Below are 144,179 nucleotides of genomic sequence, written 5' to 3'. Positions count from 1 at the left end.
ACTGCCCATCTCACCCCTACGGGGGGACTCTGGGCGGCTTACAATAAAACAGGATTAAAATATAAAACTGTTACATTACAAAATACCGTAAAAGTACAAATATAAGAAGTTCATACTTCTTACATGCCATGTTCCCACTGTAATTCTGTCTTTGCAGCTTTGGATTTTCTTTTCCTGCAAGGCAACATCAGCAACTAGATATCCTGAAGTCTTTAATTTACCATGTCATAAATACCATTAGTACTCCAAATTGTTCAGCTGTTTCTTACTAGTATGTTGAGTGCGGTCTGCCCTAAGGGGCCCAACATCCAGCACTAGATAGTTAATCATTTTATATTTTCCAGCCATGTGGTTTTCTTGGTAAAAATACAGGAGTGGCTTATCACTGTTTTCTCCCATGCAGTATGACTTGATGCCTTTGTTGTTGTCACTAAAATGATCATCCATCTGCAGCATCTTCCTACAATTGCTGCTGGATATAGGTGCCTGCTTGCTTTAGTTGGGCACCTAGGATAACCTTCATGCCTTGGGTGACCCTGTTGGGGGTATACACTTGTGGTATACACTCCCAGCACTCTTTGCTCATCCCTCCCAGAAATGAACCACAACCATTACCACTACCACCATGATGAGGCAACAAAGCAGGGCTTGGGGGTTGGGTGGGTTTGATACAGCTTCTTTAAAATCAGTGGATGGCAGTGAGGAATGTTGTGTTTCCAGATGGTGAATCCAGGGAATTAGATCTGAGTTTATAGAGGTGAATGAAACCATTCTAAGGTGTGAAACTGTGGAATGGAGAATCAGCTTCAGCTTTGTTCATTGGCAATATTGAGACCAGTGAGGTTAATCTGAGGTGCTACTATAGCTAATTGAAGGAAGATGGTAAAAAGATATCACTTTTGCCAAGTGTTTAATTGTTAATTACTTTAATAATTAATGCTAATTTTGCTTTTATTGTATTATGTTTGCTTTATGCTTAGTATTTTTTATTGTGGCCTTGACTACTGGAATGAACTGAACAGCAGGCTGTAAATTTAATAATAAATAAAATGAATAGTGAAAAGTTTAGTGAAAAACTTGAACTGCTTTTTTAAAAAAAAAATCTAGTGTCAATGATAACCAAAGTCATTCAAGGCCTTAATGTACAGCAAAGTAAATAAAAGGGGATTTATGAATAAAACTGGAGGATTTTAATACTTCTTTAATTATAACTCATGCAGTTCTGTCCTGAGTTTCAACTTACCACTTGAAATTGCAAGTACAGTTTCATATCCAGAATATTTAGTGTGCAAAGATTTACATTTTAAAGAGGGTAAATTTACACAAGGGGATATCAAGAATGAACTACTGTATGAATAATTTTTTTCAGGTAGCTGTCTCATATATCAGAAGATACCAAATGTTTTCCTATGGAATCTGGCATTCTTCTGGATGGAATTTTTCCTATGGAGTCTTTCCCTAATCTTTCCCTAATCATCTGCATTCATCTTAATCCCCTTTCTGATCCCTAGATAAGGTGAGAGACATATTTTGAAACAGAAAACAATACAGGAAAATACAATGCTGAAAGTTCACCAAAGATTCCTCCTTTCTGTGAAAGGATTCTGTAAACTGTGGCACAGGATGCCTTCTAGCTGTGTGGAGCTTTCTAGCTATTAATCTCAGTTGGGGATTAGTAAATCACAAACCATCATTCTTTGAAGGCCAGAATTTCCCCGGAGCTGAATGATTTTTCATGAAATTACAGATAATGCAGCTCTGAAAATTGAGCTATAGAGCAAGCTGCCTGGGTGGCTTATATCCTAAATACAGAAAGGCAGCATGAGGAAATGAATTATGCAGAACACCTCTGATATTCAGGGAATCCTAATTAACAAGGAATCCCACCTCAGAAGATTGTCTCCTCCTGGCTTTCTAGACTTAGTCTAACAAAATGGTTAAGCTCTTTTTAAAATGTTCTTCCGAATCACACCATGAATACAAAAAGGGAAGCGTCTTTCATTCCCCGATGAGCAAAAATGGATTTAATCAGACTGTGATAGCCTAGCTGCATTTGAAAAGGATTTCCATGTATATATTTCATTAGAAGCATAGGAGAGTTTTGCTGAAAGTTGTGATTGTCTATTGTAATTTGTTTGGGGTGGGTAGACAAGGTTCTAATGTTATTATTAATTTAAGGATGGAATGTGTTCCATTTTTCTTGTAAGTGTACTGTTGTTGAATAGTGCTTTGGTTTCTGTTACATATATTTCACAATTTTGTATGTCAGGAAAGATCACATTTTCTAAAATGAGACCAGACAGGAGTGTCTGCAAGGGGAGGTTAAAAAAATCAAGAAGGCAGCTGCAACTACACAATGGAAGCTCCTTCCCTTTTTAATAATTGTGATCTTGTGACCACAGGATGCTGCAACTGGTCGTAAATACGAGCTGGCTGCCAAGTGCCTGAATTGTGATCACGTGACCGTGGGGGTGGTGTAATGGTTTGCGATGGCCATAAGTGCGAGTACAGGTCATAAAGCACTTTGGAGTCCTTGGTGCTCTCTGAGCCTTGTTGTTCTCTTGCAGACGTTTCATTGCCAGACTAGGCAACATTTGCAGTGTAAAAAAAAAAGCACTTTTCCTGAGGCTTTCATAACTTTGGACCATGGTTGAACGAATGATCGTTAAGCAAGGACTATCTGTATGTCACCTCCTATTTTCTACTTTTGTATTTTACCAGTTAGATGCCTGTGAAAATTCTGAGTTGTTGATCAATCTTTCTAGGAAGACAAACAGGAAAAGAATAAGATGGTTTATATCAAGTCTAGCCATTGGCCTTTAACTGGGCATCCTGTATACCAGGATTGTAGAAAAGCAAAGGTAAAACAGTCATCCATGTATTTGCTGTTCAACATCTGAAATAGTATCTGATATTTATTCTGAAGGAAAACAAATTAATATATAAGCCTGATGAGACTGAAGTGCTTCTGAGGAATCAAAAGATAGTTCAAGGGATTTCTAGTGGCTTTGGGCAACATTTTGGAGGGAAATCTAGGATATACATCTAATAAATAAATAAATGAATAAGTACTGTCTTTGGCATCCTTCAATGATGTATCTTTGTCTAGTTTTCAGCCCAACCCTGGGTTGTGCTCTCTGGGCAACCTATGAGAGATTCTGCCATCTTTACAACAGAGTTCTTCACATATGTGAGAAAATGTTCAATATCAAGATATTCTCTAAGGCAGAGAAAGAGGTTCAACACAGAAAAAGAAAGAAAGGAAAATAAAACCATTTTTAATGCTGTTCATACATATATTATAAACTCCTGGTCCCTAAATAATTTCATAGCTATTACAATTAACTTCAGTCACCTCCCGTCCCAATACATTGCCCTAAAAAAGAAGAATATTGATTGATAAGAAAACTAGATTATAAGTAAGTCACTTTGGTTGGAGAAAGTAGAAGTGGGGATAAGTCCTTTGGATCTGTATCTCATCCAAAGCATTTGCACAACCCTATAAAATAATTTTTTGTGTTACTAATGAGTGGCATAAAAGGAGAATGTATAAGAATATATGGGGATGGGAATACATTTTCCCAAGGAATAATAATGGTTGAATGTTGTTGCTTTATTATTCCTCCTCTTCCTTTTATTGCTTTTTACCTATAATAATTTCCCCAAAGTTATTTTTCTGGCCTGATTTATTTTGGGGTATGGATGAGGTAAAAGTACAGGCAACATGGTTGGGGAAGAAGGGACATAAGAGAAACAATGGTGGGGGAGCAGCTGGATAATTAAACCACTTCTTTTTTTAAAAAAAATGCCCCTGCTCTGACTATTTGCTTCATTAAGCAAATAGGGAGTTGGAGTATATATTTTTGGTAAGTTCTTTATTTGACAGGCAGCAAAGCAGGAGGTTCATCAACCTCCTTTTGAGTTATTGTAAAAATCTTGGTAGCATATAAATTGCACAGGCTTGGAATTCACCTTTCTAGATTTAATCAGGGAAAAATAAATTGTCATTAAGTTGTGGAAATCTGCCTAAGTTGTCTCAAAGGAGAAATGTTTGTGCATATACTATTATTCTCATCTAGCAAATACACTTTATTTGTAAATGTTAGTCATGCTTTTTTAATAAAAAGAGAGTTATGGTGAATAATATAAAATAAAGTCAAAAGCATGTTTTTCAAGATGTGACAGCTTAACATAGAAAATATTTAGAAGATAATATACCAAAAGCCATCCAAATCTATGTTAATAAAGTTAGTTGCAATGAGGTATATTGATGTAGAATTCCAAAGTAATTTCCTCTGAGAAGATACAGCAATAAGTATTGATCAAATACAAGAAAATTAAGGAGACTATGCTGTGGAAAGTTGGTTTGAGATGGCATCTGGATGTGGGAGACCTATACACTCATTGTAGGGAAGGAATGATTGAATACAACTTCAGTAAGTCATGCTTCCAATATGTATCAACAAATATTATCACTCATTTCTGTATGTACAAAGGTATATTTCAAAAAGGAGATTTTAACTGAAAGAGCCCAATATCCCAGAAAAAAAATCTCCCAGATAATTTGATATCTATTACAGCAACTGTTTGCTACAAAAAGTTATTCTGCAGGTATGCAGTAACTTTTTAATATTTAAAATTTTTAACCTTGGTTGGATAATCTTTTCAGGTCAGGGGACACATTAGATGCAATTTGGGTAACTGTATGTGTGTGCGCTTATAAGTGCATGTACCAGGAAAAATAATGGGGGAAATTACCCCAGGTTCCTCCTAGTGGGAGAGGAATCTAGAATTATTCAATATTTGAGATGATCCAATGGATCAGTACTTTTCTTTCAAGGCAGTACAACTAATCTTTTAAAACATAGTCTAGGTCAGAGTTTCTCAAGAGGGTTCCGTGGAACCCTAGGGTTCCACAAGAGGTCACTAGGGGTTCCCTGGGAGATCATGATTTATTTAAAAAATTATTTCAAATTTGGGCAACTTCACATTAAAGAGATACGTTTCATTCTTTATTTTTAGTTTAAGAACACTGTCGATGCATATATACAGGCCTACACATGAAACAAATATAGTAATTTTGTAACTTCTGGCCTCTATTTGAGCCTGAATGTGCAGGGGTTCCCTAAGGCCTGAAAAATATTTCAAGGGTTCTTCTAGGGTCAAAAGGTTGAGAAAGGCTGATCTAGGTAATTCACATTGTGGGGAGAGAAGAAGAGAAAATGTATTTATATGAATGTAGGATGCAATGAGAAGAAAGTTGGAAGGCAGAAGAGGGCTCAAAATAACCATCTACCTTGACAAAGTCCTAAGAGGTCTCTGATGTGCTGCTGTTGCATGGACTCTTTCCAATAGTCCTGAGCATGTTGGTGGAAGAAAAGGGGGTACAGTAGGGCATCTTCTGTCCCAGACTTCCTGAATCTAGTATCCTCCAGAAGGGACGAGGTTCTAGTTCCCATAACTTTGTTCTTCTAGTGACTACTGAATAGTAGCATTCCTAGGTTCAAATCCTCTTGGCATGAGTGTGATGGATGTAGAAAATGGTGAGAGTTGCTATGACACGTGATGCTGCTTGTACCACCCTGACCTCTCCTTTCTCTCCTGCAGATACCACCAACACAGAATATCTCTGATTTCCTGCAGCCATTAGCAAATGTCAGGATAGGAGCAGTCTAAATTCAGCCAGTCAACAAGCTTGTGTTTTTGCCATTAGTTGCAGTAGAAAATTAGGGATCCATTTCCTTCCAACTTGCTGTTAATACTGATTAGACAATCAATAGGAAAATTCCTGCCCAGTGACTCTTCAGACTGTCAATTTGCAGCCAAGGATTGTTATGTGGCCTCCACACTCCACTCCACTCTACTCCACACTCCATCATCTGGAACCTGCTTGTTATAAGGATCTCTTCCTTCCTCCACCCTCCATTCATCATCTGAGACTATGGTTCAGATTCCTTGGCCATCTCAGGATCAGTAGGCAGCAATAATATGTGGGGGCAGAGAAAAGCGCAGTAAATGGAAACAACAAATCACAGATGGCGAAACAATCTGCAATTTGCCTAGTCATCCTCAATACCAGTAATTCAACAGACCCTGATTAACATGGTGTAGTGAAGGGCAGAAAATACCCCCAGAAGGTCAGATATGAAAGTGTTAATCAATAATCCAAATAGTGGGCAGAATCTAACAAAGCCTGGGAAACACAAACTCTAAGTAACCAATCAAGAGCAGGAAGGTTTTCCCAGTCTCAGGTGAGTTTGTGAAAGTTTAAGGGGCAGCTGCATTTTGTCTTGGTTCTGTTGCCTTCCATTAAAGAGAGATGGCATTTCTTCCAAGTCTGGTTTCTACCAGATAAGAAATGTACCCCAAACTGGATAAGATTTGGAGAATCAGAAGCTAAGAGCTAAGGGAAATGTGGAGCTAGATGTGAATTAGGATAATTTTGTTTATTTATAATATGAATTGGCACAAAATAAACTTTGTATCTTTATTTGTGTTTTAACTACAGTATAGGCTAGGTGTGAGTCTGGGTGTTTTCATTCCTGAAAGATTAGCTGTGAGTTAAAAAGCCTGCAGGACTCATGAGGATTTTGTCCTTTTTCCACTCACTTCAACCCCCAATTTGTTTCTTAATCTGCCATATAAATAACTTGTATCCTCTAAAATCAGCAGCCTCATTTTGACAGGGAATGTAGTGTACCATGCTATCCAGCCACTCCGTTAGCTATAGAAAGCTGAGACCAGTTTGTGTATGATAACTGCAGTGAAATTATTATACGCTCAAAAGTGGAACGGTTCGGCACTACCCACAATGGAGCAATGGCTGGTGAAGATGATGGAACTTGCAGAGATTGCTAAACTGACTTCCTTGATTAAAGAAAAGACAACATCTATCTCTCTAACATCCATGCCAGCTGACTGGAAACCCCTTATAGACTTTTTGCATGAAACATAAAAAAATGAACTTTTGATTTGTGATTTTGATGATTAGAAAATATTAGATAATGGAAAAAAGAGAGCTTTTTTTGGTAACCATAGATTAAGATAAAATTATGTAACCATATTTGAATTTGCTGGCAAGGAAATTGGAAGCGTCTTCTTTCTATTTCTTTTTACCTTTTTTTTTGCACCTTTGTCCTTTCTGTCTCTTTTTTCCTTTTTTTTCTTTCTTCACTTTGTATTAGTTTTTGTTAGTTTTTATCTTCTTTTTAAAACTTTTAATAAAATTCATACCAGAAAGAAAGAAAGAAAGAAAGAAAGAAAGAAAGAAAGAAAGAAAAAGAAAACTGAGACCAGAAAAAAGAGTGGGTGGTCACAGTGACTAGAGAGATCCCCTACTACATGATTGTGGGAATAAGCAGCAGTTGGGATTAGGGGAAGGATTTAGGCACCTCACCTGAGGGAGCCAATGGGGCCAATCCACTACATCCCTCCGGGTTCGTGAGCTACATTACATGGGGCTTAGTTTTACATGTGAACATGGTCACTACCATTCTCTGGGAGTTATCTCTTCTAATTTCTATATGTGTATATTTATTTATTCTTTACTTATACTTCAAAGTTATTCACTGCCCATCTCACTCAAGGAGTGACTCTGGGCACTTTACAGTAAAAACAAGACTAAATAATCATTAAAATGCCATAAAACAGTATTCTTATATAAAAGTACAATTCAAGACAGAGGTGTTAAAAAGATCTTAATTTACAGGAGCATCTTCAGGGTGCTAACCACCTGCAGGGTTGGTTACTCCTCCTCACCCCCCATGCTAGCTGGCAGAGCCAGGTCTTCACTCCTTTCTGGAAGGCCAGGAGAGTGGGGGCCTGCCTCACCTCTGGGGGGAGAATGTTCCATAGTGTATGTTCTTCAAATTTATCTACATCAGATTGGAAGCCAAATATTAACTGATAGTCTTATAATGACTATCATACTATTGCACTATATCTCTCTCCTGCAGAAGGATGTAATTTATTTTCAATTTAGCTTAAATATAATTAAGCCACTTCTGATTAGGATTTTTTAAAAATAAATAAATAAATTAGAATGGAGGAAACAGGAACTGACAGCCCATTCATCAGTATGTATAGGCTGAGTATTACCACAGCATATCTATGAACAGGAGAAAGGACCATAATTAACCTAGAAAATAATTACTTTATAAATAACTTCTCACAAAGAACAAATCTATATTCAAAATACAACTTCTAATTTTGGGGACCTTTATAGAGCAAAACAGTTCATGAAGAGACAGCTGCCGCTATCTGAAGTTCTTGATGTATCTCAGTTCTCTCAGTAACAGAATGACACTGGGTGTAGGTACTTCTCTGCAAATATTACTTCATGATTGGTCTTCCAGGGCCAGTAGGAAACCTCACCATGATTTAATGGTATAAGCTTTGACTAAAATGCAGCATGATTTCTCACCTTTCTAAAATTCTAAAGAAGAATCTCAAATGAAAGAAATAATATTTGTACGGAACACCAAATCTGGCTTTCTGATTTCTTAATATTCTATTTAGGATTCATATTTTTCATTTTTATGCCGGCATGTAGAGAAACAGTGGTCAGTATCCAGATGTTGTTTTGCTTAGGTGAAATGGGGGTGGGATGTTGCAGAACTGCAATTTCTAGCACAACAGCATGGGTGATAGAAAAAATGGTTGGTGTTCTGGTTTAGACATGTTTGGAGGCTCATTATTCCCTCTGACAGGCACTCATTGGCTCTACCATTGGTCAGGAATTATACAAGATCTCTGTATATGGTGGTTTGTAAATGGGAACTACAGTAGGTTTTGGATTACCACTCTTGCATGAATTTTTCTTCATCCTTTAATGCTAATTTTTCCTCATATTTTGGTACAATTCCTGGTTCCAGACTCACAGCTCATCTTGAACTGCTACTATGGCTCAGCCTTGATAAGAAAACTCCTGTATACTTTAACCAATTTGTGAACCTCTGTCTGATGTCTCCAGAACTTTTGGGCAACTCTTGTTAGTCTCAGCTAGCATGGCTAATGACAACACACTATAGTGGTTTCAACCAGAAACACGAGAGATTGAGGTTGCTGATTTCTTGCATTAAACCAGTGTTTTTCAAACTTGGCAATTTTAAGAAGTGTAGACTTCAAATCCCAGAATTCCCCAGCCATCCGGTTTATAGAGGTTTATCTGACTGCATTGATGAATGTCGGTTTCTTGCCATTTTGACCCAGGAAGGTGGCAGGACCAAGGTGACAATGATAACTTTGACTGGACTTGGAAGCTAAGCAGGAATACAATTCTTCCAGGGAATATCAGGGCTAGAGGCTAGAGTGGGAAGCTTAAAAAAAGTCCTGAAAGAAGTCTGTGGCAAACCTGATTTGTTCCATATTACTGGGGGAAAAAAACCCTCATGAACATTTACCTAAAGTCAGCAGGAGCTGAATCTGACTTACTTTTAAAACATAAAATAGGATTAACCTCATTAAAAAAAAAAAAAAAGCTCCACTGCTGAGTTAAAGTGTTATCCAACCATGTTTACATTGTTGGAAAAACGTGAAGTCTGCTGTCCTCAATTTGCTGTCCCAGATTGAAGCCACAAAGGTAGATGAGTCATAAGAAGCTTTTTTGCTTTTACTTAGGACTTTTCTCCCCTTCCTTTCCTTTCTCTATGCAGGCAACAAACAATGATCTCCAGATTCCTCCGTGCTCTGCTTAAGAGGAATGGATGTGGGATTTGTCCCATCATGCCACTGTTTCACTGTTTCAACCTTGTGATAAACTAGTAAGGGCAATGAAACTACAGTATTGCCAACTGAGCAGTCTTGCCCTGTTGCAAACCTCTGTTACACCACCAGCACAACATTGCAGGGTCCAGCTTTTTAGGCAGGCAACATCAGAATCTTGGCAGATAGGACTGACTGGTGACCAGAGAGGGCATATCTACATTAGTCTGAAATAGGTTAATAAATGCCTGTTAATCCCACCCATTCTCAGTCACTAATTTTGCCTCTTATGTAATGAAATTGAAAAGTATAACAAATTAATAGAGTTTATCATTCTGCAGATGCCATTCGGTGCTGATAGTGGGAGTGGGGCAGCATCAAAATTGAATAAAGAAATAAAAGACCACTTTGGTGTAGCTGAGGACTACATCACTCATTGGCTGGGGACAAGATGAAGGCAGCAATGTGGGGACGCGGCAGAAAAATGATGTTGCCAAACATGTTTGTATACTGATTAAGTACAAATGGGGAAAGTAAGGGTGGGAAATGTATAGCTCTCCAGATGTTGCTGAAGTATATCTTTAAGTATCCGTAGTGGCCACCCCTGTTCTAAGAAAATATTTGGTTAAATGATTGGAAAATATTTGGAAAAGTGCTAAAATCTTGAAATCAGGCTTCAGTTCTTTAATTATTTATCTGAATTGCACACATTTCTACAGTTTTTTTTGGAGTTTGTACTTTCCCATATAAATTGCAGATGGCAACATATGTCCAAAATAATTCTTTTAGGGTTACTGTATAAATCTTGCATTTTTTCGTATGGTGGTTTTGCATGTTCAGTATCTAAGTTGTTAATTTAAAACTAAGGCTTTGAAAAACTTAAAATGTAATGTATTCGCTGCAGGAAATCTGTAACTCTCCTGATGTATTAAATAGGAAATTAACAATTAGAGACAACTGTCATCCTCATGGTTTTTTTTCTGAAAAACATCCTAACAGGGAGAGTAATATACATGGAATATTCATTTATGACTCTCTTATTCCATTAAGCATAACCATTATTTTGTTAATATATTCTGGATGGAATTAAAATTGGTTTTGATTTTTCAGATCTGTTTCTCTTTTAAAATGAATGTGAAACCAAGCAATCTTTAGCTATTTTCTGGTTCCTTGACTGAACATTATTGCTGCTGGATATTATTCCATATTAATATTTATTCATATTTGGATTGTAAACACACATGGTGCTATGCCATAATATGATTTGATTTGGTCTACTCTGATATGAAAAACCAGTCGTTGTGGTTTGCAAACCTTAGTTTATGTTTTAGTGATATCTAAACTGGACTATTATGGTTTGTTCAACAAACTTTGTCTTAGTGTGATGTATGAATCCAGCTTTACAGTACACAACTGGAAATCAATGACGCTTATAACAATAACGAGTTATAACTAATTTGTTCCACTTCAGTGATCCATTATAAATATGGATACATAAGTTTGAGTAAATCAGGATTTTTAAGTCATTTGTACCAACTTTCACCAGCTTGGGCACTTTTCAGGTGTGCAAACTTCCAAATTCCCAGAAAATGTACATAACTGAGAATTTATGAGCTTATGTTATGTGTTCTCAACAGTAAACAATTAAACCCTCCTCCATAAAACATATTCAATTGTATGTAAAGTTTTTTTCCTGTAAAATAATGAATGAGGTTCAATATCTTAGTGGTATCTTAGACCACTCCTCCCCTGTATGGACTGTATTGGATTTTTCTGCCACTTGGGTTTTTATTCTTATCTTTACTCTTATTTTCATATTTATTTATTAAGAGCAATGATATATTTATATATTGTATTTAGATTGTATGTTTGCTGTTTTAATTGACTATTTTATTGTAAAGTGCCCAGAGTCCCCTGATGGGAAGAGATGGGCAGGGACAAATTTAATAAACAAACAAACAAACATGTAGATCTAACTACTGGCATTTTACTCCCAGTATATCCATCCATCTGTACTTAAAAAACAAAAATAATCTTGAGAGGGAGGGAAACGTTTCCAAGAAATGAATTTATATTTCCTGACATAGAGATAATGAGAATATGGTCCTCTTATGGGCTGAGTGAACTCCATTAATTTAGCTTCATTCATTGGTGAAAGATACTTTTCTCAGTAAATCGGATCTGAGAAAAAAGGAAGTGAACGTCTAAGTGCTCTATTTAGAAAAGTTAATATATAAAAGGTACACCTTTGTTCTATTTTTTCTGCATATGATCAAAACTGAGCATGTGGGGACAGGAAATTTGAAGTCAAAATTTCAAATAGAAAACTTAAGTTGGCAAAGACGGCTTGAAGCAGGATCTGTAAAATACGTTGCTGCATGGGGCGTTCCTGCTCAGCATTCCAGCCAGTTATGCTTTCATCCTACATTCCTTTCACATCTTGTCCTTCTGTTTTTCCATTCTCAGCAGAATTCTGTGGCCAAGAAGCATGCTCAGCCCTCGATAATCTGTTCTGGAAAGTTTCTCCTCCATCCAGTGTTTTCCCGTCTTGCAAGAGGGAAGAGGGAGGGGAGACTTTCCTCTAAGCCCCTAAACCCTAAACACATATTTCATTGTGTTTTTCAATAGGAATGTGCTTCGTTTTAACTGCTGACTCATTAAAGCAGCCACATATTTTTTTCCATCTCACACAGAAGTCTGAAAAAGACACAGCTGCTTTTAAAAAGTGTTGTGCTTATGCTCCTGGCACATTCCAAAGCACTTTTTCTGAATTATCTTCAAAGCATGCATAGCCCTATTTCTTAGTAGTTCCTTTTAGAGGCACTCTGGCCCAGGCCTGCAACTAGGGTCTCTGTCACCTGGGGCAAACATGGATTCCGCACCCATTTTGGTGCCCCCCAGCACTCATTTTGGCACCTCCTCAGCACGGCGCCTGGGCCACATGCCCCACTTGCCCCCCCCCCCCTAGTTGCAGCCCTGCTCTGGCCAGTAATCACCACCAATATTAGAAGAAGGGATAAAAGTTCAGCCTCTTTTATGTTGAGCTCAACTCCGGGTTACCACATGGACACATCCATATAGTTTTCTTGGCAAAAATAGAGGAGTGGTTTTCCATTGCCTTCTTTCAGGTTGTTTTTTTTCAACTTCTCAGTCTAACTTACATCTCTGGACTTTTCTAATGGTGTCCATCCAAATCCCCAAGCAGTTCTAACTCTGCTTTGCATTTTGAGATCAGCCAAGGCTGTCACCTTGCTGGGGGGAAGTGGTGATAGCCTGTACTTTGCATAGATGATGCAAAGATTTCAGCAAAAAGGATCTAAATACCCAAATAGAGGTACTCACATTTGATTGTTAATATTCTTAAAGTTCATGCAATCAGACAACAAATTGATTTTAATTTAAAGTGAAGCCTGTGTAATAAAAATATCTATCCCCAGGGGAGTAGAATAGAATCTGAGCACACAATAGTTACATAATGAATTATAGTCTTATTTTCTCTATTGAACAACCAGTCCATCTTTTCCCATACAAATCTGCAAAGGGAGCAACTGATGTTAGTACTGACTTGTTGTAATAGCTAAATGAATTATGCTAAGGATTGATTTATACATGTAAACTTTTAAATCATTTTCAAAAGAAAAAATATATTTCTCTTTAGAAGGCCTATGAAGAGCAGGGAAATAAGGCTGAATTTCATGCACTGACTTAAGTTATAATATAGTTGGTTTGGATTGGGCTGTGTATGTTGTGCAAACCCAGCCAATGATGTTTCCCCCCCCCCCCCAATCCAGAGTTAAACAAATAATAGTTTAGACCAGTGCATGAACTAGGCCTGACTGCAACATTTTAATGCTTACTAAATTGGTCATTTTACTGAGTTCCTTGCTCTTCGCCACCATTTTAAACCACAGTTTGAAAAACAAATGGCATTTAGTTTTAGGATGGATCTGGATTATCAATAGCGTGTTTTTTTTTGAGGGGGGAGCAGTGTTAAAAAAAAAAGAACCTCCAAAATAGCAATACCTCAACATGATGGGGGGAATATCTTCTTGGTGTTTAGGTAAACTTTATTTCATATTGCCTATTTTCACATATGGGTACAGACCCAGTTAGGGGTTGAATTTACCTCTTCTCTCCATGATCATGTAACTCTGTTGTTGAGGCTTTAGCAACTTCTACTGGCTTTCTACATTTTTGTCAAAAGGTCAGATGCCATTTGCAAGCCGCAGAAGCAGCTGCATCTTTACTGAGTTGTGTTCCATGCCGCCACTCAAGAAGATGCTCAGTTTACCCTGTCTCAACCACACCTGGTCCTCTGGCATGGTGACTGCCTATCCAGACCAAGGAAAGGGCTCAAAGTACAGAGGTATAAGTAGCTTTGCAGGTGGCTAATATAGTGAGCACATAAAACAACTTCAGCAACTTCCTCCTCCACAGGAGGAGGTCAGGCTATTTCTAACACAAAACTGAGGAACTGGACAGGTGTTTCCTTGTTAATTGGAAAATGAACACTGATTGGCTGAGACTATGCTCATTTCTCAGCCAGGAGCATCCCATTCTGTACGGATATTGCCTCCCTTGCAAACAAGTCATCCTTTCTTATTTTATTTTAACTGGGAAATCAGAAGACTTGGGAAATTGGGTGTGTTCTTTGTGTGTTGGGTGTGTTCTTTGTGTGTATTTGTGTTATAAATTCCTCTTTGAAAATATTCCAGGAAAAGTAGGAACAGCATGCCAAATGTAAAAAATGCTAATACTTCCTGTAAGCATACATTCCTTTCTTTTTCACTTCTTCTTTGAAAGTGAGTTATACAATCCTTTTTCGTAAGTTATTTGTGAGCATACCCCAGGTGCAGGGGGGTGGGATGGGGATGACAATGTCATCACGCAAATGCTGTGACTTACAGACCTGCATCAGGTCACAAGTTATAATTCCAGCATGTATGTGATGATGTCAGTGTGGTTTGCTGCTAATTCTTCTGATGCTATTCCATATAAAAAAATGGTTGATTCCCATTCTGGGCCAGTTTCACAAGTATTTGGTCATAAAGTTGTACAATTTTAATCTGTAATTAAAAAATTGCCCCCAAGTGCAGTTAGCTTCTTATGTATTTTGTCCCTCCCCAACTTTCACAGAGATTATATTTCCTTACCTTAACTATGGTTTATCTTGTATCTTAATCTTAAGGGTTACCATGGGAAATGTAACTGGGATAACAAACATGATTGAGGGGGTATTGGATAGTATTAATACTGATTAAGGTCAGCACGGGGAATAACTATTAATCATGATTAAAGCTGAGAACAGGGATAGCATACCCTAATCAAGAAATACTGGTTAAAATTCAGAAATGATTTGTCTGCCCTTGATGATTTTAGTAATTATCCCATTAAGAATAATCCTCAGGATTTTTTATTGGAATATGCAGTTTCCAATGCCTGACTCAAAGAAGATTCTGGAACAATAGGGGTATAATGAAATAAACTTTTCCAAATAATGACATGTTGTACCTTCCCTGTCAATTTTAATTTTGACATCTGCTGGGGTTTATTTATACGACATCATAAATTCTAACTCCAACTGGTTTCATGCTTCCATTTTTATTTTCTCTACTTCAGACATATCCATTTATTTAGTTTTGTCAAGAGATATTTAAGTTGCTGAAGAGCTCTAGAGAGCCATCTTCTTGCTTTTTTGTGAAAGGCCTTTTTAATCCTGTTGCTTTTCATCATTAAAAAGATGAATGTTTACACACATTACAGATTCATTTCAGGACAGGAATTTGATCTTCATCGTCCCTTCTTTTTTTCTAAATTTTGTGAGGAACATGTGCAAAACAAAAAACTACATCAACTCAAGAATGTTATTAAACAATTTAGAATACCACTAGAGAGGTAGTAAAATAGTTTGACTGTTGAGGTTAGCAATTCTGACATAGTATATGGCATGCACAGAGATAATCTCATTAAAGGAAATGTGGGATTGTTGGAAGCTTGCAGCAAATAGGGGATTTTTTATAAGTTACCACAATTGTAAACAGCCATATGTGCACATACAAGCACAGCTGGAAGTGTTTCTGCTAGAAGTCATTTAGAGAAACAAGCAAGTGACTCTTGCCATTTAAAAATGATTGTTGACAAAGGGCCTAAAGTGCCTAAGTGATATGGAAAAAAACAAGATATCTGCTCTTTGTCTTTGATCTAATCCATGAGTTCTCAAACCAAGACTACTGTGAACCCCTAAAATGAATTTGTGTGAAACCCCCCTTCTCATGAAGAAAACTAATAATTTCATTAAGGCTAGTCTTGGCAAGAGAGAAATATTCAGCTTTTAACAAAAAAATCTATGACAGGGTTTCTCAAACTGCCTGCCACCAGCTTGCAAAATCCAAAGTGAGGTTTGACAGTGCTCCAATTTTGTTTGCACAAACCTGATAATTTTTTTTGCTCCACCCCTCTAAGTTGCGCATGACCCACGGTTTGAGAAATGTTGGCCAAACCATGTAAGAGTGATCATGGACCTTAGTTAGGATTTAATGGTCTTTAGGCTGCTCTAGGGGCATGGTGGCTCAGTGGTTAAGACGCCAGGCTTGTCGACTGTAAGGTTGAAAGTTTGGCGGTTCGAGACCCATGTGCCGCATGACAGAGTGAGCTCCCACACTTGCCCCAGCTCTTGCCAACCTAGCAATTTGAAAGCATGCAAATGCGAGTGGATAAATAGGTACTGCTTCGGCAGGAAGATAACAGAGTTCTGTACCTGTCATGCTGGCCACATAACAGCGGAAGCCTCTTCAGACAGCACTGGCTCTTTGGCTAAGAAACGGAGATGAGCACCCCCCGCCCAGTGTCAGACACAACTAAATGGGAACTTTTACCTTTACCTTTAGGCTGCCAAATATATAACTTGAGAAGAAGTATGATTTTGATGTACAATACCAAGTGTTAGAAGTACAAATGATAAAATGATATCTGTACTTGTTATAATATTAAAAAGGGCCAGGATCCTGAGATAAGCAGCCTCTGTCCTACTGGATCTCATCGTGTCTAATTCAAGTCAAGTACTGAGGCTTTCTCAGAGGTCACTTGGGGACCCCAAGGCATACATGGGGATGGGGAGCTAGACGGTGACAGCCTGACCATAGTCCTGTGTTCCAGTTTATGCAGTACCATTGGTTTCATGTGATTCCCAGAGATTAAATTTCTCAGACAGAAAGCCACATAAATTTGAAATTTGCTTGGCTCTAACCCTGATGATTGCTAAATTACCCCCAAGGAAATGTGTCTTTCAACAGAAAATCCACTTCTCACCCTGTAGGCAGCAATGGAAGCTCAGAGGGATGAAAAGGAACAACGATGGCACCTCTTCCCACCTGAGGGGAAAAATAATAATAATAATAATAATAATAATAATAATAATAATAAAACACCTATTCTCAAGGCTTTTCACACTGGCCCAATTTAATGCACCAGATAATAAAATATTCCTTTTGTTCAATTTATTCTGTCTTGTGACATTGGAGAAAATGATGGTAGATCATGTTCTTCTATATTATCCTTTTTACAGGAGTATTTATTTAACTTATTCGTTATTATGCCCATTTTAATGAATATGTAGGGCAGTTGATATTTCGTCTTTTTCGTTTTGTAAGAACACTATCCAGACATTTCTAGCAGGGTGCTAAATTTTGTGCTATTACTTATATTGCACAAAACAGCAATATGAGCAATGTAATTGCAAGACAGCAACTGATTAAAGTTAATTTACTTTGGAAGATGTTGAAATAAGCTAATATTAACATAATCTTAAGGATATAGCTAGCCTGTCAAGATGTCTGTGCAGAAAATTATTACTGCTGGAATATAACTGTTGGATGATCTGCTTTTTCCTCTTGTTTTAGGTTTTATTCTTCAGCTTTTAGTGCTGGTTTAGTAGACCAAAATAAATCAACGAACATGAAAGGATTACTCTAGTCCAGGTTTCGGGGTAGTATCCTCAATTGGTCTCCTTAAATTATTGTTTTTTCATCAAAAATTCTATTGCACCAACTTGTTTTTTCTTGGATCCTCATTGAAAAACAGTGTTGCTTAGTAAGTGCTTTGCTAGTCTTGTGGCCTTAGCAAATGCTTAACCTCTCCAACCTACAACACCCACCTGCCTAACAACCTTCCAATGTGATCCACAACACACAAGCAAATGGTGACCTCTATCCGTCTGTTTCCTCTCTAATGCCATGGGTACTTTTACAACAACCTGGGTTATAATTCTCCTTGGTGGCTACAAAAGAACAAAGTTTTACAGTTCAGAAAGAGCAAATATCTACAAACTATCACATCATTCCATAAAGTGAGCTAGCAAATAGCAGAGTCCACTAGGATTTGTTATAAATTTGATTAATTTGTCTTTCCTTGAGATTATAGTTGTATGTATGTGCACCAGAACTGTGTTAGCTAAAACCTGGTTTTCAATAATGTTAATCAACCATTGTGTTTCGAAGAGAAGATAGGATTAATTATAGTGTAGATATTGCATTATTATAATTCCAGCAAAAGGCTCCATTGGATCTATTTCACATTCATAAGGCCAACAGCTGCAGGGAATACATGCCACTTCCCTCTCAAGAGGGAGTCTATTTCAAAATGCCAACTGTTTTATGGGTGCCTGGCAAACATTTCTAACTTGGACACTTTGGGTGCTATTTATGGAATATTTGAGGGAAAAACCTGATATCCTACCAATAGTTGGTTCTATTCCTTAAAAAGAAAATGCAAGAGCTCATTTTCAAAATAGAAAAAATTCTACCTCATGGGCAAGAAAGCCTATTTCAAGCATAGCAGAAGCTCATCAGTGAAAAACTGGCAGGAATAAAATATATCATCTCTTCCAATAGAAGAGAACATATAACATCTCTTCGTTGAAGGCAATCAGAAATCAATGCAAAATATATAGCAGCACAGCTGTGTAATGTCACATCAAATTACTCGTCCATCTTGCCTAGCATAGGCTCTTCTGTACTGGCAGTGATTATACTTGTACCTTTCTAATTTAAGGGTGGAAATAGGAGAGATCAGGGGCCAGATACATCACCTACCAATATCCCTTTAGCAGCCTTTAGAGTGTAGGCCTGCCTTTTGGGGGGTCTCTGAGGATGAATTTAAGGGAGAGAATGATTCTCTCAAGCCTTGTAAAGGGTTAAGGCACCCATTTCACTACCAGTTAAAACTCCCAACCCTTTCAAAAACTGACTTTAGTTTGGATTTTGGAGTGTGGCCCTCATGCCCACAGCCAGTGTGTATCCCTGCATTTGGTCTGGGACTATCTGCTGAGGAACAGATTTGTTCTATAACTGTGCATTGGGGCTATTCGATGAAATATAACTTTTAAAGCGGGGTATATTTCTAACATGATCTACAAGGCTACAAGTGACTTTTCAGTTGGAAGCTTCTAAGGTCTCCCAAGATGATATTGCCAAAGTTTGGTGACTGTAATGTATGTTGATGGCTGAAAGTGAAGAGGAACTGAGGAGCCTTATGATGAAGGTGAAAGAAGAAAGTGCAAAAGCTGGCTTGCAGCTAAACCTCAAAAAAACCAAGATTATGGCAACCAGCTTGATTGATAACTGGCAAATAGAGGGAGAAAATGTAGAAGCAGTGAAAGACTTTGTATTCCTAGGTGCAAAGATTACTGCAGATGCTGACTGCAGTCAGGAAATCAGAAGACGCTTAATCCTTGGAAGAAGAGCAATGACAAATCTCGATAAAATAGTGAAGAGCAGAGACATCACACTGACAACAAAGGCCCGCATAGTTAAAGCAATGGTGTTCCCTGTAGTAACATATGGCTGCGAGAGCTGGACCATAAGGAAGGCTGAGCGAAGGAAGATCGATGCTTTTGAACTGTGGTGTTGGAGGAAAATTCTGAGAGTGCCTTGGACTGCAAGAAGATCCAACCAGTCCATCCTCCAGGAAATAAAGCCAGACTGCTCACTTGAGGGAATGATATTAAAGGCCAAACTGAAATACTTTGGCCACATAATGAGAAGACAGGACACCCTGGAGAAGATGCTGATGCTAGGGAGAGTGGAGGGCAAAAGGAAGAGGGGCCGACCAAGGGCAAGATGGATGGATGATATTCTAGAGGTGACGGACTCGTCCCTGGGGGAGCTGGGGGTGTTGACGACCGACAGGAAGCTCTGGCGTGGGCTGGTCCATGAAGTCACGAAGAGTCGGAAGCGACTAAACGAATAAACAACAACAACAATGTATGTAGGATTATGAGGGTGTCTGTGTGTGTGTGTATGATATACTGCAGATATATGATGATTGATAATTGATAATAGTAGGATGATGTATGTTTGTGTGGGAGATTATCTATCTATCTATCTATCTATCTATCTATCTATCTATCTATCTATCTATCTATCTATCTATCTATCTATCTCCACTACTGCATTTTGTTATTACAGTTGTTTATACATCACCAATAAACTTTAAAAAATGCCAAAATCTGGTATCAAAATTGTGATTTCTCAAAGCAAATACAATACACTATTTTTTGGTTTTTAAAAACAAAATTATTTCCCAGAACAATTTTGCTAATTGTCTAGTCTAACGTAACAGAAATCCAACTATTTTCTCTAGTGAAGTCTCTGCCATGGACCTTGAGCTGCCCCTGCTGATATAATGTATGTTGCCCATCTTTGTTTTAATGGCCACACTTTCAAGAATTACCTTTCTCTATCTGCTTTGTGTCGCAGTGGTACAGACATTTAATAGATTTTAAATATATTTGCTCTCCTTTCAGCCTGTCCTGTCATTTATAATACAAGCTTTTGTGGATAAGATTATTTTTATCATATTAAACAAGATACTAGGATTCCATTGTCCCTTGCTAGAGATTACAGTAAATGTTAAATAATGATATTGCTCCTTTTGAGCTTAAAATGAACTGCATTTGTTTGGAAGCGAGAGCAACAAAATTATTCATAGGCCAGGTTTTCTGTCTTGCAAAATTAGCCTGGGAAGAAAAGATGGCAGATGCCGGTAGGAGCAGAAATGATAGCCTGGATTTTATAACTTGTTTACTGGGCTGCACTGATTCAGTGCCTGTAGGATGCAACTTATCATTTATTCTTAATAATTAACCATTGTGTTTTCTGGAGAAATAAATGATTCATGTGTGCAACTGCTTTCTCAGGAAAACAATTTCTACTACTTGTCTCCCTGTTCCACTTACTTATCTTCAAACCAATTATTGATTGTTTCTCTCCAGCTTGAAAAATATTTGTTCCTGTGGCTTTGCATTATGTACAGTAGCTACCTACTCTGATCTGCTTTTTATTTACTTATTTGCTTTTTGCTACTTTCTTTTCTTCAACCATTTGTTTCATGGAGCATTGGAAGTTCTTGGGGAGGAGGAAGGAAGACAGTAAACTCAGTGATTGGCCAGTTTGAAACAGAGACAGTGCACATTGATTGGCTGGGGTTCTCAAAGATCAGTTGGCTAGCTTGGGCTGAGCAATAGGTTGAAAGTGCCCTTTACAAGCCCTAAACCTATGCATCACATTTCAGATCTGTGGATGTTGGTGAGGAAGTGGATCCCTTTTAAAGCATGTTGGGGATGAACTGCAGATAAAATGGTTGGTGGTGCAGCCGATCTCATTCTACCCATCTGGAAATTATTACCATAAAAAGCAAAGAGAAAAGAAAAGTCCCTTCAGTTTCATGAAGTTCAATTAATTATATAATATTGGTCTTTCTCTGAACACAGACTGCAAAACATCCTTCCCAAAGCCTTGGTGGAAAAAACACTTCTTAGTGTCAATGTACCCCATAGTGAGCTATTACACACTACTCTACAAAAAATACTGAGAGATCAAAACAGCAGCCTTTATGATAAATAAGGAAAGATCAGGGATGAAATCTCAGCTCTGGAACCCAGCATAAGGGACCAATCTTTCACACTGGTATCTTGCCAGACTGCCTCAGGCAAGTATACTGTTTGCTTCTTTAAAGATAAAAATCTAGGCTATTGCATATGCCCAGGAAACTCATCTTACAATATTTGTGAATATATCAGGCCAAATACTGAGATACATGGAAAAGTCTGTTCTTCAGGATTATTTCACTGGATTCACATATATTGCACCATTGCCATAGTGTAATTTATTTTGTCTTAATGTGTTATGTTAACACAGCCTGTAGTGATCGTAAAGGATAATTTATGATTAGTACGTCAAAATTCAGCCAAATGTGGCTTATTAAATTGTTGAACATATCATGGTTTACAGTGATGTGCAAATCTATTAGCATGTATTTGAACAGAAAAGCAACATCTTTAAGGCTCCATGCTCAACATAAGGAAGAATCCCACCAAAGGTATATGTGTAATGCATCTCTGTGATAATGTATTGATTTTTTCCTACTGTCTTTGACAAGGAAAACTTTCATCATAACACGAAATATTACACCAACCTATAACTAGCATCCTCTCAGCAGAATTTAGACACTTCTGAGTTGAACTATGGCATTTGATCTCAATCAATTTTGTGTATGCATAGTAGGGGAATGCTGGCTGTGAGCTGGAGAAGGAAAAAATGGAAAATGGAATTGGTCTGTGGAAGAAATTGAAATGTTCTGGAAGAGACAATATACAGCAACATTTTGTTGCACATTGCAGTTGTACTCTACTAATGACAAATAATCATCTATGCACTAATAAATTAATAAATCTGTTAGGAAACATGAAAAGTAAACCTGCAAGCTAAGAGTAACAATTTGTTTGTTTATTGAATCAAATTTATACAGTGTCCATCTCACTATATACATTTTCTTTCAAGAACTCCCAATTGTCACATATAAATGGGCAGATATTAAAAATCAATAACTAATTGACATTTCAAAGATTATACCCAGATAGCACATACTGGTCAAATCTAAAATGCCAGCAGCTATCAAAGAAAGAATTGACAAATATAGCCTGTCAATTGCTATAAGTATCAGCAATCAGCGTATAAAATATACTATATTATAGTATAATATTATAGTATTATATTATTATAATATAATATAATATAATATAATATTGTAGTATAATATTATGCTAGCAGTCAGAAGACATGATGAAAACTCCTTAATCTCATTTAAGCATCTTAAACCAAGCCAAATCCAAAAATGCCAGAGAATTCCTGGAAGCCTGGCACTCAGACAAAGCAGCCATCAACAGACACATAGAGGCAAACAACATTTTCATACCATTCAAAAGAGACAATAGAAAAGCCAAAACACCAGTACACTCCCTTGCCAGCAATCAACACCCAGATATGCAAAGATTAACACTAGGATTAATGCCAGATGAACAATCAAACAGTACATTATACCTTAATCAAGGAACTATTAACTCAGTCAATCAACCTAGCAGCAAACAACAGCCCAATCAAGGAACTCCTAAGGAGAGAACAACACCTCCACCAGCAAAGCAGGACAAACTACGGTATATAAACAGAGAGCAAGGCCCACTCCCTTTTTGCATTGAAGATGTTGCCTAGTCTGGCAATGAAACGTCTGCAAGAAAACAACAAGGTTTAGAGAGCGCTAAGGACTCCATATAAAATATTATTGTAAAGAGATACTTGGTGTTATGGGACTGCATCTATTTCTGCATTCTTCAAACTGGTGCCCTTTGGGTTTGGGGGACCTATGACTCCAAGTGTTCTCAGTCATTGTGGTCAAGCCATGCTAAAATTTAACACATCTAAAAGCACCAAGCTAATGAAGGGTATTTTATTAAGTTTTCAGTCTATTCCAAACAGGCTAGCCATGTGAAAAATATGGATATGAAGATGCTCGATGGAAATTCAATCTTGATAACCATAATCAAAATGTATGGAGGCAAACTCAGATATTTCATTAAGGACTAGATGTAACAATCAGCTTAATGGCATGTGGTATAATAACCTAAATTTCCAGATTTTAAATATAGTGGTAGCAGGGTGTTTTTAATAGCACTCCAATTTTTTACATGACCAGAAAGTCAAAATGAATGATGTTTTTAATTTCAATCTTAAGAATATGAAGTTCTTTTTTTTCCCCCTGATGGGGATACCCTTGTTGATGTGTCTGTCTTTGCACTGGTTTTCTATTGGCCAAGTTGAAATTAAATTTGCCATGTGAAACTCTTTGATCCTAAAAATTGAATTTGATTAGATTAAATTTGAGTTGAGTTGCTGCTGGCAGAAGTACACAGAGCAGTTTTGTCAGAACTAATATGTTATGACTAATCTAGTTGTCTTATAATATTAATTAGCAGAACAGTTGAAAACTTAGAGAAATGTCTCCCTCATCAGAGACAGAGAGAGAGAGAACATTCTGTGTATGATTCACACAGCACACCAAGCTGGTGTAGGTATTTCAGATACTGCTGAACCACAACTCCCAGAATTCCTGATGATTCCTTTTGATACTGGAAACATCTACCATGTGGTGTGCTTGAATTTGGATAAGCACATTGTGCAAACTCTATTGTGCTTTGAAAACCATGGTTTATGGCTTTATGTATTGCATGAATCCAGCAAATTATGTTTTAATCAATAAACCAATAGCCTTGAGAATATAAATTTACTGGCACAGTCAACAAGAGTATAAAACTCATGTCCAAAAATAGCCAGCTGATAGGCATGTAGGATGGTCAGAGAGTAAAGCAGGAGATAGCCCTCTCACTGGGCTAAGCAGGAGCATTGGGAGAGCTTCCTCCCACATAATCCCTTGGCAGTCTGCCATGACTGTGACCTGTCAATAGATGACAAGGAGGGGTACAGGAAAAAATGGGAGACAGTAATTAATCCTGAGTAAGCTCTACTTTCTGCAAGGAAATGGCATTGCAGGCAACAACTGGATGTGGCTGGCAGCACCTGAAAGAAGTCCATGAAGTATACAAAGTGGTACAAGAGTAGGCAAAATGATGCCACCCTTAATAAAAACAGTAAAAATGAGCCAGAAGAAAGCCCAGTTGACAGAATTGGACAACCTGAAATACATTCACTGACGACAGAACCAGCAAAACACCGTTGTTAGAACCTGTCTGTCTTCTCCAATGTAAATCAATCTTCTGTGCGGCACAGGACCATCACTTTCAAGAGGAATTCTAGTCTTGCTTTTTTAAACATAGGCCTGCCAGTCCTTCAAAGGATATTAAACCTAAGTTTAAAAAAATGTTCTAATGGTGCTTTAGTGCTTAACTCTACTTATATAAGGAATCAACATTAACAGCTGACAAGTTGTTTGGAAAGCCCTGCTCAGAGATTACTCCAGCAGATGCCTCTGCAGAAACCAAATGTCAGGTCTGCTCTGAAGCCCCAGCCAATATGACCATGGAAGGCAGAGCCCAGCCACTGGACAAGAAGGGGCACGTCCACAGCAGTCTCAAGTGACCAATAAGAGCTAAGCAGATCCCTGTCCCTGACCACATTGTCAGTGGAGAAAAGTAGATTGTGCTCACCACAAAAATTGTGTTGGGAAAAGCACACATCACATAAGAATGGTTACTGGGCATATTTGTACCCTGGTCAAACCCAGAGAATTGGCAGTGGGTTCCTACCTCAAACACCCAATTCTCTGGGTTTGTATCAAGGGAGGTATATCATTCATAGCATCATTCATAAATACTATTATCTGCTAGAGGGGAAACAACTTAAGTCAGAGTTTACATAACCTAAGCACTGCCTATATGTTCAATCTTTTACTGGGATTTGAACTCACTGTGTTTTCTAGAGACCTCCAACCATCATTGTGCCAAAATAACAGTAATGTGGACAGGCTTCAAAAATGGCTAAGTGATGCTATGAAGATGCTATAATCAGTAGTGCCAAACAATGTTAACATAGCAGACTTCATTTTGTGCATGCAGATGGTACACAATCCGTCATCAAGAAAATTTGGCCTACATGAAGGTTCCTGGAACAGAGCCCTTGTGTCACCTGGGGACTGCCTGTATTTGGTCATGTTTATTCAGACAGAGTGCTCTTCATGCCCACACTGGCTGGCACTGATAGGATCACATGATTTGTTTTCCAGGTCTTGTCCATATGGGAGGTCTACATTAGTCTGTTAATTTCATTCCAGAAATCCTTGCCTCAGTTCATTCTCTTCTTTGGCACACACATTAGATGAATGAAGGGAGAGATGAACTCACATAGCAGTTATGACCAGATTCCACACGTAGAATAGAAGAATAAATCTAGTAAGGATCACAAGTGAACACTCTCATTTCTGATTGCTCATTCCTGCATGAAATTTCCACATATGACAACTACTACCTACTTGTGATTTTAATTTTTGCTCATATCTGTATGCAGCATTTATGAAGGACAGCTCCTCTATACAGATTTCGTACATCTACTGTTGTTGTTTATTTGTTTAGTTGCTTCCGACTCTTTGTGACTTCATGGACCAGCCCACGCCAGAGCTTCCTGTCAGTCGTCAACACCCCCAGCTCCCCCAGGGATGAGTCCGTCACCTCTAGAATATCATCCATCCACCTTGCCCTTGGTCGGCCCCTCTTCCTTTTGCCCTCCACTCTCCCTAGCATCAGCATCTTCTCCAGGGTGTCCTGTCTTCTCATTATGTGGCCAAAGTATTTCAGTTTTGCCTTTAATACCATTCCCTCAAGTGAGCAGTCTGGCTTTATTTCCTGGAGGATGGACTGGTTTGATCTTCTTGCAGTCCAAGGCACTCTCAGAATTTTCCTCCAACACCATAGTTCAAAAGCATCTATCTTCCTTCTCTCAGCCTTCCTTATGGTCCAGCTTGTTTACAAATAATTCCTTATCTCTTCTGGCTAACCTCTGGATTATCTCTTCTGGCTAACCTTTTGTATTTAATTGGGCATATCTCCCCCTATCACTGTTGCCTTTTGCTTTCCGTCTTTCTTGGGCTACTTCTAGTGTCTCAGCAGACAGCCATTTTGCCTTCTTGGTTTTCTCTTTCTTTGGGATGTATTTTGTTGCCGCCTCCTGAACAATGTTGTGAACTTCTGTCCATAGTCCTTCTGGGACCCTGTCTACTAAGTCCAGTCCCTTAAATCTATTCTTCATCTCCACTGCATATTCCTTAGGAATATTAGTGAGCTCATATCTAGCTGGTCTGTGGGTCTTCCCTAATCTCTTGAGTCTGATCCTAAATTGTGCAAGAAGAAGTTCGTGATCTGAACTACAGTCAGCTCCAGGTCTTGTTTTTACCGACTGTATCGATGTCCACCACCTTTGGCTGCAAAGGATGTAGTCAATCTGATTTTGGTGTTGTCCATCTGGTGAAGTCCATGTATAAAGCCGTCTCTTAGGTTGTTGGAAGAGAGTGTTTGTTATGCAGAGTGAGTTGTCTTGGGAAAATTCTATCAGCCTATGTCCTGCTTCGTTTTGTTCTCCCAGGCATTGCTTACCTGTAATTCCAGGTGTCATTTGACTGCCCACCTTAGCAGTCCATTCTCCCGTGATGAACATAACATCTCTTTTAGGCGTGTTGTCCAGTAGGTGCTGCAGATCCTCATAGAACTCCTCTACTTCAGCTTCTTCAGCATCTGTGGTTGGGGCGCATATTTGGATCAATGTGATATTAGATGGCTTGCCCTGAATTCGAATTGAGATCATTCTATCATTTTTTGGATTGTATCCAAGCACTGCTTTAGCCACTTTACTATTAATGATGAAGGCTACTCCATTTCTTCTGTGGTCTTCTTGTCCACAGTAGTAGATCTGGTGGTCATTTGATGTGAAGTGGCCCATTCCAGTCCATTTCAGTTCATTGACGCCCAAAATGTCTATCTTTAATCTTGACATCTCACCAATAACCACATCCAGTTTGCCCTGGCTCATAGATCTTACATTCCAGGTTCCAATGGTGTGTTGATCCTTAGAACATCGGATTCACCGTTCACCACCAGCACCGTCGGCCGCTAGCCGTCCTTTCGGCTTTGAGCTAGCTGCGTCATCACGTCTGGGGCTTGTTGAACTCATCCTCTGTTCCTCCCCAGTAGCATTTTGACCATCTTCCGACCGGGGGGTCTCATCTTCCGATGGTATACCGACATATCTCTGGTTGTACTGATCCATTGAGTTTTCACGGCAAGAATACTGGGGTGGGTTGCCATTACCTTCCCCAGGGATCGCATTTAGTCTGACCTCTCTGTCATGACCTTCCCGTCTTGGGTGGCCCTTCACGGTTTAGCTCATGGCATCATTGAGGTGCTCAAGCTCCAGCACCACGACAAGGTAGCGATCCTTTGCTGAAGAACAATGGTTTATTTGGTTTAATTTCTGTGTCTGCTAATTAATGCTTTATTGTCTCTGATATTTGTACGTTCATGCTCAGTAGATCATGTGTTTTTATGCAACTTGGCATGAAGTTGCTTCTGTATTAGAAGTACAGATCAACCCTTGCCATTAGCTGAAGTGTGAATCCATTTGCTCTGCATGATAGAAGTAGGTGGATTCTGATTGGAAAGGACTTCACAATGATTATTATAATAAACCTTTTTCTTCTTGAGTAGCTTCTTTAATGAAGTAAGCTTTCCAACTCCTCATTCTTTTGAGTTGGCACAGGCTTTGAATATGAATTTTAAAGTTTAGCAAGGTGGTTAATATTTGGATGAGTTTCATCAGTGCACACCAGGGAGGTTAAAATGAAATGAAAAAGCATTCTGAAAGAAGTCTGTGGCAAACCTCGTCGCAGCTGTTGCCAAAAAAGTGCATAGTTCTGTCTATCTAGTTACCAGTTTGATTCAGGGGCATATTTATCTGTTGCATCTCAGCAGGAGCAGCTCCTACTCAACCTTGACTGATCTCAGAAATAGGGTTGGCCCTAGTTAGTACATGGATAAGGACCACCTGGGAATTCCATAGCTGTAGACAAGACTGGAAAAATAGGGAAACATTCTAGAAAAAGGTTATGGGGAATCTCTTCCATAATTCTACCAAGAAAACGGTATACCGTAGATGTAGCCACTGGCAATTGAGCGTACTCAAAAAATCTTAACTTTTAGGGAAGCAATTAATTAGGACCTTAGCTATGTTGGGGAAAATAATTTTTTCTTAAGTGAGATTATCCCATGAGCTTTTCCAGCAAGCCACTGTTGGTTTTAGTTCAAGAAATATATTTTAAGAGTCAAAGTTGACTGGAATGTACAAAATTTTTAATTTGTATGTAGGAAATTCAAGTTCTGTCTTTTCTTTCAGCCTGATGTATCCATTGGTTTTAAGGGAAAAGCTGTAGCTCAGTGGCCAAGCTGATGATCTGCACATAGAAAGCCATGTTGAACTGAACAAAATCCATGCTTGAAAGAGGGAGCCCATTGCTGGTAAATGTTGACAACAGTGGATTAGATGGACCAGTGCATGCTATGTTCCTAAATGTATTAAGAGGCTGAAAACACCTGAGTAAAAGGAAGGCAAAGAACAAAGTAAAAAAAAAAGGATAGAATTAGCTCAGATATGCAAATGGTGGATAAGTTATACATTAAATAGGATGTGGACAAGCATACTATATTATTCTGTTCATGAAATATTTAACTGGACTAAGTAACTTTATTCCTATAACATTACTATGTAACGCTTGCTCTGTCTAGATCAAGATGAATACAAGAAGGAAACTGATCTAGAGCAGACTGCAAGAAAAAAAATAACTATTGAGGGTAATACTATTTTGTAAATAATTAGTGAATCTCTCTGGACAGTCTTAATGGTTGAACAGTGGCATATCCATGCATTTGTAACAACTTTACAATGTTCCATGTTCACAGTGATGGCTTAATGACTTCCATATCAGGGATGTGAGAGGGAAAGCCTGCAGAAGCAAACTTCACAGTGAATAATGTCCCTTCTCATTAGGGCAGTGATGAACCATCTGAAGTCCCATGCCTGCACATTATTCAAAAAGGTCATGAGTGGATCGCACAGAAGCTCCCCAATATTCTCATCAAATTGTCATTTTTAACATGGTGTTGTTGTTTATTCGTTTAGTCGCTTCCGACTCTTCGTGACTTCATGGACCAGCCCACGCCAGAGCTTCCTGTCGGTCGTCAACACCCCCAGCTCCCCCAGGGACGAGTCCGTCACCTCTAGAATATCATCCATCCATCTTGCCCTTGGTCGGCCCCTCTTCCTTTTGCCCTCCACTCTCCCTAGCATCAGCATCTTCTCCAGGGTGTCCTGTCTTCTCATGATGTGGCCAAAGTATTTCAGTTTTGCCTTTAATATCATTCCCTCAAGTGAGCAGTCTGGCTTTATTTCCTGGAGGATGGACTGGTTGGATCTTCTTGCAGTCCAAGGCACTCTCAGAATTTTCCTCCAACACCACAGTTCAAAAGCATCGATCTTCCTTCTCTCAGCCTTCCTTATGGTCCAGCTCTCGCAGCCATATGTTACTACAGGGAACACCATTGCTTTAACTATGCGGGCCTTTGTTGTCAGTGTGATGTCTCTGCTCTTAACTATTTTATCGAGATTTGTCATTGCTCTTCTATGATGCCATGAGCTAAACCGTGAAGGGCCACCCAAGACGGGAAGGTCATGACAGAGAGGTCAGACTAAATGCGATCCCTGGGGAAGGTAATGGCAACCCACCTCAGTATTCTTGCCGTGAAAACTAAATGGATCAGTACAACCAGAGATATGTCGGTATACCATCGGAAGATGAGACCCCCAGGTCGGAAGATGGTCAAAATGCTTTAACATGGTAGAATGGGGAAAATAATTAAATACACTGGGAGTAATGATATTGATCGTATTTGATTATTATACTTGAAATTAAATGTAAATTATGTTATATAACATTTATTTTGTTGTCCTAGTCTTACTTTTAAGAATGCAGCCCTTTTCACATCATCCAAAGTCAAATGTGCCACTTAGCCTAAAAAATTGTTTTGCGTCTCTGTTAGATGGTTTACGTATGCATTGGGTATCATTGCCTGTAGCAAGAGTAAAGGGGATATCTATTAATGAACTGATAAGTACAGTTTACCGAAGCAGTTTACAGTTTACACAAGAAGCAATAAATGGCATGAGAAGTCAGCAACTCATAAAGGCAATTTCATGTTATTAATGTAGGTGAATTGAAAATCAAACTGGAATCTAATAGATTGCAATATGTATAAGGCTAATACTGATGAGTTGGAGAACCTGGGGGAAGAAGAAATGAGGAGAGGATGAATATACTAAAAAATAATCATTTCTATTGTATGAAAAATAATGGTAGAAAAACCAAGCACACCTTGTTAAATTGCTCAGTGCAATTAATTATCTCTATGTCATCAATGGAAAAACCATGTTTTAAGTTTTGAGTAGTCATTTCAGAATATGATTTCTTGTGCATTTTTATACTTTTTTTGGATTGAGTCAAATATGATTTTAGAGAGGGGAAAAAAGATTCAGCATAGTTATTTGTAATCCATAGAACAACCTAGATCCATCCTTCCTTCCTTTTTAGTAGGGAATAAACAGTACGTAGAACTATAGTTAGTTCTCAATATGTGGGATTAGTGGGTTGACATGTTGACTGAAAATGTAATCTAATATATGCTTTCATAGGAGTAAACTTAATTATTTTAATGAGCTTACTCTCAGACAAGACTACTTTAATACTCTTGCTTGCCCATTGAAAAAAGAACACTCAGGCATAATTTGTACGCAATCATCATGCCAACTGGGGATGATTGTTTGTTTGTTTATTTATTTATTTGATTTCTATAGCTGCTCATCTCAACAAGTGACTCTGGGTGGCATACAACATTAAAAAAAACCATAAAACAATTAAAACAATACAAAATAAATATACAGTATATATGGTTTCCCAGTAAACAAATGCCATAGATGTTAATGTAGCCAAGAAATAGGGCCCTTAACACACTTGGGACCTCAGGCCTGGGCATATAACTAGGTCTTCTCAGCCTTATGGAAGGCCAATGTGATAATATTGGATAATATCAATAATGATGGGCAAGGGAATCTAATATATATAGAAAACATCAGGTTGAGGAAAGCCAATTCAGGGAGATTTGGATTACTTTCCTGTACTTAATAAAAAGTCTAGGCTTTGCCCTTGCACAGACTTTCACACTGCCTAACTGGCCAAGTGTTGAAGGATATTTTGGGGTCCTTGACTTGGACTGCCTTGACTGATTATCTCCCAACTCTCATTTTATTAGCATTTTGTTAGCATGAAAACTGTGAATAAAATATCATTTTACAAAATATTCAGTGTATAGAAGTTGATGTTAAAAGTTCTGTTGATGTAGGTAGAACAGCTCTAATGGTCAGAGGATCAAACCAGCAATGATAAGCTTTACTCACATTTGTCCATCTGCTTGAATAGGTGATGAGATATCCTCTCAAGTTCTCCTTTCAGTGGAATCAGCCCTGGTCCAAAGCATTCCACATAAAGACCTTATCAACTCTGCAATTCATCAAGCAGGAGCTGACAATTAAGATAATGAAATCAAAGGAAGGCAAACAAAATTACCTCAAAATTGAGTGCATTAATTTTGCAGAGATAGAGAGAGAAGAATGATTTGCATTTAATAAAAGATAAGGAACATTCCACCTCAGGTCTTGGGGTGAAATAACAGTACATTAGCTATTCACCAGAAAGAATGCAAATGTTGTTAAAACAATCTAATGGATGGAGCTGTGACCAGGGCAAGCTAAACATTCAGTTTTAATTCAAGGCCTGCAATAAAACTGACTTGGTTTTAATAAGATCATCTGACCAGCATATAAATATTGTTAAGGAAAGCTGCAATGACTTAATTTTTTAGTATCATGAAAACTGTTAAAGACAAGGATCAAGTCCCAACTAAAGTTGCAATCCTATACATTTATAAGAGAAAAAATTCCACTGACATCCATACAAATGACTTGTGAACTACTTCCAGTTAATGGGACCACCTCAGGATCTCATATCTCATATGACAAACTCCTGAAACTGATTGGAGAGATGGAGTGGAAAGGAAGAATTCATTTCGCTATTGGTTGTCATCTTGCCATTTGATAGAAGCCATTAAATGAAGTCCTCTATTATGGAGATCGCAGGTGAGGAAGGAGGGGGCACCTTCAGGGGGAAAAAACACATTCACAGTATGGAAGACCTTGGGCCCCTGGCCAAGAAGGTCAGGCAGGACCTGTCTTAGTGTTTCTGGAGTTTTTCCCTTAGAGCCTGCTAGTTTTGCTTAGTTTGGCAAGATTCTGTTTGTATGGTAGAAACAACAAAGACTAGAGCTTCATTCCTGGCTCAGCATAGTTTCTTCGCCTTAACCCTGACACCCTCTGACTATGTATGTATAGGATTGTACCAAAGGTTGGCTGTACTTATGCCCCATTGATTGTAATGTGAACTATTATTTGGGACTAATTTTTCACTTTACATTGAAAGTCTGTACATACCTGCTCAATAAATTTTATTGCTCACCCAAGCAAAATTCAGACCATATTAAACTGGATGGAAAAGTTTCACCCGTGGTTTTGTTCACTATAAGTAAAACAATATCATTTTGAGTCAATGTTGGTGCTGACTTAAAGGATATCCCTTTCAGTTTTCTTGACAACAGTATAGAAGTAGCTCTGCATTCTTTCATGATTTTTTTTTTACTTCTCCATCTAGCCTATAGCACTGGGATCTTCTGATGATCTCCCATCGAACTACTAACCAGGTCTAACACTGATTAACTTTCTGAGTTCTGCTCTTACCACAATGCAAGTGTTCAGAGTTAGAAGCATCCTGCCAAGGCTGTCATCAGAAGATGGTACAAATGGGCATCTGTCAAGGACCTCAACTTTACAGAGAAAAGCCCATGAACTCATGCTGCTGAACTTTCTTACCATTCTTTCTTTTTCATTAATCTAGTTTTTTTCCACTGAAGAAAAGGGACAAGAAAGTGAAATGATATCTTCCATTGCCTCACTTACCAGCTTCCTGTAAAAAGCAGGCAAAATTAAAAAACAACCCATCTCCTTTTCTTGTGTTCCATCTTCAACATATCAAGTCATTTCTGCAACTTCCACAAGCTTTTCTTGCCTAAATTCTTCCACCAAAAGCAAACCTACTTCAGCTTCTCAGGTTGTCCACTTCACTTTGCCCATGGTTACCATCTGGATGCCAAAACTAAAGTGATCAAGAGGAGGTTGAAGTTCTCTTCCCTCCAGTGAATCCATGCCCATAAAGTACACCAGTGTTTATACCACCAACCTTTTCCCACTTCACCATCACAGCTTCACCCATGGCCTGCAGGATAACTCTCTTCAGAAAGTCAACCAACAGCAGCTGACAGTAGAAGAGGCTCAGATAGATATATTGCTCTTATTGCAGATACAAGAAACAGATCAGCTCCCCTCCCCATTTCTGACTTGTCTAGCAAGATGAAGAGAAAGGAGGAGAGGGGGTGCTCTGGACTTTCAGATGCTTCCTCCCCTCATATTTCTCCCTACACAAAGTATATGGTTGGAATGCCATCAAAGTCCTCCTATGCATGCAGATTGCATTTGGCAGCTCTTTCTTTACACATCTCTCAGTTGTTTCAGGAACAAAATCATCTCTCCCACTTGATTTCCTGAGCAGGCCCCAAACATGCAAATAGCACTGGGGGGAGTGGGGGTGGGCGAGAATCCTCTCACCAGATAGATACACATGTTGGAACTGACTGGGGTACAGCCCATTAAAAGTCTCAATTTAAATGCCTTTTGCCGCAGTCCCTGGTCTCCCTCCCTCACCATTTGTCACATTAGGTGGGATTCTTCCCAAACCATAGGATCTGGATAGTATTCCCTCATGAGTTCTCAGTAGGATCTTTAGTTTTATACTGGATCAAGGAAGCACTTTCCCTACCTCTTCCAGAGAAGGTTCTTCATCATCAGTCCATTGGAAGGAAGAAGGAGAGGCTGTTTCCATCCCAACTGGATGGATCTCATCCAGACTACTCACACAATCACCTTCCCTTTTTTCTGCTTCATTTTCATGAACCACACTGTTGCATCTTTTCTTCACCATGATGTAGGCAGCAATCAGGGTTTCTTGCAGTAACCCTGGTCTACTGTCTGGATGCAGTTAGCTCATTTTCAAAATCTTTCCCTTTTGCAGAACTGCCTCAGGCCATTTATAAACGTTCTGGAAAGCTGTGAGAAGTGGTGAGAAATACCCACAAACAATGCCCTTTCCGTCCTACAGAGCGCGCCTCAAGGGCCACCATGACTGTCCTTTTGTATTCTAAAGTATCTGTTCAAACAATTGCTCCCTTCTTTTAGGCTTGCAATGCCACCCATCTGTACTCTGCTTTTCCAGTTAGAGATGGGCAAGGCAAGCATCTCCTTTTCAAGGCATCTATTCTAGCACTCACCTTGACATGTAAAGCATTTCTTTCCTGGATCCAATGCTGTTATATGCACTCCTTGGAGATATTACTAAACATCTACTGCCCCTTTGCCATTCTCAACATCTTAATTTGTTCCTTTGCTTAGTTTTGGAGACTGCTGGCTAAGCCAGTTATATTACATGGAGAGTTACAAAGACTCCTTATAACACCTCCCATGCTATGTTTTATTCTAATTAATCCAGAGAATCAGGACACATAGGAACAAATGCAACTTCACAGTTGTATTGTTTAGGTTCTGAATTAAAAGCTTCATTCACCTGTTAATGGAATGTTTCTTCAAAGAAGGAAGAAAATTATGGTAGTTGTGGTCAATACATCTTGAAGGCACCGGCTGAAGATCTTACACTTTAAGGAATTGGATTGTGATCCTCTTAGTTGCCATATCTTAATAATAACTGTACACAATAGTAGTCATCAGGTTAGTCATTACTGACTTTTTATATTTATTTCAACTAGCCATAAGTGCTTAACTTGATTTGTGCTTACTCAGAGGCTTGGACTGAAGCTTCTGTTTGAATCCAGGAGGGTTTTTTATGTTTGGCTGATGTTTACATTTTGTGCTCCTCTTATAAGCCTCGAGTTTAGTGCATTTTTGTATGTTCCTCAAGAATCCTACAGCATTGGATTTCTGGTGGGGACATGGCAGACTGAACAGCTGTGCATGTTGACTCGGCAGGCAGAACTGACAATGCGGCAGTTTTTTCAGGCTCAGGCAGGTTTTTCCTGAAGCCCAGGAGTACTTTTCTGGATAAGGAAAACACCTGGAATCACCCCATCTGTCCTCTGGGTGGCTGAAGCTTCATCAGAAGATTGCAAACAGCATTCACGCTCGACTGATAAGAGCAGCCAGGAGGCTGAAGCTTCATCATTTCCAAGCCACACTGTAGCCTTAAAGGGACACTAAGACTGGCCACCCCATTTCTAAATCACCCAATTTATATTTCTTTTAAGTATGCATACACTAAGAGAGGCTTTCTACAGCAAGGAGAAGTGGGTTCTCTTGGTGCTTATCGTTATTTCTGGGATTAATTTTTTAAAAAATTCTTTTTAAGTTTTGGACTTTTCCATCCAAATATTAAGGAGGATTGAGAGTAAATAATTGTCTTCCTGTTATTATTTTTGTACTAAATTTGGAGATATTAGCATTTTCTTAGTGGTGTGGGGATACCAAGTCATCTTGTCTGCCTCCTGAAGAATCTGTATAATGACCAAGTAGCAACAGTAAAAACAGACCACGGAACAACGGACTGGTTTAAGATTGGGAAAGGAGTACAGCAGGGCTGTATACTCTCACCCTACCTATTCAACTTGTACACAGAACACATCATGCGACATGTTGGGCTTGAAGAATCCAAGGCTGGAGTTAAAACTGCTGGAAGAAACATTAACAATCTCAGATATGCAGATGATACCACTTTGATGGCTGAAAGCGAAGAGGAACTGAGGAGCCTTATGATGAAGGTGAAAGAAGAAAGTGCAAAAGCTGGCTTGCCGCTAAACCTCAAAAAAACCAAGATTATGGCAACCAGCTTGATTGATAACTGGCAAATAGAGGGAGAAAATGTAGAAGCAGTGAAAGACTTTGTATTTCTAGGTGCGAAGATTACTGCAGATGCTGACTGCAGTCAGGAAATCAGAAGACGCTTAATCCTTGGGAGAAGAGCAATGACAAATCTCGATAAAATAGTCAAGAGCAGAGACCTCACACTGACAACAAAGGTCTGCATAGTTAAAGCAATGGTGTTCCCCGTAGTAACATATGGCTGCGAGAGCTGGATCATAAGGAAGGCTGAGAGAAGGAAGATTGATGCTTTTGAACTGTGGTGTTGGAGGAAAATTCTGAGAGTGCCTTGGACTGCAAGAAGATCCAACCAGTCCATCCTCCAGGAAATAAAGACAGACTGCTCATTTGAGGGAATGATATTAAAGGCAAAACTGAAATACTTTGGCCACATAATGAGAAGACAGGACACCCTGGAGAAGATACTGATGCTAGGGAGAGTGGAAGGCAAAAGGAAGAGGGGCCGACCAAGGGCAAGGTGGATGGATGATATTCTAGAGGTGACAGACTTGTCCCTGGGGGAGCTGGTGGTGTTGATAACTGACAGGAAGCTCTGGTGTGGGCTGGTCCATGAATTCACGAAGAGTCGGAAGCGACTAAACGAATAAACAACAAAGCATTTTCCTACACGTTGAATCGGCTATCTTGAACTTACAGTTTTCTGCTTCTACTTGCCCTGGGGAACTGTCTGTTATCTCACTTTCACTTGTCTAAACGCATTCCAGAATTGTTTAGTATCTTTGACTTTCACTGGTTAAGCTCTTAGGGGCACCATAATCTACTGCTTGAGACATGGAGGAGTTTAAGCAGACTTTCTCTGACTTTCACCGAGATTTTAAACAGATTCTTTCTGATTCCTGTCAAGTTCTTATGCAAGGCATTGTGGAAAATATGATGTCTAAATAAACAGGAATTTAACAGCAACAGAAATGTTTCTTCTAAGAGCGAGATTAGGACTTCTGTTGAAATGCTGGATGAAGATTGGATAGACAAGTTGAAGAAATAAATTTAATGAATGGTACTGAATTGGGTTTTTTTTAAAAAAACATGGTTTATAGCTTAGTGTGTTGTCTGAACCTAGCCACTTAATTATCAAATCATGGCTTAACTATTAAATCATGGCTAAATAAACCATGGCTTGCCATGGCATGCAAATCAAGTCATATTGTGTTTGTTGAACTAGCAGATAGACTAAGGGTGTTTTGAGACAGGCAGTTCTTCGCTTTAATGATCAAAGACTAGTGGCATTATCAGATGTGGCTTAAAATCCCCTTGGAAACATGAACTTAGTTCACTGCCAAACATTTTTTGGTGCCAGGCTTCAGCTTCTTTGTGAGGAATTAACTGATCCCAAAATTGCATGTGTACAAATAACAGACCATTCTCTCTGACACATGTACACACAAGTACAGTCACAGGCATCTACCCATAGCTTCCCTCCTTGCCATTGAAGGGAAGAAAATGGGAGAAGAGTGTGTTTTGTTTGCCACCTTGATCTTCTGAACAAAAGAAGGGGTATAAATTTAACAAATAAACAGATAACCACCCAAAGCCCAAATATAGGCCCCAGACTGAGAAATACCACTGTACTACCCTTTGGTAAGTCCTGCCTGGAGAACTGATGGAGGGCTAGAAATAGAGGCACACTAGAAAAGCCATTTGGGGCTTATTGGTGTTCCAGCTCAGAGTTGCTTCATTCACCTGTTATCCCTCTTCAGGCAACACAAAACAATTGTGTTCAATTTAGCTTTACATTTTGACAGAGCCTCAGAATGTCAAAGGTTGTTCTTGGAGCAAGTTTTCTTCAGGCTGCAGCTACCTGTTCAGCTTTCAAAGGATGAAAGAACAAAATCTTCTTTTTGTTTTCGTGCAAGATAGTCAAGATAGTCAAGATTCTCCCTCTCTCTCTCTCTCTCTCTCACTCACACACAGACAAGTTTCAGATTTTCTTCCTCTTTGTGGTTTGTCTTCCCATGTATTCCCAATACCTGCATAACAATAAAGGACCAAAGAAAATAGCTACCTTGCAAGAAAAGACAACTGTTATGGGACTTACAGTTTTGAGAGGTTTGCCAGCAAATGGCTTTTGTTTTACTTTAGAGCAGTGTTTCTCAGCCTTGTCAACTTTAAGATGCCTGGATTTCAACTCCCAGAATTTCCCAGCCTGCCATGCAACCCAGACCCTTAATTTCTTTAAACCAAAGGTGGCCAATTGATGCCTTCTACTGATCCTAGAAGCCTCTTGATCATGGCACCAAAATTTGCCAGCAAAAGAAGGCATTTTATTGCAAACCAACCCAACCCAACCCAAACCAAACCTGGGTGCCTTAAGCTGGCCTGTATCAAAAACTGTTGGTCATAACCCAGGGGGTCATGGGACAATTGCATGAAGGTCACGAGCAGGCCTTCCTTCCCAGTTTACTATCTGATGGAAAAATGTGCTGAATGGAAAGCAATCGGTCAGTTCCAAAATCCTGTATGAAGCCTGCATTATTTTTTTGCTTTTGTTTTCACCATCCTGCATTTCTTTTCAAAGTATGGGCGATCCTGCCTAGAGGGCACGTGGTCCTGTGGGAAGCTCTGTTCATCTAACATAATCCCTTGCCTTGCAGAGTAAGGTATGATGGAGGGGAAGGGAAGAGGGTTGAGCGGCGGAATTATCATCTCAGGCTGTGCGGGAGAAAGCACCAAAGGCAGCTTCCAAGAAGGCAGTTGGTGTCTTGCCAGCAGCAGCATTTAAGGAGAAGCTGATTTAAGGCAAGGAAACACCCCCCTCTCTCCCCCCTCAAAGAATCCTCTTTTTGGGAGAGATGGGCAATGATAGAAATTTGAAGAATAAATAAATAAATAAATAAAATTTTGGTGGAAAGCTGTCTTCAGATTGAAACCCGGATTTCAGGAATTCTGCAAAAGTAGGCAGAGTCATCTTTCTGTTAAAAATATGGTTTTAATCTCTCTCTCTTCTTATTTCCAATGAAGTAGTTTTATTTTATAAATTCATGCAGTTCCATAATTTTTTAAATATATTGGTTATATATGAATGTAACCTCAATGCAATGAGGTTCATTTTATCATCTTAAAGGGTTATGGCACTGTAATGTTTGAGAACTCCTGACTGAGCCTAACAATGTGAACAGTGACTGGTAGGAACTTTTCTCCGTCTTCCTTCCAGAGGCTATTTTAAACAGAGCTGCTAGGACTGAACTGGGATCATCTGTTAGATAGCTGTTTCCTATCTAGTCTGTATTCAGTTCCTTTAGCCTGTTTGGAGTAGAAATACAGCTAAAAATTGTAATACAAAGAGTACTGATGCTGTAGATGATACAGCACAGAACACCACTCCTTGATTCCTGTTGAGAAATGAAACAAAGCCATAATCCAACCTTTTCAATATTTTTTATCCATTTGTTTTGAAATGAAGCAATTTCTTTAGCCTTACTATTGTTCTAAGAAGACTATTCCAGGATTCCCACCGATTAGAAACATTTGGCTGATCTCTCACCTATATCAGTTCATGGGTGGGCTCTGCCCAATTCTTTTATTTTAATGCAAATTGCAATACAATGAAAGGTACAGAGTAGTTGATGTTAAAGATTAATTATTATTTCTGCCTGTTTGCTTTGCTTTTATTTGTCTCTTGCTTAATGAATTTGACTTGCTAAGTTCTGTGAGTCAGGATAAACAGGCAGTGAATGAGCATTTAAAATGCTTTTCAACCTACAATGGAAGACAAAACAAAAACAACAAAAACCAAGTACAATAATAAATGATTAAACTGATAAATTTGATCTGAACTCTCATAGAAATTGAGATGTATGATAATTCAATATTTAAGATGGCTGGCAAACCACTTTTCTGGAATTCATGGGCCAAAACTGCCAACGATACTTTAGATCAGCATTAGCTTTTTGCTAATCAACTTTCCAAAACATTCAGTTTTGCAAAACGAATTTGGACAATCTAAGACTGCTCAGTTGCAATATATACAATTAAAGTATCTCTTCACTGTCCAATTTGGGCTTGATGCATTAGTTACAGGTCAAGTTCCTAAAGTATTAATATCATTAGAAAAAAAAATGATGTTCTTAAACTTACAATTAAGTTGTATTAAGTTAGATATACAGTAGGTAATTGTAGGTAATTTGGGATAATGTATAGCTCAGGTTTTTACAAAACTAGGTCTTCAATAGCAATTCAGACCAGGAAAAAAAAACCTAGTAAAACCTAATTTGATGTATCACATGCACAGGTTATGCTGGCCAACACTGAGCTCTAATGATAGAATGACATGTATGTCATTGATAATTTCTCGGGCAAAGTTATATTGCAATTACACCACAAGAGAGGGTAAAAATTTGGGTGAGGTATAAGCATTGTTCCAATATATTCTAAATATCTCAAATTCAGTAACACATTGACAAGAAAGATGAAAACTTAGGGTTTGAAGAAAGGTCTGTCACTTAGTGGTAGAGCACAGGTTTTGCATATAGAGTATTTCAGGTTCATCCCTGCCATCTCTAAGTAAGACTGAAAACACTCCTAGCTGAATCCCTGACAACGGCTTCTGGTCAGTTTTGAGAATATTGAGAGCAGCATTCTAAATTCTATAAGCCTTCTTTGTATTATGTGTCCTTCCATTGAGTTCTCTCCAGTCCCCTTGGCATCAGTCAAAGATTTCTTCAGTTCCTAATTCAATTGTTCATTCCTCTGGTTTTGTTGATGTTCTCCTCCATTCATTTTGATATCAGATCAAAAGGGTTGTTTTCTATTTACTATTTGTCATGTGCGCCGTTTCAATGTATTTGATGCATCGTAACGTTTCGCATGTCATTAATTGGATGCGTGTTTCATTTGTCTAGGGAGGATGGGAACGATTATATTTTGGCTTTGCTTTGGAATGTATTTGTGTTATCTACTGCGCTCAAGGTTACTTTCCCAGGCTAGCAACTCTGACGATTGCTGGCACCTGTGCCGGGCGGGGCTGTTACGAGGGAGGCGGGATACGTTTGAAGCAAGGGTTTAAGTTTGTATTTGGCGCGCTTTTGCTCATTCTCAGCTTTCTCTGTATTTGTCTTTAGTACTCTAATAAATCAGATTTCATTTAGCATCCTCTTGTGAGTCTGAGTATTTGGGGCTAGGGCAATCATTACATAAAGCTGAGAATCTCAGTTCCTAACTCCGCTGGCCCCTGTCCAGGAAAGACAAGCGTCTAACCTGTGAGGGAGAGAGCCCGCGATGACCGAACCCGACATCGTGATGATGGAGGAAGGGGAACCGGACTCGACCGTGAGGCCGTCCGGCCGACCGTCCCAAGGTGGGGAGCTGTCCGCCATCAGAGAGGAGGCGAGCTCCGGGTCGGAGAGCGAAGCCGGGGGGCTGAAAACGGCCCCGGAGACCACCGTGAATTCTCCGGGCGAGCTGCTCACCTGGGATGAGACCCGAGGAGATGCCACAGCAGCGGGGGGCCCATCCTGGAGGCAGAGATACCCCTTATCCCCCAACGTGGTGCAGGTGCAGCCAACGGAGGGCTCACCCACTCCGGATCGGATCCGAGTGCTGGAGTCGAAAATGGATTCGTTGGAGGCTATCCTGAAACAGCTGAGCTTGGATGTAACCTCGATGCGAGAGCTCCGGGAAGAATCAAGCCAGAGGCATTCAACCCCTTCCTCCCAGGGGCTGACCCCGGAACGGCGACGGGTGGTGCGGAGGCGCGAAGGGGACCAGTCGGTCCAGATGGAAATCGCAGCATCGCCCGGGCGATCGCCCCGGGGCCCCGTGCCGCCCCGAGTCAGGGAAGCACCAGCCGCAGCAGCCCCGGTGGTGGGGCGCAGCCCGGCGGGAGGCGGCATGCGAGACTTCCCTGTCAAGTTTGATGGGGACCCGACCAAACTCTCGTTCTTCCTGACGAATGCGAAAGCCTATATGGAGGAATGGGGGGCGGTTTTCCAATCGGAGAAGGCAAGAATCATCACCATTGCCACCAAACTGAAGGGGAGGGCGGCAGACTGGTATGTCCAGATGTGCCAGTCGGAAGCGCCTGAACTGGAAAATCTCGAGGAGTTCCTCTGGGCGTTGAAGCAACACTTCGAGGACCCCTTAGCAAAGGAGAGAGCAAAGCGAGCCCTGAAGGAACTCAAGCAGGGGTCCCGATCAGTGGCCGATTATGCTTTGGAGTTTAAAGCGCTAGCTGGGAAGGTGGATGACTGGTCCCAAGCAACCATTATCGAGCTCTTCAAAGATGGCTTGAATACAGAGGTGCTGCGCTGGTCCCTGGGGAGGGACGACCCATACACGCTGTATGAGTGGATCCTGCTGGCAGGAAGGGCTGAACATGCCCAAGAGATCTTTGCCCAGCGGAAGACCGCCAAGTCGGGGCGGGAGGTGAAGCCCAGCCGCCCATCGACCACCGGGGGGAAACCGGGACAACGACCCTGGGACGAGGAGCGGGAGAAGCGGTACCCAAAAGGCTTGTGTCTGAGATGTGGTAAGGAGGGGCATCGAGTGGCAGCATGCCCGAAGGCAAAGGTAGAGGAACGGCCCGGAAAACCGCCGGCGAAGTCCCCTGCGTTGCCGAGGAAACAGAAAGCTGCGGTGGCTGAGACCGAGGGAGACGATGTGATGTTCTACGAAATTGAAGGGGAGACCGAAATCCCGCAGCCGGCGGGAAACGCCAGCCACCTGCTCTAAAGGGCGCCGCTGGGCAGGTGGTAGAGGACGGGCGCGAGCCTCCATCGGTGAGTGGCACTTACCGCATACTCATGGTGAAATTGAAATTGGGTTCCCAAGTCAAGACGGTGGAAGTATGGGCCATGATTGATTCGGGGTGTTCCCGGTGTCTGATGCACCCCGACGTGGTGGCAGCTTTGGAGCTCCCCACTTTCCCTCTACAAAGAGCCATCGCATTTACTCAATTGGATGGGTCCATGGCAGGGGGCAAACCGGTCACCCATTTTACAGGGCGGGTAGCCTTGCAACTGGGCAGTCACCAGGAAGGGTTGTCTTTTGTCGTGGCTCCCGTAGGGGGCCCATTGGTGGTGTTGGGGGTACCATGGTTGGTGCAGCAAAACCCCCAAATAAACTGGGTTTACCGGACCATCACATTTAGGGATGGGTTTTATCAAGCGGCAGAGGGGAAGGGTGCCCCAGAGGAGATGGTGGGGGTTGCGGCAGCTGCGACTCCGCCTTACCCGGCCTCTCCTCTGGAAGGCTTGCCGGCCGAGTACAGGATGTTTGCTGATGTATTCGGTGAAAAGGAAGCTGACCAGTTGCCCCCCCATCGAAAGACGGACTGTGCCATAGAACTGCTGCCCAACACTCAATTGCCTAAACCAAAAATTTATTCCATGACGCAAAAGGAACTGACTCTGTTGAGGGAATTTGTGGACAAAAATTTGGCGCGCGGATTCATTGAGCCGGCGAATTCACCCGTGGGGGCGCCGGTTCTTTTTCGCCCAAAAAAGGATGGGACATTGAGACTTTGTACGGATTTCCGCGGATTAAATGCCGTCTCAATTTCCAACAAATATCCCTTGCCATTGATAAAGGACATGTTGTCACATCTGGCCAAAGGCAAGATCTTCTCTAAACTGGATTTAAGAGAAGCCTACTATCGTGTACGAATCAAGGAGGGTGATGAGTGGAAAACTGCATTCAATTGCCCGTTGGGAGCCTTCCAGTATAAGGTGTTGCCGTTTGGGTTGGCTGGGGCCCCTGGGGTATTTATGCAATTAATCAATGAAGTTTTGCATGAACATCTGTTTAAAGGTGTACTGGTGTATTTGGATGATGTGTTGATTTATACGGAAACCATGAAAGAGCATGTAGCTCTGGTAAAGAAAGTCTTGTGTAAACTCAGATCTGCTGAATTGTATGCAAAGCTATCGAAATGTGCCTTTCATCAGACCCAAATTGACTACTTGGGGTATAGGATTTCTGATAAAGGTATAGAAATGGACCCTGCCAAGGTGCAGGCTATCATGGACTGGGAGAGTCCCCGTACCCGCAGGCAACTTCAAAGTTTCTTGGGGTTCAGCAACTACTACAGATTATTCATAAGGGGGTTCGCTGAGATTGCCTTGCCCCTAACGGACCTGCTTCGAACAAAAGGGGTGGGAGATACTAGGAGAGTCAAGAATCCCGGAGCGCTGTTGAGGTGGACGCCTGCTTGTCAAACGGCGTTTGAGCGGCTGAAAGCAGCTTTCGTCAAAGAGCCCATTTTACAACACCCTGATCCCTCAAAGCCTTTTGTTGTACAGGCAGATGCCTCCGATTATTCTATTGGCGCATTGTTGATGCAAAGAGACGAGGCAGGATGCCTCAAGCCCTGTGCCTATCTATCCCGCAAGTTCTCTGAGACTGAGAGGCGTTGGCATGTTTGGGAAAAGGAGGCGTTTGCAGTAAAAGCTGCATTGGAAGCTTGGCGGCATCTGTTGGAAGGGGCAAATCATCCCTTTGAGGTATGGACTGATCATAAAAACTTGGAGGCACTTAGTACCCCTCGAAAACTGAGCCCTAAACAGGTTCGTTGGGCTCAATTTTTCAATCGATTCAATTTTCAGTTCAAATTTATTCCAGGGAAAAAGAACTTCTTGGCTGATGCCTTGTCAAGGCAACCTCAAGACTCTGGGGCGGCGCCAGATGTGGTAAGCACCCTATGGTCGGCGCCCCAATTGGGCATGCAGGCTGTGACGCGAAGCCAAACGCGCGTGCAGCAACCGCCCACCACAAGCGCTGCTCAGCCAAGCACTTTGTCAATTCCCTCCCAGTTGCAACAAAAGTTTTTAAAAGAACTAAAAACGGATACTTGGTTGCTTGCGAATAAAGACAATGTTACTTTTGACCGAGGCTTCGCTTGGAAATCCGACCGCCTCTACGTTCCTGAAAACCTCCGAAAAGATGTGTTAACACGTTCACACGATGACAAACTCGCAGGTCACTTCGGGTTTGTAAAAACCTTGCACCTCGTTCGGAGGCAATTCTGGTGGCCCACATTACGTAAAGATGTCAAAGACTACATTGCTTCCTGCACTGTCTGTGCAATGTCCAAGCGCAAGGTGGGCAAGCCCCAAGGGCTGCTGCAGCCAGTAGCAGCCCCCTCTTCCCCTTGGGAAGAAATCTCCATGGATTTTATTGTAGAGCTACCACCCAGCCAACGCAAAACGGTCATTTGGGTGGTCAAAGATTATTTCTCCAAACAAGCTCACTTTATCCCTTGCGTGTCCATTCCGTCAGCGCGTCAATTGGCCCGCCTATTCCTTGTACACGTGTACAGGCTACACGGATGTCCCTCCCGCTTGATTTCGGACAGAGGTACACAATTTACCTCGCAGTTTTGGCGGGCGTTTCTCAAGCTGTTAGGCACGAAGCAAGCCCTCTCCACGGCTTGGCATCCTCAGACGGACGGGGCCACTGAGGCGGTTAACTCTACTCTAGAGCAGTACCTTCGCGCTTTTGTGAATTATCAGCAGGACAATTGGGTAGACCTCCTACCATTTGCTGAAGTGGCTTACAACAATGCAGTGCATCAAAGCACTGGGCAAACCCCGTTTCGGGTGGCTCAGGGTAAAGACTTTGTACCTATCACTGATCTCCCACAACCTCCTGCAGGTGCAGTCACTACAGATGATTGGTCAACACAACTGGCTGACTCTTGGCCAATGATTCAAAAGGCATTGGCTGATGCACAGGCAGATTATAAACTGTATGCTGATCGGAAGCGAGCCCCACAACCTGCGTTCCAAGTTGGGGACTCGGTATACCTTTCTATCAAGTTTATCAAGTCTGCACAACCTTCAAAGAAACTGGCGCCTAAATTTGTGGGTCCTTTCCCAATTGTCGCTCAGATTAACCCTGTGACTTTTAAACTTGACTTGCCTCATAACCTTAAACGCTTACACCCTGTTTTTCATTGCAGCTTACTCAAACCGACTATTCCTTCTGATCGCTGGCATCGGCAACCTCCACCTCCCACCCCCATCATGATTGATGGTCAGCAACACTTTGAAGTTAAAGAAATTTTGGACTCTAGACGCCTTCGCAATACTTTGCAATATTTAGTTCGTTGGAAGCATTTCCCTCATCCTGAGTGGGTCGCTGCACCAGATGTAGCTTCCCCGGTTCTGGTGGCCCGTTTCCACTCCGCTTATCCCTCGAAACCAGGTCCCTAGGGGTATTTTAGGAGGGCGGTATGTCATGTGCGCCGTTTCAATGTATTTGATGCATCGTAACGTTTCGCATGTCATTAATTGGATGCGTGTTTCATTTGTCTAGGGAGGATGGGAACGATTATATTTTGGCTTTGCTTTGGAATGTATTTGTGTTATCTACTGCGCTCAAGGTTACTTTCCCAGGCTAGCAACTCTGACGATTGCTGGCACCTGTGCCGGGCGGGGCTGTTACGAGGGAGGCGGGATACGTTTGAAGCAAGGGTTTAAGTTTGTATTTGGCGCGCTTTTGCTCATTCTCAGCTTTCTCTGTATTTGTCTTTAGTACTCTAATAAATCAGATTTCATTTAGCATCCTCTTGTGAGTCTGAGTATTTGGGGCTAGGGCAATCATTACACTATTATTGTAGGAAAATGCTCATATGACATTGCTGGTGGAACAGTTCCACATAATATGTCATTAGACTCATAGTTCCATTTTCTACAAGTAATTTTTCACTATGCTGTGTGGAAATTCTGAGTTAGGAGTTGATAAATTAGATCGGGTTAGGTGCTTTGTTGGAAGGGGAAAAATGAAGGTCCCTCTTTCTATTTGATCCCTGTATTATGGATGTATAATATTCTAGTGCAAAATTCACTGTTAAATGCATGCATTTCTTGATACATCTGTTATTTTACAAGATGAATATTGCTTTGTAACTACCAAGGAAACAAGTGTTTTACCTAATAATATCCCCATTTGTCCTTCACTTTCCTATTTTCTTTTCCCCTGTGAAAAGTTTCTATCTCCATCTCATACTGAGGAGGCTTTGCAATTTCTTTTCCATTTATTTGAAGGATATTCTCTTCTATAATGTTATTGTGCATAAGCTTTGATTTTTACAACAGGAAAAGTTAAAAGTGAGGTCCAACAGCACAAATGATATAATCTGAGTATAAATCCAGGATTAAACAAAACATCTCTTAAATAGCTATATCTATTTTTATGAATTATTTTAACATGCTTTACTGATATGAATTGGCAGAGGATGCAGCTGTGATAACGTTGTATTGTATGCCTTTCCATCATTCAGCTGCCTGCTGAGTAAAGGATAGTTATCCAGTTTCCTGGTAAGGGTGGCTTAAAAGCTTGTTCTTATGAAACTCAAATAAGTCAAGGTGGGGTGGGTGGGCATGTGCTGCAACTGTGGATGATAGAATGACTGCTTCTGTTGTGACAACATATATTGTAAACAACAGCACTAAATCATAATGAAACCATAATGTTCTTTTTAATGCATTACTATATGAATCATGGAATTGGTCTTTTAGCTGCTGCTTTTATTTTGAAAAATCTTTGAATAATATATTCTGCCTATTGATTTCATTTTCATAGCCTACTGGTTACGAATCAAACTGTTTAATAGACAAGGACTGAAGCAGAATATTAAGGATGTATTTATTTGGCCAACCTAATTCTATTGGATTCAAAGCTGTTCCTTCGTTAAGAAGCCAGCTGTGACCTTTTTTCAATGAAAGGCTGTAATGACATCTGTGCTTCGGTTCTGATACCAAATATCCCTTAAAAACAATGCAATTCAAAACACACAGACAAATCAAGCAATTTGGCCCTGATTCCAAAAGTCATTCACCATACTCAAGTCATATAGTTCATCATAATATTCTAGGCAAGCCCCTGTACATGAACAAAACTTGTTCCCGAGGAAGTTAGTATTTTTGCTCAGACCTCATTCATTTAATGGACTGCACATTTTTGTAACTTATTTTAGAATATATGGCTTTGGAAAAGAACTTCAGGAAACTGGTAACTGATGTTGTTCATTTTTACTGGAGTTGATGGGGTATTGGATAGACTCATTAGTGCTAAAGCATCCAACTCCTCAAGAAGGGTGGGGTTTTGCACCAAAGATACAGAAGGTGGATCTCCACAGGCCTTCAGCTCATCCTACATGCAAGGATGCCTGTCACATAGTTTGATCAAACAGAGAATCACATTGTTGTTCCATGTTGTTGCAGTCCTCAAAAATTATTTTTTATTTATTCTCTATCCTGCCTTTATTATTTTTATAAATAACTCAAGGCAATGAACATAGCCAATACTCCTTCCTCCTCCTATTTTCCCCACAACAACCACCACCTTGTGAGGTGAGTTGGGCTGAGAGAGAGGGACTGGCCCAAGGTCACCCAGCTGGCTTTCATGCCTAAGGCAGGACTAGAACTCAGTCTCCTGGTTTCTAGCCCATTGCCTTAACCACTAAACCAAACTGGCTTCCATGTTCTCCCATGTTTAATGTTATCCTAGCATATGAATGGGGCAGAGAATTGGTCAGCAGCCAGGTATCCAGACAGCTGGATGCCAGCCCTATAACATGCCAAGATGACTAAGTTGCAGCCAGCAAAGTTATAATTATAATTAATTATAATTTTTATAACATGTAGTTTTCTTGGTTTGAATCTCATATTAATTTTATTTTTCAATTTTTATAAATAGCCCCAGTCAAAAGGGCTCTGGACATGTGCAGACATAGCTAGTATGGCTTATAAGCCATGCTTTATTGTTTAGTGTGTTGTGTGAATCCACTGAATAGCAATTTATTCAATAAATCATGGACAAACAAACCATTGTTTGATGGATATGTAAGCTCAACTGATGCAGTGGCTTTTTAAGAGACTAGATTGCCTAGGATCCCATCCATGAAGGTGTTCCATTAGAAGTATGTTGAATATTTGAAATGATTGATACTTGTTATTCAGGTAATATAATTAATCAGTTATAATTCAATCCTAAAAGTTAGTGAAGTATTGTCTGAGTTACCTGGCTGAGGGATACTGACACTGTATGAGCTTTTTGCCCGAGAACTGCTAAAAATGTGCTTGGCCAACACATGGCATGATTGATCAGATGTGGGTTGGAGAACAAAACCCTGAAGCAAGGACCTTAGATAAAGGTTTGTGCAGTGAAGAAGGAATGTTGCTATGATGTGAACCAAATAATACTGATTCATAAAATTCAAGGTCTTTATTATACATACACTAATGCTCAGTGTATGGTAAATAAGCAAAACAAGCTTTAACTCATAGTACAAGAAGACATACATGATTTAATAAGTGTAATGGAGAAACTGTAGAACAACTCTCAAGTGTAGGATAAAGCAATTGAAGCAATTTGTTCAAAAAGAAAAGAAGCAATAGAATGCCCAAGGAGCTCACTACATGTTGCTTACAAATTCAGATGAATGAACTTTGTGATACTATAGTGAGCCTCTGGACTAAAATAAATTAGAATGAATAAAAGCAACACAGTTGTTCTCTACTATCACCTGCCCAATCAAGGAGAAGAGATGGATGATACATTGCAAAAACAAACTGCAGATCTTTCACAATGGTATCTGATACAAGATAAATTCCAGGAAATTCCCAATCTGCCTTGTTGACAACTTTCTCCTTCAGAGGGTGGAAGAGGACACAAGAGAAACAGTTGTCTTTGACCTGATACTAAGTAATAGTGAAGACTAACCCAAAGAAGTGGAGGCTGCAGGAAGATTTGGGAAAGTAATTACGTAATGCTGCAGTTGTTTATTTTGAGGGAAAATAAGGTTACGTATAATAGAATACATATCAGTCAAAGAGAATATCTGTCACTCAGGGTTGAACTATGGAGTCTTTGGTGCTCTCTGAGCCTGGCTGTTTTCTTGAAGACGTTTCATTGCCCGACTAGGCAACATCTTCAGTGTGAGAAGGGAGTGGACCTTGCTCTCAGTTTATGTACAGTGGCTTGCCCTGCTTGTGTTGGTGAGGGTCTTGTTCTCTCCTTGGTTGTTCCTTGATTAGACTGTGTTTGCTGCTTGATTGACTGACTGAGTTAATAGTTCCTTGATTAGGGTATTGTGTACTGCTTGATTGTTCGTCTGGTGTTGCATGTCTTGTATTTTTTTAAAAAGTGGACTTTAAGGAGCTCAGAGAAATGTTAGGTAGAATTCTATAGCAGGAGATAGTAATGGGAAAAGAATTTAAAAAGAGATACTACAAATAGAAATATCTAAACATTCCAATGAGGAAAAAAATAAGGAAGCAGAAGAAATATGTACTATTTTTATTTATTTACTTATCAATTGTGCCTGCCCATCTCCTCCCACCGGATAGACTATAACTATCCACAAAGCTTAGTGAAATCTGAGGAAGGTCTTTTGGCTCCAGGATGCTGTGCCTGTCAATGGCTTTCTAAAGAAGCCACATCTGTTCCTGGTCTTATATGGTAGAATTTTGTCCTTCAACTTCCTCTCAAAATAAAAATCTGCTTGGTTGCAATGTATTTTTCATGTGTGCAGCAGTGGTATTAGGATCCAGTGGTTCCTGTTTGATTTCAGTGAATTGTTAATGTGAAATTAATAAATGCCATCTCCTCAACAAAGACATAAAAGACATAGGAAGTGGTACCTGTTTTCCCCCAGTAACATCATAAATGTGCCTGTCATTTTTTCCCTCATGATAGCACATCTGGAGAATTTAAGATACACAGACTTGTTTTGGATCATAAAACAGTTTAGAATATATAGCAAAGAACATTTTAAAAAATCACACCTCTTGCAGCTGTGATCTGTCTCAAACATTTACAGAGAGAAAAGTACTTTATTTCAGAGGAAAATGGAGCAGTATTTCACTTTGGTGAATGTAGCTATTTTAGGTTAAATGACATAGCTGCTTTGATTGTGTAGCTTTTTGGATTGAATACTAAGTGTTTTGTCAATAATCCTGTGTTTCTGAAGCCTCTGGTTCTATTAATGTGGGGGTGGATAATACATTTATTTTCTTCACTACTAAAGAAAATAGGGGTCCTGACTTCTACCACTGAAAATCTAAAACATAACACAGTACTGTTTCCTATCAGGGGTAACAAAGCACGTGAGTGAGCTGAGAATGCTTGCTCAACTCAGTGATATCACAATAATATCATTCATATTAATTTTATCATTAATTCCCTTTTCTTCAGAAAGTTTATGACAGCAATGGCTTTGCAGTAAACAGTCCCAGTGGGTGAGTTGGCAATCTGCTCAATCCTTGTAGGCATATACTTTTACACGGCAGGAACAAAATGTGCATCCAGACCAAACAGTGAAGCTGTGAAATAAATGAAAAATTATTTTTGGAAGTAAACAAATGATTTTGGAGGGAAGAATAGAAAAAATTCTGTGGCTGGGCTCACTTATGTTAAGCTATAATGTGGGTTGTTTGGGTTTGGCTTAGAGGAGGGGCTTCAAACTTGTGGCCTGTGGGCTGCATGCAGCTAGCTGAGTGATTTTCTGTGGCCCACAACAATAGTTACTAAGCATTAGGAGGAATGATATCTAGTGGCTCAATTTGCTTTGTGTGAACCAGTTGGAAGAGGAGGAAATGGAAGACAGGACTCAAAGATGTCAATGATGGTAGAGTGTCAAAGAAAAGAAAAGGTGGCAGCTGCAACTGCATGACAAACATAAAAAGGGGTGGGGCTTTATTTGTGCACTGCAGTCACTCTCTTGACCTCCCCATGGATGACCCTACTAGAACACAGACACATACACACTCTTACACATATATAACTGTTTTCCCACTTATTCCCTCTTCTTCTTCTTTTTCTCATTTTCTCAGTCATCAAAACACAAAGTACATCTGATTGCCATTTTTCCTGCTCCTGCTGGATCAGTGCAGGATAACCATCAGCTTTCCGTTATTGCTCCACAACATTAAGAGGCTCATGAACAAAGTGAGCTAGATGTACAGAAGGGAGAGACTGTGGAAAAGTATAGAGCAAGGCATCTGGTTTATCTGAGAAGAGGCAACACAGTGCAGATGTGAGAGAAGTGGGAAGAAAGCATTTCAAAAAGGCTCCACCTTAATTATCTCATTATAGTGGAGGTTGGGAATTTACTAACAGTTTTCGAGATTCTGCTTTTATTCCTGATCAGCATTAAGGAGACCTTCCTGAAATCTCTGTTGTTCTTACTTCGTTTGCCAGTGAAGTGGGGCTTGACAGCAAGCAAGCTCCTTGCCCTTACACTCACCTTACTACTGAAATCCCATTGAGTCCTGATGCTTCTTTTTCCAATACCAGCATCCTGGAAATGTAGTAAGAGGCAGCTTGACTTGGAACCTCTTCCAAACAACCTTCCTTAAAATTGATGGTGAAAAATAGAGTGAACAGAAATCAAATTGCAAATGCAGAAAGGTATAAAAAAAAATCCATGTTTAGGGTAGCTTCCTAATTTTCCTAATCTCATTTTTGCTCGTATATCCAATGAGAATGTCTGCATTGTTTAGGACTTTTAAATATTTTTTCTGGATTTGAGCATTTATCGAGAGATAAAATTTAAATGAAGTTCAGACTTGGATTTCATACTCAGGATGTGCGTTTCACTTAGGGCATGGTTGAAGTTTTTAAAAAATTAATTTAAAACAATTATTTTTCTAAATTTTTGTCACTAGAGACTCTTTTTATCAATGTATCAAAAGGCTTCAGTGTTGTGGTGCTTGGGCTGATGAACGGTTCTCATGCAGCACTTGTGATGAGTTGAGGTTGAGATCCTGCCTGTTCTGCAAGTCCTGCTAACAGCAGATTGCATCAGCAAATTGATTGAAAGGACATGAATGGATGACACTATGTTTAACTCAGCCACCTCTGACCTACCGAGAAGGCATTCTGGATCTGCCTTTTTCTGCCACAATTGTAAAGGGGCATTTTCTGGCTTCTTCCAGTCATGGGGTCTTGTCTCTCTGAAGAGCATCATATCAAGATAAGGTTAGGGATGGAGAACTGCTCATTTCTTATTGGCCACCTGAGGCTGCTATGGGGCAAGTCCCTCCAGTCTCTAGCCATGGATTTGGAGGGCCATTTGCAGGAGCTAACACTGGCTTGAAGGCACACATGCACCCTTTTCAAGTCAGGAAGCTTTTACAATGTAACTGTCATGAGTACTGATGGCCAGCAGGAGGGGGCCTCTATCCAGGGGGGAAAACGCATGCGTAGTACTGAGGAATTAAGCAGCCATTCAAAGAGACACAGATCAGACCCGCCTTAACTTTTGGGGTTTATCTGTCTGGGTTTTTCCCACGCTTCTTCAGTTTGTTAGGACTGATATCCTAACAGTCAGAAATCATGCTGAGACGAGGAGTAGGTCTCTAGTGTTTATTATTGCTACATAAAACAGAATCCTAACAAACTGAAGAAGCGTGGGAAAAACCCAGACAGATAAACCCCAAAAGTTAAGGTGGGTCTGTGTCTCTTTGAATGGCTGCTTAATTCCTCAGTACTACGCATGTGTTTTCCCCCCTGGATAGGGGCCCCCTCCTGCTCGCCATCAGTACTCATGACAGTAACTGTAAAAGTAACTACAGGAAATGTCAGGGAACTTTGCCATTTGTTTTACTTCTTTAGTGAGCGTATTACTGTATTAGGGAAGTTATTCTATTATCAAGACTATATAGCTTGATTCAAATGATTGGATCCACATATTATACTACACCATAATTTGTTTAATCATCATTTACTGGATTCATACACATTTTAACCCCAAATCTTGCTTTACAGGGCACAATGGTCAGGTTTACACAGATTAAATCAAACAGACCACTTTATGGATTAGTACACTGTTTGAACCTGGTCAGTGTGATAACTGCTCTTTAGAGCTGCTGTACTGAAGAGATGATATTCAGGACTATCTGATCTGGGCTGTAAAATTCTAAATGATCAAATGCTGTAAAGAGATACAGAAATCTCTTTGCTACCATCTGTTAGCTGTCTGGAGTTTTACAACCCAAATATTATCGTCTGCAAACCATGGCTTGTTGTTTTGTGTATGGTGCGCAACCATCCAACTGTGGCTTATATAATACAGTTAATCATAGTTCAGTATGATTTGCAAATTAGGACTACATCTGAAGTACCATTTGGATTACCTCTTTCTCTCTGTGTCTAGACAACCAACTGACCAGATATCCAGACTGCCTTCCTAGGAATACTCGTTTGGGAAGAAAGATCCACTGAAAAAAGTGATGCTTACTTTTTGAGCAAATATTAATATGATCAGAAGCATATCCAGATAACTGCAAGTTTTTGGGACCTACCCCATTGCTGGCATACATCAGCTTGAACACTTAATTGAAATTACCATGAAAGGTGAGTGCAAGTGAATACACACCAAACTGACGCTGTGTTCACATGCTGTGATAAGTCCTGCTTGTTTAACCATGGAGTGATGAATGAAGCACAGCTGGCTGAGTTTACGTAACACATGAAGACTTTACCCATTGTTTGTAAACCACAGTAACAGAATTCATACAATATATTGCACCAAAACAAAACATGAAGGCTTATTGTGTCACATAACTCAGACTGTGATTAAAGGTATCCTGAAACAGGGTATGTTTAAATTGCTCTATCCTCATATAACAAGTTAAGAGGCTGCTACAGCAAAGACTTCCATTTCCTTTACATTATTTTTCATTTTTATAGAGATCAGAAAATATTTTTTCTTCATTATATTTGGAAAGGAAAATCTCTTTGTCCACTTATGTAGCTCAATGGATATTCCCTGAAGAGATTAGGTGTTCTATGAAAACACCTGAGACTGTTAAGTATATTCAGGAATGCCTGATGCTGTAGTCTGTCTGATTGCAGCCGGTCCTGACCTCAGCTATGGCTTCTTTCTGTGGAAAAACACAAATCCCAAACATAGCCAGAGATTACTACTGGATGCAAGGCTGAACTCTGGAAGGATGCCATAAAATATGCTGAATTTAAAAGTCCATAAAAGTGAGGTATCTTTCATGGAAGCAAATTAATCTGCAAGGCTTTTAAGTTTAGTCAAACAAATAATTAAGTTGAATCCTAAATTTATAGTGTGTCTGCAAGAAATAACTGTAGGACGTGACAGGAAAATTCACCATCAGCTGTACTTCTTCAGCAAACATCTTATTATGGAAATCGTTAATATTATCAAGATGATATACCTTGAGTCAAATGGTTGGTTTCATATATTGTGCTACCATGATTTGTTTAATTATGATTTGTGTCCATACAACATGCTAAGCCAGAAACTCCATGTTACAAACCACAATGGTTAGGTTCACATAGTATACTTGATCAGAATCAACAAACCACATTAGGGCTTAGTACAATGTTTGCTATGCCTTTACTAAGAAACTGAAAAACAATGAGCAACCACTAACCACTGTTACCACTTTTTCTAATACACTAAGGAACTTGCAGTTGCCACTAAGAAACTACAGGTTTCAAGATTTGATCTTAATCCCTCTGTGTTGCAATTTTGAATTCTGTGCAGAAAACATTAAAATCCTTGAAGATACCATAAAGGGTTGCTTGAGCTGATTAGCCCTTGCTATTTTTGTTACACAAATCAGTCTAATTCTCCCTCATCTATTTTTGCTTCTTCAATAGCATACAATACAGTAACATGGATAATTAGGAACTGATTATAATAGAGTATCATTAAGCTTTTTACATAGCCCACATATATCTAAAAAGGAGAACCGTTTCCCGCAAAGGCAAGGAAGGGAGGCAATTACCAATGAGATAACAAAAGGACTGGTATATGAAAATAGTTTTGTTTGGTCACTGTGTGTTTCAGGTCAATTGGGATGAATCCCAAACAGTGGACAAAAGCTGAGGATACTCACAGATCTTCTAAACTTTAATATGATTTGTTAGGTTTGAACTTAGTACAGGGTCACCAAGCTGAGGCCAATGTGGTTTAAAATCTAAACTAGTTTTAACATAGGTTAGCAAACAAAGATCCTCCCCTCCCGGCAACACACAGACAAAACCATCTTGGAAAACTGGAAGTTCCATCTGCTTCCAAATACATAACAATAATTATGTTCCATCAAGGAATGGCAAAGTAAAAAAGAGTTGTGGTCTTGAGAGTTGTGATTTTCAGTTCTTCTCTCTTTGTTGATGCTTAGTTGTTAACATTTTCCAGTGGAAAATCTCTCTTCAGATCAGGTTACATTCACACTTGCCTGTGCGCCAGAAGACCTTAGGATTTAGACAGCTGCAATGTGGATGGTTACAGCCATTAAAATGAATGGGCAATTGATGCTCATTGTGGGAGGAAAGATTAAAGGGGCTTGAGTGACATATGCAGAATAATACAAGGCACTGGGAAAGAACAGCTGCAAACCTGGGCTTTTAATCAAACTCTCCTTTATATAGTTCGTAATGGCAAGAGAGTTTACTCCTGAGCGTGTAGCATAATGATTCCACTATGACATTTTACTGTGTGATTACAAAAATTACTCCTAATAAAAACATGCACAATTTGCAGGTTGCCAAGTCATAGAAGAGAATTACGTTTGAAGAAAGAAGCAGGACAAGTGTTGGCCTTGCCCTCTGATCTTTTCCATCATATCTTTGTTACAAGTAGGCTAATTAATCTAAAGTAGCCTCACCCAACTCTCTGTGGTCTGGTTCCCATAATCCCAGATCAGCATGACCAAAAGCAGTGCTGACTAGGAATTATGGAAGTTGATTTCAACCTGTTTGGATGGCAAGAAAAGGTGGCTTAGAGATTCCTTGCTCCTCAGATACAAAGTATTCTATGCTTTACCTACTTCAATAAGCCACAAATAAACCATGGCTAAAACAAATTATAATGGTGTAAGCCCTCACTCTGTAACTTGTTCAACAAGTCATGTTTAAAATGAATCATGATTTAGCATGATATATGAACCCAGTGCATGTTTTCTTTGATTTTAAAGAGAGTTTAAAAAATTAAGAGGAATAAATGGCTATGAACTTTACATGTAAAACACCCAGGGATGGTATATTATTATGTTTACCACAGTAAAATAAACACTTTCTTACAAGATAGAAATCATTTTAATAACTTCCCAAATGTATCTTGAAAAAATGATTAGCCATGTGGCACAGGTAATATAACAACAACCCATGTAACCTGATGTCTTCTCCTGAAACACAACTGTGTGCATTATGCAGCACTGGGAACAGGTGGTGTTGTGTTTAGTGTTCTATTATTACAAAAAAATGCTTTGAAACATTAAAGTTACACTGTTGAATGCTGCCCTTTTATTTGTACAAAATAGAGCTGGAAAAATGATCATTATAAAAGGCTGAGATGAAATGGATTGGCAAGGAATGGAAAGGAAAAGAAGGATGAATAATAAGATGATTGGCAAAATAATAAGCTATTTAAATTGGACAAAATAAACCAAATGTACAAGGTAGCAGAACTAAGCCACAGTAAAGAATTCCCTGCTTTACCTTGAAACAGTGAAGGTCACCCAATTACCCAAACAGTACATATTCCTGTTATCTAGAGGTAGCATTTTGACATTTACTACAGCTTCCAAATCCTTCCCAAAGCCCCTTGATTCCATCACTCATTTTCATGTAAGGCCCTGGTTCTGGGCCACAATATTTAAATCCTGTCTCCTCCTATTTAAATTCCTTGGATTAGTCAAAGAAATGTGTAATATATTACATTTTCCCCCTTTACATTAATGCATAACTTTAAATCCAACAATATGTGATCTAAATCCAATTTGTGAAGAAACAAAAAGGGAAATGACTGGAAAAATAAGACTTGGTGGGGAAGCTGTGGGAGTCCCAGGATATAGGGAGACCATCTCAGGTAATTCTTTCAGATTGTGGCAAGAAAAAGAAAATGTCACAAGATACCAATTTAACAAATACAAATCTGGTAAATTGCTTTTATGGTTACCACGACATTTGAAACCAAGTGTCTCTTAAGCAAAGTAGCAATGTTCTTGTAATAAATGTGACAGTGCATCTTTTATATACAGTAAATATAAAAAACCGATGGCAAACATATTTTAGAACTCATAAAACTATCTCAGACATAGATTTTTCTTTCTCTTTACATCTGCGTACTTACAAAGACAGATATTTTACAAAATATTAAATCTGTACAAACAAATCAGCTTTAAATTACATTAAGGAGAAAAATGTCCCTGCAAAATATGCAATCATACTCATTAACAATCTTCAGTTTCATTTTAGGTAGTATTCCTTGGTTACTGAGTACAACTGCTGCATTTCACTTGTGCTGGCTAGAACTTGGTGCTTTAAATACATTGCCTTGCAAGATCATTTAAATGAATAGTTTGGGCCAAAACCTCTTAAAATACAAGTGCTGAAAGTGGCGGAGATAAATAACATGCTACTGAAGTAGGAAATGACCCAAATGTTGAAGCACACCAGAAGTGGCCAATTATCTTTTGCCTAGATGCCACATTTTGTCACCTATTTGCACTGTTAGGAGAGGGCATTAGAGAACTACAGGGATATGGTGATGATGGGCTGAGACTGATTTTTTTTCAATTTTGGGGTGTATTTGCAAGTTTGAAGGGTTTACTTTCACTAAACATGAATGTGACAAATGTGTGTACCAAGCCTTATTTTGGACAAGCACCCTCAACCAACCCATCAAAGAACAAGCCTCCAAAATTTGCAAATTTTTGGTGACACAATCTTGGAGAGTTCTGAGTGCTGCAAAATGGTTCCTTGTAGAACCAAACATTGAGTAAAGTCCATTTTCTCAGTAAATTATCTCTGCCACCTAAACCAAGCAGAAGGAGAGTATCCAATTTCTGGTACTCCTTGGGCCAAATACCTTCTGCACATGCTGATTTGACTCTCAAATCATTGCCCTTCATCTCTGAAACTCTCCCCCTGCAATTCATGCTGGTGTTCAAAACAGAATTCTGTCTGCTTTTCGGAAGTGGAGTGTGGTTGGGTCAACTTAATTTGTATGCAGCATTTATTTTCCACATGATGTGGAAAATAAATCTTCCACATGATGTGGAAAATAAATCTTTACTAGCCAGAATGTAAGTTCCCACTGTAGATTGGGATAGACAAATTATATACGCTTAAAATCGGCTATCAGCTCTGCAAGATGGTAGGTAATTCATTATTTCACCATCTCTACTATGCATGCACAAAGCATTTTAAAACATTTACAACAAATGTAAATGCAACTATACACAAGTTAAAAGCCCACAGAACTAGCAGTTTAATACTGCAATAAGATAGCATCTTCCACAGCTCATGGGGGCAGCCATGTTGTTATGTTTCCCTCACAAACCCATCCATCATCTAAATACCACCCCACAGTGATGAGTGACTTCAATTATCCTCTTGTGGCCGGAAAGGATGCAAAGAGTTGAAACAAGGATTGGATGATATTGGGCAACTGGGTGTGGGAAGGTAATTTTAAATTTCTTGAACTGCTGGGACACACTGGACATGGTGCTATCAAATTTAACATACAGAGAAGAGGACCATCACCAATGACTTTTGGCAGTCATATCTGATTTGAAGAGAACACTGTTCAAAATATGGAAACTGATGGAAAGATAAACAAAATGTTAAGGAGATCAATTATAAAAAAAATATTCAGCTGTTATTTCCAAACTGCAGTAGAAACAATTCTGCTTGAAGGTATATTGCAGATAATGAAAAGATTCCATCAATTCCAAGAGGATACCACACATGAACATCTACAGAAGGGAGCTGATGTGTATGCAAATGGTGAAACACGCATTACAATGCAAACCATGTGAATTACATACTTGCATACAATCTCAAGATGGAAACAGGAAACCCTGGGAGTTGCATCATGACATCACTATGCACTTTTTGTCATTTCTGTGACATAGCAGTTTGTACTGGACACCTATAAATACCAGTGTGATTAACGGAGTTAAGGAGGCTGTTATACAAGCTAACTTGAAGCTCTAATGTGATACAGTTAAATGAACGTGATTTTTTTTTCTTTTTAAATGCAATCCATACATTTGTATGCCCATGAAAGTAACAAATGGGAAGACCTGCTCCTTTCTGACCTTTTATTCCATCCCTCTTCCATCTTATTTAGTGAGCACATTCTGTACCTGCTGTGCAGCTGATGGGGCAGGAAATCATATGCAGAACAGGTTACAAAATGGTAACAATTACCGTGTCTCATGCTTAATTAATAGTCTTACTGTGGTGCAGTGAATTTCAGAGTTGGAACTTGACAGTTTTGTACTGGAGCCCTTATACTCAAAGGTTGGCTGTTCCACACTTAAGACTGCAAACAGTGGAGCTATGCTGTAAGCAACCTCAGGTTTTCAGAAGAATGATAGCAATTTATCTACCTAAATATTAAAATCATTTTCTGCTGCTAGAACACTTACGTTATACAGATCAGTAACATTCGTCAAATTGGGTAAGAGCCATTGTTTATTCTAATTCCAAAGAACAGGTCCACCACATATAACATTATTGATAAGGCATGGATTTAAAGCAAGTTATTTTCATTTAGCCTTTTGATACTGTCCATGGGGTTTTCTTGGCAAGGGTACTGCAGTGGGTTGCCATTTCCTTCTCCAGTGGAGAAATCAACCCTGACTGTTCATTGGAAGGACAGATACTGAAGCTGAAGCTCAAATACTTTGGCCACCTAATGCAAAGAGAGGACTCACTGGAAAAGACCCTGATGCTGGGAAAGACTGAAAGCAAAAGGAGAAGGGGATGGCAGAGGATGGGATGGTTAGATAGCATCACTGCCACAATGAACATGAATTTGAGTAAACTCCAGGAGACACTGGAAGACAGGAAGGCCTAGTGTGCTATGGTCCATGGAGTCACGAAGGGTCAGACACGACTTAACAACTGAACAACATATTTTCATTTAGCTAACATCAAAATCATGACTAATTTTTGCTGCTGATTTCAGTGGGATATAAATTGTTTTAATCCCACCTGTTTTATATAATTTACATGAATGTTCCAGCTTATCCTATGACACTAGGTCATAATGTTGATGTCAACAAGTCTCATCCCTTGTCTTTTCCAAAACACAACAACAGGTTGGACCAAAGAAGGCTGATAACAGGCAGATATACACACATGCAGTCAGTGCTCCATATCTGAAGCATGGTTGCCTTCCAGATGTTTGATCCTAAGGCAGAATAGCATTGTCTTATTTCTTAGCTATATGACTTTGTCTCACATCTATTATATACATGAAAGGCTTTAGGAATACTCGTCCACTGATGTATATGGAGAATTGATGTATCCTGACACTGCTGAACTAGCTTTGGAACTCCTACATGAAAACCCGTTTGCGTTGGCTTCTTGTGCTCCTTTTTTGCGACAAGGTTTGCTGCTTTCTCCATCACCGGGTTCAAATACTACTGACATGCTGGATTCCATTCTGGTAACTGTGTATAAGCTACTTTGCCTGGTAGGATGGAATCTAGTTGTCTTAAGCTCCAGTTCATCATAACTAGATACTTCAATGAAAGGACACCATTGAAAAGCTCTCTTGAAACCAGCTCGGAACCTGGAAAACACATGCACGTACCACAATGTATGTACCTGATATTTGACACGTCTCATAAGAAACATTTTTTACAGAACAGTTAATAAAATGTACATGTCTAGACATCTAGGTTCAGTTCTGGGCTTCACATTTTCAGAAGTGTGCATACAAACTGAAATATGTCCAGAGAAAAGAAACCAGTATAATAATCAAATCTAGTTCTATGAGGAATGTGAGAGACTTGGGGATACTAAGCCTAGAGGAAAGAAGATTGAACATGAGAGCAACCTTTCAACATCTGAAGGGTTGTCATACAGGAGATGGAAGCAACTTGCTCTTTGTTACTCCAGGGGGTAGAATTAGAGCTAATGGATAAAAATTGTAATGAACTTGGCTTAACAGTAGAAGAAACTTTCTAATTGCAATAGATGTGTAGAGACTTCTTAATAACAGGATTGGAACAAACAGCTGCAAGGACGGGATTCCCATCTGTTGAAAGCACTGGAAACCTAATAAAACAGAATGTAAATCCAGCTGCATCTCTATATCTGGTTTCAAAGAGAGTGTCATACTGTGCTGCCCTGGTATCAGGTATATGGAGCAATCACAGTTCTTTAATGCAAAATGTCATCAGAAAGGTGGTAATGATCTCCTGAAAAGTTATGGATTGGATGTTTTAAACCCGCCGCCCCCCATTTGCTAGTTAATTTAGAGCTGGTTTACATATATATCACAATATTGTTCTTAGATGATACTAATATTCTTTACAGGTGGTCCTCATTTAGCCATAACAATTGGGACTGGCAACTCGGTTGTTAAGCGAAGTGGTCACTAAATGAAACCATGACTGTGCTTATGATCTTACTTCAGCTTTCCTTTGCTTTATAGACCTGTGAAGGTCATAAATGTGAGGATTGGTCATAAAGTTACTTTTTCATCACCATAATTGCGAACAGTTGCTAAATGAGGCAGTCTCTAAACAAGGACTACCTGGTATTATTTTCTGTGGATTAAACTCCCTGCATGTAGAAAAAGAAGGGGTAAGGCTGCTTGGAATTGTTCAGACGTGTACTTTTTTATACCTTTGTTTGTATGTGTGCAGCATTCCAAAATGCGATTGCTCCATCCAATAAAATAATGCAGCTGAAGAAAATGCTTTGATAGCTCTGCATAATTGCCATCATTAGAAGATACATCACTTGTTTCAAAATACGATAAACCATCCCTGATGAACTGGGTCCCTCCTGCCCCTTCTGCTAGCAGGGCCCGTTTGTGCCCTAAATATCTGCCTTGACAATAACACTCAAGATGCTGGATAATTCTGACCACATTTAAAAAAAAAAATCATACTAACACAATTTGTAGTTCCCTGGCTAATATGTGGATGAGAAGGCAGTACAGACTGAGTGTTTTCTCAAATTTTGCAATGATAATTATAAAAGTGCATATCTTAAAGAGAAATATTTTTAAAAGGTGATGTTTTAGCAGTAATTGGGTAAAAGATCGTATTTTTAAAGGGAAGTGTTATGCAGATGGCAATATAGCAAGTTGAGTAAATAAAAATAAAACTTCATGTACATAGTTTGAAAGCAAACATTGAGTGGTTGAAGTTATTTTAGTGAAAATTATAAGAATGGTATGGAATGGACTTAGACCTGAGCATAACAAACACTGACTCATCCATTCCAATTACCACTACAGCTCAGTTGATTCAACTCATGCCTAATAACAGCTTGAATGTGCAGAGCAATATTACAGGTGACACTGCTGAACACAAAAACACAAGGAAATGAAGCTCTCTGTAGATAAATTACTTGCAATATAAATTCATCTTGAATTTTTCAGACATACAACTAATGTTTGAACCCATTTTCTGTTTTGATCGGAAGACAGGGAGAATAAGACAGCAGCATTTCTATGCCAGATGCAAACCCTGGTGGGATTATGTGGGTGTTAAATAAGATTGCAACAGGCAGGGGTTTGAACAAGATGCTGAAATGTTGTGCTTGTTAGGCTTCTGCTATCATCTAAAAATATTTGCATATATATGGTAGCAATTAATGCCCTCTTTGAAACTTCTCTCAAAATTGAATTAGATGCTGATTTTTGTGTGTGTGTTAATTTTTTTATATTGGACAGACATGTAGCCTGTTCCCACCTGTATTTTTGGTTTTTGCTGGCTTTTAGGTAGGGTGCCATGTAATACTAGACAGATTCTCTCCAACAGCATCTTCTAGTTAAAGATCTGAGAAAAGAACCACAAGAATGGTGTGATGTCTTTATCTCTTTAATATATATGAATTGTTTCCCACTTGTATTTTATTTATATCACATATAGACCAAATGCAACTCTGTATCTTTTTGTGTATGGGAGACCTTTCTTCTTTTTTGGTGATGCATACTTTATCTTGTTTAAAGTTAATGAGTAAGCAACTCTTAATGCCTTTTAGGATTCTCACCTCTGTATTTTTGTTTACTCACCTCCTTTAAATGGCCCCTCACTTCTTCAAATGAAATAAATTAAAGGGGATCATACAAATTGGAAGAAGGGTAATCCTATAAATGGTGAGAAAAGGCTATGAAGGGAAAATGAATAAAGATTGAGGAATGTCAACAGAAGTGTGTATTTCTAAAAATTCACCCTAAGCATTTGGATAACTAAACTTATCTATAATGCGGAAGGAAATCTATAGTACCCCTCTTTCTTCGCGCTTGATTTTCCTGCCCTTCATTTAACAATACAGATGAATGAAAAAGAAATGTCCAGGATTCCCAGCTCTAGATAAGAGTATTCTTAAATTACAACCTTACCTTTTATTGAGACAGCAGTAGATAATGGGATTGTACATAGTAGAACTCATGGCAAGCCAAAAGGTGGCTAGGTAGATTTGCTGAATGTATTTCCACCGATTCAAATTTTCATAGATTCCAGTAACAATGAAGTAAATGTGATATGGCAACCAGCAGATGGCAAACGTCAATACAACAACAATCATCATTTTTACAACCTGGAAACAAACAAACAAAAGAATTTTGCCATTTTTTACAACTATGTAGCCTATAAGTGCCTTTTAAAATATTTGCAACACTGGACACTAGACTGCTGCAGCTAGAATGCCAGAGAAATCTGTCAACGCTTTATATAAGCATATAATCATTTGGGAAAACAAAACAAAACAACATGATAAAAAAGGGATTGATGTTTTTGCCATTTTTCCTTTGCTTTGCTCAGATAACAGACAACATTTTGATATTGAACTAGGCCTTCTGCAATGTACTTTGCTTATGGCCTGAATGATTGAGTTTGACATGGGGGTAGATAGCTGTGTTTGCTTTACAGGATAGCTGAACCAAATAAGCATTGGTATAAAGTGAATGGATAAATGAAATAGCAGCTTAACATGTGCAGCCACAGATGGCATCCTTTGGGAATATTCAGATAGATTAGAAATTCCAATAGAAGAGAATATATGTTGCTCAGGGCTGCACTGTGGAGTGCTTGGGGCTCTCTGAGCTTGAAGACATGTTCACTTGTTTGCTTGTAAACATTTCATTACCCAACTAGGTAACATCATCTAATTTTCCAACTAATAGCAATATATATAATTTGCCAAATGCCAATGTTATGCAAGGGTGAGTCCTCTTTTTTGGTGACGTGGAAATATTCATCTTGGAACACGGACAAAAAAGAGTTGGGTCTAACTCTTTTTTGTTGGTGTTCCAACAAAACTTAAGCTTCACTTTAAGAACTTAACTTAAACTTCAGTTCATTCATCTTAAAACTTCATGCCATTCCAGGTCCACTTCTCAACAGCCCTTATAATACTGTTTTGTTATAAAATCTTTCATCTGTCTTAATTTTCAGAAATGTTTACTTTTCTGACTACACTGTAGCTTCTTTATCAGACTGACAGCAATACTGAATACTGCTGAAAGTGATTTTTTTTGTCATAAATCAGCATATTTTTCAAGGTAAATTACATTTCTGCACTCCATTACTCCTTATCCCAACAGGAAGGATCATTCCTTGCACGGAACTGGCAGAAATACAGCTTCATTCATCAAAATGATGAAGCCTTTGGTGATCAGTCAAACTGATTCAATGGCTCTCTAGAATGCTTCCCTATTTTTGTTTCTTAAGAAACAGGCAGTGGTTTTTAATTGAACACTGAGATATTTCAATTTAAAACACAAGCTGTGTAAATATGTTTCTCTATACGTTTGTTTTTCTGAGAAGATTGTTCAAATCACCATTCAGCCTTGAAGCTCACAGAACAACAGTTTGGGCTAATCAGTATGTCATTGCCTAATCTGTCTTGTGATGCTGTGGCTATGACAGTTACTGCAAGATTAAAGATGGAATCTTTAGGTGAGGAAAGAAAGGGAAGTAGGGATGAAAGCTGTTCAAAAGACATCATTTCTCCTATGATGGCATCCTGTGTACTGCATTAAAAATATGGTTTATTCTTTTGTCTAAAGAATAAGCAAAAAATGTTATTGGGCTCACTGAAGAGCTTGACTTCGTTTGATTTCCCGAGCATAAGGTTTATGAGGATGATTACCATTGAGAATAAAACTTGAGTGGAATTTGGATAATCTTCTTCATCCATTCCAAACACATGCAAAGGAATTATAAGACTTCACAGGCTGGATTGGGCCCAGCAGGGTCCGACTCAAAGTCAGCTATTGCTTTAGACAACTGTGAAAAGGAGGATGAAAAGCTTTTCCATGGAATCTCAGTTGGCTCAGGATCTCTGTTTATATTTAGGAGCTAATGCACATGTTTCATTATGCACATAATACTCCTTTTTCACTGCTGTCTGATGTATGGCCTGCAGCTCCCTCACATATGTCCTGACTTCCAGTCCACAGACACACAACTTTTATTGTGCCAAGGGCCACATGTTGGGAAAGGCCCATTGCAAAAGGAGTCATGAAAGCAAAAATATTTAAAACGAGGGTGGATGATAATAATTAAATGTAATTAAATAAATAACTATTTATTTATGAGGGTTATTTTTACTTTCCCCCACAACTTATAGTATTAAATAAAATAAAAGCGACAAAGTGGCAATACTTCTCCACTCTTATTGTGTCTGCAGGTCCGACAGCCCTGTTTAAGATTACTCTATCTCTTTTGGGGAAGGTGGGTCACTAGGCCCTATGGGGCCATGCAGAGGAGTTTGCTGAGCATCTGCAGGATGCGTTCTACATGGGGCTACACTTGAAGAGTATCCGAAAGCTACAGCTGGTCCAAAATGCAGCTGCGTGGGTTATTTTTGGCACCCCTAAAAGGGCGCACATAACACCTCTACTACGTGAGCTACACTGGATACCAGTTTGCTTCCGGGTCCAATTCAAGGTGTTGGTTATCACCTTTAAAGCCCTACATGACATGGGACCAGGTTACCTGAGGAACCGCCTCTTCCCTGTTACATCAACCTGTCCCACCCGATCAGGCAGAGGGCATGCTGCGGACCCGGTCTACAAGAGAATTCCGTTTGGCAGGGTCCAGGAGGCAGGCCTTCTCTACAGTAGCCCCTGCCCTGTGGAACACGCTGCCCCCGGAGGTGAGGTTGGCCCCATCGCTCCTGGCCTTCTGGAGGAACCTGAAGTCTTGGCTCTGCCATCTTGCTTGGGGCGGAGAAGGGACCCCGCTTCGGGATGCCTAGTACCCTAGAATGCTCCTATGTACACAGACTGTGTTAGATCTTGCCACTTGGACTTTATTTTTACTCCTATTTTTATGGTTCTTTATTAAGGGTACTAATATTTTAACATGTTGCATTTGTATTTTACACTTGTTTTAATCAATTATTTTTGCTGTAAACCGCCCAGAGTCCCTCTGATGGGAAGAGATGGGTGGTGACAAATTTGATAACTAAATAAATAAAAATAAAATTCATTCTTTCATACATGTATCCTCCCATTGATATGCAAGCATGCCTCATGTACAGAAGAGATAACAATGAAAACAAAGAGAAGCATCAACATGATGGGTTTGCTGCCAGTGGGCAAAAGAATCTGGGAGAAGGAAGGGAAGAATCTTATGCCTGGGCAGGCTGCAATCTGTGCACGTAAGTGCTACTCTGTAGAACTCTGTAGGACTTTTAATGATGTCTCTTTCTTAGAAGAGAGAAAAAAAGAATTCTCTCTCCTTTAGCCCAATCTCTGGCCAAAGAAACAAAACCAGCAAGCAAATAGTGAATGAGTGATCATGGTATTAAAGCACTTTTTATCCCAAGAATGTTGTCAAAATAGAGCAGTGGTTTCACTTTCCACCCCAGCCCCCCCAAGTCATTTCAGGAAGAAATTATTTCCTTGACCTTTGGACTAGACTCTGACTTTTTACTGCTTCAGTAAAATTAGTGCAGCGATCAGAACCGATGGGCTGAATAAACTACAAAAAGTTTGGGGAGGCTAAAAACTAATGCAATGAAACATGTATCTTCTGGACTGGAAATTTGGATGCAGGAATGCTAGTGAGCAGGCTTCCACTTCCACATATTTGTTATACCACCAATCCATTAGTGAAATTGAGCCTAAAAATAAGTTTTTTTTAAAAAAGCCTGCCATGGGAAAAGTACTAAGTTCTGATTATCCTGACAAGGAAAGAGGTTCACCTTTCTCATCCTTTGGCCATTATATGAACACTGAAATTTGATTTACAAATTCTAAATTGCATGTTCATTGAATAAGCACACTGACATCTAGGGAAGGATAAGACTAAGAGGTGAAAATAAAGCTTTTCCAGTGATTCATGGCCAAAGGAATTTGGCTCAGTCACAAATAATCTTGTGGTATTCACCTTTGCCACAAGCATATAATTCCTCAGATCAAAGACTTATTTTGTTTCTATACCACATCTATTAAAAGAAGCCTCAAAGCTGTTTAATTAATGGCAATTAATGAAAAAGAATGGGCTTATTTCTATCCTATGGATTCTAGGACAGCAAGTCAGCAGGAGCTGCACTGGTTACCAGTAGGTTTCTGAATGCAATTTAATGAGCCAGTTGCTACCTATAGAGGCCTAGACAGTGTGGGCCCAGCTATCTTAAACATGGCCTTTCTCTAGTAGTTTTTGCATACCCTCTGAATAACTAGGGAGCACTTCCTAAGGTCACTACCTACCTGCCAGAAAATACTATAGTGAATGTTCTCTGTAACACTCCTTTGGGATAGCTTGCTCTGTGAAGCAAAGATTACTCCTACTTTCATGGCTTTTGAGAAGCAAATGAAAACCTGGCTCTTCTGGAAGCCTTTGGGGAATAATTATAACCTACCAAACAATTTGGACACATTGTGCAAAGACTCTCTGGAGAAGTCTATAATGCTGGGAAAGGTAGAAGGAAAGAGAAGATGAGGAGCAGCAAGGTGGACTGACTCAATTTCAGTGGCAATAGGTGCAGTTTTGGAAGACTTGAAGGACCAGGTTCAGATCATCCTGGAGAAAATCTGTCTGTGAGGTTGACACCAACTTGCTGGCACATAATCAATACCAAACAAATTTTAGCTCATTAATTTCAACACCTAAATTGGGGGATTACATTTTTGGATTCTGCTCGCTTAATTAATTATAAAAATGATTTTGTACTGTGTTTTATTTATAAGTTCTATAAGCTGCCTAGAGTCTTAATTTTCTGGTAATGGGCAACTCTCATTAATGACAAAGCAACGGAGAAATCCAGAGGATTCAGCACTGGTAATATTTTCAACTCCAAAGTGAAGCAGAGGCTTCCATGTCTGGAGAGGGAAATCGGATGTTGGATTCCACCTCTCCCTACCAGGGCTGGAATCCCAGGCAGGCTGTTCCTGTTAGCTGAAATGCCATCACTGGATCAATACTAAACAGGGCACTGTAGAGTTGGTATAATGGACTACCTAAAAATATCTTTCATGCCACCACTCATTTTCTCAAGCCAAAGGGATAGTTAACAGGCCCATGTGAGGTGGGTAAGCTTTGCCTTGACAAAGACCTCTGTGTGTCATGGAGGCAACATGAATCTTCTTCTCCAGGGAAAAAGGCAAGTTGATTGACCTCAAACACTCAAATAAAGACCTCTGTATTACAGCATCCTCAATGTCATTTACTTCCTTGTTGGAACCTCCTGTGCAAAGACTGGAGAGCCTTCCAGAAGCCTCCTCTAAGTCTGGGACTGTTGGAGACAGCCATGGAGGAGCGAAATAGAGCAGAATGAAGCAAGCAGTATTTCATTTCACTCCAAAAAGCAAAGGGGGCACCGTATTTCAGGAAGCAGCTTCCAAGTCTGTTTTGACGAAACCTTTGTCAAAACATCTCCTTGAAGATTTATTCAGCCCTAATAATTAGAACAGTAGTAGAGCTAGTCCAACTTTATTTCCTCTAATTGATTGGACTAAAAAAGTGGTTATCCTTCCCACATTTCTAACCTGCCAATCTGCAGCCAATAGTGGGCATACTAGAGCATGCTGACCAAGTTTTTGGTGAAAGATATGAGAGTAGATTAGACATTTTTCAGTCATGGATTCTTGGAAGATAAGAGTTAGCCAGAAATTAAGGACAGAATTATGTATTATGTTGGGCACTGTAGATCAGCCTTTCTCAACCTTTTGACCCTGGAGGAACCCCTGAAATATTTTTCAGGCCTCAGGGAACCCCCGCACATTCAGGCTCAAATATAGGCCGGAAGTTACAAAATTATTACGTGTGTTTCATGTGTAGGCCTGTATATATGCATTGACAGTGTTCTTAAACTTAAAATAAAGCATGAAACTCACCTCTTTAATGTGAAGTTGCCTGAATTTGAAATAAATTTTTAAATAAATCGTGATCTCCCAGGGAACCCCTAGTGATCTCTTGCAGAACCCAAGGGTTCCATGGAACCCTGGTTGAGAAATTCTGCTCTAGATAAAGGAACATTACTAAGACATTATCAATGGCTCTCCTTCCTTGAACAAACTCACCTCCTTATCAACTCTTACTTGTTATTATTCCCTGTTTATGGGAATTATGGTATTGCCTGTGATCAACACCCAGGGACTCCAATACTGGCTTTTCATGGGGTTTCTTTATCCTGTAGCCTGTACTGTGGTTAGGAAGTCTTTGCAGTGTGAAACAATAGGTAGGAGAGGATAATCTACTTTTTACTCATCAGCAGTTATCTTTGTTAAATGACTCCCTCCCAGCTGTCTTAATTTTTCTTTCCTGTCTAGATGCAGGGAAAGAGCCAGTGAGAGTATCTGGAAAGCAGAAGTGATGATCACGATATTTGGTCTTATTCTTCTGCACCATGATAATGTACATCTGTACCATCTTCTGTCTTATTTTATGGTGACATTTACTTGGCAGTGTGGAAGTGCCCACCATGAGACATTTTATCAGTTGCCAAAAATTATTGCAGAATGCTGCTGCCTATTTGAAACATTGCCAGCATGGATCTTTTTTCCTGCAGATGTGATTCATCACTAAAAATTGTGCTGATCTGACATAAGTCCCTCATCTATTTGGAATATTAGTAGGAAGGTAAGACTGATTGTTTGGATAAAGCATTAGGAAATGTCAATGTATGGGAACGTATCTCATTTCCATGCTTGAAATCCATTCATTACTAAGTTACACACCAATTACTTCATTAAGCTTATAAATCATAAATTAAATGCTGGAAATTTAATACATTATTTTGTTTGCAGTTACAGATAACACTATAGTACAAGTGGTGTGCAAATGCAGAGATAAAGGAAGTTTGTTAACTTAATTTGAATTGGAGATGAGAATGCAGATGAGATTTCTGGAAGACACTCTTGCCTTTTGATACCTGGAATATGAAATATAGAGAGTGATTAATAAATATAGACAGCTGAGTCCTGATCCAGAGGGAAAGATATGAGGAAAATCAAGTTCTTCCAGGAATCTCCTCCACTGCCAGCACAAAAGGCTGTTGGGAATAAAAATGGCACAAATAACCAACCACATTACATCTGGAAGGTTGAGCTTGCAGCCTTGGATGCAAAAAAACCACTTCTGACTATAGCATAAATACAGCCAGTGTATTTATTTATTATCACACTGATGCAGAGTGAATGTGCTTATAGATAGAAGCTGAAGTTTCCCTTACTATTCCAAAGTCAATGAGCATTATTAGAAGACATTTCCCTGCTCCATTTTCCCCCTTGATTTAATATTTTGCCTCCCACTGAAACAACTGAAAATTCAATTCACCTCTGGGAATGCTATTCTTTGCCAGGAATACTAACTCTTCCCTCATGGGTATCTCTAGGGAAAAGGAGGCCTTGGATTCTATAAATCCAAAGCTTTCTCTTATGCATCCATAGGCTATCTGCTGCCTAACACTAGAGGTTCCATGTTGTTCTCCTAGCTAATTGCAATTGATAGACCTATCCTCCTTCAATCTATCTAAGCTCCATTTATAACCATCTAGGTTCATAGTTCTATTATCCATGAAATATCTGCTAGTCAGAATCCCAGCTTGAGGGATTCATTCATAATTTTGTTAATATATTGTATATTATATGGCAGATCGTCTTATGCAACCATTTACTCAGATACTTAAGAAGATGATACGAGGCTTTTTTTTTTGTTGGTCTCACACACATCGATTGACTTGCTAAGATTCAGCTATCTTATAGTGTAATTGTTCCTAGGCTACTCACAGAGCTATACAGTTACTATTATCAGTAGCAGTAGTCAATAACAGAGGAAGGGTTCCAGTAAGAAAACTTGCCCTAAATCTCAAATATATGATGCCTAAGTTAAATTAAATTATAATTCTGTATTAGCTCCATGATCTTTTTTTGTGAACTCTACTAGAATTAAGAACTGAAGACGGCCTCACAACAACATGCCTTCACAACAATTGTGGCTGCTGTTTCCTTGGTCAAATTGGTCACCCACTGGGGGGTGGGTGGGTGTGGAGATCTCACATGAATTGTTCACAGGCTTCTAGTGATATGAACACAGTTCCAGCACCTTAGTTATAGCCACTGCTTAAATTGCCTTCATAATCAAATGCACAATCTCATCATCTCTCTTCTAGGCTTGGCTAACTTTAAGCAAAAACGATTCAGATAAAGGATTTTAACCAGAAAAACAAGTCACAAAAATACCAAGAGAATCTCCCCTTTGCAGAATGTCCCTGCAAAAAAGGCCAGCTATAATTAATTAGAACAGGAAATAGGGGAGCCAACCCTAATCTGGTGGTCTCCAGATGTCTTGGACTTTAATTCCCTTAACTTCCAGCCAGAACGGTCATTAAGAATGCCCACTGTGGGATTATGCCAATTGAAATCTAACAGATTTAGTGAATACCAGGTTTGGAAGCTGAAATACATGAGAAGTGCAGATGGAACTCATAAATAATGTGGCAAAGAAACTTCCTGTGGAAATGTATATACTGGTTTTCCTAATATAATTTAGTAACAGACATATCTATTTTAATTATGGGCATTTCTAGTATACAGTTTAAATTCTTTGACAATCATCACTGTAGCGATCATACAAGTGTTAACTTCTGCTAAACAATTAAAACTGTGCATGGGAGAATAAAGAATAGTGCATTAACTCTGCTTTCTCCAATGTCTTTCTCATTATCTCCTGAAATTAGACAGTAACTAATTAGAGAGAGAGAAGACTGCTACACTCATATAGCCTTCTGGAAAAATCTGTGTCCTAAATTATGCATGAGATCTTATAACTAGAGTAAGGTTGTTGTTGTATGGTCATCTTTCAAATTATTTTGATATTCAAGCAAGAGTGAGTCAGCAAACTGCAGTGTAAACATGATCCATTTTTGCTAACATATTTTAAGAGTCGGGGAGACTTAATTAATTCCTTCTCTGGTAGGACTACCATGCCTAGACTGCAAAAGTCTAGAAGACTATCAGGTGGCCCCACAGAATTAGTGTGACGATCGTGATCCCTTAGCTATTAAACCAGTAACTCCCAGCAGAAGCCATTAAGGATATGAAGAGTTCTTTATTAATACTAGCAATCCATTACACTTCAAAGATTCAAGTGAAGCAAGCCTGTGCAGCCAATCATTCAAATCACCAAGATCCCCCCCCCGTCTCACAGTTTTCAGGTCTTTTCCCAGCCTGCGTCAATCAACTCATCAATTTCACCCTTTGATTTCTCCTTGGTGCTGAATTTCTCACCTTGGTATTTGATCATTGCAGTCTTGTGGATCTGCAACTAAACTACAACACCCCGCACCCCCATTGGTGTTCTCACCTACTCTGCAAGTCTGGCAGTTTCCCACCAATTCTCCCAATGCCGTGCTTTGATAGATTGGCAAGATGTTCCTTGGTGCCATGGCAGGATATAAAATCCTTTTTTGCATCTCTTTACTGCCATCTAGGTGTCATCCAAATTTTGCAGTCCAGAGATAGCCCAAGAGCCCAATTCTCTTGAGGAGATATGGTTGAAACCTTGATCCACACTACCTTTCCTTTTATTCTTTGACTACTAATGTCAGAGGCAAGGCAAAGACTTAATAGTAGAGTCAGTGAGATCCATTTTTCCCTTTGAAGAAATTCAAAGCTGTTTCTTCATCTGAACAATACAAGGTAGATTTTACAAAGGATAAGTGACTTGGCTTCATGTACTGTGCTAAATTATATTGTCAGTGGTCTGGTTTTGGCTTAGATATTATGTGAAACCAGGTATGATAGTCTGTAAACCATGATTTATGGTTTAATGTTTTGTGTAAAGCCAATAAACCCTAATTAAACAAACCATAGCTTATAATCCCATGTGAACTATGTTCAAAGTAAGTAACTGAACTTCACACACAAAGAGAATTGAAATTTATCCTGGTGTCCATAAATCTAGACTCAATATTATCTTGCCAATGAAATAAAATATTTGTTCACATAGCTATAGTACAGCTTTTCATAGAATTGGAGAAGCAGAAAGATAAGAAAAATTGTCCTCCCTGCAGGGCAAGTTGATTGAAATGAGGGTTTATAAGTGACTAAATGCATGAGTTATTAGTAACTTGTATTAACCCTTAGTTTCATAGAATTTAGTTTTGGAAAGATGACTCCCTGGCAAAGTTGAAAAACAACTGTAAGCTCATTAGGGTGGAAGAGGGACTGAAGCTACATTTCTGGTCTAGGAAATCTCGTGTTTTCAGGGCAGGATATCTCATTTTAAAGTTTTTTTTTTAATCTGTTCAATCATGCCTGATTCTCAGAGACTGCCTGGACCAGTCCCTGCAGTTTTCTTGGCAGGTTTTTTAAAGAACTTTGCCATTGTCTCCTTCCTATAGCTGAGAGAAAGTGACTGGCCCAGGGTCACCCAGCTGGCTTTGTGCCTAAGGCAGGACTGGAACTCACAGTCTCCTGGTTTATAGCCTGATGCCTTAACCACTACACTAAACTGGCACTCTATTTTAAAGTAAATCAATAAAAATAAAGTAAATTGAGGCATTTCACAAAGGATGCATTTGAAATGGTATGTCAGTGGACTTCTGGGGAAGAAATGGTGACCTGAAGATGACTGCGGCAGAATGAAGAGTGGGCAAATAGACCAGCTCTTCCTAATTCCTCTCCAGACCAGGAGGGGATTTGATACAGCCCACAAGTGCTCCAGACAAGTGCTCCTCATGAGGAGACCACAAGATAGTGGTCTCTGGTGGGTTTAGAGCTCTGAGAGACAAGGGAATAGCCAACTTGCTCAAACCATGGTTGGCACCTTTGAAAGGACACTAAGTTTGCATACTTCTTTTTCTAATCACTTTTGGAAATGGCTTGTCAACTGCTTTTCAGCTATTAGAAACCTTTGGATCGGCAAGTCTGAAAACACCAGGTGAGTTTCCTTCAATCCTTAGTGAAAGGAATTTTAATGTTAAGTTTAAGGACTTAAATACAATTTCTTTTTGAAGAAACAGCAAAAGTGTAATTAGAACTTTGATTTTGGAAAGTTACAAATGGACTAAGGGTCCAGATAAGTTTGAAATAAGATTTTGGAATTAATTATAAGAACCCTTCCCATGGGAAAATACTTTTGTTTTGAATTCTTTTAAAAAAACACATGATAAGGTAGGGCTTTGAAGGTTGAACACTAGAGGGAAAGAACTAAAGATTACGATTAAAGGGGAAGAACACTTAAATTTGACTTGCTAATACAGAATGGAGCAAAATATTTTAACATTGGACATACTGGAGGATATTTTTGAACAATGGACCCAGAAGTTAATTTTAAGAGTCTCTGCCTCTATAGTTAAAAGGTGTTTAAAAGATGTTATGGAAGAGGAACAAGCTTCACCAGACAAGACTGAGACTGATCTGGAAGTGGATTTAAAAATGACAGGCTACAAGAATGATATGGAAAAAGATGCTACACTGGACATATAAAAGAAACTAGCTGATGTTTTAATAATTAAAAGGGATATACAAACAACAAACCAAGGGGGTGACCTGGATAATTTTCCTATATTGGATTTACAAAAGAGGCTTGTGAAAGCTTTGAAGAATTTTGTGAGAAGAGACAAAGAAAAAATGAAAAGAAATCAAGTTTTAGGACATTATTTGAAGGGACTAAAAATCAAAATTGTTAAAAGTAAAAAGAAGGAATACAAATTTGGTTAATTTGATCAAGGTTAAAATAGATATGTTATCTCTGGTAATCCTTAATGGACTTTTGCTGACATCAGTACTGAACTGATGAGGTTTTAAGGATTTGTTTATAGATAAGAGATGGGATATGGGAAAAAGAGATCATTTGTTATATTTTAAGAGAAGATAAGTTACTAAAATTGTTTATATTTGTGATGAAGGGGGAAGTCAAATATTCTTATTTTTTCTTTCATTTCTATTTCTTTTCTACTTTTTCTTTCTTGCACCTTCTATTTTTTCTTTTCTTTTTTTAGTTTTTTATTATTGTGTTTATAATTCTTAATAAAATTACTATTCAAAAACTGAAATGGTATGTCAGTGCTCTTGGGATTGAAGATCTGCTTCCAATCCTAATGCAAGAACCAACAGTCTCCTCAGCCTGAGGTTCATGCTGACCATCCAAGCTGTGTGCTAGTAGTCACTCTTCAAAAAGTAGGTGAGAAAATGTCAGAAACTCTATTTAACTCCATAACTGGGCATCTACAGGGGAGCAGGGGGTGGAGTCAATGACAACATGTGCATCATGACATCATTGTGCAAACAGCTTGATTTACATACTTGCATCAAACATCATGATGCAAATACTTAATAAGTATGTCACTTGTCTGATGTCATAATGCTTACATTGCCATTTTGATGTGGCTTGTAATGAATGCCTCTGTATGATAACTATACTGTGTTAATGATGTATAGTTAACTTTATTATTCCCCATATATTTACTTAGTAAGTTATCACTTCCTTCATAGTAAAAATTACACTTTGCTAGCAAGGTTTTGGAAGGGCTTTGGGGACCACATCCAAGCTCTGAAGCCATGTGTAGCCCTAAGGACATAGCTGCATAATTTCTAGCAGTGGGAAGGCCTTTGGTATAAGAAAATAAGCAGATGGCAATAATCCAGAAAACTGTCTTAAAAAGAATTGGTTGTGAATTTTGTTACATTGTAGGTCATTTTATAATCTGAAAATAGTGTTTGTAATGTTTCCATTCCCATTTATAGGCCATGCTAATAACTTCAATATAGCATTCTAGAATGGCAGATTCAGCATATACTGTATATAAGTTAACTTGGATGATCAAGTGTTAAGCAAAATGGTCAGATTTTCAGAAATCATTTTCTCATCAGTAACATACATATATATAAATTTCATTTGAACATGAACAACAGAAACTGGATTTTCATTCAAAAATGCATTTCAAATGTTTATAATTGAATTTTAATCATGAGGAAGGTTTCAGAGACAGCTTTCACCTTTTTTTCCCATCAGTACAGCATTGCTATCTGTCAGTTAATCAGCAGAAAGCTAAGATCTTGCCTTAAGGTAGTTAAATGTTATTGAAGTCATTTTTTAGTAGCATATCCATGAAAATTTCAGCAACAGCAGGAAAAAGAGAGAGAGAGAGACTTTGCATGAAGCGCCCCATATTTCAATAATCCCCTAACATTTATTTTGCAGGAAAAAAAGTAGTCCCCTTGTGCCTGCTGTCTCCCAAGCTATGCTACAAGATAAAGAATCCACCCAAGAACACCAAACCATCTTCTACTAACCTGGTCTCTTCCAGATCTGCTGATTTTGGCTAAGAATACTGTATGAGACCAGAGAGATATTTGGAAAGAGAAAAACATTCTGCTTCCACCAATTCTAGCTAGTTGTGTGTCACTCACCTGTTTGATATTTTAAATATAATTTTTTTGTTTGTTTTCAGGGGGGGGGGGTGCCTTCATTAATTTTGTTAGTTATTTTGAGTGCTTTCCAAGTATTGAGTACTGAGAATATTTTAATATGTAAATAATAAACTAGCGGCCAAGCCAAAGTTACACAAAAAACATTAACGAAAATGAGACATGCCTCCTTAATTTCCTTCAGCTGGAGCTTCTATTATGCACACTCTCCCTGCTGCTTTCCTGGTTCCACATTAACCAGGGTTTTTCCTGGGTCCACTGTCTTTTCAGCCCATCTGCATTCCCAATTCTCTTACACTGTTTTGCCCACATGGACAAAACAATCGAAGGAGAATAGGATGGCCTTTTCCCGCCACAGTCCTTCCCGTCATTCAGTGGGCTTCAAGAACCTCATTGGACCACCGTTCCTTTCCAAGTACTTAGCGAAGTAACCAAGGAATCGGAAGTTTTCAATTTCAGTCTCTGCCTCTTTAATATATTCATTTAAGGTGATATTTTGCATTTTTTCAAAGGCTCATATCTTGTCAGAGTTTAAATGAGCCAGAGAAAAAGTAGGCACTACACATTTATTGCTTCTCTCCAAAACTGCTGTCCTCCAACCAGCCATCAAATGCATGTTGAGACAGAAAACTGCCAGCAGTGCTTCTGAAATTGACAATGCTTCACTAATGAAAATAGGAGGAGGGAGAGACTTATCACCCAAGTGCTTCATCCCATGCATTATGCAAAAGGCCATATATATTCAGTCAAGAAGAAACAGGACTCCATTAAAGCCATGGACAAAAGTCAGATAAATAAATGGGGCCTTGGGCAATTGGTTCATCTTTGTTCAGAGCAGTTAAAAATCTATAGCAAAGCCAGAGTCAGAACAGTGGAGAAGGCTATGGACCAAGATCCTGCATCATCAAAGTGGATTTATTAGAACTGGACATGAGCTCAGTATCCCTTTATCATGGAGACAAAAAGAAAAAAAAAGAAAAAGAAAATTAATAAACAAAAGGAAACAAGGCAAAGTAGTAATATTTATTGATCCTTTGATCCCTATTCACATGATTATTTGGAACAATTCTGATAATTACAGCTTTTTAAAAATATCATGCATATTTTTAGGAATTCATACTTTAGAGCTATTCATTACTGATCAAACGTCTAGCCCATTTAAATAATTGCAGTAGAAATTTGGACTGCTTACAACTGTGTAACGGCAGTATATTCAATTAAGATTAGAGCATCTAAACCTCTTGAATTGTTATCAGTATTGAAATGCATTTTTTAACAGATTATTTAAGACCTTTTTTCAAAAGGTTGTTATCAGTTACTTGCAAGGTTTGGAATAAAGATTATTCTTTTAGAATGGAAAGACAGTGCCATCCTGGATTTACAATTATAGATTGATTAAATGTGTTAGCTCTCTCTGTATGGACTTGCTCTTTATTGACAAAATGGAAAGACTGATCGATATTACTCTGCACGATCAAGGTTTAATGCTGTCTGTGCTTGGAAAATAGTGACTTGGAGTGGAACTAGATATTTTAGGGGATGATTGAATGTCAGTGTGGTCATGCATCTTCCTTTATAAAGGACAGTCTCAATAGGGAGGGTCACTGGAGAATAGTCTTCCATTTGCAGCACCTTATTTTGAAGGGTAGGGAATCTGGCCCCCTCCAGATATTGAACTATGACTCCCATTAACTCCAGCTAGCACAGTCAATAGTGAGACTCTGATAGCTGCAATTCAGCAACACCAGAAAGGTCATAGGCTTCCCCATCCTCCTTCTTTCTGAAGGACTATCTATTACAAATCAGATTTAATGATAAAGAGATCCTGAAGTTGTCTACTAATAGGTAGTATTTATGCTTTTGAACTTTGGTGTTGGAGAAGACCCCTGAGAATACCATGGACAGCCAAGAAAACAAACCAATGGTTCATAGAACAAATCAACCCAGAGTTCTCATTCATGGCACAAGTGACCAGGCTCAATTATCATATGTCAGACACATTATGCAAAGACCTAGCTGTCATGCTCCCCAATCAAATGTTCCCAGAACATCTTATCGGACTCGCATCCATCTTGCAGCAACCCGTGTCAACCTGCGAGTTGACCAGCAGGGAGAGAGAGCATGGTTGGAGCATGAATCATCTTGTTTGGGCTAGCTGCTCTTTGCACCAAGGTCAACTGCAAAGAACCGTTACAGCCATCTGCTGGCATGAGAAGGAGGGGGCACATACCTAAGGGGGCAGTGGAGGGGGAATTGAAGTTACTGTGATTTTAAAATGTAGAAATGCACAGGAAATTCCATTCGCAACTTTTTCTCTGTACTGAACGCTACGCTTTATTAAAATAGATTTATAAGCAGAAGCTTATGAGTCGTAATTGAATGAATGCATGAGTGTTCCAGTCATCACCCTAGCTCTCTGGAAAAGGCTCTAAAGCTAGGAAAGGTAGAAGGAAAGAGGACAACCAGCAGCAAGTTGGATGGACTCAGTTATAGTGGTGATGAGTGAACTGTTGGAAGAATGAAAGACCAGGTTAGAGTCAGATTGTCATGGAGAAAATCTAGCTTATGTGGACACTAGGAGTAGAAAATGACTTGATGGCACATAATCAATCAATCAATCAATCAGCAGATAGGCAATTCAACTAGCTATAGTGTTCTCCTCTGTAGCAAGATGGATGGATGGATGGATGGATGGATGGATAGATAGATCTGTTTAATTGTGCCAAATTCTCAGAGACTGCCTGTAGAAGTCCTTGCAGTTTTCTTGGCAAGGTTTTTCAGAAGTGGTTTGCCATTGCCTCCTCCCTAGGGCTGAGAGAGAATGACTGGCCCAAAATCACCCAGCTAGCTTTGTGTGTAAGGTGGGACTAGAACACAGGGTCTTCTGGTTTCTAGCCTGATGCCTTTAACCACTACATCAAACTGGCTCTCAGCAAGATATAATGTGTTTTGAATTAATAGTAATTTTTAAAATTTTACATGTATCAATGGATACAACCCACATATGCACGTTTTAGAGATGCCTACATGGCTACCCCCTCTGAAAACACAAGGTGTCCTGCTAAATATTTAAGAACCAGCTCTGCCAGCTCCATTTCCACCACTGATTGGTATGCTAATTATCAAGGATCATCTCTGCTTTCAACTGGGTCACAAAATTCCAGAATATTTAACAATCAGGTCTCACGAGCTGGTGTGAGCCAGCTCTAGCACACTACTGCATAAGACTCTATGTCTTTCTTTCTGGGAAAATAAGTAGTAATACACAATGGAAGATATGACAATATCATACTGCATTACCTGTCTCTCCTAGCAGCAACCCCTAAAGGTACCAAGAACACATTTTATATTACTACACATTACAGCAGAGAGGAGGTAGGACAAGCCTATGGCATTCTCAGAACATCAAGCTCTGGACTCAAGCTTATCACCACCAAAGTGGAAAGGTGTATTTAATGATACGAAACTCAGCAATTTAGGACTTTAATCAGGAAGTCATCACAAGCAGTTGCACTGGAATGCACCCTGAAGTTAGTCAGTTAAACTTTATAAAATTTGTATCACCTGGTATTCCCAATTGCAAATGCTTCAGAGAACTTTTAACTTCTATACATAAGTGCCTACAAATATAACTAAATCCTGAAAACTTCATTAAAGTTTTGCAAAGTGAAGATGCTACATGATAGCCAGAAAATATATGAGACAATAAATAAATGAAACATAGGCAGTGTCAATACTCTATCCTTAAATCAAGTTTTATTATCTTATTTGCATGAAAAATGGTGTGGTGAGATGGAGATGGAAACAGTGGTTTTGAGATGAAAGATGCTATGAAGATGCAGAAATTATTGTTGCTAATAGTCAAAGACTTCCTGAAATGGTATGTGGGAAAGACCTTGGGAGACTGGGCAAAGAGACACTGCCAAGGGAATAGTCAGATAAGAGACAGCATAGCCTGCAGCTGGATAGTGGGCAAGGCAAGAAGCTCAGAAGGGACCCTCCCTAATTTCTTGGGCTGTAAAGGAGATGGGTGGTGGGGGAGGATTGTACTTTCAGACTTGCAAGAATCTGTTAATGTAGCTTTACAATGAAGTAGAATTAGCTCATCTAGTCGTGGTTCCTGTCTGGTCTACCTCACAAGGCTGACGCTGCCTTACTACATATGATTCTTCCTGTCCATTCTGATCATTGAGAGAGGGCTTGCTGGACATCCTACCCTTAAGTGAAGTAAGAGGTGCGTGGACCAGAAGGTATGCCTTTTACGTACAGTAGCTGCCTCTATGCTGTGGAACATGATCCCCATTGGAAGGCTACATGCCACCCATCCTTCTGACATTACAGAAGATGCTTTAAGACCATTATTTTTTCAGTCAGGTTTTGGCCTGGAATGAAAATTTGAGCAGCCATCTGGTTCTCCCTTACCTTATGCCCTTGTTTTTAATGATTTCTTATTGTTTGTATACCACCTACAGCCTGAAGATTGAGGCAGCTTATAAATATTATAAAATACATTAATAATAATTAAGCAAGAAAGCTGGAGTTTTACAGTACCTTCCTCTTAGCTTTCAGCTGCTCATGATATTTGTCAGATGTATCACCTGGGATCTCTCCACCCCAAAGGGTAATTCCAACAATTGTATAAGTGATACCCATGACAAGCAGGGGGAAACAGTAGACTAATGTGATCACAATGATGTGGTACCTAGAAGAGAAGAACATACTGTAAGACTGACACTGAAAACATTTCTTTTTTTTTTTTGAAAAAAATGCTGTTGTTTATACTCTTAAAAGCAACCAGCGTTCCTCATGAACGTAATATCAGAACTTGCAATAGTTAAAAATTAGTGGGGGAACATTTCAACTAATACTGATTTCAACACAGCTGTCCTTGAATAAAAGAATTACAGTGATTGATTTTATCACAAAAGAGTGAAATTAAGAGTTTAAAAGACTTAATGTCATATCTCATGGACTAAACAGAGACCATGATTTGTTATCATATGTAAACCAGCTCATCAATGCAAACATGTCTGTGTTGCATCTACTGCTTTGTTAATATCTACCATCTATTCTGTCTGTCACTGTCCTAACACCATACCCCCTTCCCCTCACATAACCCCATATACGCACACAAATGCAGTCTCCTCTGCAGCACAATAGTCCATGCATCTGATGAATGGGAATGTACTCCATTAACAGTTATATAATAATAAATTGGCTCATATTTAAAGTGCCACAGGACTCTATGAGTCTTCAAAGATGGAGAAGTAAAGCCATCTACCACCACCCCAAATCTCCATGGCTCCAGGTTGGGAAAGGCTAATTTAAGAAACTGCCTTATTCTGGAAGATCCTGTTCCACAATATCTGAGATCTTCTGATGAGGATCTGTTACTACCTAGCTCTACTACCATCACAATGAAGCAGCAGGTATGGAAATGGAGGATTTGAAGGAAACTTTCAATTCTCTCCAAGCTGTCACCATTATAGCAGATATCACATTTCTATGCTTTTGTGGGACAAAAGAAGTATGCAAAAATGCACTACTATTTAAAGTGTTGACTTACGTAAAACGTTGTTCCATACCACCTGGCCAGGAAACATAGCACAGAGTTCGTCCTGGCATCACTTTAGTCTTAGAAAAGAGACACTGAGGAAATGCAAGGAGGAATGCTAGAATCCATATACTTGCAATCACTACTTTTGTAGCGGTGGCAGACAGACGGGGCTTCAGAGGATCAATAATGGCCATGTATCTGTTAAAACAAACAAACAAACAAACAAGCAAACAAAAACAATTGAACAGCATAGAAAATATTACAGAAGGAAAAATGGTAGCAAAATTGTAACTTGAGGGCAACTGTTTTCTGTTGTAATATAATAGCCTTCTTCAACCTGGCCCCTTGCAAAGTGCCACACTGCAGTCCTCCACAAAGCTGGTTCCTCAAGTTCAGTCCCAACACACAGATGACTCTCTGAGGATGTCTCTGCCATGGCTTGGTTGAGGACTGCCATTCACAAGGCAATGGCTATTTTTCTGTATTAAGTAGTCTTTTGAGCTTCTATATTTTTGTTGGTTTTCTTTTTATACTGCTTTTTCAAAATTTTATTTACTTATAAAAGATTTATATGGTTGCCCATCTTATAAAACAGAGCTCTGGGTGACTAAATAATAAAACCAAAACCAAGAAAACCTGGCATCTGACCCACCATCTCCAATCTATCAAGCCATACAATCCTTACCCTATCCCCAGGCATGGGGGGAAAAGTCAGATCTTTACAGCTTTCTGGAAGGCTAAAAAGGTGGGGGGCCTGTCAGATCCCTGGAGGAAGGGGGTTCCACAGGACAGAGGCTGCTACAGAAAAGTCATGCTTCCTAGGTCCCACTTAAGGATCGCAACACTTAAGGGATGGGACCTGGAGCATTTGCACCCTTTCTATCTAAATTGTTGTTGTCAACTTGCTGTAATCAGTTATTTACCTAATTCAAGGTACTGGCTTGACCTTTAAGGTACATAAGGACTATCTGAACATTTACTTTATCCCAGATGTACTTTACAGTCCTCTCTGGCAGTTCTGCTCTGCGATAGATAGATAGATAGATAGATAGATAGATAGATAGATAGATAGATAGATAGATAGATAGATGGATGGATGGATGGATGGATGGATGGATGGATGCTCTGCCAAAGATATCTCTATCTATCTATCTATCTATCTATCTATCTATCTATCTATCTATCTATCTATCTATCTATCACCTGCATATATAACCACTGGGAAAGGAGCTTTTTAGTGATGGCACCCCACTTACGAAAATCATATCCCCAGAGAGGCTTCCCCAAGGTTCTGTTTAAGTATCTTTCATTCCTCTTTTTATTTTCCGAGGCTTGCAGAGATATGTACTTTTTTAACTAACTTAATTTTATACATGGCAATGTTGCATGCCTTATTGCACTGTTTTACTTGCTAAATCCAATCTTTTTTTTAATGGATGCTTGATAGATTTTTAAAAATCTTTTAAAGATTCATAATAATAACTATTTTAACACAGTGTCTCAGTAGATGCGAATACTGTAAAGAAATGAGCAAAAAAACCCCCAATATTATAAGCTGCCTTCATTATACTAATGTATGTGAAAGGCAGGGAATAATTTGAATGAATAGATAAACCAGTCTCAGTTCTAAATCTTTCTCCATTCTTTCTTTGTTTGCTGTATTGGCTTACTTCACTCTCACATAAAAAAACCTTGCTGCCCAAGGCTTGCAACATAAATCTATAAAAATTAAGGGGAATTGTACTTTCTCCATGACATAGCAATACACATCTTCTCACTCAAATAAAAGCCTATTTAAAGGCCTTGGTTTGCTTGGTTTGTTTGTGGTTCTTGCTCTGCCACACTGGTCCATCCCTCACTGTTTCGAATTTTAAAATGCAGGAGTCTGTATGAAAGAACAAGCAGCATGGGTCCTCATAGCTAGGCATGTACTGAGGCCCAGGATTCATATGGGATCAGTTATAGACCATCTCGGCCCCTCTCCCTGTTGCTCCATTTACTAAGGCAACCTGTTTTGTTCTTATGACCCAATAGCCCCAGTAAATAGTGGCAAAGGAAACAGCAACACTGAATACTCACTTGTCTGGTTTTTCTTTATGAGCATTTGACTCAGATGCAGTGGTAAGGAAGATGAAAGAAGACATCACATCTGAAATCTCCTCCTTCATTACTTCTTCCAAAACTCTTCCCTAGAGCTATTCCCAATGCCTCATGCAAGCCAGAAATATAGAGCTAATTTTATTAGCCCAACTCTTCTCCCTGATTAGAAATGTTTCTCTCAATTTTAAAGCATCAATTGTGAATAAACTTTACCAGTAACATTAACGTCAATGTCTTTTCAGAGAAAACATACATCTAAACCTTAATAATTTTCCTCCCTGAATTTATATATGACTTTGGTCTATGGTCCCTATAAGGAATGGTTAAAGGATCTGGCATGCTTAGCATATGGAACAGAAAGCAGAGGGGAGATATGATAGCAGTCTTTAAATATCTGAAGGGTTGTCACACAGAAGAGGGAGTAGACTTATCCCCTATTGCCCCAGAAGGCAGGACCAGAACCAGTGGATTAAAATCACAAGGGAGAAGGTTCAGGATAGACTTCAGAAAGAACTTTCTGACTATATAAGCTCTCAGCCAATAGAACAGGCTGCAACATGAAGTGATGAGTTCTTCTTCACTGGAGATCTTCAAACAGAGACTGGGTGGTCATAGTGGACCCTACACTGAGCAGGCTCAATTCTGATGACCAGCAATGTCCTTTCCAGGTCTTATGTTTTCTATGAATTATAAAATACTTCCAGTGGATCAAAGTAAATGGATACATCGGGGTTCAGGAAAACAGCACTCATGGGCACCAAGGCATCTCTACATCTCCAAATGACACAGTGGTCTCAAGATTAAAATAGATGACAAAGACATTTGGGATTTTTAAAATGCCCAAATCTTTCTAAATATGCCAAAACCCCATAAAATTGACCAGTCTTATGATTATGGGGTTAATTTTTGGAATGAATATGTCATGGTCATTTTGTGAAATTTCATGATGGCATTCTGGAACCCACAAATGAAAGATAATTTGCCTCAGAAGGGTAATCTTTTCAAAAGGGTGACATTCTGAAAGAAACTTAAATTGTGTGGATCCTTTCTCAAAAGCAATATTTGCTATGTCAGTAATCCCCTAGATTATACAAGGGAAAAAAAGTATGGGATGTATTTAGCCAGTTTTGAAGGGCAAAATTCCCCAGTATTAATTTTGGAAATTCAGTATTTCCCTGATCTAATTTGCAATGTCTGTTTTAAAAATATGACATCTAAGTTGATCCCTAAACAGATTGACAAGACAAGCAATGTTTCAGAATGATCTTGAAAAAATATAACATTTTTTGGTACTATTATTTGATAGCACAACTTTTTTTCCTTCTCAGGGCTTAGGTAGAAATGGCAAACTTATCACTCACTATTACAATCATTCTAACCTATCCAGAATTTTCCCAGTCATTTTTGTTCTATGAAACATCTTTATTGAGTTCATAAAAGCTTTAATTTTTTTCTGCTTTAGCTGCTGCCTGCATTTCTATGGACAATAAAATTTGGGAGACACTGAATCTACACTTTGATATTGTATTATTCCATTAGTGACTGATTTAGACAGATAAACTAAAGCTACGGTATAAATATATATGGGATGGGGGATAAAGAGAGTTCAAAAAATGGTAATCATATATCTGTAATCACAAGGACCTCTTTGTGATGATAGCATCTGCTTGAGCATACAAGATTGCAAACATTGCATAAGGTGTTATTGTCAGGAACGAAGCAGATGAGGCAGGAGCCAGTCAGTGGTTCCCAGGCTTGAGAAAACTACTAGGTCAGCATAACCTAACTCTCCTCCCATGGCTAGGAAGAGAGCTGCCAAATATCCAATGACTTGGAAAGATGGGAAGAAAACACCTTAGAATCAGAAAACCTTGCACACAGTCCTATACATGGGCTTTTGAGTGTGTACTGACACAAGCAGTTCTTCTTTGTGCATATGCCTTCAGTTTAGCTTGCAATCTAGCATGTTGTGTCTATAACTCCTTTTTTGAGAAGCAAGTTCCTTAATATGAGATTAAGTGTCTGGAGTGTGGAGATGCACTGCTGTGTCTGGCATGAAGCTAAGGGTTATAAGCACAGAAGTGCTGTGAAACTGAATGCCATCTCCAAGTCCATTCTAGAATCCAATGGGATATAAAATAATTCAGATACCAAATGTAAGATTTTCTTCACAATGAAATCTGAGAAACTATATCATAATCAGTACTGATAAGAATCACACCTTGGGTCTTCATAGGTAATGCATACAATTAATTCAAAGTATCGGAATCGGACAAAATATTGAGTGGCCGTATGTTGGGTCACTGTACTCTAATGAGCAAGAACAGTAAGTTACAGTGAAAAAGGCCAGAAAAGTAAACCTTTCAAATGCATGTGGCCTATTCATGAAATGTTTGGAAAGGACATGCTGGCTGGGAATTTTGGGAATTATAGACTCAACATGTCTGCATGGAATCAGATAGGAAAAGTCTGTGAATAAAACATCTGTATGAAGCTTAAGCCAAGGGTTACTCACCTGAAAACAATGTTTTGCTTGTACTAGGCAACTAAGCCAGTTACTATGCATCAACAATGCAATAAACTTCAATTTTCTTTCCCAGTGGTACTTTAATATCAAAATAATGCGTGAAGCCATGTAGAACAGCAAAGTGGGCTACAGATTTCTGCCCTGGTTAATTGTATTTGAAGAGCATTTGAGTTGAACAAGCATCCCCTTTGATTAGACAACCCACATTTGGGACATGTTTTAATTGAAGAGATTCTTATTCTAGTATTCTATGAATGAAGCATCAAATATATTTTTCCTTATCTTTTAAACTCCCTCACACTCATACACTATCTCTGTTTGTCTCTAGCAATCAGTGGCCCATTTAGATTTACTATTTGCAAAAAGCAAATGTTACTCAGACTCATTACTGTAAAGATCAGCAAAGGAGATGCTTGTGATATTCACAAGGATACTGGAGGCATATAAAACTAATTATCCATAAAATGATTTCTTATGAACGAAAAAAATGGAAAGGATCTCAAGAGGGCATATTTAAAAGATGAAGAGCCAATCTTTTTTAGCACCCATGACTTTGAACATTTCACTTAAACAAGTATGAATATTCTTATGTCAAAATTCAGGAGAAATCATCAACTCAGGCTTCCCACAGCTTTAGTAATGTAAACATCAGGGACTTCTTCAAATTATATGGTTTCAAAATCTGGCCATAACCATCTATATACAACTTGCAAGAAATGGAGAACTGCAGGGAAAGGAGGAAGATATATTGCAACTGGTAGGCTTGAACATCATTTTAGAAATAATAAACATAAACCAGATTTAGGAAAAAAGAACTCAGTTTGAAAGAGCTCCCCTACCAAACCAAACTGCATCTCATTTTTCTGATATAGTTTGTACTGGCACTTGGCAACCAGTTTGCATTTATGACCATTGCAGCGTCCTGTGGTCATGTGATCTCCATTTTTGACCTTCCTGCTGGCTTCTGGCAAGCAAAATCAATAGGGAACCACATGATTCACTTAACAACCACATGGTTCACTTAACAACTGCAGTGATTCACTTAACAACTGCAACAAAATGGTTGTATAATTGGGTCAGATTTGCTTAATGACTGCTTTGCTTAGCAACTGAAATTCCGGTCCCAGTGGTGGTCATTAAGCGAGGACTACCTGTTGTGAGATTTACACTCCATGGCAGCCAAAGCAGAAGTGTTCCATTCTCCTGATCTTTACTGAAGATGCATCAAAACGGACTCCACCAGCACCTTATATGTTAGCCAAGAGTCTGTGACTTGGATCACAGCCAGGAATGATTCTTGTAATTGGACACCTGATAGTTTAGTGAAGACAAGCAAGACAGAAGGACTACAATCTCTTTCTACAATAGCTGCCAGCTATGGTAATTCAGAGCCATGTGGCCTCTAAACATGAAGAGTGCAGAACCATCACAACTAATAATCATCAATGGACTTATTTTCCATCCTTTCTCTGTTTTTTTATGATTACCTCTTTAAAGCCATCTTATCTTTGGGCATCACATCTTGTTGCAAGGAAACATATCAGTTGAAACTGCACAAGTCACTGACACAAGATGGTGACAAATCCATGTTTTGATGGCTTACTAGTGATGGCATACACTAAATCTGAAATCTGAGTGTAATACTATCCTCTCATATCTCCTTGTTAATTGCTCACAAAAATGAAAGATAGGACAGACTTCTTTCTCCACTCTTGCCACAGGCTGAGCAATGTCATGAGGTTGATACCTAGGGCTTTTTCTTAGGAAATCAGGAGTTATGGCAGCTTGTCACATCCTCACAGAGCTCCAGTTTTGCCGAAAATCTAAGGAAATGAAGACTAATGTGATGGTTCCCAAACCAGCTTCCAACCATGTATTTGAATCCTTCCTAAAATGTGCTACTCAGATATGGATGCAGTTCTTCAGATGGAGCCTAGCCAATCTAGAATTTTCCCAAGTAAAAATTGGGAAAGTGGGCAGCAGCTGTATTTTCTACAGTTGTCTCCTGAACTTGTAGTGACCTTATATCTGAAATGAATGCAGAAAGGGAAACATCTGATGGACAATGCTGAAAGTCAAAAGACTTCTGATGACATTAGCAAAATATTGTAATGCACATAGTGTGCCACACTGAGAATTTGAAGACAGAAATGTGCCATGGAGCACCCATAAGAATGCATGTAGCACATGCCAGTAAATCCTTCAACCCAACACATCTATTCCCAGAACTGTGCTGCAGACAGTCACACAGTTGTGAGAAAAAGATGCAGATGCTTTAAAGAGTTCCATACAGGTGGTATGTGAACACCACTGCACATGCTGACACTTCTTTTCGTCTCTGAACCCTAAGTCTTAATGCTGTAACGGCAAACCTTGAGGATGATATTCATATACAGGTAGTCCTTGCTTAACGACTGTTAGTTTACTGATGGCCTGAAGTTACAACAGCCCCAGAAAAAGTGCTTTATGACCTGTACTCACACTTATGACTGTTGCAAACTGTCACCCCCACCCCCACAGTCACATGATCACAATTTGGGCACTTGGCAGCCAGCTCACATTTATGACCAGTTGCAGCATCCTGCGGTCACATGGTCACAATTTGCAACCCTTTTTGCCAGTTTCTGGCAAAAAACATCCATTGGGGAAGCTGGATTCACTTAATTACTGTGGTAATTCACTTAATGACTGTCATAAAAATGTTTGTAAAATTGGGTCCTGTCATGTGGTGACTCACTTAACAACCACACCACTTAACAACCATTTTTCTGGTCCCTATTGTGGTTGTTAAGTGAGGTCTACCTGTAGTCATCAGGGGATGAGTTGTCTTTACATTTATATGAAAAATGATCCTCTTTAGTTAAACAGCAGTACTCCTTACTATATGACATGTTGTAATGTGATGTAAGAATAACCTTGAGGAACAAGAGAAAGAGCTGCAACCAAAACAACCGACAGACAAAAGAAATTTTGAGTCTGAGGCAGAAACGTAATTTGATAAAGTGTGTCAGGCTTGACCCTCCCTAGTTTCCTTGTAGATAAAGGGAGGGAGTTCAGACTTGCAAGATTCTGTTACTGTAACTTTATAATAAAAGTAGTATTGGCATTCCTAAGTTTGCTTTCCTAGTCTGGTTTACCTCGAAGGGCTAACAACAATCTTAACCAAAATTCAAAGATAGCCACAGGTCTCCTGAATATTTATTTCAATAATCATACCCTATCATTTATTACATTAAGGGCGGGCATTGATGTCACTAACCCAGGCCCATAGTCTTTCAAATGCCATTCTGCCCTTTGCTAACCATAATGGTAATAGCAATAACTATTTCCAAGCTGCGACCAAACATTTCAGAGCTAAGATCATCAGTGACCTGCCATATGGCACAAAGATTTATTACTCTCATGACCTGAGCTCTAATAAGGCAATCCATTCAAAATTTCAGAAGTTTTACTCTGAGTGCCCTGCTGGATTGAGAATCCAGCTGTACCTCTTTGCAAACCCACATGCTGCTTTGCTGGGTTGATGCACTGGTTTAAATTATACTTTTTTGGGTGGAACCCTCACCTGCTTGATTTTGTAGCATGCTTTCACATCCTCTTAGAAGGCGGATTGCTGCAGACTTAAAACATTAAAGACTTTCAATTCATTATTTGTGACCACTTGGTTCCAGGAGAGGCTGGTCTGAATGGAAACCATGGGTCCTTTACACAGACATTCAACATGGTTTCACTAAAGCTCCCTCCCACTGTGTGTGCAGCAGGGTTGTGGTGGAGATACTGTGCTAACTATTTAGCAAATATCCTTTGTCTGGCCACAGGAGAGCTTTTCCCCTGCCTGTTACAATATCCTGCCATCCGCCCTGGTGGAAGGAAAATTTTATAATGTTCCTGTGCAAGATCGACTTTGTCCTTGTCTGCTGAAGGACAGAGTTCCTTGTGCTCTTGTAATGCCCCTTCTGCACAGTGTAGCAAACTGAATTAATAATGCCTCTCAACCCACAGCCATGCTAGCTCGGGGGAGGAGATTATTAGCTTCCCCTTCACTCACAGATCACCAGACAGTTCCAGAAGGATCACAACATGTGTCATAATTGCTGCAGCTGTTAGACGTTTGACTATCTACCGATTTTGATAATTTGCATCTTCTTTAAAGTTGATCTGCCCGTCTATGGACATTTTTATTTATTATTTTTTGGCTATGTTAATATCAGTATTTCTCTCTCTCTCTCATTTATGCGCTTTGCTCTTTTTAACATAAAATCAATTAAATTAAAGTTGGTAAGAAATTAGTGTTCTTGCTGAAACCTGCAGCACCGGCCTTTCCCTTTTACTTTCATGTACTGCAACCTAAGCAAGCCAATAATTTGAAAGAACTGCTGTATTTTACACTGAGCATTGATTGTGGGACCAGCAATATTTATTCTTTTTATCCTCTGGAAATTGACTCTTTAATTCTCTGTCCCCTTACTATCTGAAACAAAATACTGCTATTCAGACTTTTATCTTCCTTCTCTGTGAAATACACAATTATTATAGAAGTATTTTATCCTGCCCTGTCAAATGAAAAAAATAAAATCAGCATTTGTGATGGTGAACATGATTGAAAAAAATCCCATTATTTTTAAAGCAAGCAATAAAAGAGGCCAGCTAAGAAAACCAACTACAGTATCAAAGCTTGGCTTTAAAAACTTAATCTGAATTTGCTGAATTCTCTTAGCTAGGCAGTTGAAATAGTTTGAGGGACAAAGAAGAAAGCATTCCATAATTTGGAGACCAAAAGTATTCTCAGGTGTTCTGCTGAAACTAGCCTTGGAGGTTTTAACAGCAATCACCAGTCCCATGAATTATACCCCAAAAGAAATTGGTAACCACTACGCTGTTTTCAGTGGGATGCCATATCCTCCCATATGGGAGCATCAGCTAAGTTTCTACGCAGTCTGGACCAACCAGCCCATTAGAGAACGTATAACAATAACAGTCTACAAGAAATGTGCTACCAAGGCTAAGCGGAAAGAGGTGAGACTGCTAATTGGCACATTGGCCAAAGCTGGACAAAATCTACCCAGCCAGTTGCAAACTGGATGATAAAGAAACAATTATTGAGATCGGCAATCTATGACGTTGATTCTAAAGGGGAATGCTATTGCATCCAAAATCTTCATATCATAGAAAACTTGTCTTGCCTAGATTAAGCTAGAATTTGTTGTCTGAATTAAGCTTCAATCTGTTTGCCCTCATTAAGATGTAATTACAACCAGGTAGTAATTCAGAACAGAAACAGTAGCTTTAGAATGTGATGTAAAGAAGAGGGAGTGCTGCAGCTTGCATACCAGTTATGGTGCAATCCAAATCTCCAGCTAATGTCTCCAAGTAGTTTTGTGTAGATTTAGGAACTGGTGTGAATGGAGTTTCCTTGCCAGTCTGTGTGGTTTGTGTGGTGTGACAGAATAAACTTTACTGTTTTGGTGCTGAAGGGGACAATAACACTTTTAATGGTCTTGTTAAAAAAAAAACAAAAGCCAACACTCCTTGAAGGTTGTCTTGTCAGCAGAAAGCAAGAACAGCAAGGTTCAACTTAAGTTTGCTTCCTTCTCACATAATGCTTGGCTTTCTTCTGAAAGAGGACTAGGTTTTAGAGTGGTAGACCTGGTTCAAGAACTTAATGGATGGGCTTGGGCAATTATTTTATTTTGATCTAACTCATCCCACAGACACCTGGCAAAATAAAAGGGGATGGGGAACAAAGTTTATTGTCTTGAGCTTATTGGAAGATTGTTGGTTTGCAAACAAAACAAATGAAATTGAGTATTCAGAAGTGACCCAGCTTACTCCACTGAAGACTTGACTCTTTCAGTACTTAACTATCTTGATTTATAGCTGAAATGCATAAAACATCAATGGCCAATCTGATAGCCTCTACATCAAGAGACCCCAAACTCTTCTGCCCATTGACCCCTTCATGAAGTTTTGGATTGTTCATCAACTCCCAAACATTTATTATATGAAAATAATTTAATAAATACTACTTTAATAGTACTATGAATAATAATAATAATAATAATAATAATAGCAACATCAACACCTTGGATAGTCCCATCAATCCTTGGAGATCAGTACTGACCACTTTGCAAACCATGCTCTACATGTATTCGCCTACAATTTTCATTACCCCCAGCCACTATGCCCAATAGCCATGTTGGTTAGGATTGATGAGAAACACATAGGTTTGTCACATATGGGGAAAACTTCACTCTCATGACATCATCTTCAATCTGGCCATGACATCTACAAAGTGGGCACACAATCTGGCTGTTCAGTAAACACCAATAAATGAATGAAGGAATGAAAGATATCCTTCCCTTCTTTTCTGTTTTGCCATGTCCCCTACCTTGTTTCTTGTTATAGATGATGACTCCCCATCTCACTTCCTGACTCTCAACTCAGGGAAGGTAAACTGAATGCAACACTAAAGACAAGGGGGTTGGGTTTTCAGTCTGTTGGGGATGGCTTGCAAACCTAAGGGTTGTGATGTGGCAGGAACTCACATCTGGAGAGCAACATCCTGGTATAAAGGAAGAACTCAAACTGATGTGTTATTCAAATTAAACTAAAGTTGGTCTGAACTGAACTGAACCCTTGGACACATTCAGCAAGCACATGTACTGGTGAGTACTAAGATGATAAGAATTGGCCATTAAGGACTTCTGTAAAATGCAGGCAATCCAAAGGTGGGACTGGCAAAGGTTCTTCATTTAAAGAGAAGAATTATCTCACTCCATTCTAGTTGAAAGCTTTTTACTATCTCCAGTCCCAAAGTGAACATTTTTTTAATGTATCATGCTAAGACCATGCCAAAAACACCTTTTTAAAATTCAAAAGGGAGTAAGTATATGTTAGAAAGAGGGACATGAGGAGGGAAATACATTATCAAATGGCAACATTCACACTGGAAGGTACATGACTGTTATTTAAATGCCTTTGAGAGTTACTCCTGGAGGATGGGGACAGTCTTCTGCCCTTTCTGATTTTCTGCCACGGGCCTGGAAAATTCTCACTGTTTTGGTTTACAGAATATGCTTAAAAGTTAAACTTCAGTCTTCTGAATAGCGCTGGGGATATTTGCCTTGCACTAGTAGTCATGCATTTCTCTCATTATTTGGCAGTAGCATGAATTGAACCAAAACTTTTCGGAATGCTGTAATTCAAAACCTGCTCAGACATAAGTAAGTCCCACTGAAATCACACACAGAAAAACCTTCTTACACCTACCCCATGTGTCCACAATCATTACCATTTGTAAAAATATAATGGATGTCTTCATGAAATGGCTACTATACATGTGTGAAAAAAATTTTTAATAAGAATTTTATTAAGTTTCAAGACAAAGATAAAAGCTACAAATAAACAAAAAGTACAAAAAAGAAGAAAAACTAAAAAGATGTGAAAAAACAAGATAATTTTTTTTCCAAAGTTACAGAAAGATGTGACTTCCGACTTTTAACAGCAAGGATATACAAAAATTTTCCACAATCAATCTCTTACTTTATATTAAACCAAAACCACATTATTTCTATAAATCATTCCACTTTGGCACATTATAAAAATCTTTAAGTACAGTTACTCCCTCCCCTTATATTGAAATAAAGGGGGGGGGGGAAATCATATGAACCTCCTGAACAACTTCCCCCCAAAAAAGATAGCACTTATTTAATTATTCCCTTCCTTCTACTATTCTATACATTTCTGTCTACTATAATAAAAAACAAATTAATTGTCTGCCATTATACTTAACAGTACAACAGTACAACAGTTTTAATAATCTTAATCTTAATAAACCCCAAACCAAAGCATTTTTCCCTAATAATCTCGATCCAAATTGTTAAAGATAAATGAAATCAGCCAAACCCTAAAAGCAATCCAGATAAATATTATTTAATCCTTATCCCACTTCAAAATAAACCAAAGCATTTATATATCCCCACAATGCGCACAGAGCATTTTTCTTAGGAAAATCAAACAGCCCAACTGCCCTCCTCAAAAATTCCAACTTCTCTTCAGAAACTCCCATACATAATGACCCCTTCTTTTTCATGGCATTCCACCAGAAATCAATTTCACTTGTTGCTTGCAGATCTCTCTCTCCCTTCAATTTCTCCAACTCCACTATCCAATCTTCATCCAACATCTCAATAGAAATCCCAATCTCACTTTTAGAAGAAACATTTTATCACTGTTGAATTCCTCAATTTCATCCACTACATCCCTAACCAGATGACACATTTCAGACCTCATATTTTCCATGATGTCCTGAATGTCTTGCATAAAAGCTTGATAGGAGTCAGAAAGAATCTGTTTAAAATCTTGGTGGAAGTCAGAAAAAAATCTGTTTAAGATCTTCCTTGTCTCACACAGTAGATCATGGCACCCCCTAGGAGCTTAACCAGCGAAAGTTGAAGATATGGGAAAGTTCCAAAATGTGTTTACATAAGCCAAAGTGAGATAAGCAAACAGTTCCCAAAGGAAAGTAGAAGCAGACAGCTGAAGGTTCAAATCGGCCAATTCAACATGTAGGAAAATGTTATATCTTCAAATTTAATACCAAAATAATAACAGGAAGACAATTGTTTACTCCCAATCTTCCTTAATATTTGGAAGAAGAATGAAATCCAAAATTTAAAAAAGAATTTTTAAAAAGTAATCCCCAAAATTACAATAAGCACCACGAGAACCAGCTTCTCCTCACTGTAGAAAGCCTCTCTTAGGGTATGCATGCATGCATACATACATATTTCTCTGCAACAGCTCCCACCCTTTGGAACACCCTTCCCCCAGAAGTGAGGTTAGCCCCCTCCCTCCTGGATTTCAGAAAACAGCTGAAGACCTGGTTTTGCTGCCTTGCCTGGAATAAGGAGGGGAAGAGCCATTCTTGGGGCTGGCTGATTCCCTAGTTCTGCAAGGACCAGTTTTATACCCTTATGGTTTGAATTAGATCTGCCATGGCTTGGATTTTATTGCATTTTATTCTGATTAATGGCTGTATTTATGATTTTATGTAATTTTAATTGTTTTTATTGTGAACCGCCCAGGGTCCCGCGTGTGGGAGAGATGGGTGGTGATAAAAATTTGATAATAAATAAATATTTGGTGATTTAGAAATGGGGTGGCCGGTCTTAATGTCCCTTTAAGACTACAGCGTGGCTTGGAAAATGATGTCCCCGCTTCCTGGCTAGCTCTTGCCAGTAGAACGCAAAATGCTGTTTGCGATCTTCTGGCTACAAGCAGCCACCTGGAGGACAGATTGGGTGATTCCACGTGTTTTCCTTTTATCTGGAGAACACTCCTGGGCTTCAGGAAAACCTGCCTGAGCCTGAAAAAAATTGCTGCATTGTCAGCTCTGCCCGCTAAGCCCATGGGCACAACTGTTCAGTCCATCATGTCCCCACCAGAAGTCCATGTGAAAAAAATTGCTGTTTCATAAATTACCTGCTGTGCTGGGACAGCCAGGTACAAAATACCCATTTCATATTAAGGTGGTGAACCCATATTAAAAATAACTCACTCAGGAACCTGAATCCAATGCAAGAGTGAGATCCAAATGGCAAATCACAAAACTGCCCCTTTGACTACATCTTTCTCACTGAAGGTCACCCTTAAAAATTTCTCACCTACTATGAACATACATTGGATATACCCACAGTGATCCATTTCTCTCTCCCTTCTACATCTTCACCTATCCTTGTTCCTGAATTTCCTTCTATATGATTTCCCCAAGCCACAGAAGTCTACCTAGATCACCGTCCTCCCGAAACCTCAGGCCACACACAAATGTCTATGGATATTTCACCCTCCCCTTGCCATTTCCATCTCCTTGTCCCTTCACGCTGTATGTTGTTTTTGTTCTGACTGTATCTTTTTTTTAATGTTTTTACTTGTGAGCCACCCAGAGTTGGGAAGCATACAAATTTAATAATAAACAAAATAAAATCACCAACTCAAACAGCTTTCCATTCTCCTTCTAGCCTTTCAGGTTGCCATCGAAACCTGCTCCCCATCTGGACAGCAGGGGGTTCTTTTTCTCTCCCCTCGTCCCACATGATTTTGTGGCTTCCAGCTGACCGTCCGCCTCTTCTTTCCTTGACTCTATCTGGCAGCAGGAAGTAGTCGGAAGAGAAGAAGGAGGGAGGATGGACTGGCTGGGGGGCTTTTGCTTTGCTGCTTTCTAGCCAGGGTTTTTCAGCAGCTGATGAAAGAAATGACTGAAGACGCCGTGGCTTCCACTGCATGGCAAACTGCTTGTTCCAGTCTTATGCTCTTTAAGAGGGAAAGGAACCATCTCAGCAGAACAAATATTTTCATGCAGAAAGCCTCAGATGGTTTGTTTCTCTGGAATAACCCGATGCAGACAGAAAAGACTCTACCACGCTGAACAGATCAGTGCTGTAACTTGTGAGTCCCACTGGCTCTTTCTCAACATCTTTCTAGCCTAGTGACAAGTGGCTGTATTTACCCAGGACAATTAACGAAACCAAGACATAGTATTTTCATTCTTGACAAAGCGCTGTGTTAGTGTCAGTGTTAAAGTTGATTACTCTCTTTGCACTTAGTGTGTCGGGTGTAGTGGCTAAGACACCAAGGCAGAAACCAGGAGAGCACAAGTTCTGGTCCTGCCTAGGAGGAAGGCGGCAACGGCAAACCACTTCCAGAAATGTTGCCAGGAAAACTGCAGGGAATTGTCCAGGCAGTCACCAGGAGCCAAGACTGATTCAAAGGCCAAAAAAAAATAATAAAAAAAATTGAACCCATCCTGTTTGTTTAGTTCATGGCTGAAAGTATTATGCAATCCCAGAAAGCAAAACATTTTAGTAGCATGTTGTGTAAATACTGCCACTGAGGGACAGCTCCATGGTGAGAAGTCATACACTGATGAGTGGCCTGTAACTTCACAGAAACGGGGAGATCAAGGTGGTCCTGGATAGGACTACTACTCACTGTTCGTGGGAAGAAGAGTGGGATTCCAAATGTCTGAGTATAAAAATCTTCCTGCAACCTAAAAGTGGAGGCCAGGGAGAAGAGGCTTTTGGCTGGCTGAGAAAAAACAGAAATAAAAAACACTGCAAGAAATTAAAAGGGCAGCTCCTGGGAGATGCTGCCAAGCAGAAATTGGAGTGAAACTTTTTCCTGCCACAGCCATCAAATAAGCCTTTGAGCCCCCCACCAAACCGGAGCTGGCCCTGCCCAAGGTGGCAGATAATTTTTTGTTTCAGTGGATTTCACTCAGGATTTGTTCCCAGTGCATTTTGTCCAAGAGGATCATCATTCCTGGCAGGCAGGGCTTCTTGTGGTCTCTCTCTGTGTGTGTGTGTCTTCCCAAATGCCAGAAACATCAGATCTCCCACCATTAGAGAAAACATTTTATTTGCAGAAATATTTTGATGCCTCAAATAGTAATGACTATTGTTAGTTGTTAAAATATTCTAACGCCACTCCAATGTTTCATCTCCTTTCTTCCTTTCATTTGGTTTTAAAAAATAAAGTGGCAATTATTCCTGATGAATTTTAACTCTGCAGTTATACCAGGCTCTTTGGGGTAGAGTCTGAGGAAACCTGCTTGCAAAATTATCAGTGATCATTAAAAGGGTTTGCTTAGTTTTATTTTTTAAAGCATGTTAATGACTTTCATTCATTCTACTTTCTCTGAATTTGATCAGTGCAGAATATGAAGAGATGGCTTTGTTTGGTGCTGCAATGAAGAAGGACTTCTCCATTTAAAAATTAATATATTTTAAAATGTATAATTCCATATAGTCAAGCATAGAGTTGAGAACAATGTCATCTCCAAGTCTGGATGAAGTAGTCTGTCTCAGGGAAAGCATTTTAAAATACTATTAAATGGTAGCACACTATCTTAATTTTATTTTTAACAGTTTTTTTTAAAAAAGCAATCATTAGAAAATCTATCTGGATTTTGTGCTTCAGGTGTCAAAGTATCATAGCCTTTCTCTATAAAGAATGACATTATAGAAAAGTATATGAGAGAAAGACGGCATGACAATGGAGAAATATATACAATTAGTCTGTTTTGCACACAAGTTCTGAAAACTAGAGTATCAAAATCTTGCCTCAAGCGAAGTCAAAGCAAATGTAAGATTTATTCCTTAGATGAAATATCCAAGGAGTTTCATGGGAAATGAAATGAATTTCAAAAAAGTTTAGCAAAGTTGCTTTGCATATGATTCAGCTTTCTGACTGTTACTTACAAAATGTTTTGAAAGCCCTAATCACCAGAGGGTTGGTCAGCCTTTAGGCACTTAAATCTTTATTTTGAAGTGAACTTTGGAGTCCAGCAACTAGAGCTTGGTTCAAAATATGCATACTAAGACAATGGAAGAATTTAGAGTCCAGGAATTTAATCAGGACACTGAATGGATCTCACTGTCCTATCACTAGCCCAACATTATGATTACCTGAAGGGTAATTTGAGAGGTGGAGAGCAATGTTGTTGCTGCATATGCCAAACAACTGTCCAGAGGAGAGGAATTCTGCCTGATCTACTGCATGCCATTCAGAAGAGATGGCTGTTAATAAGATGGACACATGTCCTACCTTATCAAGGATAGCTTGGAGTATATCAGTTTGGTTATCTTAATTTGGAGATAACCGCTGTTTGAAGGTCTGTCTAATCCAGGTTTAGGGAAAAACAGTCCTAAGAAGGGACACTGGCACCTTCGATCGGTTATGGCGATATGCATTGTTTTTATATCTAATGAAATTGAAGCCATTATTTCCAAATGTGCATGTATTCATACAAATACGTTAAAAAAAACATTCCTGTTTTGTTCTGATTTTTTTTACAATGAATTTCTTCTATCTGGTGGTGTGTAAATACCAAGGAGAGCCAGTTTGGTATAGTGGTTAAGGCAACAGGCTAGAAACTGATAGACCATGAGCTCTAGTCCTGCCTTGGGCACAAAGCCAGCTGGGTGACCTTGGGCCAGTCACTTTCTCTCAGCCCTAGGAAGGAGACAATGGCAAACCACCTCTGAAAACCTTTGCCAAGAAAACTGCAGGGACTTGTCCAGGCAGTCTCCGAGAATTGGACATAATTGAACAGATTGTTTTAAAAAATAATGAGGCTAGCGGGTAAGAGCAGGGAGGTCTTGGAGAGTAATCAAGTATTAACTGGCCTCAGCTATGCTGAGTGAACAGGGCCTACAGTATGTCATCAGTGGGTATGGGGTAAAGTTTTATTTGAAACTAAAGCAAGGATTCCTTCTCAGGCAAAATCTACAAGGCAAACTCCCTTAATCTGGGTGCCCTCCAGACAGCTTTCTAATCACAGAATTTCCTGGTTAACATGGCTAATATTGAAAATTACAGAAGTTGAAATCCATAGATTAGGATGACACCCAAATACGGGGAAATTTTCAATACAACTATGAATATTTCTTTGGGTAGTATTTATAATATTGTATAGAAATTTACCCTTGATTAGAGAAGTTTACAGTCAAAGGGGAATTTCAGCCCAGGACTTTCCCCACCATACTGACTGGGGGAACATTAAGAAAAAAAGAGACAGCTAATCAACAAAAATGTATTGTTGGAGACAACAATCAATATTAACATTCAGGATGAGCACTGAAGAAATTTGGAGAATTTTTTCTTCCTCCTTCCTACCCCACACAAATGGGGTAAAGAAGTTCAAGAGGCCATTGGCACACACTTCTACATGTATTGCAGAAACGTATAAACTTTAACATCGACAAAATGAGAGAAGAATGATCGAACACTATTACTCTCCATCAATATTTTAAGCCAATTTAATGTAGATTACCTGGATGCTTTCCTTTATGTTTTAAAGATATTTTATTTTTATGAGCTTCTATGTGCTCAGAGAAAATTGAGGCCTCTTTGTCCCAGGTAAATCAAGCAAACAATGAATGAATGAGTACGAATATGTGAAGATCTAGCGTTGACTACTAGATGTGCAGATCATAAGCATCTATCATTAACAATAGCTCATTCTCTGCCTACCAATATAAGGGATAAAAAAGAGAAAAGAGGAAATACCACCAATAAAGACATTGGCTGGGCTTTATCAGCAAACAAAATGCTGAGTTAGAATATTATTCTGATCCATTAAAAGCACTCCCTGTCTTAACACTAATCATTGACAATGTAGCAGAACAAACTGGTCTGTTTGTAGGCTTAACGGACCATGTGACATTGCATCAGTATAGAAAAGGAAATTAGTTCTGGATGCACACCATATCTCTCAGCATGATTGCAGAATGGTTAACTCGATGAAGTATGCTACATAATCCTTTCCTTTACTGATTTAGTAAGCTGCTCATGAAGGTATCAGACGTATAGCAGAATTAGTGTTGAAAGGCACAACACTAGTGCCAAACAAGGATCTATACGCTTGCTTCTTCACTGGCATCTAATGCCAATAAGGTGGCTGAAGGAAATGCACTGCTGAACTGAGTTACAGGTGGTCCTCCTTTAGCGACCACAGTTGTGACCCACAACTTGGTCGTTAAGTGAAGTGGTTGCTAACTGTGACTGTGCTTATGATCTTACTTCAGCTTTCCATTACTTTACAGGCCTGAGAAGGTTGTAAATATGAGGATTGGTTGCAAAGTTATTTTTCATCACCATCGTAACTGGATGATCACTAAACGAGGCAGTCACTAAATGAGGACTACCAGTATTTGTTCATCAGCTTAGTTACTTATGGTATAGGCCAAAGTGATGCAATTAATGTCTTTCCTTCATGAAGAAGCTATAGTGATGATGCAGAGCACATGTTTTGCATGAAGAAAGTTCCTAGTTCAGTTTCTGCCAATACCAGCATAAAATGGCCTAGGGAGCAGGGAATGGGAAAGACCATTCCATGAAAACATGAACAATTGCTGCCACAAGAATACTATATTGCTCACACATTTAAATCTACCATTACTTTAGCTGAAGCATTAATTATATTAACAAACAAGCAACAAACCAACAAAAATTGTATTTATAACCTGTCCACCCCAAGGCATGGTCCAACCACAATCAAAACTAACAAATAAACATTAATGTTAAAATCAATACACACCATGATATATTTACAATACTGGTAAAAATATCATTTATACAGCGATGGAATCTTAAATCTATACACCTGATCCCCCTGCCATCAAACTTTGCTAAAAATATTTACAGCAAAACAGCCCCGTCCCCTTACTTTACTAACCACCATTCTCAACATCTGTTCACAAACGGTCTGCCTTATTAAATAAGTAAGTTTTCAAATCTTTCTCAAATGCATAGAGAGGTGTGAAGCCAGAATGAGTCAGGAAGAGAAGAATCTCATCATCAGGGACCCAGGTCCTAAAATGCAGGCTAATAAAATGGAACGAAGTATAAAAAAAGAATGGAAAGAAACCCCCCACCCCAATATGGAGGTCACCTGCTTGAAAGACATACCATAATTTCCATGGCCAAATGCTTGCTACAAACGGTGTGTGTATGAAACAGCAGACAAACACAGGGCAAACCTCCTTCAAGTGGCAGAGACAGAGTTTCAGTCCTGCTCAGATAAGTAGATAGCAATAGGCTCAGCAAATAAAGGGCCTGATCTGACAAAAAGCAGCTTCTTATATTCTAAGTTCGCCTCCCTCTACTTGGGTGTCCTCCAAATGTATTAATTTCCCTTCTTACAATTCTCAGCCAGCCTGATGCTTGGGGAAGGCTTTTCTAAGTTGGAACCCTCAAAATATCTGAGCAGGTGTCTAGTGATTGGAAGACATCTGGAAAGGAGGGTAAAAGCTCCCGGGGATGAATTTCAGCTTTCCTAAAAGTGGAAATGGTTATCCTTTGCAGATCCTGTCATCTTTTGGTGAAGTAGAGAATCTCTTCCTAGAGGTCCATAAAGTATCTGCAAAACACCCCTTCTAAGAGTTGCACTGGTACAATAAAATCCGTCCGGGGATATTCACACTACTTGTTGCAATCAGCAAGGGTCCTGTTGCTTTTTATCATGTGAGCTTTCACAGGAGAGCTCGGCTCATCAGCCACATTGTGTTAGCAGGCAAAACATACAAGTATTTTAGGCATAGGCATATAAGAAAATGTATAGCCAGCTGTTGTTGTTGTTTTTAATCGTATGGCATAGCAGTTTGGTGTTCATGCTGCTTTTTCTTGTTGGGAAATCCTTGTGAGGTCCAGCAGCCAGATGTGTAGACTGTTTAGCCGTGACAAGACCAGGAGGCTGGTCTACATCTTTAGCTACTCTGTGGGTTTCAGTATTTCTTAAAGTTTGCAAATTCTGGGATTTGCCCACTTCTGTTGATACTTACCTCTCTCCCCTGCATGAGGCTCTTGGGAACAGAAGGCCATGTGACTGTTATCCCCAACTGGCTGTCTCCCCTTCTCCAATCCTTTAATGTTCAGTTATTTGGGGAAAGAGCTGCACAGAGCTAGGTAATTATCTAAAGAGCTGTTACTGTCCAGCATCCAAGAGTGGACATTACTCAGTGCTTTTTCCATACAGAGGAGGCTTTCTTTTGACTGGTGTTAAGAGCTCTTTGGAAAGAGAAAGTGTCATTGTAGCAATTCTCAGGGTGATCCCAGCAGCTTCCGGAGTAATGACGAAGGAAGAAAGGAAGAGCAAAAAACTCCCAGGTGAATTAATAAATTAGTACCATTAGTATTAGTAGCATTAGTAGTAAATTAGTAGCATTAGTAGTAAATTAGTAGCATTGGTAAAAGAAAAGAAAACATATAACAAAGTTTGATAAAATAAAACATGTGCATATTCTATAAAAACTAGAAATACACAATTATTTTTAAAAGCTATAGATCCCAGATCCCCAGGCGATAATGTTTCCAACTGCTCCCCTTAGCCTTTTCCTTGTTAATATGGGATAGAACTCTCAAAGCTCACAAAAACGTAAGAGTATGCAAAATCTATACAGTCCCTATACAGCTTCTGTACATTCTGAACAGGGATACCCTTTGCAGAAGATGGAAGCAACGTCATGCAATTATTCCTTAGAAGCATTTCTGCCTCTGATCACTCTACAAATTGAACTGAAGCTGGCCCTGCCATTAGGCGAACTGTGCCTGCTGCCTTAGGCTGCAAAGGCTGTTAAGAGGAGTGCGGCAACTGTGAGTTAGAGGACAGAAGAGCACATGCAACAGACCAGTTGCCCTGCACCCTTCTAAACTGGTCTGCTGCCCACCAGAACAGAGGAAGCAGCCAGCCATTCCAGCTGGTTTCTGGATGTGGAATGGGGTGAGCATCATTTTCTTTGTGTCTGGCTGCAAAATCTCTTGGGCTGGTCCTGATTGAGTTAATGACTATTTCAAATTATTTATTATATTTGCTTTCAACCTTTCTTCAAGCAGAAAACAAGGCAGTGGGCATGAGATCTGCAAATGGTTTACCATTGACTACTCCTATTTTTGCTTGGCTTCAGCAAGGGAGTCGTACCTTGTGCTCTTAATCTAGAATCCTAAAATATGCCTCTATAGTTATTACCTAAGTATTAAAGAGCGAGCAACTGGTTAAGACAGTTATCTCACACCCTTCTTTCATCCCGGAACTCAAGATGGCATACAAGGGGTACCAATATGTCTTGGGACAAACATCTGGGACAGCTCACGAATAACATTTAGTATATTACTTTACACTGTGTCTTTGTTCCATCACACAACACAAGGAAATCTTCATGTCTTGAGGGTGAGCATTAGCCAGACATAGTCCACTACTTTTTAAACTGAATATGCCTAGTACTGGATCTTCTAATCATTTCTCACTTCCTGAGATTTGTAGTCAAAATTGTATCTGTTGGCCTCATCACTTCATCCACAACGTTCTTGAGATCTCCACCATTCAACTCCAACTACACTTTAATAAAAGGCAGAAAAAGAAACCCTCCACAACATGAAATGAGTCTGTGCACATCTATGTTAAAATGGACACTTACTTGCAAAAAGGTGTAATTTCAGGCTAATTTTGAAGGGAAGTACCAGTGAGCATTAAGTTATTTCTCCCTCTTCCTAGCTACCAAACTGATACAAATGATTAATACAGAACAGTATCAGCAGGCAATCAGGTTAACAATTACCATGACTTTATTTGCAAAGAAAATATATGCACATTTAAAAGAAGCCCATTATTTCCATCGATTCATTAGAAATTAGGCTGAGTTAGAAATGCAGATGCCCTTGAATGTCCTCCATTTCCACCTATACAACTGATTTACAGTAGCTAGCTGCTCATCCAGTAAAACCTCACACAGTAAACCACTTTTAGAAAATCTATCTTTGGGAATGTGGAACAATGTGGATTTTTGTCCGATCGGACAGTGCAATTTTCAGTTTCAGCACTGTGCCTTGTTTTTTTTTTTGCCAGGTGGGGAGCAGCAGGGAGGAAGAGTCTGAAATCCAGCAATGTACAGTATTTATTTGTTTGTTTGTTTGTTATTCAATTTTTGCTACTGCCCATTTCCCCCAAAAGAGGGGCCCTGGGCTGTTTACAACAAAATTAAGACTACAATAAACAACCAAGATCTTATAAAAACAAGTATTGCTGTGCATTACTTCAAATACAGTTCCCAGGAAGGGGCTTCAGAAGATGCAGGTGTGCAAATGTATTATGCGTTTGCATCTCCTTAAGAGAGGTGAGTCGTTCATGGGATATATTTTAGACTGCTTTATGGAGTTTCAAAAAGGGGCTAATTTGCGCCCCCAGCATTTCAAAGCACTTTTCAGAATCTAATGCAAAGCATTGCGTAGTCCTAATTGTTATTTCCAAATAAAGAAAAAGGAAACTAAGGTACTTTTGAGATCTTGAAAGCACCTGAGTGGAAAACCTACTAATAAATGTCTTTGTTTAGCCTCTCCAGAAATAGACATCCACGAACAGGATTATTTATCAGTTAGCAGCACATTTTAGATATAGAAATATTTCTTCATATCATAGATAACAGAACTTCCTGACTCATGATGTTTTGCTGTCCTTTTGATTTAGATTATTTTAAAAGGAGATAATAGATATAAATTTAAAAGATGCAATATATGAGTAACTATTAAGAAGAAACAAGTTAATGTCACTTTTTCCTTACGTCTCCTTCAATCCTTCCTCAACTCCTCAAACCAGGATCCATGCTTACTTCCTTTTATCAGCACAACAGTCCTGAGGGGTAGGTTAGGCTGTGAGATAATGGCTTGCTTAACATTTCCAAGAGAAATCCATAGGCATTGTCATAGTTCTAGCCTGACCCACCATCTGCAGTGCTGATTTATGCATTTTCAAGATAACAATTAATGCCTAGCACTGGGGATGTAAAGAATGCATCCCCTTTATTACTTACATATAATTACAGTATGTCTAACTACAATTAAAACAGAGGAAGATATTATTCTGTTAGCAACTTTGTACAAATGCCAGAATGGTATTAAAATCAAGGTAATTGTAAGCAGATATGTGGGGAGGGGGGTAACCAGTTAAGTACAGCAGACCTCCAAACAGGGTAGATGGGAAGGAGGCAGAAAGCACAGAAATTAGAATAATTGCAGTAGAAAAACATACATAGAAAACAAAGTTGAGGAAGCATTTTAACTGCAGTAGAGAGGACAACACTTCCCCACCATCAACAATGCCCTCCTATAGTTTCAAGGGGGTGGATTTTAGCTCTGCTAAAAAATATGACATTGAAAAGAGGGAAATTTGAATCGCTTGCTTTTCTAGAACTGATCAATTGCTCGCTGCCGATGGATGCTTCAATAATGTCTAATGAGCTGTCTAATGAGTCTGGAGAGAGGGTGCTGAAAAGACCGGTGTGTGTGTGTGTGTGGAAGCGGAAGAGGCTGAAAATACTGCACGAGTATAGTACTGTTGAGGAACCGGATAGCTTTTGAAGAGAGCTGGAAAGGAAGATGGACCAACTGTCGCGATAGTTAAAACAGAGCCTCCTTAGATCGGGGCAGTGTACCTCTGAATTAGAGGCGCTAGGAAAACGTTGGGGAGGGGCGGGAGGAAGTCCAAGAACACGTGGTCAGCCGCAGAAACACTGGGCAAAACCAGCTGCCCTTCTGACTAAGGCATTCAGATCTTTCTAAGCTTTGGGACGCTAAAGGTGATGTCAAACTCGGGGCGAGAGGTCTGCCGTATAAAAGAAGGGGAGCGGGCAGCGTGGTGCCCGGAAACAAGCGAAGGCGCCGGCGGAGTGGGGTCGGGCGGGTGCCCAAGTGCGCGGGCCACGGGTCATCCCGACCCTCCCTGCGGGGTTTCTCGCCGCACCGCTCTCACCTGTCCACCGCGATGACCGTCATGGAGTAGATGCTGGCGAAGACGGCGGTGATGGGGAAGAAGTTCTGGAAACGGCAGTAAGCCTCGCCGAAGTACCACTCGCCGTGGAGCGCGTAGATGAAGTTGACCAGGGTGTTGAAGGCGGCCACCGAGGCGTCGGAGAAAGCCAAGTTGACCAGAAAGGAGTTGGTCACCGTCCGCATGCGCTTGTGGGCCAGGATGATCCAGATCACCACCAGGTTGCCGAAGACGGCCACGGCCACCACCACGCCGTAAGCCAAGGACCAAAGCGCGAGGCACCACGCCGGCTGCACGAACTGGTTGGAAAAGTTGGCGACCGGTGCCAGCGGAGACGACGACCAGTTACTCTCCGCTGGCGCGGGCAGGCTCTCGTTCCAGCCGCCCAGCTCGGCGCCGCTCCGGTTGACCGCGGGGGTCGAAGTCATTCTGGCTCAGAGGAACGGCCCGCCTTTCCCCCCTCCCGTCCCCGGAGCCCGGGAAAGAGCCTTCTCGGGAAGTCAGAGGGTCTCCCAGGTGGGCGCCGCTGCGCTGCTCTTCCCTGGAAGGCCGGTCGGCGAAAGGGGCGAGGGGCTGTCGAAGCCGCCTATATAGCCTTCGCGGAATCCGGCGTCGAGGCTGTTCGACTCCATAGGCTGCTGGGGCGGCTTCTCCCCACCCCTCCTTTGTTCGGTCCCTCCCCTTGGCTGGCTTTTGCCGGCGGCGGGCGCTTTGAGCTCGGTCGCCTCATCGATGAAACCCCGGTACAGGCAATCGCCAAAACGCCGTGGTTGCCTTCCTTGCCTCCGCGGCCCGTTAACGGACGCCTCAGATGCCAACCCCGCTGTCCTGCGGAAAGCCCCGTCGGCGCCCATCTCTCCCATCGCCGAGCTGCTCGCCTTCTCTCGTTCATCCAACGACGCGCTACTCTGAAGCGACCCCCACCCGAACTCCAGAGCCAAGGATCCACAGAAGGAATGGTAACCGCCAGAGGTGTTCCTGAGGTCCACCTAAAGATGCTCAAACTTCACAGAGTAGAACGTGGATTCTGGTTAAATACACTGTCCCGATAGAATAATAAAGACCTCGGTGATACTTGGATGGGAGACCACCAGGGAATCCATGGGCTAGAGAATTACAAGGGGAAAAAAAACCCCCTTCCCTCAAGAAGGCAATCCATGAAGTGTATGAAGTTTCCAGGAGTCAACTATGATTTGAAGCAGATTTTATTTTAGAAAACTGTGGCCATTCCAAAACAGATTTATTCAGACATTCTGTCTTCTCTACTCCAGTGTTTCTCAACCTTGGCAGCTTGAAGATGTGTGGACTTCTGAGCATGAGCTTGCTGGCTGGGGAATTCTGGGAATTGAAGTCCACACATCTTCAAGCTGCCAAGGTTGAGAAACACTGCTCTCTTCAATGGAATTCATGCTCCAGTAAGTGTTCCATTTTCAGCTCCTCTGGTCTCCTCAAGCACAATGTTTAGTTAACCTGCATAAGAGAGCTGCTTCTCTTTTTTCATTCCTCATGATCCTACTGAAACGTGTCCCACAAAAACCAATAGGAGAACCTCCTACTGCCTCTGCTAGGCTGTCCTGAAATTCATGGTAGAAGTGATAGTCATGACAGAGATAAGACGGCAGCTGTGACGTTCCCTTGGGATATGCATCAGCCAAGTTAGGAAAGCAAGCAGCATTTCTTTAGGAGGAGTAAGGAAAGCTGCAAGCCTTTGCCACCACTGCTCTGGCTTATTAGATGTTTACTGGATGGTACATGTCACACTTGTCTTCCTCAGTGCCTCAGCTAATCATCCTGAAATCAAATGTCAGTGAATATTTGCTTCAGAGTCTAAGGTTAGCTCATGTTTTCCACGAAAACATCACAGAGAGGGGCAGGGGCAGATTTGTATCTCACCCATGACCTGGCCGGCTCTCGTACTTTTAATTTGTATGCAAGTCTCAACAAGTGAAGCTTTTCAGAGCAAAAAGATAATGTGATCATTAATACAACAGGGTCCTGATAGCCATTTCACATTTATGCAGTTCTAGAATCCCCCCAAAATGCAATATCCGGTCTGCATTGTCTCTGGGAGGAACAGGATTATCCAGCTGCCCAGGAAATTTTGTTCCCTAAAGCAGAAGTATGGATCGGTGGCTCTCCAGATATTGCTAAACAACAACTCCAGAACCCCTTAACAATGGTCATGCTGGCTAGGGCTACTTGGAGATGTAGTTCAGCAACATCTGGAGGGCCATAGATTTTCCTCCTCATCTAACACCACACCTTAATCTTCTCCATGCTGAATGTACTCTGCCTTTTTACATGGTCCTTTTAGGGCAGGGAGGCAAGCTTTACCCTTCAGCCATATGTTTTCCCATCATCTTCAAAATATTGTGTTCATATAACATACAAATCCGTGAATATCATCTACATTTACTGAATTTGCATAGCACATTGAGAAACAACTAGTCCACTGTAGGTTAGCTTAGCATATTGTGGAAATCCAGCCAGAGAAATAGCACCATTGAGCTTCTAACCTTCTACTGCCATGACTTTCAATCTCCTCTGCCTTTTTTCTTACACACACACCAAAAAAAACCCTTGTTATATGTTAATCGTGTTTTGATTTTTCTCATATTGTCATGAGCTGCTTTTGAGACCTCTCGACAAGCGGACAGGCATTATATAAATATTTAAATAATTGGCAATTGGCTGTGCAGCACATTGCAGCTGAAGACCCAGCGTTTGTTCAAAATGTTGGCTGCTTCAGTTGGCATCTGAGATATTCAAGGAGTAAGGGAAACAGCACTTTTCGATCTGCAGCGTTAATTTGAGCAGTAATGAGAGAAGGGTGGTTACCAATTAGAAGACAAATAGTAATTAGAAGGCATTTCAAACTAATCAGTAATTAATTGCAGACATCAGGATGAACAAAATGCTTGGCATTGGGCATTGTGCGATTGGGCTGGCTGTATGTACTTCACAATCATATTACTCAAGTAATTTATATAATGGGTTGGGCCCCCATATGGAATGGTACTACTATTCACTTAAAGCAAATTATAATAATTTATAATAATTATATTATAGCAGTATAGTAAATAGGTATGCAATGATGGCATCCGTAAATATCAATAAAACTCAAGCAGCTGTTTAGATAATAGTACAGATGTTCAATAATCTAATGCAGCAATTTAAGAACACAAAGAGAACATGAAACCAATCACAGCAGCACAAAATTTCTTTTTCCTGTTTAAAATATTGTCGCTTATCTGTGTCTGTACATGCGTGTGTGAGGGATGTCTACAATTAACCTACCACCATTCTTGGCAAACTTTCCTTCCACCTCTCATCAGCTCTCTTCTCTCCATCCATTCTAGAAGAAGGTATCAGTCTGGGGCAAATCCAGAGGAGATGCAAAGTAATTTAGGCAGCTCTTTTGGTGTTCTGGGGCAAAAGAAGGCCAAACCAATTTGGTTTGGGCTGGGAACTAGACTGACAGAGATCTCTGGTTTTGATTTAGATCTCTGCAGCTTAGGAAAACTCCTGTCTTGTACAACTGAGATGAACTGAAGCAATGAGGAGAATATTGGATTTCAGTAAGTGGCAAATGCCTTTTCAAGCTATGGTGTGCTTGGCAATCAGGGAAATAGGGCTAAATCAATGCCAGCATTGTAGGGGTAGATTGTGATACTTTTTATTACAATTTGCTGCACAGGCTCTGTTCTTTCTGACTTAGTAATATCTCGCAAATGATTCTTCTGGAAGTTAGATTTTTTAGCTTGCTGTGCTAATCCTTTTTCTTTTACCTTCCTTTTGCCCCCTTGCTGTACCTGACCTAGTATCCTTAGAACTCTTTTGCTGACTATGAATTGTGCTGTTTTCTTTTATATAATTCTACCCTACTTTTTTGCCATTTATATTTCACATAGTAAAATGTGTTTGCTAATTGCCTCAGATAAAGTTCTCACTTTTTATTCTTATATGATGGATATTCATATATTCAACCCCCAACAATTAGCTCTATGGCAGTTGGGAAGGTGGACAGTTTTTCCTTCTAAAACACAGTGTTTCTCCAGCTCAGCAACTTTAAGATGTGTGGACTTCAACTCCCAGAATTCCCCAGACAGCATGCTGTCTGGGGAATTCTGGGAGTTGAAGTCCACACATCTTAAAGTTGCCAAGGTTGAGGAACAAAAGTTCTAAAATAATCTTCCCTTTGCTTCACAGACTCCTATCAGCTTGAAAGCTGGCACAAATGTTCCCTGAAGACAATTCTGAAAATGAATCAAAACAACCAAGTTATAGGCAGTTAGAGTGAGAAAAAAAATCATTTATCTCAAAAACCTCTTCACTGATTTTGATTTATACCGACCACCGGGAGGCAACTTGTGACAGGTTTTATCCTGTTTGGGATTCATCAGATGTATGTAGCCGCAGATCTTTCTATGAGATTCAACCCTCTACCAGAAATTGAACTCATGGGTCATTTTGAAATTTATCAAATTTGATCTCCTCATTAAAATTTGCCTGCAAATTTCATCCCATGGTTCGGTCTGGATGACTAGGATCACTTTTTCAAACTCTACGTCAGGCTCCAAAGTGAATCTTCTTGTCCATGCAATGCTCATTGTCTAAATCCTAGGCCACATTTCTAGAGCTACAAACTTCTAGTTGCCCCTGAGATGGCATTTGCTCATTTAATACCAATTACTTCCACATTGTCAAATTCCAAGGCAGAGGCAAAGGAGAGCAAAAGGTTGGGCACATGAAAGTTCTCAGCCCCTTAATTTTACTACACAGTTTCCATGGTTCAGAAGCAGGGTAGTTTAGTGGACTGGGACTGGTCTGAGTTCCAACTTAATCCTGGAGTTCATTGAGTGCTTTGGGGCCAGTAATTATATCTCAGCCAAACCAACTTCATAGGATTGTTGTTGAGTATCTAAAAAAGGGGAGATCCCTATGCTTAAGGAACTTAAGACATACACAATGTCTTAAGTTCCAGAAGGAAAAGCAGAATATAAATGTAACACAGTGGCAATTAGGGCTAATGTTTATAATTAGTAACTACTTATTCCCAGGAAATGACTAAATCCTTGCAAGTGCAGTGTGATTCCCTTGGGGTACATGATTCAAATGGGTATGTTGCATTGAAGAGGGAACTGCCATCTTCCCACTTTCTTCATAGCAAAGGACAAGGGTAAAGCATTAAATGAATGAGTAGTAAGTCGAAACAGGTAAATAAGAGGATTTGAAGGATCCATTCATATTTTAAACCATCCCCCATCTGACTTGACAGTTTAGACTGCTTTGCCTTTGATGATATTCCAAGCTGCTGTCTTGCTAAATTACCTCTTTATGGTTCAGTTTTTCTCATGTAAGCTGCTTTAAATCCTTGGTCTTCTATCTTTCAGCTAAATGGCAGGTTAGGGAGCCTGAAATACTGTCTGTCTCTTGGCAGGAGAATTGATAGATGAAAAAATTCCTACACATTTGGGAATGTTTTCACCCTGCTTCAGTTTCACCATTGGCTGATCTATTTTATTCACAAATGTTCCCTTGAGACCTTGTCTGTTATGGCACCTTATTTCTGTGAAATTATTCTTCTGAGCTTGTTAGCAATACCTGCTTCCCATTGTAGAGCCGTTCTCCTAAAACGGCAAGATATCATGGCATGGATGCTATTTTTCCTGTTTTTTTTTCTTGCGTATGTGTTTTTTGAAGTCCTTATAATACTTAGGCAACTGTGATGCATGTAAGACAACCTGGTGAAAAGGAAGAGAACTTACTAGTGTACTCATTATAATTACAGCAACCTGCACAGTTAACCTGAGAAATATATTAGTTGCCTCCATTTATCTTGTTTTCCTTTGTTCTTGCCCTGGAGTAGGAGTAAACAGCCTTGGCTGAAGGTAGCCCACTATAAATCCTGAAAACTGATGGCACAGGTTCTTTATCATTCTGTGTTGGAAAACATGGGGAAAATGTACTAAGTTGTAAAATAGGCATTGTCCTGACAAGCAGGAACCATGCTGAGACAAGGAATGAGTGTCTAGTGTTTATTACTGCTACAGTAGACAGAAAATCCTACCAAACTGAAGAAGCGTGGGAAAACCCAGACAGATAAACCCCCAAAGTCAAGGCGGGTCTGTTCTGGTTCTCTTTGAATGACAGCTCAAACTCTCTCTACTACGCATGCGTTTTCCCCCCTGGATAGGGGCCCCCTCCTGCTCACCATCAGTGCTCATGACAGGCATGTCCCATTTAATCAGCAAAGAAAATATAACCCCACCCCAAATACTCCTTCAAAAGCCTATCCTGCCATTTGTGGATTGTAGCCCTCAAGGGCATCCACAGGGGCAGTCAATCAAGTTGAAAGGGGGGTATGACTGGGTGGCTGGAACCCCACCTCTTTTTAACATGCATTACAAGGGTAGCATGCACATAACAAGGGGGCAAGATTTAATGGCCTTAATAGCCTGGTTGTACCTGCCATTTTGTTTTTTTAAATAAGAACTTCATTATTTTTCAAAGTATAGTTAAAATACAAAATAGAAAGGATAGAAAAGATAGAAAATAGAACTAAAGGAAAAAGAAAAACGATAGAAGTACAAATAGACAGAAAACAGAAACAGAAAGTGACTTCCGACTTCCTCCAATACAGATATATAAATGTAAATTTAGATATAATCTCTTACCGTTACCTTAGTAACATTATTTCTATTAAAACAACAATTAATGATTAAAACCATTTAATCATTAAAACCCAAAATCAAAACTTCATTTCTTTCTATCACCAGCAAGTACCCCAAAAGTGGTTGCCAAATATGTATAAATCCAGAAACAGAATATTCTCTTATTAATGCTGTTAGTTTAGCCATTTGTGCCAATTCCATTCGTTTAACAATCCAATAATCAAGTGTAGGTATTTGTGGATCTTTCCACTGTGGTGCATACAAAAGTCTTGCAGCTGTGATCAAAACTGTACAAAAGCAAATTTCCATGTTGTTTCTCCAGCTCTTTCTCCATCATACCCAGAAGAAACAGTTCTGGGTTTGGTTTTTTTTGTATATTCACTTTAAGAATCTTTTGAATGGTAATACATATTTGATCCCAAAACTTTTTAGCCTTCTCACAGGTCCACCAAAGGTGATAAAAGGTTCCTTCACCCTGTAAACATTTCCAACAAACATTTGTTACACCATTATACATTTTTGACAACTTATCAGGAGTTAAATACCAACGGTACATCATCTTATAAAAGTTCTCTTTTAGATTGTAATTCACGGTGAATTTCAAACCTTACTCCACATATTTTCCCATGGCTCCAACATAATATATCCAAAATTCTTGGCCCATTTAATCATGCATTCTTTAACCTATTCATCTTCCAGATTCATCTGTAACAACATTTTATACATTTTAGTGATAACGTGTTTATCATTTGTACAAAGTTCCATTTCAAACTGAGTTATTTCATTAACAAATTTATAATTCTTTTTATCCACTTTAAAATGTTCTGACAATTGTGCATATGTAAACCAATAACATGTAAAACCTTCCAACTCTAACATTTCCCTTGTTTTAAGTTTTGGTTCACCCTGTTCAAAATTTAACAAATCTTTATACTTTAATCATCTTATTCCTCCCACGTTTTCTCTTCTAACAAATGCTTCTTGAGGTGACAACCATAATGGTACATTAGGAGAAAATCTTACCTTACATTCGATCCAAATCCTTAATATGGCACTTCTGACAAAATGATTTTTAAAATCCTTATTAACTTTTACTTTATCATACAACCAATCGTCATGCCACCTGAATCTTAATTCATGTCCTTCAAGCTGTAGTAATTTCTTGTTCTCCAAAGTAATCCATTCCTTCATCCAAAGCAAACAACAAGCATCAAAATACAATTTTAAGTTAGGTAAACCCAAACCTCTTTGTTCTTTAGCATCTTGTAACAATTTATAATTAATTCTTGGTTTCTTGCCTTGCCAAACGAATTTTGAAATATCTTTCTGCCATTTCTTAAATGGTAAATCTGTTGACAAAATCGGTAAGGTCTGAAAAAGAAACAACATCCTAGGCAAAACATTCATTTTAATCACAGATATACTTCCCATAAGAGACCATTGTAATTTTCCCCATCTTAACAAATCTTTTTTTCACATCATTCCAAATTTTAACATAATTATTTTGAAATAACATAGTTGACAGGATCATCCCCAAATATCTAACCTTTTTTCCATCTTAAAACCCATCTTACCCGTCAGTAGCTCTTGATTGGACATGGTCATATTTTTAGTAAACATTTTTGTTTTTTGTTTATTAACTTTAAAACCCACCAACAACCCAGATTCTTTCAATTTCTTCATCAGATGTTCTGCAGTATCCAAAGTATCCTGTAATATCAAAACTAAATCATCAGCAAAAGCCCTCAGTTTTAAAACCTCTTGTTTGATTTTTAAGCCCTTTATTTGTTCATCTCTTCTAATATCTCTATTTAAAACTTCCAACATCAAAATAAAGAGCAGAGGTGACAAAGGGCATCCTTGTCTTGTTCCTTTCTGTATATGACATGGTTCAGTTAGCTTGTCATTCACAATGATGTTTGCCTTTTGAGGTGTATGAATTGACTTAATTCCTTGAGTAAAATATTCTCCAAAGTCCATGATTTCCAAAACTTTGAATATAAAACTCCAGTTCAAATTATCAAAGGCTTTTTCTGTATCTAAGAGCTGCCTGAGATTCATTATGGTATTGTAAATATTCTATAATGTCCAAAACAACTCCTACATTAACTGTCTTTTTGGTAGAAATCCACATTGATCAGGATGGATGAATTCTTGCAATTTTTTTTTCATTCTTTCAGCCAGTGCAGATGCAAATATTTTATAATCATTGTTCAGGAGTGAAATTGGTCTATAATTTTTAACTAAAGAGTCTTGTCTTTCCTTTGGAATAAGAGTGATATTAGCTTCTTTCCATGAGTCTGGCATTAGAGACTCTAATAAAATAGAATTCATCAATGCCATTTTGATGTTGTTGACCACTCCTGTGGATGCCCCTGGCAGCCCCACTCAATCCTTGCCACTCAGGCCCCGCAAGACCTCACACATGACCTTTACCCAACAAAAGGTTGCCTACCTTTCCCATAGACCAAAACCAGTGAACATTTCTGTAGAACAATCTGTCAGGAGCTGTTTTTCAGCAGTAAGTTAGCCAAACCCAGCACCAGTGGAGCCAAAGACAAAAGCATTCTATTTCTTCCTCTTGGCCACTCCTTTCTTTCTGTTGTTATTCCCTTGTCTCTCTTATTCTGGCATTGTCTGGCTTCCCTTCCACTTCCTCCCTTTTTCTTCCTGCCCAGTGAGAAAATGGGGAAGGCATAAATTGCTTCTGCCAGGACACTGGAAGGAGCATCTGCAGTGGGTTTGAGAAGTTAGACAAGCACTTGCAACACTGGGCTGCCTCTGATCAGAAGTATGGGGCTGTAGGTCAAGGGGCTCCTAAAATCAATATTTGTGTTGAGGAAAAAAAAAAGGATCCTTAGAGTAGAAAACTTTATTAGAAAAAGTTGGGATGGGGAAGGACATTTGGCAAGGAACTGTCATGAAATCTGCTTGCAAATTTTACCACTTTGCTTCCTCTCTGGCTACTCTTAATAAGAGATTATTGCTACAGTAGCAAGTGGGTAAGATTTGGCAATTTTTATGTGTTATTTACAACTTTAATATTAAATATAATCCAAGATGCACAGAGAGTCCTTTGTTCCAGGACTGGAAATTTTATGCACCTGGAAATTCACTCAATATACTCATCAGGATTAGCATCCCCTACTTAATTTCTCCTTGTTCTGCCACAGTTTAAGGGAAAGATATCCTGCCAACCTTAGCCTTAAGTATTGCCTCCCCAGAATTGTCTCCAGTTTTCCACAGCTGCCATATTTGTCCTTAATGTTTACTGAGGTGGAGAAAAGAATCCATCTCTGCTAGATCATTAATAGGGTTACAAATTGTGCACATTTATTTTATGACTCTTTCATCATGACATTAAAATGTGGTAATAACTGTTATTAAAACATTTTTGATTAGAACTGAAGCAGTGAAATTTATTATAGGAAATGGAGGGCATCAGAGGGTTCTGAAATAAAACTGGATTTGATCTATATTCTAGGCTATATTAGGGGAAACTTTGCACTTCATACAAAAAAGAAATATAGGAGATCAGATGAGCCATCCCACTGCAATACTCTACGTCACCAGGCTGTTATGTTTTGGAAACAATTAGTACTGTTCAAACCATCTGTTTTATTCCCACCATAATAGTTCCCATCAGCCTGATTTGTTACAGTGATGCTGTCTGGAGGTTAATGGGAATTGTCATCAAACATCTCAGAGGGGTTAAATTGAGGAAGGCAGCAATGAACTGTTGCTTTGGCTATTACATGCCAAACATATTGTTTGGCTTACAGAAAGAAGTTAAACATTTATGTAAAATCTGTACACTACTTTATACTTTATGTTAGTTCTATATACTACTTTTTTATTTTCTGCATGAATTATAATAATCTCTCCCACTGTTTTTAATGGTTTTAGTAATTTTTATTGTTTTAATGGTATTTTATGGTGTTATGATTTGGGTCTTTTTTAAAATTCTGTCAAGAGCCCAGAGTCACACAGGTGAGATGAGAGGCTATATAAATTGAATAAATTAAAAAATAAATACAATTATATGACATCTTCAGGAGGCAAAATATATTCTTTCTGATTGTTGAATTAAAAAGAATGCCCTGACTGCCAGATATCAATAATTCTTGGTGGATGGTTTTGAAATACAGTACTTTTTCTGCAAATTGTAGAGAACACTAAAAATAATTACATTGGCATAGAAATTAGGATCTCTAGAAATAATTCTTTACAATATTCATGGAATGTTGATAAAATCATTATAAAATACTGTAGAGGAAAGGGTTTAGCTGTGTAGGTTTAGCTTTTGGAAACTTGTGCATTCTTAACATCATCCTTCTCAAATTTTGTGTCCTCCAGATTTGTTGAGACTACAATTCTCAGAATTTTCAGCTGCTGGTCTTTAATATTTTCTAGATTCATGAAGATAGGTGAATGATTCATTCAGTTTTCATGTTTGGCATTAAGTTAGTTATAAAGTAGTTTTATTGGACTGAATTAAAGCATTTGCTTGTAGACCATAAATGGAAATAAAAAATGATAAATTATTGAGGTGTTGTTGTTGTTACTATTATTATTATTATTATTTCTGTAACCCTATGAGCATGCATGGCACACTGCAAAATAAAAGGAATCAGATCCTTTCCCTGAATAAGCTTATACAGTCTAAAACTTGATTTGACTGAACAACAGAGGAAAGTAAGACAGGAGACAAATGTGTGATTATTAATCATATTTTTAGGTTAAGTTGAAAAGAGGCATTTTGACATTATTTCTAGAAATCAAGGGACCCAATCATAATTATAAAGGGAATAAATTCTTAGTTAGGAATAGGAAGCAATCTCACACTGAAGGTATTTCCATGCAAAGATTCTGCGACAGATCTCCATCTATTGTGTTCAAGAACTGAGTCAATTCATTTCTGGCCTAGCTGTAGTGTATCTGAAATTGCAGTTAAGTTAGGGTTGTTTTGTTTTGTTTGAAGTTTGCAGCTTTGTGGAGCTTGTGGGTAGTTCATTTACACATTGAAAAGAACTCTTGCCTTATCTCATGTTCTGGGACAAGGTCTTTCAAGAAGAATAGAGACTTGATGGCTTTCAAGTCCCGCTCGTAGGAACCACAGAGATTTTAGTGCTGTGGGCACAGAAATACAACATGAAACAAGACTATGAATGTGGAGAGTTTTTGTACATGTGTATGTCCATGTATGTAGACAATTTTTTTCATTTCCCTTTAGTGTTACTAATGGTTTAAGGAATGAGGGGTGGGGCAATGATATATGCTCCTGGTTCTCAGCATTTTCAGTCATTCCCAGAGTGTCATGGGGTTGACCTTGGAGAACCATCCAGAAGCCTTTAAGACAACAACAGGTGCAGACATATGAGTTGAGGCCAGGGACATGGGGAAGTATTAGAAAGAGACTCAGACTGGCTCCCCCTGACAATGTGGGGTATAAGAGGGAGGGAAGGAAGAACACAGGCAGACCTGCAAGATTCTGTTACTATAGCTTATCTCAATAAGACATAGTTCTAGTCTTCTGGTAGAGTTAGTTTCCTGATCTGGTCTACTGTGTAATTCTTACCTCAGTCTTGAAAGTCTGCCTGTGCTTTCCCTCCCTTCCCTCTTATTCCTCCTTGGGTTCAACACATGCTTCTGCACTTGTTTTTATATAAATGTCTTCTGGATGGTTTTCCAAGAGCATCTCCGTGGCTCCCTACAATGGCAGAGTAGATGTTTATTTATTTTACTTCAAATTTAAGATAAGATGGCATGTTACAAATCAGAACACCAGCCTTTAATGTCATCTTTATTGACAAGAATAACCCTGGCCTCATATAGGCCAAAGGAAAACTCTAGGATGGGCAGCTACAGCCTAGTGGTTTGCCTTCTTTGACCAGAAAAAACAGTAAAAGCAAAAGCTGAAGTCTGATGGCAGCAGCTCAGATGGTTTAGCTTATCTTGACTCAGAAGTTAAATAGATTGGATATGTTTAGAACTTGAATGGGAGATCTTGAGGGTATCTCAGGGTTGTAGGCTAGAATGAAGTTAAAAAAAAACATTCTGGAAGAAGTCAGTGGTAAACCACAAAGGTATAGCTCCTAAAAACCTACCTGGACATGTCCATGAACTCACCAGGAGCTGAGCTTAGCTTTTAGGAGAACATGGCTTTTTAAGCATAGGGCAGAAGGGGCATCTTTCAATGTTGTAGAATAGGGAATTGTCCAGAAGATATTGTGAAAAACTGGCTAGTGATCATGACTGTGTGAGTTTGGATTAAAAGTTCACCTGGAAGTCATCCTAAATCCCATCATTGGGAAAGGGAAATGGCTGATTCTGGGATGATTAGAAGCAAACTAGTAACTTCTCTAGCACAAAAAATGAATGGCCATCACAGAATCTGCATTAGTTAAATAGGTAATTATACTGTATCTTGTAAATAATGGATGTGCACAAGCAGTATGATTTGGAGTCATATAATGTAGAGGAAAGAGGACAGGAGGAAGGACAGGAGAAACAACTGCTACTAAGGCAATGGTCAGATAAGGGGGGGATGAGCCTGGGTCAAGAAAGTAACTTGAGAAATTGTCTCAGATTAGCCCGCCCCCCCAGTCCCCAGTTCACATGAAGATAAAGGGAGGGAAGGAAGGGGAAGCACATTCAGACCTGCAAGATTCTGTTCCTATAGCTGTTACAACCTTTCCCCCTCTCCTTTAAATAATCTTGGAATCTCTTGAACTAGATGGGAATCTTCTTGTGCAGCACAAAACATGCTAAATGTTCTCCTCTTTCTAAGGACACAGCAGGGAGTGAGAGGACCATTTAGGGCACATTCCATAAATTAACACCTTTCACACAGTGAGTACTATGGTGTGTAAAGGGCTTCCTTTTTCTGGTGGAATACAAATGCTAACATGATTATGAAGGAGCAAACACAATAGTTTGTTTCTTGTCACTGTGTACTTTTATGTACTTTTTAACACTCCTATTAGCAATTTTGGAAACAGGCAAGCCCTTGCATGGCAGCTATTTAGTGAGAGTGCCCATGGCAAAATTCCAACTCTGCTCTTCAGCCAGAAAAGGTAACCCACATAAAATTTAACTCATAAATGTCTGGGTTTGAAGTCCTACATATTCAACTGTGTTTGAGGATGTTGAAATTATTTTTCATGCAAAATCATGGCAGACAGGTATAACATAACCCTCCTTCTTAATGGAAATATTTGCACTCAGTGAATTTGTCTGGTGAAGAGGTTTATTTAATTTGCTCTAAAAAAATTGGTGGATATTTTCAGGTTGGTATACTGTATATGTTATTCTGAGCAATTAAAATTCTGCAAAGCTGGTCAGTTATGCAAATTGTGCAAATCTCCATATTGTATTCTTATTATGTTTTATTTACAGTATATGATTGCTGCCAGTTACAGGAAAGGGCAAGTGGCTATCCAGAATATTGAAGGTCTTCTCCTAATTGCTGGAAAAAATATTCAGTGATCCATCTGAATTTTGCAGTTTTAGCTGGCCTTTCCAACACCTTCAAGTGTGTATTCACTTGATGGATTAGAACCTTTTTTTTTTAATGATTGAAGATTCTCAAGAAACTGAATTATTAAGGTTGCCTTCACTGCCTTAAAAAAATTATGTGCTATTGTGTAAACACAGCACATACACATTGGCTAGGCTGTGTTTATATTATCATAACGTATTTCCAATCTGTGACTTTTTCATATGAAATGATGACTCCACTCTACAAAAGAGAGGTATCTAATTATACCGATGCTATAACCAACATGTTGATTTCATGGTGATTGCTCCAGATGAAGAAGAGGAAGAGCTGGTTTATTAGTTCTGAATTTGGCAAATGAAATTAAAAAGAAATACCAAGAGGCATCAGCACTCACTGATGCTGAAAAAGCAATAGTGCTTATTTATTTTATGCATTTCAAAAGCCTGAGCTTTCTTTTGGTTCTAAACAATGTAACATGAGCTTTGCTGTATTGTTAGCAGTCTGAAAAATGGCAAAGCTATTGAAATTCTCTGGCTGTCCCCACATAGCAAGATGTTCTCAGCAGAGAATGACAAGTCATCAACATCAGTGTAATGTCCTGTTTTGCCATCTGCACAAGCAATTATTTTCCAGTTGCCAGTTACTTTAGCACTTCTTAATCAGGTAGCTTAAATTCTACTCAAATCAATAACCCAAATCAACAAAGGAAATCTGTTAGAGCAGCCTAACAGCCTCTAGAACGGATCCTTTCATTCAATAGTGGCCCTTTCCCACGGAGCTAATCTGGTGATGAGCAGGGCCAGACCCAAAGGTGGGTTCAGTCATTCATACTCCTTCACTTTTAATTTAATTTTTTTTCTCCCTTAGACATCCCCTTCTCTTTGTTTCTTTTTGATAATGTCTTTCAGCATAGCAACAATAAAAATTATGAAAAAGCCGTTGATAAAATTAGCCAGAGAACAATATAGAGAAACTGCTTCTAAAAAGTTTGCTAAAGAGAAAATCCATCTGGCTTCCCTTGGAAAGGATTTCCAGAGCCTTGGTGCACCTTAGTCATAACCAGGTTAATCTCAGGTGTTACAGTGACATCAAGGAAGGCCACTGGAGATGATCTCAATAGAGAAACAAGTTCCTTCAGTCCAATCACCCTACCAATTTCTTACTGTTAATTTAGCTGGCTAAATGGGTGTTTGCTACTGCATGTCCTTCCCTAATCTGCACGTCCTTCCCTAATCTGCACACCCAGTGGGAAAGGACAACTATCTGTGATAGGAGTAAAGTTTCCTTGGATAAAGGCATTTGATATTGTTATTGGAGGCTAGAACCTCCCACCATCTAGGATCCTGTTCATAAAGACATTTTGAAATTAAGCAAAGAGCTGCATGCAATTAGGCCAAGGACAATAAGCAGTATAAAGGCTGAAGGTTCCCCACTGTTGACCAAGAAACATACATTTTTCTGTGGTATGATTATTATCTTGAGCTCCTTAAGTTGACTGGATATAGCTGCTTTTTTTGGTGTTAAGTATACAGTAGCCATGTTTGTCAAACCAATTCTATTTGCAGAGGGATTCTGAAATCAGGCCAGTGCTGACATTGAATTAGGCCAAGGGCTGCAGGTAATCTTATAACAGAAGGACGCCCTACCTCCCAATCTAGCAACTGCTCCACCTGTGATACTAACTTTGGACTATTCAGTAGATGAGATGTGGCTTTTGTTGCTCGTGGTGATGTCTTCCTGATTTACGTAGCCTTTGGTTATATGGGAGTTTAGGCATCTATGGTTATTGGGAAGTGTTCATCCTAATTCTCAGGCTTTCAGGCATCATATTATCAATATTATCCTTAACCAAATGTATTGTATTGACTCAGCTAGGAAAAAAAATCAGTAATTTGGGAAGTAAAAGTCCAGGGTGGTGTGAATTTTATTCCAACAATTGCTTACATTTGAATTATTTTTTATTTGATCGTCTTTGCTCCAGAAATCCAAAAAGATTGGCATAATATATACAGTTGGATAACTGATCATCTCCTGTTGTGATTTCTATGCAAGTAGGGAATTCCTTTCAAATAAAGAATTCATGATGTTTGGATGCTTCCTGACTAAATGGCAATAATTTAAAAAGCAAAGGTTTAACAAATGCAAACCATATTTTAATATAAATGAACATTTCTTGGTTTATGAAGTGAAAATCATGGAAGTCATTATTGTTTGATGTGTATTTAGAACCTTTAGCATTGCAACTAGGCAGAAAAGTGAAATTCATAGTTTGGTATATACAGATAAGGAAATTGATTGATTGATTGACTTTATATGGCTGCTCGATTCAAAGTGAGTCTGGGTGGCTTACAGCAAATTTAAAACCAGCTAAAAAAACAAAACCTTACAATGTAGTAGGTGGTCCCCGAAAATATAGATATTTTTGGATAACAATAGTAAAAATTGCTATTATTGTTTATACTGTGCCCTTTGACAGTATAACCAATTCAAGAGACAAGTAAGACATCAGCATGTGAAAATACTTATAAATATTTATTTATTTATTTAATTTTTTATCCCGCCTTTCTCCTCCTATTTTCCCCACAACAACACTGTGACGTGAGTTGAGCTGAGAGAGAGTGACTGGCCCAAGGTCACCCAGCTGGCTTTCATCTCTAAGGTGAGACTAGAAGTCACAGACTCCTGGTTTCTAGCCCAGCACCTTAACCACAAGACCAAATTGACTCATTTAATTACCAAATCTCTTCAACCTAATAAGAACCAGCCAATTTACAATTAATAAATCAATTAAGGCACATGCTCACCCATATTCTAGCAAGACAGCCACTGGAACAATTCAAATAAATGAAAAAAAAAGTCCATATGTACACTGAAGTCTACATCTTACTTGCCTTACTAAGAATCAGATTTTACAATGTTGCCCAGGCTGTGGTCAGCCTTTGCAAATTATAGGGCATTGTTTTTTGATAAACCTGTGCCTTCCATACTAAATTTGTATAAAAAACGTATGTGTACATGCTTACTGTAATTATAATTGCTTATTGATAAACTTGAACTTCCAGGTCAACATTAGTAAAATTAATTAATGGTTTTAAAGTATTTTTTGGGTATAATATTAATTCATCTAAATATGAATAGATGTTTTGCAGGGGTGGGGGGTGTTGTATGTTGTCAAATTCATGGACAACTCTGGACTGTTCCTTTTTTATTATAAATTGTATTAAGTTTGAAGAGAAAGATAAAAGCTATGAAAAAAAACTACAAAAAAAGAGAAGAAAAACTAAAAAGGAGGGAAAACACAAAATATTTTTTTTTCAACATTACAGAAAGATGTGACTTCCGACTTTTAACAGCAAGGATATACAAAAATTTTCCATAATCAATCCCTTACTCTTTATTAAACCAAAATCACATTATTTCTAGAAATCATTCCCCTTTAGCACATTATACAAATCACTAAGTACAGTTATTCCCTCCCCTTATATTAAAATAAAGAAAAAAGAATTCATATAAACCTCCTAAACAACTTTCCCCCTCCTAAAATAACACTTATTTAATTATTCCCTTCCTACTACTATTCTATACATTTCTGTTGTCTATAATAATAAGAATCAAACTAAAAAGCACATAATTGTCTGCCATTATACTAAATAATACAACAGTTTTAATAATCTTAATCTTAATAAATCCAAAAAAGAAAAGCAATTTGAAACAATGACCTTAAATCAAATTCTTAAAACCATCCAAATAAACATTTTTATACTCTAATAATCTTAATCCATATCCTTAAAAACAATATCAGTCAAACCTTAAAAGCAATCCAGAAAAACATTATTTAACCCTTATCCCACTTCAAAATAAACAAGATGTGATGGTTGCCTTATTCTAATAAAACACAGACTCACCAGCCAGGGCTAAGGATATCTGGTTTATTAGGAATAGAATGCAGACACAGAGAAAGACGGGAATGAGCACATGGCGTGCGAGGTAGCCGGTAAATACCTGCGGTGCGGACCTGATCCTTCCCCACCCACCATTGTCCCGAAGTCTTGCCCGACGGTGAACCCGGAGTCTCGATGGGCGATCAGGGGGCGATTCCAGGGTCTCGATGGGCGATCAGGGGGATTAGCACTGATTGCCTTTGTCCTCTTCCTGTGTCCAGAGCAGGTGTGTCCCCCGTGGTAATGCAGAGATGTCAGGGAGATAGGATGATGGCTTCCCAGGTCAGGGCAAAGGTATGCCCCTTTGTTCTTTATTTGTTTTTGTCTTTCAGTGCTTATCGGATTAGCACTGATTCTTTCCTTCCCCTTCCCCTTCATCGGAAAGGCATGTTCCCCGTTGCGATGTATGTATACATCGCAACGGGGGACATGACACAAGAGCATTTACATATCCCCACAATGTGCACAGAGCTTTTCTCTTGGAAAAAAATCAAAGAGCCCAACTACCCCCCTCAAAAATTCCAACTTCTCTTCAGAAAATCTCCCATACCTGTACATAATGACCCCTTCTTTTTCATGGCATTTCACCAAAAAGTCAATTTTACTTATTGCTTGCAGATCCCTTTCTCTGTTGAATTTCTTCAACTCCACTATCCAATCTTCATGCAGCATCTCAACAGGAATCCTAATCTTATTCTTAGAAGAAACATTTTATCACTATTGAATTCCTCGATTTCATCCACTGCATCCCCAACCAGATGACACATTTCAGACCTCATATTTTCCACAATGTCCTGAATGTTTTGTATAAAAACTTAATGGAAGTCAGAAAAAATCTGTTTAAGATCTTCCATGTCTCACACAGTAGATTATGGTGCCCCCTAGAAGCTTAACCAGTGAAAGTCGAAGATATGGGAAAGTTCCAACGTATGTTTACACAAAGTGAAAGTGAGATAAGCAGTCAGTTCCCAAGGGAAAGTAGAAGCAGAAAGCTGAAGATTTAAATTGGCCAATTCAACATGTAGGAAAATGCTAATATCTTCAAATTTAATACCTAAATAATAACGGGAAGACAATTGTTTACTCTCAACCTTCCTTTATATTTGGAAGGAAAATGAATTCCAAAATTTAAAAAAGAATTTTTTGAAAAGTAATCCCCACAAAAATGATAAGCACCAAGAGAGGCAGCTTCTCCTTGCTGTAGAAAGCCTGTCTTACAGTGTGCATACTTAATACACACACACACACACACATATATATAAATTTGGTGATTTAGACATGGAATGGCTGGTCTTAGTGTCCCTTTAAGGCTACAGTGCAGCTTGGAAAATGATGACGTCCCAGCCTCCTGGCTAGCTCTTACCAGTCAAATGCAAAATGCTGTTTGCGATCTTCTGGCTATAAGCAGCTGCCCGGAGGACAGATGGGGTGATTCCAGGTGTTTTCCTTTATCCAGAGAACACAGGCTAGGCACTGTGACAGAAAAGGCATGTCTTCCGGATCCTATTAACATAAACTTTGTTTGATAGAGGGGACCAGAGCATGCTTATCCTATTGGAACTTGTGGGATAGGCAGAAATATTCAGAGATAGACAGTCCAGCAAATAACCATGTACCATGAAGGGTTTTATAGGTGATACCCAGCACGTTGAATTGCAGCTCACAAAGCAATGGTTTTGCATGGGCATATCATGGTGCATCCATAACTATGTGGACCACTGCATTCTGGACCATTTGTAGCTTCCAAGTGGTCTTCAAGGGCAGGTGATCAAGGCATGAGTGACTGTGAACTGGACCCTTCCTGGATTTAAGGACAAGTACAATTGGCACACTAAATTAATTTGTGCAAAGGCCCTCCTGGCCACAACTACCAACTGTTCCTCAAGCTGACTTGAAGAGTCCAGGGGGACTTCCAAATTGTGTATTAGTTCTGTCTGGAGGTGTGCCACCCTCATCCAGACCTCCCCCTTGTGGGGGAGATGGGTGGTGATTTGTTGTTTATTCGTTTAGTCGCTTCCGACTCTTCGTGACTTCATGGACCAGCCCACGCCAGAGCTTCCTGTCGGTCGTCAACACCCCCAGCTCCCCCAGGGACGAGTCCGTCACCTCTAGAATATCATCCATCCATCTTGCCCTTGGTCGGCCCCTCTTCCTTGCGCCTTCCACTCTCCCTAGCATCAGCATCTTCTCCAGGGTGTCCTGTCTTCTCATGATGTGGCCAAAGTATTTCAGTTTTGCCTTTAATATCATTCCCTCAAGTGAGCAGTCTGGCTTGATTTCCTGGAGGATGGACTGGTTGGATCTTCTTGCAGTCCAAGGCACTCTCAGAATTTTCCTCCAACACCACAGTTCAAAAGCATCGATCTTCCTTCGCTCAGCCTTCCTTATGGTCCAGCTCTCACAGCCATATGTTACTACAGGGAACACCATTGCTTTAACTATGCGGGCCTTTGTTGTCAGTGTGATGTCTCTGCTCTTAACTATTTTATCGAGATTTGTCATTGCTCTTCTTCCAAGGATTAAGCGTCTTCTGATTTCCTGACTGCAGTCAGCATCTGCAGTAATCTTTGCACCTAGGAATACAAAGTCTTTCACTGCTTCTACATTTTCTCCCTCTATTTGCCAGTTATCAATCAAGCTGGTTGCCATAATCTTGGTTTTTTTGAGGTTTAGCTGCAAACCAGCTTTTGCACTTTCTTCTTTCACCTTCATCATAAGGCTCCTCAGTTCCTCTTCACTTTCAGCCATCAAAGTGGTATCATCTGCATATCTGAGATTGTTAATGTTTCTTCCAGAGATTTTAACTCCAGCCTTGGATTCCTCAAGGCCAGCTTGTCGCATGATGTGTTCTGCATACAAGTTGAATAGGTAGGGTGAGAGTATACAGCCCTGCCGTACTCCTTTCCCAATCTTAAACCAGTCTGTTGTTCCGTGGTCTGTTCTTACTGTTGCTACTTGGTCGTTATACAGATTCTTCAGGAGGCATACAAGATGACTTGGTATCCCCATACCACTAAGAACTTGCCACAATTTGTTATGGTCCACACAGTCAAAGGCTTTAGAATAGTCAATAAAACAGAAATAGATGTTTTTCTGAAACTCCCTGGCTTTTTCCATTATCCAGCGGATATTGGCAATTTGGTCTCTAGTTCCTCTGCCTTTTCTAAACCCAGCTTGTACATCTGGCAATTCTCGCTCCATGAACTGCTGAAGTCTACCTTGCAGGATCTTGAGCATTACCTTACTGGCATGTGAAATGAGTGCCACTGTTCGATAGTTTGAACATTCTTTCGTGTTTCCCTTTTTTGGTATGGGGATATAAGTTGATTTTTTCCAGTCTGATGGCCATTCTTGTGTTTTCCAAATTTGCTGGCATATAGCATGCATTACCTTGACAGCATCATCTTGCAAGATTTTGAACAGTTCAGCTGGGATGCCGTCGTCTCCTGTTGCCTTGTTATTAGCAATGCTTCTTAAGGCCCACTCAACCTCACTCTTCAGGATGTCTGGCTCTAGCTCACCGACCACACTGTCAAAGCTATCCCCGATATTGTTATCCTTCCTATACAGGTTTTCTGTATATTCTTGCCACCTTTTCTTGATCTCTTCTTCTTCTGTTAGGTCCTTGCCATCTTTGTTTTTGATCATACCCATTTTGGCCTGGAATTTACCTCCAATGTTTCTAATTTTCTGGAAGAGGTCTCTTGTCCTTCCTATTCTATTGTCTTCTTCCACTTCCGCGCATTGCTTGTTTAAAAATAATTCCTTATCTCTTCTGGCTAACCTCTGGAATTTTGCATTTAATTGGGCATATCTCCCCCTATCACTGTTGCCTTTTGCTTTCCTTCTTTCTTGGGCTACTTCTAGTGTCTCAGCAGACAGCCATTTTGCCTTCTTGGTTTTCTCTTTCTTTGGGATGTATTTTGTTGCCGCCTCCTGAACAATGTTGTGAACTTCTGTCCATAGTTCTTCTGGGACCCTATCTACTAAGTCCAGTCCCTTAAATCGATTCTTCACCTCCACTGCATATTCCTTAGGAATATTAGTGAGCTCATATCTAGCTGATCTGTGGGTCTTCCCTAATCTCTTTAGTCTGATCCTAAATTGTGCAAGAAGAAGTTCGTGATCTGAACTACAGTCAGCTCCAGGCCTTGTTTTTACCGACTGTACAGATGTCCGCCACCTTTGGCTGCAAAGGATGTAATCAATCTGATTTCGGTGTTGTCCATCTGGTGAAGTCCATGTATAAAGCCGTCTCTTAGGTTGTTGGAAGAGAGTGTTTGTTATGCAGAGTGAATTGTCTTGGCAAAATTCTATCAGCCTGTGTCCTGCTTCGTTTTGTTCTCCCAGGCCATACTTACCTGTAATTCGAGGTGTCATTTGACTGCCCACCTTAGCATTCCAGTCTCCTGTGATGAAAATAACATCTCTTTTAGGCGTGTTGTCCAGTAGGTGCTGCAGATCCTCATAGAACTGCTCTACTTCAGCTTCTTCAGCATTTGTGGTTGGGGCATATATTTGGATCACTGTGATGTTAGATGGCTTGCCCTGAATTCGAATTGAGATCATTCTGTCGTTTTTTGGGTTGTATCCAAGCACTGCTTTAGCCACTTTACTATTAATTATGAAGGCTACTCCATTTCTTCTGTGGTCCTCTTGTCCGCAGTAGTAGATCTGGTGGTCATTTGATGTGAAGTGGCCCATTCCAGTCCATTTCAGTTCACTGACGCCCAGAATGTCTATCTTTAATCTTGACATCTCACCAATAACCACATCCAATTTGCCCTGGCTCATAGATCTTACATTCCAGGTTCCGATGGTGTGTTGATCCTTAGAACATCGGATTCGCCGTTCACCACCAGCACCGTCGGCCGCTAGCCGTCCTTTCGGCTTTGAGCTAGCTGCGTCATCACGTCTGGGGCTAGTTGAGCTCATCCTCTGTTCCTCCCCAGTAGCATTTTGACCATCTTCCGACCTGGGGGTCTCACCTTCCGATGGTATACCGACATATCTCTGGTTGTACTGATCCATTTAGTTTTCGCGGCAAGAATACTGAGGTGGGTTGCCATTACCTTCCCCAGGGATTGCATTTAGTCTGACCTCTCTGTCATGACCTTCCCGTCTTGGGTGGCCCTTCACGGTTTAGCTCATGGCATCATTGAGGTGCTCAAGCTCCAGCACCACGACAAGGTAACGATCCTTTGCTGAAGGGGTGGTGATACATTTAATAAATAAATAAATAAATGAGGGAAAGCCTCCAGATTTAGGGGATCCTAAAACCCACAGCCACTTAGTCTTGTTAGGGTTAAGCTGAAGCCTATTCTTCCCCATCCAGTCCCCACAGCCTTGAATAATGAAAGAGAACCTTGACAGCATTACTGCTTCAGCCAGAGGTAGAGATATATACTTGTCTTGATAATACTTAGCCCCATACCAATGGATGACCTCACCCAGTTGTTTCATAGGCTTAATAGTACTGAGGAAAGAGTAGAGTCCTAAGGAACTTCACAACAATTGTCTTAAGACTAGACCTCTGTCTCCGCCAACACCACCTGGAATGGCCCTGGAAGAAGGAGAATCACCACAATGCAGCTTCACCTAGCATGTTTCTCCCATTATACACCCTTTTCCCTTTTCAATATAGAAAGAAGACTTCCTCATCCTTGGAACAGGATAATGCACAAGTTCTACAGTTTCATGGATACCCAGGAACCACAGGATTGCACCCAAAAGACGGTCAAGTTGTGATATTAAATATTTTGCTTTTTGTTAATAAGGTGACTGTGGAAAAATAAATCACGTATGTCTGCTGGAGGGGGGCATTTTATGGTTTTCTTTTTAATATGTTTTTAATTAAGTTTGAAATTGTATTTTAATTGTAGCCTTTTTATTGTCTTGAGCACAATCAGTTGGTGGAAAGGCAAATGAAAATCCTATTTTTAAAAAACTATTCCTATTTTTTAAAAGTATTTGCAATAGTAAATAATTCTGGTTTGGGAGCTTTTAAGGTTTCATGTGGAAAAGAACATGCTAGTAAATTTTGGTAAGAGTAGAAATCAGCAGATAAACACTCAAGTACAATAAGAGGGGGGAAAAGAAAGGAAATGAAGAACTAACTATTCATGTACAGTAGGTAAACAAAACTGGAAGCACCTAGGCAGCCTTGGTTGATCTAAACAAAGCTAGGATCAGACATAATTAATATTTGGATGGGAAACTAGGAAATTCCAGCCTAGGAAATTCCAAGGCTGGGGATAGACTGAAACGTATAATCCTAGAAAAAAGCATTGGCAAACCCATTCCACCTTGTTAACAAGAAAACCACATGGATGTGCCCAAGTAGTCACTAGGAGTCAAGATTGTCTCAAGAGAATATTTTTAGTACTGTAGAGCAGTGTTTCTCAGCCTTGGCAACTTTAAGATGTGTGGACTTCAACTCCCAGAATTGAAATTGGAATTTGGGGAGTTGAAGTGCCACATCTTAAAGCTGCCAAAGTTGAGAAAAACTGCTCTAGACTATACAAAATACTTGGTATGTTGACTACAGTCTTTCTCTGTTGTTTATTCGTTCAGTCGCTTCCAACTCTTCGTGACTTCATGGACCAGCCCACGCCAGACCTTCCTGTCGGTCGTCAACACCCCCAGCTCCCCCAGGGACGAGTCCGTCACCTCTAGAATATCATCCATCCACCTTGCCCTTGGTTGGCCCCTCTTCCTTTTGACCCTCCACTCTCCCTAGCATCAGCATCTTCTCCAGGGTGTCCTGTCTTCTCATGATGTGGCCAAAGTATTTCAGTTTTGCCTTTAATATCATTTCCTCAAGTGAGCAGACTGGCTTTATTTCCTGGAGGATGGACTGGTTTGATCTTCTTGCAGTCCAAGGCACTCTCAGAATCTTCCTCCAACACCACAGTTCAAAAGCATCAATCTTCCTTCTCTCAGCCTTCCTTATGATCCAGCTCTCGCAGCCATATGTTACTACGGGGAACACCATTGTTTTAACTATGTGGACCTTTGTTGTCAGTGTGATGTCTCTGCTCTTAACTATTTTATCGAGATTTGTCATTGCTCTTCTCCCAAGGATTAAGCGTCTTCTGATTTCCTGACTGCAGTCAGCATCTGCAGTAATCTTTGCACCTAGAAATACAAAGTCTTTCACTGCCTCTACGTTTTCTCCCTCTATTTGCCAGTTATCAATCAAGCTGGTTGCCATAATCTTGGTTTTTTTCAGGTTTAGCTGCAAGCCAGCTTTTGCACTTTTTTTCTTTCACCATCATAAGGCTCCTCTTCGCTTTCAGCCATCAAAGTGGTATCATCTGCATATCTGAGATTGTTAATGTTTCTTCCAGCGATTTTAACTCCAGCCTTGGATTCCTCAAGCCCAGCATGTCACATGGTGTGTTCTGCGTACAAGTTGAATAGGTAGAGTGAAAGTATACAGCCCTGCCGTACTCCTTTCCCAATCTTAAACCAGTCCGTTGTTCCGTGGTCTGTTCTTACTGTTGCTACTTGGTCGTTATACAGATTCTTCAGGAGGCATACAAGATGACTTGTTATCCCCATACCACTAAGAACTTGCCACAGTTTGTTATGGTCCACACAGTCAAAGGCTTTAGAATAATCAATAAAAGAGAAATAGATGTTTTTCTGAAACTCCCTGGCTTTTTACATTATCCAGCGGATATTGGCAATTTGGTCCCTATCCCAATTTCCTCTGCCTTTTCTAAACCCAGCTTGTACATCTGGCAATTCTCGCTCCATGAATTGCTGAAGTCTACCTTGCAGGATCTTGAGCATTATCTTAGTGGCATGTGAAATGAGTGCCACTGTTCGATAGTTTGAACATTCTTTAGTGTTTCCCTTTTTTGGTATGGGGATATAAGTTGATTTTTTCCAATCTGATGGCCATTCTTGTGTTTTCCAAATTTGCTGGCATATAGCATGCATTACTTTGACAGCATCATCTTGCAAGATTTTGAACAGTTCAGCTGGGATGCCGTCGTCTCCTGCTGCCTTGTTATTAGCAATGCTTCTTAAGGCCCAATCAACCTCACTCTTCAGGATGTCTGGCTCTACCTCACTGACCACACCGTCAAAGCTATCCCCGATATTGTTATCCTTCCTATACAGGTCTTCCGTCTATGCTTGCCACCTTTTCTTGATCTCTTCTTCTTCTGTTAGGTCCTTGGCATCTTTGTTTTTGATCATACCCATTTTGGCCTGGAATTTACCTCCAATGTTTCTAATTTTCTGGAAGAGGTCTCTTGTCCTTCCTATTCTATTGTCTTCTTCCACTTCCGCGCATTGCTTGTTTAAAAATATTTCCTTATCTCTTCTGGCTAACCTCTGGAATTTAGCATTTAATTGGGGATATCTCCCCCTATCACTGTTGCCTTTTGCTTTCCGTCTTTCTTGGGTTACTTCTAGTTTCTCAGCAGACAGCCATTTTGCCTTCCTGGTTTTGTCTTTCTTTGGGATGTATTTTGTTGCCACCTCCTGGACAATGTTGCGAACTCCATAGTTCTTCCGGAACCCTATGTACTAATTCCAGTCCCTTAAATCTATTCTTCACCTCCACTGCATATTCCTTAGGAATATTAGTGAGCTCATATCTAGATGATTTGTGGGTCTTCCCTAATCTCTTTAGTCTGATCCTAAATTGTGCAATAAGAAGTTTGTGATCAGAACTACAGTCAGCTCCAGGTCTTGTTTTTCCCGACTGTATAGATGTCTGCCACCTTTGCCTGCAAAGGATGTAGTTAATCTGATTTCGATGTTGTCCATCTGCTGAGGTCCATGTATAAAGCCGTCTCTTAGGTTGTTGGAAGAGAGTGTTTGTTATGCAGAGTGAGTTGTCTTGGCAAAATTCTATCAGCCTATGTCCTGCTTTGTTTTGTTCTCCCAGGCCATGCTTACCTGTAATTCCAGGTGTCATTTGACTGCCCACCTTAGCATTCCAGTCTCCCGTGATGAAAATAACATCTCTTTTAGGTGTGTTGTCCAGTAGGTGCTGCAGATCCTCATAGAACTGCTCTACTTCAGCTTCTTCAGCATCTGTGGTTGGGGCGTATATTTGGATCACTGTGACGTTAGATGGTTTGCCCTGAATTCGAATTGAGATCATTCTATTGTTTTTTGGATTGTATCCAAGCACTGCTTTAGCCACTTGACTATTAATTATGAAGGCTACTCCATTTCTTCTGTGGTCCTCTTGTCCACAGTAGTAGATCTGGTGGTCATTTGATGTGAAGTGGCCCATTCCAGTCCATTTCAGTTCACTGACGCCCAAAATGTCAATCTTTAATCTTGACATCTCACCAATAACCACATCCAATTTGCCCTGGCTCATAGATCTTACATTCCAGGTTCCAATGGTGTGTTGATCCTTAGAACATTGGATTCGCCGTTCACCACCAGCACCATCGGCCTCTATCCGTCCTTTGAGCTAGCTGCGTCATCACGTCTGGGGCTAGTTGAACTGATCCTCTGCTCCTCCCCAGTAGCATTTTGACCATCTTCTGACCTGGGAGTATCATCTTCCGATGGTATACTGACATATCTCTGGTTGTACTGATCCATTTAGTTTTCACGGCAAGAATACTGGGGTGGGTTGCCATTACCTTCCCCAGAAATTGGATTTAGTCTGACCTCTCTGTCATGACGTTCGCATCTTGGGTGGCCCTTCATGGTTTAGCTCATGGCATCATTGAGGTGCTCAAGCTCCAGCAGCACGACAAGGTAATGATCCTTTGCTGAAGACTTTGCAGTCTTTCTCTAGTGATGCCATTTTAAAGATGACAGATTATACCAGAACTTAAACCTCCTTTTGCTGGTCATATAATTTAATTTTTGGTGACCTTTGAGCAGGATTTTGACAAGATGCAGATTAAGATTAATCAAGAATCCAAAACTAAACATTTTTCAGGGATGAAATATGCTTTCATTTTATCAGTTCCTTGTAAATCATAATGAATGGAGGCAAAAGAAAAAAAGAGATGCCTTCATAAATTAAAATGTGTGAGTTAAATGTTTAGTTCTTCTGTTGAATGATATTTTTTTGTTGGTATGTAGGGAATGGCATAAGTTATTTACTGCTGCATCAGGGAATATAACATTACATTAGTTTTGCTCAGCTTTGATTTTGGCAGCCCTACAGTGGGCAGATTGCAGGCCAGTTCTGGGTTTGGCTTTAATAATATCCATTCAGCATCCCTGGTGAAAACAACAGGAGCTTCATGCTCCTCTTAGAAAAGGATGGTTGGCCCATTCACATATAGATTTACAGAGGGTTGTATCTAACTTCTGAATCCCACCCACCCACACACACACACACACACACACACACAGAGTTTATGATGGGTAGCTATTGTGATATTCTAGACTTCCAGGAACTACAATTCCCAAAGTCCTTCACAAATGCTCATGCTTTTTAGGGATGCTAGAAGTTTCAGTACACAAATGTCTGGAAGACACCAGGCTGCCTAACCCTCTCTATGAATAGCATGGAAAATAGTGCTTAATAATCATAATAATAATAATTATTATTTTATAAATGAAAAATTGATATGTGACTTGTTCTGAGAAAAATGTGCCTGAGACAGGTCAGTCAATTCAGTAAGACCCTTTGTCCTGCCTACTGTGATAGCAGTAGATTTCAGGGTTTTTGTTGTTTATTCATTCAGTCACTTCCGACTCTTCGTGACTTCATGGACCAGCCCACGCCAGAGCTTCCTGTCGGTCGTCAACACCCCCAGCTCTCCCAGGGACGAGTCTGTCATCTCTAGAATATCATCCATCCACCTTACCCTTGGTCAGCCCCTCTTCCTTTTACCTTCCATTCTCCCTAGCATCATCATCTTCTCCAGGGTGTCCTGTCTTCTCATTATGTGGTCAAAGTATTTCAGTTTTGCCTTTAATATCATTCCCTCAAGTGAGCAGTCTGGCTTTATTTCCTGGAGAATGGGCTGGTTTGATCTTCTTGCAGTCCAAGGCACTCTCAGAATCTTCCTCCAACACCACAGTTCCAAAGGATCTATCTTCCTTCTCTCAGCCTTCCTTATGGTCCAACTCTCGCAGCCATATGTTACTACAGGGAACACCATTGCTTTAACTATGCGGGCCTTTGTTGTCAGTGTGATGTCTCTGCTCTTAACTATTTTATCGAGATTTGTCATTGCTCTTCTCCCAAGGGTTAAGCGTCTTCTGATTTCCTGACTGCAGTCAGCATCTGCAGTAATCTTTGCACCTAGGAATACAAAGTCTTTCACTGCTTCTACATTTTCTCCCTCGATTTGCCAGTTATCAATCAAGCTGGTTGCCATAATCTTGGTTTTTCTGAGGTTTAGCTGCAAGCCAGCTTTTGCACTTTCTTCTTTCACCTTCATCATAAGGCTCCTCAGTTCCTCTTCGCTTTCAGCCATCAAAGTGGTATCATCTGCATATCTGAGATTGTTAATGTTTCTTCCAGCAATTTTAACTCCAGCCTTGGATTCCTCAAGCCCAGCATGTTGCATGATGTGTTCTGCATACAAGTTGAATAGGTAGGGTGAGAGTATACAGCCCTGCCATACTCCTTTCCCAATCTTAAACCAGTCTGTTGTTCTGTGGTCTGTTCTTACTGTTGCTACTTGGTCGTTATACAGATTCTTCAGGAGGCATACAAGATTTCAGGTTATACCATAGTTTTACAAAGGGAGAACCTTGCTGCTAATATGTTATCTCAACAGCAGAGGGGGAAAATTGTATTTCAGTTAGGTCCCCAAGTCTCCCAAGAATGTAACATTGCTGCATTAGGAGTACTTGTAGAAGAGGGATGCCACTAACACATAAAATGTTTCCATAGAAAGATTTAACACACTCACTCCTCATATTAGTACTTTTTAAAACAAAATATTGGGCACAGTTCCTGAACTGAACTGTCTGTGAAAATTGAAGATTTGGGTAATGATGCATAAGTAGTATCTCTTCTACAGTAATCGCATCATCACTCATATCTGGAAGCAGAATAGTGCAATTATAAATTGAGTGATGAAATATGCAGTTCATGATCATGTGCTTGCTTCAGATCTACCTTCTCCTTAAACTTTGGACACCCTTCAGCCTTTCAGCTGGTTTACTTATTATAGAAGTGTGTTGGATCTAGTCTTGAATCTACTACTTCCAAAGACTGGGGCCATATACTATATCGGCTGAAGTCAAATAATAGGGTTATCTTTCAGGGGAGGTGGGGTTCAAGACAGAAAAGGAAAAAGGGGCTGGGGAAACTTCCCCTTCTGCCTGCAGTAAGTGGACAAGCTTCAGTAGTTGTCCTATTCCATACACTCTTAGGGTTGCTTTTTTAGTAAGTGGGTTAATCAGTCAATAATCATCTATGTTACAAATTGATTGATTGAAACAAATACTGTAACACATAAAGTCATGATATCACATTGGTTCTACCAGAAAAAAGGGATATAGGGAATCTGAAAGAAAATGATCTCCTGGGCAAGAAAGATTATATAAAACAAAAACAAAAGAGTGCCCTCATCTGCCTCCCTCCCAAATTATTTTGAAAAAAAAATCCCTGTCTTTCCTTTGGGTAAACACAATAAAACCTGACAATTTTTTACAATTCCTCCTAGCTTCATACATTTTTTTACTCCCAATTTTTTTTACCAACGCTCAACCACATTTGAGATGGTCTCCTGGATCAATCCTTTCTTTGCAACTGAAACAGCTTAACATTACTTATTTATCTTTCTTCTCAGGTTCCAGAACAGTGAGAGAATGCAAAGCAGACAGGGATCAGACAGAAGGAACCTGCCAGCCCTTGCCTTCTTTAAACAATTATGTTTCATCCGGAGGCAGATTAGGGACAAGAGGCAAATCAAATGATCTTTTTTCTCAAGGGATTTCGATTGAAGCTGATAACCCCTTTTGTCACTGCATTGTTCTTTGAAATCAGTAGGGAAACAAATTAACACAAAAGAAAACAAAAGTAATAAAGTCACATGGACAGATAGAGTCAGCTTTTTCCTCTACAAAATGCTGCTTTGTTTGATTTGCAAAGACTAGGACTTCAGTATCCGGGCTACTAAAATCTAGAGGATCTAGTTTGCAGGAAAGAGCTAGGGTTTATGCATCATTGCTGCCATCTAGTGGTTGTTCAGAGTTTTGCAGCCTAGATATGGTAGATCTAACAAAGACAGTAGCAGAATACATAAAGAAATTCATATAGAAATTGCAGAATAGATCAAGTGTGACAAGAGATCATTACACTTTTTAACAGATTGGTGAAGCTATTCAGTAGTAATGTTGGAGTGCTCTAGTGTTAGTGTATCAATAATTCCAATCACTCTGCAAAGTTTAGCCCAGAGTGGCAAAGTGAGGACACACATATTTTTGTGTGTTTATGTGGCGCTGCGGGTTAAACTGCTGAGCTGCTGAGCTTGCTGATCGGAAGGTCGGCGGTTCGAATCCGCGTGACGGGGTGAGCTCCCGTTGCTAGTCCCAGCTCCTGCCAACCTAACAGTTCGAAAACATGCAAATGTGAGTAGATTAATAGGTACCGCTTCAGCGGGCAGGTAACGGTGTTCCATGTAGTCATGCTGGCCACATGACCACGAAAGTGTTTACAGACAAACGCCGGCTCTTCGGCTTTGAAACGGAGATGAGCACCGCCCCCTAGAGTCGGACATGACTGGACTTAATGTCAAGGGAAACCCTTACCTTTACTATGTGCAGTTCAGTTTTTATTTCTAGTTTCCCTCTCACTGCATGTAAGAGAAAGTTGTTGCTTAGACCAGTAACAACATGTTAAGCCTCTACATCCAGGTTAACAATACAATTTCATGTAACATTGATGCACAAGCCAAATTATGGTTTAACTTAATAGTCTAGATCATATGATATGATGATGCCTGGATTCCCATAAATGCTGTTTATGGATTTTATTATCTTTGTTGGGTGACCCAGCCACCCAGGGTCACCAGGGTGTTGGGCAGTCATATAAATTGAATAAAATAAATAAATAATAACATGTGAACCACAAACTCTCCAAATCATTGTATCTAGTCTAATGTGCTGCACAGAAAAGAAGGTGAAGGAATCTGAGGAATCTTATGGCCCAGTGACATTTTTCCAGAGTGTATAGGATTTCATCCTAAATTCTCATGAATTGTACTTATACTTATTGCACACTCCTGCTGGTAGATATTGCTTCCAAAGACCGTGGATTTAACAGTCTGATATAATTGTTTACCTTTATGTCCCCATAGATTATCTGGCCCATTCAAGCCCATAGGTTAAGTGAAACTTGAAGCAGGCAACCAGAGAGAGCTCACTGAGACAAACAGGTAGACAGGCATGCATTGGCCGTATATTTTGGTGAAAAACTAAAATGGTTAAATTGCCAGTAAAATGATGCTAGGGTTTCAGTGAACGAAGCTTTATCCTAGGACATTCATTTCTTCAACAAAGGGGAGATGGTAAGAAAACATGGGACACTCAACCATGATGGGACTTTCAGGAAAGAGGCAAAGCCTTGATTAAGGCTCCATAGGCTACATTAAGTTTTCAGGCAGAAGGTTTTCCATTCCTAAGTTAAATTAAATGGTAGTTAGGTTTTGTCTCAGCTGAAACCTGGAACAACCAAGATGGTCTGAGTTTCAGTTCTGCTGGACCACAGTTCACATGCCAGTCTGTATTTTAAAACCACAATTTGTTCTAAAGAAAATACATTACCCACTGTGCACCTAACAATAGACAGTCAACACTGATGGAAAGCGTGAAAGAAAATGCTTAGTGGAATGATGAAGTGAAAGAAATTGTCAGTGAGAAAAAAAGGCACACACAAGAATGATTGCTGCAAAAAATGAAAATCAGAGAAAGATATTGTCCAATGTGTAGAGAAGGAAAACAATAATTGCAAAACATGTTGCCAAAGAGAGAAAAGAATGGCTTAGACAGTATGCCTGGAGAAATGGTAAACTATGGACATGATTTGTTTATGGAGTGGCATGTAACTTTCTAACTGGAAGGGTATGAAAAATGACAGTGAATAAAATTTGAGAAGTTTCATGCAGCGTTATGTCAAACAGGAAATGTGCAGATCAGATTTTGGCTCAAGATCATTGAGAAATTGATGAATGCAAGAGAGTTTATTATTCAGCTCTTGATTTGGACAAAGCATTTGATCAAGTGCATACACTTGAATTATGGGACATTTTGCAGGAATATGTGGATAGAATTACCATCCAAGTACTAACCAGGCCCAACCATGCTTAGTGTCCAAGGTTGGTTAGGTGCTGCTAGCAGATGAGACAGAGCAAAGCATTACAAGAGGAGCTGTGCATTCAGTGTTTCAGGCAAGCTGTTGTTCTAGTACTTCTCCTCCAACAGAGCTAACAAACAGATAAATTAAAGGTACTGCTAATTGGAGGATCATACTGTGTAGCTTTTATTACAGAACATTCACACACTGTGCAACCTTTAATAATAATGCTGTTGATTTTCCCTTTGTCTAACTCTGGTTAAATCACGAACACAAAATCCAGGAGTTTAATTACTTCAGGATGCCGTAGGAGAATTTATAATTTGAAATCTTCAGCTTTCCAATTACAGAAGTCCCAGTAATCAATCAATCTCTATCTCTTTCTCCCCACTCTTCCTCCTTTTTCTTTCTGTCTCTCTGTTCCATCTAATCCTGAGGCCCAGTGCCAGACCCAGGACATGTTACGTATTATTTTGCCAGATCAGCAACCTCATTTTTTTGGTTCCTTGAAGACCTTCAGGTGGAGACCATTAGACTGTAGCAATATTTTTATTTTTAGCTTCAGTATGTTCTAGAATATAATCTTATGGCTCCTTGCCCAGGCTTAATACGTTCTAGAACATGATCTTATGGCTCTTTGCCCAGACTTCCTCCGTGAAACATTTGTTCAGGCACCAGTATCCATCCTTCTGAGACCTCTCTGGTGAAGGCAGATGCAAATCACTAATTTAGTTTCTCCACTATCTCCACATCCTCTTTGAGCTTTCCTTTCATTCGCTCATCACCTCATGGCCCAACAGCTTTGCTGGACAGTTTTCTACTTTTAACACAGCTGAATGGCATCTTATTGTTGGCTTTTATATTTCTAGCCAAGTGTTCCTCAAACTCTTTTTTGTCTCCCTTATTACAGTCTTATTGATTTATTTATGTAGCCAGTGCTTATGTTCACCTTTGGATTCCACAGTTTGGGAAGACTTTCGTTTTACTGAAAGAACTCTTCTTTTGTTTTACAACCACCTTCACAGAATTTGTCAGCCACATGGGCATCCTCTTGTATTTCCCTCTCCTCCTTTTCTGCACTGAGGTACACCTTCTGCCCACACTTCCAGTGCTGTGGCTTTAAATAGTTCCATGCAGGTAGAAGTGATTGGACCTTGTTGATTTCCCTCTAAGCTTCCTTTTTTATCACTTTCATTATTTGGGGGAGGTTTCCTCTCCTGAAGTCTAGGATTTCAGTGGTGGACATCCTTGGCCAGTGTTCCATCTGCATATTTATTGAATCTAATTGCAGAATGGTCACTATTTCCTATGGGATCTACCATGCTCACATTCCTTATACGGTGCTGAGGATCACTCAGGACCAAATCCAGATTTACATTTCTTCTAGTTGTTTCCATGGCCATCTATTCCAAAGCACAGGTTGTCACTTAAGATATCCAGGAATTTGGTTTCTCTCTCATGAGTAGAAGATGAGCGCATCCAGTTTATTTGTGAAAAATTGAAGTTGCCCATTCTAATAGCATTTTTTCTCTTGGATGCTTCCCTGATTTCCAGGTGCAACTTAAGATCCTTGGCAGCTTTTTGGCTAGCTGGGTGAGAGCATGCCTCCATTATTAAGTCTGATTTCCAGTCTGGAATAACTGCCCCTAGTGATTCTGTAGGGAAGTCCTATTCTCCCACACCTTCTGTCTGGCTGGACTGATTCTCCTCCTTAGCATAAAGTGCTGCTCCTCCTGCTGTAAACCCATCCCTATCCTTCCGGAGCAGCTTGTAGCCAAGAACCTTTGTGTCCCACTGGATCATACCTGAGGATTAAGCCAATGTTACAGGTCGGTGCATGC

General features: G+C 39.5%; 1 protein-coding gene across 1 annotated transcript; it reads right to left on the bottom strand.

Annotated features, from left to right (window-relative positions):
* Positions 1-61,886: 61,886 nt before the first annotated feature.
* Positions 61,887-109,400, bottom strand: TACR3 (tachykinin receptor 3). Its single transcript, XM_063310730.1, has 5 exons — positions 108,955-109,400; positions 84,038-84,226; positions 83,023-83,173; positions 64,987-65,183; positions 61,887-62,196 (listed from the first exon to the last, which is right to left on the bottom strand). The coding sequence occupies exons 1-5, from the start codon at positions 109,398-109,400 to the stop codon at positions 61,887-61,889; spliced, it is 1,293 nt and encodes a 430-aa protein (XP_063166800.1).
* Positions 109,401-144,179: the final 34,779 nt, after the last annotated feature.

The sequence above is a fragment of the Candoia aspera genome, chromosome 8, assembly GCF_035149785.1.
Source record: "Candoia aspera isolate rCanAsp1 chromosome 8, rCanAsp1.hap2, whole genome shotgun sequence".
Lineage (NCBI taxonomy): Eukaryota > Metazoa > Chordata > Lepidosauria > Squamata > Boidae > Candoia > Candoia aspera.
Note: the sequence above shows the minus strand (reverse complement) of the source record. Positions and strands in the feature narration are given on the sequence as shown.

Excerpts from the sequence above, each read along its gene's own strand:
- TACR3 (XM_063310730.1), bottom strand. The coding sequence starts at position 109,400 with ATGACTTCGACCCCCGCGGTCAACCGGAGCGGCGCCGAGCTGGGCGGC. Across the intron at positions 83,174-84,037 it reads GGTATGGAACAACGTTTTAC|GTACCACATCATTGTGATCA; the intron begins GTAAGTCAACAC and ends CTTCTCTTCTAG. Across the intron at positions 65,184-83,022 it reads AGCTGAAAGCTAAGAGGAAG|GTTGTAAAAATGATGATTGT; the intron begins GTACTGTAAAAC and ends GTTTGTTTCCAG.